We start from the raw sequence: 140,817 nt of genomic DNA on the forward strand, positions 1-140,817 counted from the left end.
CGGTCCCCACGTGCTGGGCTGGCTTAGTTGGGGGACCACCACCACCACGTGTCATGGCCACCGGAAACTACACTGTAGGCTGCCGTTTCGGTTCTTAAATCCTGTGCGTACTCTAACCTTCCCTACCTTCTATTTGTCGCTCTGTTTTTGTCAAAGGATGGACCTACCGAACACACAACAAGTGGTTTTCCCCCCCTTGTTGATTTAGCGTCCTTCTCCGCTACTTGCTTAATTTCTGGCAACACTATAATAACTAAGTCTATCACAGCATGTGGAAGTAGTACATTAGTGTGAAGTAGGGTGAAGTCCAGTGTGTATGACACTACGGATTCCGTGCAAATCCGGTCTAGTCTCTAGTCTACGCTATTGCTTGGCTCATTAGTATTTGCACCATTGTCGTCCATATTGGTCCTGCGGCGTGCAGATTTGCATTCGCCTTCTAGTGTTTAAAAACGGTGGCCACCAGGGCAAAGGCTGATGGCCGGAGGAATCTGCATGCACGCGCTGCACTCGTTCGTCACTGGAGCCAGTCTCGGATGCAGCGCTACCGGAAGCAGTAGGCTATGCTTGACTCAGCTTTGTACGCAAATGCTTCGAGTTGAAGAATTCCTACGAACTTAATTGCTACACCTTGCTACCGGGTCGGCCTGTCCACATTGCTAAACTAAACGTTACAGGCGCCCATCCTGCCCTGCGTATAAGGAGCGAGCAGCAAATAATGGCTGCCACGTACGATTCCTACCGCTAACAACTAATGCTATGTCCACTAAAGTTGCTAATGACAGTGAGTTACGCTACACGTGCGCTACATGTTGACTTCCCAGAGTTTCAAGTAGTTGTCCAGGATCTCCTCGTACCAGGCGCGCTTGGCCGGATCCTTGAAGATGACGCTGAGCGAGCGCAGATCCAGCTGCAGGATCGCCTCGTTCTGCAGCAGCTCGCTGAGTATCCGCAGCAAGGCGCCGTCACCGTGCAGCTTCAGCAGGCTGCTGTAGGTGAACACGTAATACGACAGCCGCAGCTTCCGGGCGGCCCACGCCTCGACGGTCGCGTTCCCGCTGGCGCACCGTATCTTGCCCATGTGCTCCACGTACCACGGCGCGAAGTGCTCGTACAGATCCACCTTCGATAGCGCTAGGACGCCGCGTGTTTTCAGCTTCTCCTTCACGTGCGCATAGTTGCGCTTGTTGAACACGAACACCTGATAGAGCGAGTTGCCCGTCACGTACGCGTTGATATAGTGCGTCCCGTACCGATTCATGAACTGGACCGCGGACGTCGTATCACCGATGACGACACTCTGCACCTTGCGACCCACGTCCGGCTCGAGCGTCTGGTTCGGGGGGATCGGTTTCGCGAACCGGGCACTGTCCCGGAAGCGGGACACCCGTACCAACACGTAGCAGTAGTCGTCCCGCTCGAGGTACTTGCTTTGGATGCCTAGCTTCTTGGCGGCCACCTCCGGGTGCCAGCCCTCGGTGTACGCACGCCACGGGCTGTCGAGCCGCTCGATCTGGAAGTCACGGAAGTACGCCTGGAACAGCTGGCGCCGGTTGTCGCAGAACTCCATGTGGAAGTCCCCGTTGAAAATGCCCGGCTTTACCTCGTACTCTTCCGTCTTGAGCAGATCCAATCCCTAGCGAAGATGAAACAAATTATTACAAACGGGTTTCATGCAATTGAGCGAATTGAGTAGTAAGGGAAATAGACAATACAATAAACCTTTTCATACTAGATGAATGAACTATCATGTACACAAATGTACTATCTCGTAAAATTCTTATCATTATTTTTTAATATTATATTATAGTAAATTAAACAAAAAAAGTAAGCTTAACATGACTAATGTAACAATTAGAGTTATTCTCATGAATGCAACGTACAATTATTTCAATCATTTGATTTCATTTTAGTCAATTTTTCACTATAAAAAAGAAAGGAACATCTTGAAACTACTCCAATACAAAAGAAAGAAGAAATTCAAACAAAAATTGAAGTATACAAAACGCAATGGTTGAATTGGTCACAAATACGGGCCAAAGCGATAGTAAATTTGCCACTTGCTGTTAATAACACTAACGAATGAGTGCCGAACCCTGCGTTCAACTAAGCTGATATTTTATGTACTCCTTAAATTGATCTACTTGTAAGGATCATCGATCTGTAAATTTTTACGCCCTCTTTCCAAGTTTTATTTTTTACACAATGTTTTCTCCTACAAACTTTGTGTGTTTGGTCTTGTACACAGCCCAAACATAAGAAATGGTATTGTAGCGGTTTTTAAATAGCCCATTACATGGTTCAGATGTCTCCCCATTTACTCAACTTCCATGGTAAGAGGAACGATTTTATTACTTGTTTGACATTGCATTTGAGTAGTAATTAGTGAACGTTTTGAAACCTATTTGGCCTTTCAAATTTTCGCTTGCCAAGGTATTACCGAGACGTTACAATAAAGCCTATTACAGTACGCTTTAAAGTCTCTTGGTGTCGTTTGGTGCTTTAGTTTGGGCTATTTCGGTTAGATAGACTATTGAGTAACTGTACATCAGAAGCTACTGTGATGACCTATTTTTACAACGTTTTGTATCTACACCGACTGGACAATTGGGCCAGCAGTAGAACTGTTCCACGGTGATGGCACGGATTTGGGCAGCGCTTTTTGCTGGCGCATGGAAGCTTACCGCCCGAGCGCACGCACCACTAGTAAACACAACCCCTTATCGAACCCTAGAAGGAAAAAGGTAAAAACTGCCGTGGGCAATTAGGGGCTCCCCACCTTGAAGATGTTGTTCGTCGGCTCCTTGAACAGCCATCGCTCGCTGTCGTTGTACGAGATGACCTTCATCGATATCGAGAGATAGCCGTAGCGCAGGAAAACGTTTACCGCCTTGCCGAGCCGCAGCTGTGACTCCCGCTGGCCGATGCATCCGCCGGGCAGAATGCACAGCACCAGGGCCACGGCGACCAGCGCTGGTACCAGCGGAAGGCTTCGTGTTGTTGCATGCTGCTGCTGCTGCTGCTGCTGACGATGGCAGTCGGGTGTCGTAGCTTTCGTCATAACTTCGGTAGATCTGTGAGGCCCGGCACACGGTTTGGGGACACCTCTAGGGCCGGTTCACTCCTCGCGTGGGGCTCGAGGATCCTCCTTGCTCGACCGGCACGGCACACTTTGTGCCCGTCCCAGTTCTTCTGGTGTGTCCCGCGGTCACTCCCGGCGTCCGTTACATTATCGTATTATCGCGGTCCTCAAGCTCGAGCGGCACGCTCCCCGATTGCGACTTCCCGTCTGGTGGCGCGCGGGTTCTACAATTAAAACGGTTTATGGAAGAAGAAAAGAGGGAAAAAGAAGAAAAAACCAAAGGTAAATTACACACTCATTACTATCAAGCTACACTCGACACGACACGAGTTTGCAAAAGGGACGATTACGAAACGAATACACACGGGAGACCTTGGCGAGTTCAAGATCACTGCCATGCGCAAACCGCGACATCTACGATCTTACAACCGGGAAGCCATGTTATTTTTCCCCCGCCTGTTGCTTCTCGTTACAACCTGTAATGTGGCGCTATTTGGTAATTGTTTACCAAACAGAAAGCGTCCGAGTTTCCGACGACAGGTGAGTCTCGCCCAAGATCAGCCCCGGCGGCGACGACAGTTGGAGGAAAAATTGCAAATTGTTGTCCACCCCTGGCCATTTGTAGCTTCTGTCTATTTTGGACCGGAGAGCCTCATGGGGCTAGGTGCAACATGCAACCGCTTGCACAACCAAACCCGTCCCTTGACCGACTAGCGAACGAATCTCCTCCTATGACAGAGATTCTCAATCTTTCTTAATCACGATAGTTTCTAAATTTTGACGATGTGGTTGGATGGTTTAAAATACCAGCCCTTTTTTTAGAAAAATACTCAAAAAGTCGGCATGTTTTGTCTAATGTCTTTAAAGTATTACCACAGCCAGTCAAATTCGCGGATAACGCGAAAATACAAGTTCCAAGGAGAATGGTCAAGTTCAACTACAGGATGCTGTTTAAAAAACCATATACAGCTCAAATTCCAAGTACAGATGGACCTATTTTAAAGTTAGAAAATATGTAGACATGCTCTTTATGCGCAAAATCCGCTTTAAGTTGCTCATCGCACGTTCCAGATTCAGACACACAGCTCTTTGTTTTGTCGATTTGTTAATTAACAGCTGATACTGTACCCGGGACATCAAAGGAAATTTAGAGAATTTGCTTTCTTAAAACACTTCGATTTTGGTATTATTGGAAAGAGGTTTTCAAATTATTGACGACAGAAAATCGTGTTATTGCTTGTGTTCGAACTGATATTCGTGTATCTCCCTATTGCCTTGATTGTTTAATCTTCCATGTCAAGTTAAATCAACGTGAATTGATAAAGAAATCTTGCATACTTCACTATACTAGATTGTATAATTTTAAGTACAGATTTTAAGATTCTATAATAACAAGCATATTTGAAATAATTAGTTGAAGTTATTACAGAAGTTTGTTTTAAAACACTTGCTAAACCACTGTTTTATTTATCGTACATAACAAAATGAAAAGTATACAATTTTAAAATTTTCTTCTTTTCCGCGGTCGATCAGTCGATTGAGAATCTCTGGTGTAGGGTTATTTGTTTCGCTATAGGCTACAATACGGGCCAGGGGATTTTACATCTTCCATGTATGGGCTGACCGTTCCAAGTTCGTTTCGTTTCGAGCGGCAGGCGTTCCTCCCACCCTCTTGCAGATGCAACACCACCAACACTCATACACCCAGCGACCACAATGCAGGTCCACACGGCGGTGCACTGTTGCACCTCATCAAACCAATCCAACCCAACCCAACCCAACCCTGTCCCGATGGAAATTATTAGCGCCGGATCGCGGCTCGATTACGAAACGTCCCCACACACAAACGGTTGGTGGAGCTTCGCGCGATCGCACAAAAAGTCAATAGAGAAACCCATACCTTTCGCACTGCCCCCACGCTCCGTCCCGCGAAGGGTTTCGCGCGATAGGCCAAAACGGCAAGCTCAAGTGTTTGACGGGGGGAGGTGAAGCAAAACAGTCTCCAACACATCGAAACGGCATTGGCTGGCTGGGTGGGCAAGATATGGCGGCAAAGAATGGCTACAGAATGGGTGGTTTTTGGGTTTTTGGAAAGCGGCACGCAACGCAACGGCACGTTCTTTTCCCGCCGCCGGCCAGCCAGCCAACACCCGTAACCGATGCCAAGGGCAACCGCAACACGCTGCAGACCGGTGATGGTGGCCGCAGAGGTGTGAAAGGGGATGAGAAAACAAATTGCATTACCCAACGGCTACCGGGGATTGCAACTTGATCGGTCGATGATCAGATCGGGGTGTGCTGCATCACGATGACGTTCGGTTCCTTTTCGTTGAGGGTCTTAACCTCTCTTCTCACTTGGCACACTCCTTCCAGCCGGATGTTTGGTGGTGGTCGTTTTCCGGCAATTGTTTTCTTCAATCTGGCTCGGTTTGAGTTTGGCTTTGTAAGTGATCTTACGTGCGCGAAAGATTCTGAGTCATCGTGGTTTTGTGCGGTCAAACCGGTTGAATTCGTTGTGCACAGGTCATTAACATTCTCCAAAGTTTTGCAGTAGCAAGTTCCTGTTTGTCATGTCGCTTAACACCTTGCCCATTTTATACGAAGCTCAACATGCTAATGACTAAGCAAAATGGTTTTTGTTCAATGGCACCATACAAATTCTATCTTGCTCCAAGGTACATGTAAACTATCCTTTACAACCCACTACATTGCTGACGTTGTTGAAAAAGAGATACAAAAATCAACCAAACATGAAAAAATTAAATTCACAAACCGAGGAACTTTATGTTGACACCTTACAATCTATGTGTTGTTCTTATTAGCACATGAACGCCCTTTAAAGTATTTAATTGTCTTCGACATAAACATAGTCCAAAAAATACATCATTGGAATATAACAAATGACTTGAATAGTAATCCCAAAGTCCACATCTTAAGGTTACCTATGATATTTATTTCTCGTAAAACTTGAAGATTCGAAAACTATTATTTAGAAATACAATACTTTAATGGCTAAGTTGAACAAACAACCAAACTGCATAAACAACATTACCAACTTAACAATTTGAGTTAAAACCTGCCGATACTTGAATCTGCCGTAACCAAGTTTTAATTAAATTTGCCTATAGCACGTAAAGAAACTAAACCAAAACCACTTAAATAAGTTGAACCATCCTCAATGTGTATGTGCAAATTTATAATTTTGTTTTCAACATGCTCACCCGTTCGTACTGTTAACTTATCTTTTTGTAAAGTAAAGAGTATTACAAATGAAATCTGTACCGAAATCGAAAAATTACGATCAGCGATCGTTACATGGTCAATTAAAAGAAGTAGCAAGTCTAATTGAAAAAGTTTTGATCAAAGCATGGGCTGGTGTAAGATGCTTCGACTAAGAAATAAGATAAATTAACCAAAAATAAGAGCATACATATGGGACTGTAGCCGAATTCAAGATCACGATTTTAAGTACAGAACAAGTCCTAGTTATATAAAGTTTTCAGGAGTCATAATTCAATTCAACAATACAAGTTTCAGACGATTTCAAATATTTCCTTGAATACCTCCCAAACATGCTAACCATGTAATTCTCTCCATCTTAAAATCCCACGAACCACACTACAACTTACATTCTGGAGCTATAAACTAGATTTCTGTGTCAATAGCACAATGACAAACGCAGACAGTTCTGATAAAAAAGCTGCCCCTTTCGAGCAGATTCCAAACAAAGCCCGTTGCAGCGTTGGTCGCATCGATGCCTCCTCCGAGCGTCGATATCCTTGACTCAGATCCAACCAGCACACACGACGCGCCATGATGTAAGAATCATCTTACGCCCGGCACCGATCTCTGCAGCTCATCCTAAAGTGCAACGGCACGTGAGCCATCGTTCGGTTCGGTGGCGAGCAGATATTCGTCATTAGCGACTAAGCAAGCTATACAACATGCAACAACTAGAATGTGTGGAAATCATCGCACTGAAAACACATATTAAACCTTGACCTCTCCGATGGAGGAACCCAAAACTGTTCGTCGAAAAATCAACAAATCACTTTGAACTTCCTTATGCGCGAGGGGCACGAAAACGGTCACCACAGCGAGCCCTTGCCCGTTGCTTTGATGACATGCTTTTACCAACCAATGTCAATGTGGTCATGGTTCGCGGATGCCATTCTTTTCAGTATCTTGCCATCCGTGGCGCCAACAGCCGCATGAAACCCGAAGAAGACCATTAATCATTGCCGTGCATTGTTGCTGCGCTGGAAACTGGAATTTCAAACCACGACAGAGTGGTCAATTTTTGAGATGACCTCGACGATCGACCGCTTGCGAACAGAAAGGGTAGTAGCAGTTAATATACCCTGGTTAATCCGTTTGCTCACCCACCGTGGTGAAGATGTCTTAGCGACTCCTAGAGTGGTGTAGATTTTTTGTTATACTTCAAACGTAAAAGGAAGTCACAATCCTCCAAGTCATGCGATCGGTTGTGTTCCCCTTCATTAACCAGTTTAATACCCAGTATAGTTGGCGTATTGCAGGATTGCGATCGTGTGGATCTCTGTTTGGGTTTCAAATTAACGTATCATACATGTATTCTTCATTACTTAAATCATAAATCACTCTTAATGACAATTAAATTTCGATAAAATGACAAATGATCTAATGACAAGTTCACATAAACATATTAGAATATATAAAATATTATTAATTGACAAAACAGATCAAGTAATTAAAGTAGCCTAAGCCTTGGATAAGTTTTTATTTATTGTGGTTAAATATTCATTTTATATCAAAATAAATTCAAAACTCAAAAACCAAATAAACTAACGCATTGTGGATTGTTTGAAATGAATGTTGTTTAAAAAACAGAAGGCAAAATGAACCTATTTGTTCATGATTTATCAATTATTGGTACATTTAAATATTGGGCGTTTGTAATGGATGCTGCCAAAACAAAATTTCTACAACATTCAGCACCACTATATCTAATGTACACTTCAAAACTTAAACAACATAGTGTTTATTTCTTTATCGAGTAACATGCAATGATTCAGCTTTATCTATAACCTCTTCAGAAACCGAGTGCCACCGACACCACAACTTACAACAAACACCTATGCATGGAAGGTGTCCATACGGTTTGGCAATTTCTTACGTCTCAGTGCACAACTATAGATAATGTAATACCGGTTCAGTTTTTGCCATCGGTTATCGTTTCATCGGTCTGGCGAGTATTTTCTTCGGCGCTGCAACTCGCTCAATCCAGGAAGTAAACCTTCACGAAGGCTGACTTGGGGGTTAGAAAAAATCAATTTAAAACTGCCACCACCGTAGGCCATATGTAACTTCCCGCAAAAGATCCCATAACAATGGTTGTTGCATCGATATCAACCAACTGACTGTGGACGATTGGACTGGATCCCGTGCCGTAACGGAAGGGGCATCGATGGGCAAACCCATTCCGCGACACTGATTTCTGTTTTTAACGAAATGGCAAGTTGGTTGGCGAGAAATGACACAAAGAAAGATAGGCGCACGTGTTTGGAATGGGGGATAAGATTTGCATCGTGCCAGACACACGATGCCGTGCCGTATATGCGCTCCCGATCTGATTGACGACAGGTTTGCAAACAACGGAGCGCGCCGTTGGAATGGAAATGTACTCGAGTGGACACTCGCGCGTCGACTTACTTTCATCGTAACACACTGACCGGCCTCCGATCGTACGCACGAGGGAAGGGAAAACAATTGGGTCAAACCGAAACCGAAAGCGGAACAATCCCGTCCCGTGTTGCAGCAGGTGGGGTGGGGGTTGGGGTTTAAAACGGGCGCAATCGACAATTGCAACTGCCGAGCGGTGCAGTGTGCAGCGCCTTTTTGACGTCGATGGTGTGGGTCGCTGCGGTACTACGGCCCCCGTTTCGGGCCACATTGTGTAATCGACGCCACACGTTGGCAACTTATTCATTCATTAGTCGGCGAAGACGTCGGCATAAACGTGTCATGTTTGGTGTAGGGATGCAAGGTGGGGGGGGGGGAGGGGGAGGGGAGCCCTTTCGATCCCTTCCTTGGCTTTGGCTTCTTCGATGCCACCGACGATGATGAGGCGGAAAACATGAGGTAAACCCGAGCAGATTAGTGAAGGCTTTGATTACAGAAACAATTACTTAACGATTAGTTCCGGCTGGCCTCCGGGGAGGTGTTTGCAACGCACGGAGAAGCGTTAAGCGATGATGATTTCCATCAACCTTGGTCAAACGCTGTGTTTTTGAGCGTTCAGCGATCGGCGATTGACTAGGGGAGTGCTACGATACATACAGATTTCAATGAACACAACATAAAGCTCATTGATTTTAAATCACAGATCAATCGATCGAGACAAAAATTATCGATTCATAGGCGACCAAAATAATAGATAAATTGCTTTGGCTACCACAAATATCCGCTTGACAACAGCTTAACGAACGATCTTGACCTGACAAAACTCCAATCCAAACTGGTCCAATTCGACTTCCTCGAGATGCCGGTTTTGTCTACCTATGAAGATATAGGCTAGGTCATCCGGTGCCATGCAAATGACATTGCAAGACAACCGGAATTTGTCGATTCTATTTCGCTGAACGCGTAGCTTAAATTCGAGCGATTTCTTACATACGGAACTGACAATCCTTCTGAAGACTTCGCTCATGAAAACTAATTGAGAAGGTTTCGCCGTTGTTTAACAAAGCCTATGCTCGTACGCTAGGCATTGAATATCCACAGATTTAAACATGTTAAATATATTCGTAGTCCCCCACAACAGGTTTCAACGATTCCTTTCAGGGGTACGCATGGTGCTACTATGTTCATGCTTTTTCGCCTTGTCCTGTGTAGAACGAGACTATTGGCCAAATGCACATTCCTTTTACGCAATATAGCATAATTTAAGTATTTATGCAAAATTGGCAGCGATCTATTCTGGCTTGAAGAAGATGATGAACTTAAAAATTCGACCCCGAGTCTCGGATGGTTGACTAGAGCACATAAGTAACACTACTTTAAAGCTCATACTTCTGATAGAAAGGCAATTTCGCTTAAGATACCTGAGACATCCATCCATCTTCTCCTGACATGCGACGTTAGTCATGGTCTTTCTTAAAGGTGGAGCCAGTTCATCCAGAATCGATATGAACATGGTATAATGTGACACTAACTATACTTTCTTAGAAAACGACTATAGACTTTTTCAAATCAAAAACATTTTCAATAAAAATAATAATAATAATCAATACGTTTCAAAACGCTTGCCTCTCATATTATGAGTATGGGATCATATGGGTTTCCTACAAAAAACATGCACAAAAACAAAACAACTCCTGTGTTTAAAGATTAGAGATACTGCTCAAAATGCAAAAAAAATTTGTGTGCATTTGAAACAGTTACAACCTCACTTAATATAAATCTATGCAAGCTTATTCGAAAATAGAACATCTGTTATTTGTCCCCCGTAGAGAGCAATTATATTGAAATAGGAAACAATTCCTGGAAGTAGAATTGGGAAAACCGTACTTGTAAATTCAATCAATACCGCGATGAATCAATCGCACCACAGGGGCTCGTAACTATCTAAATTAAACACAATTCTTCCCCATCCGGACGCCTCTGATTTGTGGCCGTCAATGAGCATCCAATTTATCGATTGACTCAATTGGGACGCTCCCATCACGTTGCGGCCTAGCGGGCCAGAGTGACGACAGAGAACTAGAAACCGTACGCTATAGAACATTGAGTTGGCATTCGCTTTTGGATCTGCAAATGTGATGCGCTTTTTGCGCCGGCGTGACTTTGGCCGGTTCGGGTGCTAATGAGTGTTGATTTTTTTTTTACTCTGTCCGCCTTTACCTTGCACGATTGAAAATCATTGAGGTTACTTCCTGGCTGACGCTGGATTCGATGCTGCCAGTGCGTGCTCGTGTCAATGCTGCGCGATGAACTTGGCGGAGGTCATCACGGCCCTGGGAAAACAATGCAGTTCCCACGTTGCTGGCCACCTCGAATAGTGATACGGTTTGCGAGGGAGTTGGTAGAACGAAACGAGAAATGTAATCCAGCGCGCGGATGAAACCGTTCTATGGTGGGTGGAAAGATATGCAAATATTACACATAAAGGTTTCATCCTCCACCCTGATCTACAGGGAAAATAATAATTAGGCCCACGAATAAAATTGTAAAAGAAGCAATTTTTGTGGATTTCAATGAATTCGCATTCATGCTTTTCAATTTGTGTTTAACAGGTTTTAAAACATTAAAGTACAGTAAATACAGTAGCAACGAGTAAATTTACAGTAGCAACAAGTAAATTTGTTAAAACATACATTACGCAAAGTTAACCTAATCATACCATATTTAAATTCTGTGACAGTTGACAAAAAGGTGGTAAAGAAGATTTTTTATTAATTTATACTAAAGCCAACAACTAGTTCGACATGTGTGTTCTAACTTTGTGTTCATTATGTCCTCTCTTGACGTAGCCAGAACGAACACGTTGGTTGAGACTTACGTCGTTCATAAAGTTTAACGTACCTTCATTTAATGAGGTTTTAATTGTCCACCACATATTATCAACGAACAAAAAAATCAAAAATGTTTCCTCTCTGAGAACCGGACAAGTTCTGCTCAATTATTTCATAAGGCGTTAATTTATCCGACAAGGACCTCAGTTTCTACCGCGACTCCGTCCTCTTACAGGTTACAGCACAGGTTATAGCACAGCTAGCATGGATCTCACTTTGCGCGTGTAAAGAGATCATAGACGAGGAAAGTTTCGTTGGATAGAGAAAAAAAGGCCGGCCTCTAGAAGAACACATCCGGTGCCGGAGTTCACCACCACCATCAATGCCAGTCCACCAGGGTGGAGGTCATTATGAGTTAATGATTCTGTTTTCCCGTTGGCTACCGTAAGGCTTCACGAGAAAGAAGTTCGGTTGCTTTCGGTTTCGTTATGATTTTGTTTCATGTCCGTTCTTTTCCAAGCTGATGGGAGTAAGTTTTTCCTGCGTCTTACGAGCAATGTTCGTACGTGCGTCCATCAGTGTTCCCCACATCCATTGCCAGGCCACCTGCCGTCCATCTCGCAGTTTCTCTTTCCGCTTCCACTGCACTGAAACCTTCCATTCCAACCTCGAACATCGGTAGCCGTTGGTTCAAGGCGATCAAAGTTCCATGAACTTCGAGCCCATCGAGCCACCACATCAGCCCGTGACCGCCACGGTGCATCCGGAGGTTGCACTGGTTCGCGATGCGCAACCGTGGACAGGATGATACTTTTTGCCACGGACAATCGGGGAAGGACAATCAACAACCCCCAACCCGTACGAGATACGAGGTGAGATCGTGCTGAAACAATCGCAACTGACCGCCGCCCCCCCCCCCCCCTTGGGTGGGAAGTTATTACAACGCACTCTTACGGACCGGTTCGGTTTTGCGGGAACAATATAAAACGGCCTCCCGGTTGATCGGTAACCTACACGCCGTAACATAAATTGGTTTTCCCATTGGGCTGGTGTAGGTGCGGGAATCGTGGTCAATAAACGTGCAACAACGGTGATGATAGACAATGATTCGCAACAAGATACATCTTAATTTCCCTTACCCTTCGCACGACGCGGAAGAGCCGATGCAGAATCCATGAAATTTTAATGTGTTTTTTTTAAAGGAAAAGGTTAAAGAAAACAACAAGTTACTAGCTTGGTATTTGTTAAGATAATAACTGAAGAGTTATTATATTGAACAACCGAATCACGAATTTTTATCAAAGACAGCCATTGGCAAAAAAGTACTCTGAATTTTAAACTCTTGTAGAAGTGGGAATTTTCAATTTCTTAACCAATTTGGCTCCTATAGGCACAATTTGTCCAAAACATAAAATATCGAATAATATAGCAGCGGCCTTCAATTATCGTAAAGTATATAAATATAACAAACCTTCTTATTTTTTCATCATGTTTTATAAAAAAAAATATTTTATCCAATTTTATACCATTTAATAAGGGATCTAAGTTTATGTCGTCCACTAGAGCGGCTACACCCATTAAGTAAGGTTCAGTAAGATTGTGCTGTTTTCAATCCTCCTAATAGTGACGTAATGGAATATTTGAAAATCCATAAAGTTAAAAAATTTATGGTTGGTTCAAAACGAATTTCAAAGCATCTAATACCTTTCTCTATGTTCGAACTGTTGTGCTAATTCACGGTTTGCTAACTCATCGATCATTTGTGGTTTCGCATCGATCCCTGCATCCAAATGATCCACCGGCTCTGATCGCGAAGGTCTTCGCGTTCGATCAATGGAGACGCACCAGCAGCGTGGTTTAAAATAAAATACGCCATCAGAGCTTTCAAGGGTGGCCCTGCCTTTTGATTGATTGGGCGCGATTGCTTTACCGCATTCACGGATCATGCACCGGTTTCGTCTTCACCGAGTACAGCTCCCCCCCGGCTCCTTCTAATGGGTCATCGAATGAAAGACTGCTAACGGTGACATTTAGGACATAAATAACCCGTTCTATTTTAGGCATTGTCCGTCAAGCTGCCGGTTATTTTTGGAGATCCGAACGATGGTCATTTATAATTTGGTTTTGTTTTTTCTCTTCTTTGTCAGTTCAGTAGTAGTAAATTAAAAATTATCGAGGAAACAACAAATGTACCTCTGGAATCAGTCTTGACTCTCATAGTACACATAATTACTTATTGCTGAAAAATCTAATCTCATCATTTCAAATTGAAACTTAAGAACTAACAAAAAGGGGTTTGTTCAACTTAACATAAATCACTTTTAATTATAAAACAATAGAATTGGCAAGCCAAAATTGCCAAACCTTTCCTCGCCGCCAAAGGTTGCGGCCGGCTCCTGATCAAACAGAACCAGTAATAACTGCAATTCAAGTTCAACCAACGATCGACGCGATCGGTAGATCATGTGATTGGGACCGAAAAATAGGCAAGGCGATCGACAAACGCTTTGTTGACCATCCTACTCTTCTGCCAACCCGGTGACCGCGAACAAATCCACCATTGTTTTGTGCGACCTAGAAAACGAATTTTCCAACGACAATCGAACATGAACAGTTCAATTTACACACTCAATACCGGAGTGTCGCCGAGCCCCGAAACGAGTGTTTCGTGTGGGTATGTGTGTGTGTGTGTCGGGTGTTAATCCCTCGCAAACCGTCCCTCGACATCCGCCACACCGACATGCGATCATTGTCCGGGCTTTGGTTAGCATCGTTTTCAAGGGCCCCGAGACCACCGAACCGAGAGGCTGTGAAATGTCAACGCTCCAGACAATAGAGCACACCGCAACAGCCATGCGAACCGCCAACACGCGATCCATCGATGGGATTGTGCATCGACATCGCATTGTCCGTCCGCAACAACATCGATATCGACACCATCGATGGTGCTGGTCCGGACATTAATTTGGGCTTCAGCCCGTTTTTCCTGCGGTGTGTCATTGTTCGGATAGGAGAGGGAGGGACGGAGAGAGAGAGAGAGGGGTTGGCCACACCGGCGCAACGGTCACGGAAGGTGGCGCGGTTGCATGGTGTTCACGAGCGCCACCGACACGGTTGACATCTCTTCAATCCACCGTGGGAGCAGTGGACAGTGTTCCTGCAGTTCGCTGGCTGGAAATGTCACTGTCAAGGTGAACGAGGTCGTTGAGGTTGAGTCCGAGGATCTAACGGTGTCAGAGCAGTGCCATTACGCAACTTCCAATATCTCTCGCGAGTCGCGTGCTTCGACGCACTTGAAGCGTTGCACCTGCGCTTCGCTTGTGTGCCTTAAAGGGTAGCTGCCCCATCAGTGTGCCGATAGGGCGAAGCAAGGCTTACCATAATCCTTCCCTCGAAATGGAGCTCCCCTGGACTGACATTGACCTGCGATAATGAGCCCCCAAACGCTTTAATAAGTCAGTGAATAAAACATTTCTCCACGCAGCTCGGAGGGAAGAGAAAAAAAAGCATTCCAATTTAGTGTTCCACCTCCACCAAGGGGCCAGTTCGATGGCTTCTGGGGCCCGTTTGCCTTGGAACGAATCTCGTCTCGTGCTGCTGCCAGGGCAGCATCCTTCACGGATCCACCAGGCGTTTCACCGGCTAGTGGGCTCAGCTGCTGTCGATCCGTTCATGTCTTCCGCACCCCGTTCGGAGTCACGCGTTTATGCAGACCCCGACGGACGGTCTGAAATATGCTAATCGGATAGTCGAAGGATGCACAGATGGCATCCGAGAAAAAAAAAGGGAGATCCGAAAAAACACACTGCCAGGGGTTCGTCGCTGAGGTTTCTGACGATGTTTCAGCCTTATCGGGCCATCGCTTGTGGATCGAAACGCATAAACGAGCCGTTGGTTGGTGGAGTGTCAGTAACGTTTTGCAATCAGGAATACTAAAACAGTCACACACACACAAAATAACAAGTTTTGGATATAGTAGACATGGACAAAGAAAAAGAAATATTCTTGGTTCTCTTGGCAGATCAATATATGCGGTCATCACAGCCATCGAAATTCAACGAAAATAATTTCCATTCATTTGAAAGTGAAACTACAGAATAGAAACTTTTGCAAACAAGTTTCTGAATATTTAATCTGTGGATTTAATATTGTTTTTCTAACATGCTGCTATCATTCTTTTCTTTATTTTGGATTGAAATTGTATGAAAAAATTAAAAAAACATGTTTTAGATAGAAATTAAAACTAGTAATCTTTCACATATTTATATTTTTACCTTGTTTATTAATTATTTAAGGAACATGCTTTGTATAAAACTATAGAACTCATCATATCAATTGAAATTTGATTTTCTAATTATTCATTAACTATTGCTTACTATAACGAGTTTTACGGATAGCTTACAATATACAATAGTCTGCTAGTGTTAGATAAGGTTTTAGAATGTAAACGCCAGCAAAATATAAAATACAGCAGCAGCCAACATAAAATGTCTACGATATAATACAAAATGATATACTTTAACGTTCTTATTGTTTGCAATAACTAACATACTAACTGGCCAAACGAGAATCGATGCATTTGTGTTATAACGCTTTTGAAAATGTAAGTTATCAAACTTACCAAACACCAACAATGCCCAATAGAAGGGTTTAGAGCCCTGATCGTGTGTTAAACCTGGTGTTTTTAAAAGTTAATTAAATGGTTTTATCGCTGTAAAACAACATGTTTAAAATGGTCTTCGAGCACGGTGAAATACCAATCAAATGTAACGAACACCCATCTCGTAAACGCATGAGTAACATTTGTGTGTGCCGCATTAAATAGCGTCAAGTACCATTCCTGCACACGTTTACGCACCATCCAAATGCTCCAGGAAATGCCAGCGGTGGCCAACACACTCGTATCGATTTACGGGCGTAATCCACCGGCGCACTCAGGCACAAACGTTGGTAAACGTTTGGAGAATGACCCCTCCGCCAGCTGGCTCAAAACGCTCGCTGTACGCGTTCTTCTGCTACAAAACCGATTCGGTAATCTTAAGTTCAGTAGGAACTCGTATCGCCTTACGCACCTCCAGGGCTCGTACCGGTGCGTTATGTGATCATCACAGCTGTGAAGGAGGTGAAGAAGATTCATCGGCCGTCAAAGCAACAAACTAACAGAAGCGGCAAAAAAAAGGCCAGAAACTGCGGACTTGGGCCACTTGACGGTTGGGTTGACGCCACCACCGGTGGCGTTGTGCAGCAAGCGATTTACATGAGACTTCCCATCGATGGACAGGTGAGTAAAAAAATTACACTTGGCAGTAGATGTAAATGGGCACTTGATGATTATATCATCGGCGGGATGATCGTGTCGCTGACCATTGCGGCCATGCCATCGGATTGGGAAGATAGGAACGCCTCTCCGAAAGAACCGTCACTGACGGCGGGTTAGAACAATGGAGCCCTTCGGATGTAACAATCTGATGAGATTTTTGATGTGAGGACTTGGGAGAAGAAGCGGAAGTACATGAAGGGTGGATCGTAATTAGAATCGTATTGTTTTTCCAACACACGGACAATTTTTGTGATCATGACGGCTCCACAGAAAACGTCAATCGTGCAAGAGGTTAAAAAATTTATTTTCAAACATCTAACAACGCTTCGCAACCTAATCCGATTTTAGCGGCCGTTTTAATTGTTAATTGGTTGAATGATCTTGACTGTATATCCAATTACTGAAACTGATTTTACGCTTTACATTACAACACCTATCTATTTGCACCTGCCTTTATGTATTCTGACTATCTTCTGCTTACAGATTTGAGCATGACGTTCGTGGAATATAATCACCAATATCCATTTGAAACGATGATTATCAATCAGGCTGCTTGCGAAACCAATGTCTGCCAACTTCCTCGAGCGCAGGCCCGCCAATAATCATCTAAAGTACCTGACCAACACAACCACGGCACCACAAGAACCTCTCGGCCGCTTCCAGTGAAATAAAAATGACGCAAATAGAGTGAAGGATGATGATGATGATTCGTTCGATGCCACACTCGGTCGTTCATCTTGCTGAAGAATTACACTTTATAGACTTGAACACACACACTCCACTTGGCGGGAGGCTCGAGTAAATGTTTGCCCAAACATCGGCCCGCGTACCGTACGTAATTCGCGATCGACTCACTTGTTAAATCCGCGACTGTTCTAATCACAAAGATGTGGAAACGATGGCTCCAACAGTCTTAGCTACCCTATCGCTGGCCCGACGGCTAGCAGGAGTCAAGTGGTATGGAATGAATAATATTGCAGATCTCAAGTGGTAGGATTAGACGAAAATTGTTTTCCGGTCTGCCAGCAATGGAGCTTGCTGGGGCCACGAAGAACGAGGAGATTACGCTTCATTAAAGTCAATGATTGGAAAATATCGTGCAATCGCTTATAATTTCCTGCTAACGCCAAGAGGAGTAAATAAGAACCTAATTCGAATAGTGCGATCCACTCAGAAAAAAGGCATCGACTAACTGACGTTGCCGGAACTACCAAATAGGGGTTCTAAAAACAGAATTCTAAATTCTAAATTCTGCTTTTCCCCCCTACGCGAAAAAAAAACCTAACGACCCTCTTTACCAGCATCTTCAAAGTCTTTAGATTGTTGGCGTTCTCCAGAAGAGTGGGGGAAAATCCATTTTATTTTTAGACATTTATGAGTCCGTCGAAATACCGTCGGTCGTCAGTAAACCTCCCCGGTTCATCCCTCCAAGCCTCACGTGTCGTGTCGGTTCGTCGGCGGAGGTGAATACCATTCTCTTTTTTCTTCCTCGCCCTCGTTAAAACTTCTTTCTTTGATGCTCTAACATTTAACTTACCCTCTTTCGGCCGGCAAGGGGCGATCTTTGCACCGTTGTACGAATTAACTGTTTGCTAAATTAATTGATGCTGCCGGTGGGCTGTTTGTGCCGCTAGTCCGTCCCTTCCAGAGGACACACACGGCTCCAGAGCATTAACATAAAACTCCACACTGTTCACTAGCTGCCGGTACTACCCCTCCTCTTGAACTGCTTGCAGATGGAACACCGTGACAACCGATCCCAAGTGGTAGTGACAGAGTGTGGTGCTCGCCGCTTCGTATCACAACATTGTCGTACACAAATTTGGGACACTAAGGCTTGCTTAACTCTTATTGCACAAGACGGTGTGACTTTCTCGTTGAACAAAAACTAAACTAGCTGCAATAAGGGAGAATAAGTAATTTCTTCACAAATATCCGAACATCTTGTTGTCAGCTCCTGTGTTCCCGGCCAGTCCGCCAGTTTCCCAGAATTGAACATATCTTGTTAGTGAGTCTGTTTACTAAGTTAATCGAAATGTCAAACAGCGTTTATTAGCAACCAGCGAACTAGCATAAAACACATTCCTCCCATTGCACTGTGCGTATCCCCCTTACTTTGCACCGGCTTAGGTCACAACGCCAACCTCATGCGTTTGGGGATGTGTTGATCCATCTTCAACAGCTCCACAAATGTGCTTGGATATGACGGTTGCAAAACACTTTGCTTGGACCGACACGAGCCGGCAGCTTTGCCATTTGGATGTCAGTTTTATTGCCTTCCTACGTGTCGGACGCAGCGCACGTTGGATTTAAATAAAAGTAACAGCGAGGAAACTGCAGTCGCGTTCGCCAATTGGTGGAACGTTTCGGTCATCAAGCTTTATTTCAAGACTGGAACGAATTTTCGATGTTCAAAGAGCTAAAGACCGTACTAACTACATATTTCAAAAATATTTTCGATCACACAGACACCATCGGTCGGGCAGGGGTTTGAGGACAAAAGTCGATTAATTTAGCAGAACAGATTTGAAGTACTCTGTTCGATAGACTAAGCACGATGCAGTTACATTTTAAACATTCCCTGGTCGATATTTTGGTAAGTTTCCTCAAAAGACGCATTTGAGTTTGTTACTAGACAAGTTTTCCACGTACGATTGCAATCGTAAATTATACCCTACACCCACCACGTGCTCACGAAGCTGAACGATAAACAACATTCACTACACTTAACAGATGTTAGCTATTCTTCGATGGATCTTCGTTGGCCCGATTCTTACTTAGCAAAGCTATCTTACTAGCATTAGCCCCGTTCTCAAACGGTATCCGAAAGGAACACTAACTTTTTCTACAACGAGCCTCTTTTGCGCTAACCACTGCGGCTATATTTCGTCCAATCGGAACCTGAACTACACACTCCGACTCGATCAGCGATCACCGATCCGCACCGAGGCAAGTCGCGCACTACTGACCAGAACGAGTTCTCGAGCAGCAAGAGCGAGCGCAGATAGCACACGCGCATATAGGAGCAGGGAGGCCCGCGCACACAACCGAAGAACTGAAAGCGAAACTGCCCGCGGACTGCACCGCGGACTTCATCGTTCGCTTCTCCGCGTGGTTCTCGCGGTTCTCGGTAATCGCACGGCACAATACAAAAAAACCGGCACACACAAACAAACTGCCACACGTCACTGCGCGCACACGAACAGTGTGGCCGTGTGTGGTTGTTGTTTTAATTTTTTTTGTTTGCTCTTCTGTTGTTCAAAGCGGCCGTGGTTATTGGGCCCCACCGCACGGGTCCATACACCGCAGACTCCAAGGTGCACGCTCTCTTGTGTACCACACCGCATACGCACACCACACACCGGTGGCGGATCACTTACACTTTTCCACACTAAGATCACCGTTTCCTGATCAGGCACGGTGGCCAAGGTGTAACGATCGGGTGGTACTTTACACGCCTCTGTAAGATTGAGGATGCGGCCAACACTTACTGCTTCTTCAGACTTGCATCCACTACACTGGATCGGCGGCCAGGTAGAAGGAAGAGGCACAAGCTGAGCTACTAGCAAAGGGAAGGTAACACTAACAGCTTGCTCCCACGGACGATCGGCGATCGTCGGACTCACGCGGCGCTACGGCGTAAGCTACTACCGTTGTACCGATGTTGCTCGGCACGTTGCACCTGGCAGACTGAAACCGGTGTCGCCGAAGATACTTGCTGCGGGGTCCGGTGTCCATGGGATCGCGCACCTCACCACCGCGTGCGGATGACGGGTGGTGCTTAACCCGAGCGCGCCGAAGGACGTTCCGGTGGCATTGTGCATGCCCGAGCTGCGCGGACACCAATACCGAACCAAACGGCGCAGACGAAAAGGCACACCGCCAAACCGCGAAAAACGCTCAAATGCGGTGTCGGTTCATGGTTGCATGGTTGGTCTCGTTTTGGCGCAAAGTGAGCGCGCTTACAACAGCTGTTTTTGCCGGTTTGGCAGGAGTCCATGGCTATGCGATGGAAGCGATCGTGGTCGTGTAAACTGGTCCATTTCGATCCTCCATCGATTCTCATTATGTGCTGCTCCATCCATCCAGCAGCGACCATATTTCAAGCCCAATAACAAACGGTAGCACACGGTTTGACGAACATAAACGAAGAAAAAGGGAACCGAACGCCTGGACGGTGGACAGTCTCCCAAAAACCACTTCCAGCATTCGCGATGATTGTGCAACCGGACAGGGTCGGAGGGATACGAAACTTTGATTAACTACATTAAGCCACCCAGCCCGGCGCGCCCGGCGCGAAAGGTAGCATGGTGCTGCTGAGGTTGCTCGGCCACACATTTCAAATGACACACCCACCCACAGAGGCCAAGAGGCGTTGCTGCCGCTCAGTCTGATTTAATAGAAAAGTCTAAAGGAACCAGGCATGCCCAAAACCCGACGGAGATCCGCGCACTCGTGGTTCCTAAACGAAGCATAAAACATGTTGGCACAAACGGCTGTAGTGCGGACCAGTTTTGTGCTGTTTGCGACCGATTGGCATTGAATTCGATAGAAATGGGCAGGATTGGTTGGATGTGGAAATTTGGAGAGGGGTAGGCAAAAATTCATCAGCATCATCACCCATCCTAACGGACGGCTGCAGACATTCAAACATCTCTCATTCGCCAACAACATCAGGGTCGTGGAGGAGTTTGCTTATTTTCCATGTCGGTAAACTTTGGATATCGGAAGATTTACAGAAACTGTTACGAGCAAAGGACAAATTCAAATTCTCCAAACAACAAAATATGGGTGCAGCATTTATGCCAACTAACAAAACTTCTGACCTACGCAACACACCTAGCAATGTTGACACAGCAGGCCCGCATTTAAATTACGCAATTTCATGTTCCCTCTAACCAGGAAATCTTTTTTAAGGAAGACCTTCTGAAAGGAACGGGCTTGGCCAAAAATACCGTACCTTTAAGCCAAACTTCATTTCATTCCTGAAACAAACTAAAATTAATATTGGCACAGGTGTACCAATTCCCAAATGGAACGTTGTTGGGGGACCTCCCACCCAAAAACCCAACAAAAATCGAGCTTATGAAAGTTATCCCAAAGTGGAGTGGTTCGTGGGTGCTGCTGATCCAGTGGATGGACCAGGGCAAATAGTGGAGCTACCAGCGACCAGTTACAAGGTTACTTTTGTTTTTGGCGGTACATGTAGCCATTCACTTACTTTCAGTCGAAATTCAAATTCTTCTTGTCGGGGGAAAAGAAAACACTCCAAACACGCCCCGCAAGAAACCGTAAGCGCGAAACACACCAAAAAATAAGCGCGAATGAACGACTAAAGCAGTGCAAAACAGAAATCCGTAAAATCCGTGCAGCATAGGCCTTAGGTTAGAGGGTCTCGCCTCGTGGTGGTCCGCAGTGCGGCTCGCCACAAATGTAGCGAGAAATCTGATCTGGTGAACCAAACGTTTCAACATCGGCGGAGAAAGGAGCGGTTTTCTGCAGGGAAGTCTATTGAAGGTTGTACACGAAGGAAAGCTTGCTCCCAAGGTCCTTTGGGGGGAGAATGCCGCTTTGAAGCTGGTTTTCGCTCGAATCGTATGTAAGGAGATGTTCAACGTTGTTAAGTTAAGGTATGGTTGGAGGTGATGAACCTTGGATATCGTACTAAAATAATATCAAATTCATATAAGTTGAGCACAATCTAGAAAACAAAAAAATAAATAAAAAAAGACACAAACATAAAATTCACAAAATTGGTTATGATTCTAACAATCACTAACATAAGTCTTATTAATTTAAAACAATATTATAATTTCTAAAAAAAATCAAACGTAAAAAGAAAATAAAGGATATGGAAATAGATTTTTGTTTCTATAAACCATCCATTAAATTGCGAAGCTTTAACGACCCGGGTCACAATTGATTAGTTTAATAATCACGATTAACCACTATTTTTGATCAATGACCATCGCGAAGTCAATGATCTGTCATGAGTACTAATTGGAAAGAATTGAAAAAAAAGTACGCTTCAAACAAGAAACATAGTTTTTACATTTAGTTGAATGCATTTTTCGGAAAATATCAAATGAACTGGATGGATAGAATCGCATTGTCAATTCATGAAACGTGCGATTTGTAATTAACCGGTAATTGACGAACCAACCGCATGTCTTCAGTGGCCTTAACCAACAAACCTAGAAAATAACTGACAAATTTGCAAATCCGAACAGTTTCGATGGTTGCCCTTCAGGTAGCTTTGCTACTCAGCGTTTAGCTGAGTTTGTTCCAGTTTGGTGCTGGCTAAAATTGAATGAAATCCATCCACAATGAACTGCCATTCGCGGAACCAAATACCGAAGGGAACCGTTACGATACGGGTGTCGTACGGCTGCGACATATTCCGGTGCATTTCATGTTTTCTTGAGGCGCGACGGACGAATTACCGGGTGGACGCAACTGGAACCACCTATAGCCAACATTTGCGGTCAATAGCACTTTTCTTGGTGCAAACAAACGGGTGGAGGGTCTTTCTTTTTTGGTATGGCCCGTAGATAATTCTGCCGATCGACAACTGAAGGTTGTGATTTGAAACCGTGCCTTCGAAACTGTCCGCGTGGCTCAACGATCGATTGCTGAAATGCCGTTCCGTCCCGAATGGGTTGGTCAAACATGTTTCATCCAGCGCCAGCGAGATGCATGGTGAAATGGTTTTCGTGGACGGAAAAATGGTCAGGTTCTAACATAGCCGATGCACACACTGCCGACATAACTGGGTCAAAGGGAAGTAAATACCATTTTTTGCAGCGCAAAATGAATCATAGAAGGAAAAATTTCACCCGGATACACACACAAATGGTTTATGAAAGCGTCACCAAGGCAGCGGGACATATGACTTAGCGCTGTGAGGACCGGGCAAAAGTGCATCGGTCAGTTAAATGCACTTCAGCAAAATAAATCCATTCCGGTGCAATATACATACTGTTACACATGATAGCGCAAACAACACCTGCACTCGAGTGGCGTTTATTTAACGGTGTTGATTTGCTTGTTTTAATGCACTGAACATTTGTTTCTCTATTTTGTAAGTCAAACAATAACGCTACTTTTGCATGGGCATGATGTCGATATCATATTTAGACGTCATTCTAAATAACGTTCAAACACTCTCGCAATAATTCTACAATAATCTATAAGCTAAGTCCCACACAATAAAAGATATGAAATAAACTATAAAATATATAAATTGCTGCAGGCATTGTATAATCCAGCTATGTGCGTAAAAGATAGTTAAAAATGTTATATATTTAACACATTATTGTGCACGACAAATGTTTCATTGGATTGCTCAATTTCTTTACCTTATTTCCGCAATCAGTAAACAGATGCAGATACAAAACAAACAAACAACCTGTCGCCAGTGATGCGCCTTGCAATCAATGCAATATAAGGGGCTCTAGCAAAGCCCACGGTTATGAGCGATACGGATTAAATTGAAGTGAATTGGTTCCAATCACCCAACATCTAAGGACAGTTTCGTCAGCGGGTGCGTCTCCCCAACCGTCACAAATCGGTAAACAACCGAAACATACTTGAGACGCACTGGTACTCAATTGGTAGACATCGTTTATTCAATATAATATAATTATGTGACAAAATAACCCCACACTGTTAACCCATAACAAGCATTATGCATCCGTGCACCAACGAAACTTAGCTTCCTCTCGAGAGAACTGCTCACCCGATTACGACTACGTAGACCACATGTAGAAGTACGTCTCTTGCCAGTGGGGAATGTAGGAAAGTATCAGCCGCGCAATGCTACCAGTCAGGGGCACATTGTTCCCGATACCGTTCAGAAGGAGGGCAATTTTTTCGCGCGTGTATCGATCGTAGAACGGCGACCGGAGCAGGTACAGTAACATCGCAACGCACCTCCGAGACAGTTCCACTCGCTGATCCTTGGATAGTACCTCGCGATTTTTATAGTACAAACGCAGGCTTGCACTGTCCAGTGCCAGGGCCACCAGGTAGCTCGTCCAGCTCTTAGTGCCGAAGCGTTTCATGCAGGCGAGGTGGACGAGCGGTTTGAATATGTATATAAGTTCCGCCGATTTCACCTGTTTGCCACCGTACAGGGCCGGCTGGTTGGCGTAGAAATTTTGGCCATCATCTACGGAAGGCAGCTTCCAAGACCGAGACATCAACGATGGCGAACAGTTGACCTTTCGCATGACCCGACCGGACCGTTTCAATACGATTCCGGAAGTTTCTCCTCCAAGATTGTCATGGAATGAAGCGTTAGCATGGGGATTTGGTTCCCTTACTGTCTTCCTGTTTAGGGCAGGAATCGGGGGATTGGTGACCATTTTGGTACTGGGACAGTACAACGTTAAAATTAATCGACATATGCACCTAAAATGATAACAATAAAACATGAAACATTCGATTATACGGAACAAGGCATCACTGTACTAAGTGCATACTTTACGACTTGTATCACAACGATAAAAAACCAACGGCCTCTTGTTCCCCATATTTTGTGAGCCGACAGTTCTATAAAAACTTCACAGTAATCGAGGGTCGTCAGAAACACTTTGAGCCGGCGGTCCAAGGTGCGTGTGTTATCGAATACTTTCTTATGTGCTTTCTCTATAATGCGATCATTGAAAAATACTAGCAAGTTCGACAACGAGTACACCAGCTCCGAGACGGCAGAGGAGTTGTTTATTTTGCCTGCAAACAAATCATTCTTAAGTTTTTTGCTTCTGACGGTGCAGTAATTCCGTTGTACAATCCAATCGTGCAAGTAAACTCACCGGCAACGAAATATGAAAGCCACTTGATGGTCAATTCGACGTCCCCCAGGGCGGACGGGTTTCCCGCTACCCATTTCACGTAGCGTTCGTAGAGGTTTTGCAGTTCCAATAGCGATGACGACATGTTGGTTAGGTTAGAGAACCTCGTTCGAAGGGTTCAAAGGTGAGAATGTATAAAAACTTGTACTCCTAAACGTGGTACATATCAGTGATACAGACGAGTGGAGATAAAATCAAAAATGAACTTTTCGGGACACCAATGTTTATCTTTAACTGCGCTTTATGTACTAGCTGTCATTGACCAAGGTCTGTTTAGACCAGGACCCGCTATGGCGGTAATAGTTTTGTCAGAATCGATTGTCAATACAGATGTGTCTTGTGTAGGAGGTTGGATCAACATTTTTTCCCCATCTGCCAGCCATACTAGAACGAATGTTTGCAAAGCCGACTAAAGAACAATTTCAAGGAAGTAATGGAAAACAATCCCTTCAAGCCATGCACATATTTGTAAACCAAAATTTAAAAAATCTATGTAATGTCATTTATTTGACAGCTTCGTTACGCAACTGGTACCGCGATTAGCTTTCTGAACACCGTATAGGAGTAAAAGGCACGAACGATAAGCAAATACACGCCAGAAAGAAATAAATAGCACTTACCGCAAGAGTTCTTCCTTCAGCGAACTGACGGATCCATGCGTCTTGCAGACGAGAATAGAGAACTGTTTCCGCGAGTTTGGCTGCGCGAGTGTGCTTCTGCCGTCGTTCGATACCGATTCTGCCCGAGAGGTGGTTCACGTTATTTTCGGAACTCTTGGATCCGCTTTACAGGTGCGTGTGTTCACAGAAACTCCTTCTTCCGAGTGCATGTCGTACGCGAAAGTGTATCCTGACCGAAAAAAGTAAATAGTGGACCAGTGCTTAAAGCACTTTTGTTATTGTACTCTGCCAATCCTGCGCTTCGTCTACCCACGGTCATTTTCCTGTAGGCATAGTGCACCGAGCGTGTGGTTACAAAATCGAGGGTTACATTTCGATAGCAGATAAGTGGTTTAAAGCGCTGCCTATGCTGCATCTCCCCGACAGTGAACCGTGTACGACCGCCGAGCATTGCGACTGGTTCTACTTTTTCTTCGTTCTTCTGCTTCTTCCTCCCGTGGGTCTTCCCTTTAGGTTTGCTTAGTTGAATTCGATCTTCTGACGGAACGGGAACGAGAGCGCAACATACCGCAAAATGCCTTCCAGTGATCCTTTGCCATCGAAGGAAAGTGCCCTGTTCCGTAAGATACTGGTAAGTAAAAGCCGAACGCATGGCAAGAATCCGATGAATGTGTAAATTTGCTGCTAGACATGTAAAATAATGAAGATTATCGCGAGCGCGATACATAATGTGTAGGTGCCTGTGTGCCTGTGTGACATGAAGTGTCAAAAGTAAAAAAATCGAACTTCATGCGGTGGACCAATGCTGTAAAATTTGAAACTCCTGCTATAAACCAGCCTCAGTGGTATCGAAAGTTAGTTTGCTAGATTTTGATTGACTTAAATTTTCACGGATCCGGATTATCTGGCGTGTTTTGTCCATTGTAGTGCGATTGTTTTGGGAGTGCTCGGTATTCGCCGTAAGCGCCGCACCTAACCTCACAATGTTTTCGGTTGTCATACCAACTTCAAGGAGATGTCAATACACCGAGTGCTCTGTTGCGGACCGGCAATATTGGCCGATTAAATAGATTGCCTAGTTTTGGTTAAAAAAGTACCTGCCTTCAAACATTTCACAAAAAAACGAACCACAAACTTGTTTGTAGTAGAATAGTGAAGAAACGTTTAATTCAGAGGGAACAGTTGGTAATAGGTAAAAACAAACGGCGAGTTGATGTACAATTTTTACTAACATTTTCTTTCCTCGTATTCTATCTCTGCACAGAAATGTTACGAAATGAAGCAATACAAAAATGGCCTCAAACTGGCCAAGCAGATCCTGTCGAATCCAAAGTTTACCGAACACGGCGAAACGTTGGCCATGAAGGGGCTTACGCTGAACTGTCTAGGGCGTAAGGATGAAGCTTACGAACACGTACGCCGTGGGCTGCGGAACGATCTGAAGTCGCACGTCTGTTGGCACGTGTACGGACTGCTGCAGCGTTCGGACAAGAAGTACGACGAAGCAATCAAGTGCTACCGGAACGCGCTGAAATGGGAGAAGGACAACATACAGATATTGCGCGATCTGTCACTGTTGCAGATCCAGATGCGCGATCTCGAGGGCTATCGGGAAACGCGGCATCAGCTGTTCAAGCTTCGTCCGTCCCAGCACGCCAGCTGGATTGGCTTTGCGATGAGCTACCATCTGCTTGGGGACTACGAGACGGCCATGAACATACTGGAGACGTTTCACAAATCGCAAACGATGGAAACGTTTGACTACAAGCATAGCGAATTGCTGCTGTACCAGAACGACGTGATCCAGGAGGCGGGCCACTACGAGAAAGCGTTAGAGCATCTGAAGACCTACGGGCAGCAAATACTGGACAAGCTGACCGTGCAGGAAATGACCGGGAATCTGTGCCTTAAACTTGGCCGCCACGAAGAAGCACTGCCCATCTTTAAGGAACTGATCGAACGGAATCCGGACAACATGGAATACTTCCGGAAGTATATGGAAGCGAGCAAGCTGACCGATACTGAGGATATCATCCAGGCGTACCGTACGATGCAGGCGGAGTACCCGTATTCGTTTTGTGCCCGGCGGTTACCACTCGACATTGCCACCGGGGAGAAATTCCATGAGCTTGCCGATGAACATTTACGACGCAACCTGCGGAAAGGTGTTCCACCACTCTTCGTCAACTTGCGCTCGCTGTACCGCGACGACGGGAAGATCAAGGTAATCGGCAAGCTGGTCGAGTCCTACTATCAAAACCTGGCCAGCAGCGGTTACTTCTCGGCTGCGGATGCCGAGAACCCGTCCGTACCGAAAGAGCCGGCATCGGCACTCCTGTGGACGATGTACTATCTCGCGCAGCACTACGACCACCTGCGCGAGTCGGAAAAGGCACTGGACTTTATCAATGCCGCAATCGAGCACACCCCCACGCTGATCGAGTTGTTCGTAACCAAAGGTCGCATCTACAAGCACGCGGGTGATGTGCTGGAAGCAGTGAAGTGGCTGGACGAGGCGCAGAGTCTAGACACGGCCGATCGGTATATCAATTCGAAGTGCGCTAAGTATATGCTACGTGCGAACCAGATCACGGAAGCCGAAGAAATATGCGCCAAGTTTACCCGCGAAGGTGTATCGCCGATGGAGAACCTAAACGAAATGCAGTGCATGTGGTTCCAGACGGAGTGTGCGCTTGCTTACCAGCGTTTGGAAAAGTGGGGCGATGCACTAAAGAAGTGTCACGAGGTTGATCGTCACTTTTCCGAGATTCTCGAAGATCAGTTCGATTTTCATACATACTGCATGCGCAAGATGACATTGCGATCCTATGTAGATCTGCTGCGGCTGGAGGACGTTCTCCGAAGGCATCCGTTTTACTTCAAGGCAGCCAAGTGTGCCATTGAGGTGTGTATAGCTGCTGATATGCGGCATAGATGTCGAGTATCACATATTTTAAAAGTTTAATACTAACGAATTTTGTCAATACATTATTTATTTTAGGTCTATCTACGACTTTTCGACCAACCCTTAGCCTCAGAATCGGCTGCAACAGATTTGGATATTGGTATGTGAGCGTGTGAAATGGTTCAAACATGTTTTTCTAATCTTGCATCTATTGATTTTTGCGCTACCCGTAGAAAACTTGCCTCCACGGGAACTGAAGAAACTTCGGAACAAGCAACGAAAGGCAGAGCTGAAGAAGGCACAAGAAGAGAGTGCCCGAAAGGAGCAGCAGAAGAAGGAACAGCACAATAGAAAGCAGCAGTGCGGTGAAGGCGACCCGGAAGCACCCCAGCTGGACGAGCTGGTACCGGAAAAACTGGCCCGCCCCGACGATCCGCTCGAGAAGGCACTAGAGTTTTTGAAGCCACTACAACTGCTGGCCAAAGACAATATCGAAACTCATCTGATGGCGTTCGAGATCTATCTGCGTCGCAACAAGCTTCTGTTGATGCTGCAGTCATTGAAACGTGCGCGGAAAATAGATGCCAGCAATCCGATCCTCCACGGTTGCATTATTCGGTTCCATCGATTACTGGAGCAGCGTCTCGCCAGCAAGGAGGACGATGACGCGCTGGACGTAAACGTCAGAACCGTGATCGAGCGCGAACGGGAAAACCTGTTCCAGGGTCATCAGACGGCAGCGGCACTGAACGATGCGTATCTCCAGCAGCACAAGGGTAACCTGGACGCGGTATATGAGGCGGTGAAAGTAATGTACACACTGGACGAAAAGCGACGGGACGAAGCGATAGCGCTAGTGACAAGTGCCGACTTACAACAGGTTCCGTTGGAGGTTCGTAGGAATTGTAATGAAAAGAGTAAATCTTTCAATCAAATTCGCTCATTTGCATTATTTTTTTTCGTTACAGAAAGCGACGAAATTATTCCTGCTGCTCAAATCGGGTTACTTTGGCCAGTGTGACGAGCAGCTGAGTGTGTTCAAGAAAATATGCCAAAAGCGGTACCCGCTGGCGGTAGTGTTTGCCGACGTTAGCGCAGCCCCCGTAACGACACTGACAACGACTCAATCGTCTAGCGCGGAAAGCACCCAAACGACGGTAACGGACTCCAGCAATACCGGTGGCCGAGGCACGATGTCCGCTAGCGAACACCAGACTCCCACTGTGTCGGTGGAAAAGTTGGCGAAAAAGCAGAACGGGCCGCAGATCAAATCAAACTAACAATTCATCCCGCCATCCCTAGTATGAACCGCTCGTCAAATATCGAGTAAACGAAATATTCTCTCCGGTTGTTGGATCCTCTATCCTCTCGTTCCTTTATTTTTAAATTCTGCCTACCCTATCCGCAAACCTTCCCGCCGGACTCACCCACCCGATGGGAAGACAAGAAGTAGAGAAAACCATACTCCCCCGGAAATGAAGAGAACCATCCATTACCGTCGCAAAATCCAGCAATCAATCCGAATGCAATAGTCGCTTTGGGGCATTTTATTTCTTTCGCTAAGCCACAAATTGTGTCCTTTCGTTTGTTTGTGAAATGAAACTAAAATAGAAAATAGAAACGCGATAGTCCAGAAAAAGAAAAGTAATCGGGTCCTGCGTAATACATTTTTAATTTACTGATTTTTGGAACACAATGCACCAGCCGGGATAAGGGGAAAAAGTGTATTTTTTTAAAAGTCAAGAAAAGTAAAATAACACATTCAGGAATATTGTTACCCCTTTCAGGCACATCGCAACAGGACCAGGTTGGTGCTGTACCCGATAAGTTTTCTGAACCAGTGGAATGGACCCAATCGATGCCCTTCTGTTTGTAAATGTTTGGTGCTCCCGAAAAACAGGACCGTGGGCCGAAAGCATTATGATCCGAAACTTTTTCCACCATTACAAAAATTAAGTAACAGATGGTTCTTTCGATCGCGTTTTTAGCATGCGAATAGAAGAAGGAAGTAATTTGTGTTGATAATTTTATAATAAATTCAATATGAACCAATCATAACCGTAATTTTAAAAATCAAAACATTTAGTTAATTCTGACAACTGACATTTTTAATGACAACTGCGGTCATAAATTGTTTATTTGCACTTTGTTGTGACTTCGAGCTTATGTGTTTTTATGGCGTCCTCATAAACGATCGCGTGAAAGAAAAGTGCCGTCGTGATCATCAAATCAAACTCTTTAAAACGCCCCACTGTTTGGACCGAATGAAACCTTTCGTCGTAATTCGTAAGCATGAAAATCAGGACAATGTTGCACTTCAAAACCTTATCAAAGAGTTTGTCATGTCCGGCGCTTGGGAAGCTTTCGTGTCCTGTTTATTTAGGGAGGTAAGTGTGTTGTGTGCTGTTCTTTTGGTAAACTTCTATAGTTTGTTAAAGTTTTTGTTTTATTCCATAGATTACTCTCCAGCTGATCGTACTTGGTTGGGCGTTGATGTTTATTTTTTTCGGCATTCCATTGTACATGTGCGCCATCGCGATACCGTGCGTGGTCGTTCTGATCTGGTTCACGGTGTACGGTAGCTACTACAACAAATCCAATGAACTTGCCCTCCGCCCGAATAAGCTGTGCTGGGTGGCAGAAGTGTACGAACCTTTGCTCTCGGTCAACGCCAAGGCTCAGATGACGACGATAGAGAAGTGCTTTGCCGATCGACCCGGTCCGGAGGTGCAGCAGGAACTGGGTCAGATGAGGAAAAGAATCATCGGTACCATCAGCTGCCGCAATCACTTAGCCATGGAAAACGCAGGATTCATTACGAGACTCGCCGTCAGCCCCAGGTATGGACTATCGCCGGTGACGGACTATCTCATTCAACGAGTGTTGCAACATGCCTCCGAAAGTCAGTTATACGCAATCGAAACAGTGACTTCAGAATGTGATCAGGATGTGCGGGAAATTTATCTTAAAATTGGTTTCAATATACGCCAAGTGTACCACAAACAAATTATCGGCAATACGCTGAAGGTAATGAAATCGCAACTCGGTATCGATCTGCACGAGTGGAATCAAAATCGGGAGGAAATCAACGTAGAAGTACCTATCGAGTAAAAATGACTTTACAATTTCATTTCATTCACTTTTTTTCTATCTTTAAGAAAACTGATATGATAGCCAGTTTGATCAATTAGTTTTGGAAGAACATTAATGCGTATGAAGAAATCTCATTCGTGTTCACTTCACATATGAAATCTACACTAATAAGTAAGTTATGATACAACGACTTTTTTTTTATTGACTAACAATGAACCGACTAGGTTTAAAAAGCGATTGGCGTTAATTAAAGGAATCTTTCCCATCGGTTTTCACCGGGCGATACACCCAAACCGAGTCCACTCCTTCGTCTATTCGGTTCTCCACCTTCATAGAAGGAAACGGAAACCGGCATGCAATGACCGTCGTGCCAGGGGAAGCTTCTTGTTGTATTTTCTTTTCCAAGTCCACCATCTAGGGGAAAACAATAAAACAAACAATTGTAAGGCCTCTACTTTTTTAGCCCCAACAAATGGAAAACCCGTGCTTACCATTTGTTCTACACCGAATATCACAATATGATCGTACGGAGCAAGACTAAACTTCCATAGGTCTTTACGATAGAAGTTTGTTTTTCCTAGTACGCCGTGGCGAAGGGCGGCAAATCTGGAGTAGTAAACCAACCATGGATTGAGCTCGACACCATCGGCCTTTAACGATCGTTGGGCACGGGCAGCTGCAATAACAATTCGACCGTCACCGGAACCTATGTCCAGCAGCCTGCTGCTACCGCCCACAGGCTTTATGAACGATAGCACATTTTTTATCTGATTTGGCGTGGCCGGTACGTACGGGAGGCAGTGTTTACGCAATGCTGGTGCAACGAAAGGGTAGCAAACAATCGAGAGACCTACAGCAATACCACCTGGAAATAATAGAAAGTGGAAAGGTTTACACAGCATGCTACAATTGTTTGACGAAGCGAATACTTACCGGTAATGCTAATGAGAATTTTCCCCGAAAGAGATGTAGACTTTCGTTCTCCGGCTTTTACCGGAGGCACGGAAAATTGGGTTTCCAATTCGTTTGTTGACATCGTATAGGCAATACCAACCCCTTGGAGGGGGATGGAGGGTACCGGCGAGTTTGACACAACTAGACATCACAAAAATCCCATGTAGCAAAAGTGAAGTGAAATCGATTTCAAAAATATCTAAATTAATTCAATTTAACAGCTACTTACACTTGTAAATGAATTGCCAAAACAATAGAAATATTTCCTGAGTTAACAACAGAAAAAATCGAAAAGAGCAACGTTGGAATATATAATTTTTATTTTTGAAGTTCTCTTTCTACAGAAAAGGATTTCTCCTATATCGGGGTAGCTGTCAAAACAAACTGTTTTTGAGCAGCATCATAGTTGTTTCGGCTGATCCTTTCTTCTTGTACTGAAAATAAGATATTAGTTGGTTGATGTTTATGTATAATTCGTTTTATCTAGTTTACGATCAAAGTGTATGCTTTACGTTATAAGAAAAAGGACTATAAAAACAATAACAAAGGCGATTGATTAACCATCTGTGTATCCGGGACATTGTTTCGAAGTTCGTACAAGAAAATTGGGAATTATCTCCTGATTTTCGGGAACTAACTAGCATTTAGTCTAAGCCAATAGATAGAATAGCGGTGGCACAAGAAACATTCGACTACGATATGGCAGAAGCGACTGGAGAAACTCCGTCGGAAACAGCACTCCCGGAGGACATAGTACTGCAAGAGAAAGTGGAAAGTCCTCCAGCCAGTTCCACCGCACCGGGAACTACTAACGATTTATCCAACGGGGAGACGGCGAACAATAGTTCTTCGGCCGATGGATTCATCTGTGGCGTTGTGGAGGGCTTCTATGGGCGACCGTGGACGACGGAGCAGCGGAAAGACTTATTCCGCAAGCTGAAGCAATGGGGCATGGATTCGTACATTTACGCCCCGAAGGACGACTACAAACACCGGGCGTACTGGCGAGAACTGTACACCGTCGAGGAAGCGGATCACTTGACCGGGCTGATAACGGCGGCACACGAGCAGGGTATTAACTTTTACTATGCCCTCTCACCGGGACTCGATATCACGTACAGCAGCTCGAAAGAGGTGGCTACCTTAAAGCGAAAGCTTGACCAAGTGTCGCAGTTCGGGTGCAAAGCGTTTGCGCTGTTGTTCGATGACATCGAGCCGGAAATGTCCAAACCCGACAAGGAAGTGTTCCAAAGCTTTGCCTACGCGCAAGTATCAGTGACGAATGAGATATATAACCACCTAAACTGCCCCCGCTTCCTTTTCTGCCCGACGCAATACTGCAGCTCGCGAGCCGTGCCAACGGTCAAGCAGTCGGAATATTTGAATACGCTTGGCTCAAAACTGGTAAAAGCCATCGACGTGCTGTGGACCGGCCCGAAGGTGATCTCGAAGCTGCTGACGGTCGAATGCATCGAGGAAATCACGGACGTGCTCAAACGGCCACCGGTAATCTGGGACAATTTGCACGCGAACGACTACGATCAAAAGCGCGTATTCCTCGGCCCGTATTCTGGCCGGTCGCCGGAACTTATTCCACTGCTCCGAGGCGTTGTTACCAATCCCAACTGTGAATTCCACGCTAACGCGATCGCCATTCAAACGCTCGCCTTCTGGAGCAAATGTAGTGCGGATACAAAAATATCGAGCTCCATCTCGTCCGATATCAAGCTGGAAACGGAAAACGAGCAGGGAATCTGTGAGGGCGATGCACCGGCATTTCTTTCCGAAAACGTCTACCATCCGCGACTAGCACTGAAGAACGCAATCGCCAACTGGCTGCCGGAGTTTTTCGAGGAAAAGGAAGCCTGGGGTCCGATTACTAAACCTCAGCCTGCTGTAACTAGTAAGTAGAACATTGCTTATTTCACGCTCGCTTTTCGTGAAAACACCGTTATCATTCTTCCTCTTCTTTGGTGTAACGACCGTTTTAGGTCATACCTGCCTATTATATGCTTAATAGAATTTTTCTTCTTGTATTTTTTTGTGTAAAATCGTTTCACCGTTTTCATCTGTATTTTAGTGGTAATGCCCATAATTCCTATTATACCATCGGTGAACACCTGCATGACACTGACATCGACCAGCACGACAACAACGACCACCTCCACCGTCCTCCCGATGCCAGAGGTAAACCCAACCCAGCTGCAAATGTTCGCCGAGGTTTGCAGTACCGTGACGAACGTGGCTGAAGCGCTACCCAACCCCATCATGAACTCGCTCGTATCGGCCACAAAGGTGGTCACTAATGAATCTCTGCCGAATCCCGTTGCGGCCGCGGTCAACAATATGGCCATCCCATCGACGATTCCCATCTCCAGCATTCCGGTGCCGATGCTGAACATGAAATCGTCGGACAACGACGATGAGCTTCCGGCGTGCGTAGATGCTTCCAGTGGGGATGATATGGATAAGCATTCTAGCCCACCGGTTGAAGCACGAACCGAAACGAATGACGCACCCGGAACGGCCTCACCACTCGAGGGCGACGCGGTGATAGCAGATGGGACGGAAGTAACACCGCTGGAGGAAACGAATCATCAATCGATGCCCGGGGGCGGTTCGGAACAGGAATCGAAAATGCTAGAACTGGACGACAATGAAGTGAAGATGGTCGATGCCAGCGAGGAACCGGAAGGGGATGATAAGATGATGACCGTGAGCGAGGAGCTGATACCGGTTGGGTCACTTCAGCAGCCCCCGGGGGATCAGATGGTGGAGGAGGACGATAAAACCGACGTTGTGTTCAGCTCGGCCAGCCCACCGGCGGCACCGGTTATTCCGGAGCCGATGGAGTGCGGGAGCAATCTGACCTCGCCAAAGCATCAGCTAAAAACGCACTTTGATGATATTATAATGTCTGAAACCACGTCTGTGAGTAGAGCTCTTGCATTCTAAGCTTTAGATTGGACATCAACATCTTGATTATTTTTCGTCTCGCAGACATGCTCGGGAACAATGCAGGTTGAAAGCTCCGATACATCACTCGAAATGGCAGAAGACAAGTAAGAAACACTGACTAATAATTTAAAATATACACAAAATGTGCATCAATCTATTCTCTCCTCTACTACCAAAAATAACTCTCCAAGATCCAAATCTCCATGTAAGGTAAATCTTACATGATTTTCGGCGTAATTTGTTTTATCCTGTTTTATTTGTTAAATCTTTTTGTGGAGTCGTTGTACTAAACACGCCAACGAATGTATTATATTACTTCATTTTGCTTAAATGGCTTAATTTAGTGTAAAAAGTGCCTCTACATTTTCCCTCTTGCCACAATTTCTACCAATATAAAAATATTATCAAACAATTGTTGCGATTTTTTTATAAAACCATCTCAACCACACGATCTAATTTTGTGGACATTGGTTTGTAATTACTTTTTGTTTTGGTTTGCAGAAATTCTCAAGAAAAGGATATAACTGCCGCTGATCTTATGCTGCTCTGTGATCTCTTTTACCTGCCGTTTGAGCACGGCTCGAAGGCCCTCCAGCTGCTGGCCGAATTTTTCTGGCTTCGAAACAACGCCTACGTTCTGTCCCAGCGCAGCAACAAGTCGCGGGCAGGAAAGCAGCGGACTGCGAGTGGAACGAGCATGAGCAGTTTGGTGGGGGTCGGCGGAACTCATCCCGGCCCTAGCAACGCCCCTTCGGCCGATGACATCTCCGAGGGCCCGAGCGAAGGAGGACCGGTGCTGGAGGGACGAGATTTAAACAAATGTGATGCCCAGGAATGGTTCCGCCGGTCGGCGTCGTTTCAGAGCCTGTGTCAAAATATCTTTCAGCTGACGAAAAAGATTGCCCGTTGCGCCAACAAAGAAATGTGCTACGATCTGTTTTCGTACGTTTGGGACATTGCCGGTGTGCTGTCGTTGCTGAGCGCGTTCGTGAAGTGGCTTGCCATGGGGAACTTTCCGGCCAACATCAATTCCAACACCCAGGGCGGATACACATGTGAGTTACCGAAGGCATGAGGTGGTTGGAAGTGAGGCAAGTACGATTTCGGTGATTTGCCTGTTTTTCTTTCTAGGGTTCAGCAAAGGTTGGAAGGAAACGTTCATGTCGGGTGATCAGGAACCGTGGGTATTTCGGGGTGGTTTAGTGGCCGACCTTCAGCGCCTGATCCCGCTCGATGCCGGTAACGATCTATTCCTTTACAAGACACCCGAAACGTCCGCCGTGAACGTGTACACCATGCGACCGTACACGTTCAGCGATGAGGCGGCACTGTACGAGATTTGTCACCGCACGGCACAGGACGGAGACGCGCTGCAGGATCGGCCGACCGAAAGCCAGCTCGAGCAACTGATAGCTGACCGTTACCTGGGTCCGTTCCTTACGATGGCACCCGAGTTTTGCATGGTGATCGAGGATCACAATGAGCAGCTGGTTGGGTACGCGTGCGCCGCCCTCGACACGAAGACGTTCATCCGCAACATGGAACAGTGCTGGATACCGGAGATGTGCCTCAAGTATCCACTGTCTCTGGTGCCCGCGCCCGGGTGTTCCGAATCCGAAAACAATGAAACCGACTCGAGAGAGGTCCCATCGACCGGCGCCGGGGGACGGGCGGCCCAAATGGTGCGTGATAGTATTCACTACTTCCACAACTTCCAGAACGACTACCCGGCGGCCGTGCTGAGCAAACATCCTTCACTCCTGTGCTGCCGCATCCTGAAGGAGTATCTCCTGGAGGACGAAACCGTTAGCAAGCGGGTCGTGACGGTACTGCTGGCAGCTCTGCGTTGCTGTGGCACCACGGGTGGCGTTCACGTGTGCATCAACCGGAACGATCGGTTTCTATTCCAGTTTTACGCGAAACTGGGCTTCGTGGAAATACCGCACACCGAAACCGACACGAGCATGTATTTGGGGAGAAACTTTTGAAAACGCATCCCAAGCCAACCGTTCGGGCCAACGTCTCACGTGTCCGTCCGATGATACCCAGGTTCGTTTGCACCGAACGACGCGATGCGTTGTATTGGTCCACGCAAACACCGTCTCTCGCAATAAGTCCTTCGTGGACGCACAGGAAAAAAACGGTCTTGAGGAAACATGTTTTCTTTGGCAAATGCTGAACAAATTTAATGTGCAAGTTCGCGTGGCGTATTAATATAGCTTATCAAATGAATAAAATACACATACCGTGAAGTGTAAAGACAAATTGTCGGACTTGTTTCTTCCTCTCCGCGTTCCGAAAGACGTACACATATGGATCTAGAGATTTTCCGTCTTATCTTCTTTCAAACATACAATCAATGGAAGATAAAAAAAACCGGAGTTCGAAATTGTTAAACTTTTTTATACAAACGGTAGTAATGTAGCTTTTTATTTGCACTAGTTTCCTACTTTCACTTTTTTATTTAGCTTATTGTTCGTAAACGTAAACGATTGCTAGACTACTGCAGAAAAAAAAAGATTTGTTGCATATCCTTGACCATTAGGATCGCCATTCGTACGATACCGGGGGTTGGGCATCTGGGTAATGGTTTGTTTTATCCTTTTTAACTGGGAACGGATTTGGTATGCGATTAAATAAAAAAAAGTTTGGAGTCAACTGTTGAATATCATCTCGCATCTGCGAACAAGGATCCGCGATTGAGTTACGATTCCCACCAGCGTGTTAGATTGAGAAGTAAACTGCGAAAAAGTACAACATTTGCAGAGTTGCAGTATACGAATCTTCTATTTTATTCAAAGTTTTTATGATACGGTTTTAACGGCTACGCCTGTATTATTACAACTCTCTTTGCACATCATCCTTTCTGGCCTTTGCTCCAACTTTTCTGCTTATGTCGTACTTTTTTTAGAACATGCATTCTGTCGTTTTTAGAAGAATAGTAGCGTTTTCCTACACCATTGCGTGCGTCTGAAGGACCGACCGGCAAGGAACGAGTGTTGTGATGAAAACGGCCGCTATCTCTATGCGGACAGGAAACGTCATCCATCCACGTATCACACTGTTTCGGAATAATGTGTTTTAATGTACGGTGGCCACGTTCTGCGCTTTTTCCATTTAATTCCGCGATCCCGGTGATTTTATCTCTAAAAAAGGTGGCAAGGGAAATGCATCCATCTTGTCCATTGTTTGATTGACTTGCCCTTTCGACGTTATGTTTGTATCCTACCTCAACGTTCAACCCAACACAACATCAAGTAGGCCAGATACTGTTGATTAAAATTAAGAACATGCTAGAGCGTCGTTCACACACACACGACATGGTTTCTTCTGTGTCTCTGTCACTTTGTTGATTCCCAAAGTAATCTTATATCTATTTTGCATTATTTTGCGCCCGTTTGCAATTCGGCAGTATCCGTCATGCGTGAAAGACGGAGAGTAAGTAGTTGACAACACTGGCCGCGGTAGCAGTTTCTCTCTTCCTTTTTCGAATTGTTAATGTCCGTCCATTTGTTGTTACCCACAAGCCAAACCCAACCCAAATGAATGCTATTTACAAAAACGAAAAAGATATCATTCATTCACTCACGGATGCGCGTAGCTACGCGGAGCCCCTGCCAGTAGCATTTAACACTCTTATATGCGTAATGCTTTCCCTACGTCTAAGGCCATACCGACCACTTTGTGTTAACCTCGCGCAAGACAAGTACTAAGGGATAGAGTAAGGTATCGGCAAGCAGTGTGCATACCGAAGAGTTGTACGTACGCCATGGTTTTGTTACTTTTCGTACGTCCCTTTGTCTTCGAGTCTTTCCCAGGCCTATAAACAATATATTATTGTCGGTTTTCGTAATGCAAGGAAACGTTGGTCTATTTGTTTCAGTGTGTGTGTGTATGTGTGTGTGTGTGAAAAATAAATTATAGTTCTATGGTGATTTTCTTCTCCATACTTTATAGATTGACCCATCTCTTGGAGACCACGTCCATTGGGTTTTTTAGAACGCGGGACGACGGGGTTGCTTAAAGCTGCCCAGCTTGACCCAGCTACTGTTTCTGCATGCGTTGTCTATTATATATCGTCGAAATTAAAGAAAGATCATCGCTATCATATGTTGAGTGTATCCGTTCTACGGCTAGAGCATGATTAGTTTGTTAGGATGAAGGATACGATTCGCCTCCTTTTGCGGGCGCCTGTATCGCTGGTGCCGGTGGAACAACATTTGGGTTGACTGCTACAGATGATCTGTGGATGAAGGTGGAAAAAGCAAACGAAAAAAGAGGGCCATACATTAGTATCAACTTTACTTCAAAGGACTTTTTAAACATCTATGTATTCCGGGCAATTACTGATAGAAAACTACTGTACTGTCGTTCGTTGATTTCATTTGAAAAGAGCACACGCTATAATTTCGTAATTTTTAAAGATTTTTTGAATCTGTAAACGGCTACTTTTTAAGTATTCACTTTCTTTTGGCGATTTTAGTTTTTTTATGGACATCTCCATCACTCTTCTGGAGAGCAAATAAATTGAGCCATCTTTAAAAATTTATTTTATATTTTTAAGATTTTGTTGGCACGATTTGTTTGGCTTTAAATTGTAACATTTTTTATAGAGTGGTCAAAAACCCGCGCCTAAAAGGATTCAGGCAAGACGTACACTACCTACATAAAAGAAAACCAGCATTTTTTCGCAGTTCATTAAGAACTGTGCATCAAATTTTCAAAACAGTAACATCTCGTAGTCCATCAAGAAATATACATCTAATTTTCACATCTTTTCTCTCAAATAGATGAACAGCTTGATTAATTAGTTTTAGTTCACATAATAATCTTTGGCGAGGTCTTTGGCGTGCACACTTACCTATTGTGTCGCATATGGCTTTTGACTAGATCGCTCGTGACCAGTGCCGCCAAAAGACTCAGTTCCCCGGCCATCACGGTGGCACAGATGATTCGCGCCAGCTGCTTCGAGTTCTCGGCCGGCTGCGTCGGGTGTGACCCACGCACGCCGAGCATATCCAGGCAGGCGCCCTGGCCGGGCAGGCCGGTACCGCCGCCGAGTGTGCCCACCTCGAGCGAGGGCATCGTGCAGGTGATGTACAGATCTTCGCCGGTGTCACCGCACGTCTCCATGTTGGTCGAGCAGTTGCTGCTGGTGACGTTCTGGGCCGGGTCCTGCCCGGTGGCGATGTAGATCGCGGTAACCATATTGGCCGCGTGCGCATTGTTGCCTCCTATGCTGCCCGCCACCGCTGAGCCGGTCATGTTCTTCAGCTTGTTGCATTGCACCAGCGTGCGGGCGTTCGTCTTGAAGATTGCCTCCAGCTTGTCGGCCGGCACGATTGTCTCGCACACGACGCGCTTGCCGCGTCCCTTGATCCAATTGATGGCGGCCGGTTTCTTGTCCGAGCAGAAGTTGCCACTGAGCGAGATGATCACCATCTCCGGGAAGACGGCCTGAATGTCGCGGAGGGCGCGCTCCGTTCCCTTCGACAGCATGTTCATGCCCATCGCGTCACCGGTGAAGGCGCGGAAGCGAACGTACAGTACCGGGCCGTCGATCGCAATGTGAAGGTCCTGTAGACGTGCGTACCGGCTCGTCGAGTCGAACGCTTTCTTGATGCGCTGGAAGTTGTCGCTCGACTCCATCCACCGCTTGGCCTGCGCCGCCAGCAGCACGTTCGGGAAGCGGATGCATGGGGCTCGCGTCATGCCAATATCCTCGACGAAGCTCGTCACGCCCCGGATCGAGATCGCTTTGCAGCCACGGTTCGTGCTGGCCACGAGGGCGCCCTCGGTCGTCGCCATTGGTACGTAGAAGCGTTTGCCATCCAGAAGCAACGGCCCGGCGTATCCGACCGGGATGGGCACATAGCCGAGCACGTTCTCGCAGCACGCGTTCATCACCTTCGAGTAGTCGTAGTTCAGGTAGGGCAGATCGTTCAGCGTGCCCGGGTTACGGCCAGCGTCCTTCATCACGATGTGGCGCCGCAGTCGTACACCCCGCTCCGCATCTCCGATGATCGTTTCGATTTTGTACAGCGGACAAACACCTCGTCCACCTCGCACGACCATCTCTAGCTCCACATCGCTCAACAGCTTACCGCCACCGTCCTCCTGCAGGATCTGAATGCACTCCTCGAGTGAGCGCGGCTCCCGCTCTACCTCCTCCTCCTCCTCTTCCTCCATCTCCTCCTCCTCATCCTCATCCACGTCTTCATCGCTGGTTGAGAGGGCCAAGACTTCGCCGTACTGCTTCTCGTCCACCACGGTGTGTCGGCGGGTCCTACGAACATAGCGCCGCTTGCCGATCAAAGTCAGCTCGCTCTGGGTGGCTTTTTCCTCCAGCGACACGGCCGCGGCCAGTGTGAACGTTACCGGCGAGGAAGGAACGTTGTTTTCGGCGGAAGCAGCGGCGGCGGCGGCGGCAGCGGCTGCGGCGGCTGCTGCTGCCGCTTGCTCATTTGCGACGGAAATAAGCAGTTGCTCGGACAGATGGTGACGGTCAAACACGACGTACTTGACGCCCAGCACGATGATAAGGCTGTACGTTACGATCTGCTCCAAACTGATGGACAGCCAGCTGAGGGAAAATGCAATGTAAAGTGTAAATACGTTAGTTCCTGGCAATGACGGATTAATGCAAAGAAAATGAGCAAGTGTGTAGACTAGAGGAAATGAATAAAAGATAAAAAATATTTCAAATCAAGTTTTCTTTTGCTTTGTGAAACACATATTGGGGTAGTATTAATCGAAGCTGAGCAAACGATTTTTTTCTTTATACGTGGTAAATGCATATTTACGTTATTTATGTTTATCAAAAAAATATATTTGTATATGGAATTAAAAACAAAAACATTTGAAAACAATAGTAAAATGGTTTAAAAACATAACAAAACTCATCAAACTTATTGAAAAACTAACATAGAATCAATGTTCACTTTTAGCATAGAACGATGGAGGCGCCTGGTGGTTTTGGTACAAGAACATTTCCATTCTAAGTCGATTGTAAAACTTGTTTTTTTTTTCTCACCATCTGTAAGTTCTATCGCTCCCTCCCCTTCCTCTATTCTATTCTTACTGTTTTCTCGTTATCTTCTCTTATTTTTTATTTATTTATTTTAAATATAGTGTTAGTAAGCTTTCTGTTAAGAGGGGTTAAAATTGTAAAAAAGGCATCCAAAGGGATCGGAAATAAATTTGATCGAAAAGCTCCTAAGGATCGAATTTGTTTGCTGTTCTCTATCATTTAGACAGTATCTCCTCTGCTAGATATTTTGAAATAAAATCACTGATTACTGAAATTACTAATTGAAAAAAATGAAGATAAAATTATTACAAAGAATTAATCAAACTCAATCTCAAAGAATCGAATCTATTTTGGCTACATACAAACCTCACTAAGCGCTTCAATGGATATTAGTAAACGAAATTTAATTGAATAGTTTATGAGAAAATAACTATATTTAAAAAAAACTATATTCATCACTTCGATGAGATTAAATGTAATGTCCACAAAAACGAGAGATCCAAACCGTATGCCACCCGGGACCAAGCGGCACAAGAAGAAAAACGAAATTCATAACAGCGGATAGCTGGATCGTTGAAGAAGCTAAAAAGCATGTCAAGATCAACAGATGACACCGATACCCAGGCCCCGCCCGCTCGGGGTCGGATTATTGCCAAGCAGTTGTTAAACAAATGGTGCAACGATGTGTGACAATAAATTTCCACCTTTTTCCCCCCTGGTGCCACGCCTTGCACGTCCCCGGAGGGTCAAGTGCTGTCCAGCGGTAGGTGAGTGTATTTTTGTCTTTTTTGTGGCGGATAAAAAATTCCATCGAAATATCGATATGTGAGACAAAAAAAAAAGTAAATCCATTGCTCTACAAATGCTCCAAATTCCATTGCATTGTCATACCCCGGGGTGCCGACACTTACCGCATGATAAACTCGGATATCTCGTTCGTTTCCGTCTTGTTCATCGCCGCCAGGTGTTCGTGCGTGTGCGCCACGATGATTTGATCGGCCGCGTCCGACTCCTTGTCGGAGATGGTGAACCGGCTCATGACATGCACCACGAACAGTCCGGTCGACATGATCAGCTTGACGCGCTGCACCACCGGGTTCGGCTTTCGGTCCTCCTCGAACAGCACGCGCCGGATCAGGTTCTCGCCGCCACACTTCTGCACCCGGTTGCCGCCCCCGTTGTGTGTGAGGTCGAGGATGAGCGACAGGCAGGCCGGATAGAACGTCATGAAGACGACGTAGTTGACCAGCGCGGACAGCACGGCGAACCCGCTCAGCAGCTCCAGCCGCTGGACGCCGGACAGGGTGCCGACCCCGATGACGAGCGTCTCGACGAGCGTATCGAGCGTGAGGGCCGGCCCGAGCACCTCCATGCCGCGCGCAATGTTCATCGTCACCTCGGACTGGTTCGCTCCGCAAAGGGCCAGCTGGGCCAGGATGCCGGCCTTCGAGAGGTCGATCAGCAGCAGAAACAGGAACAGAGCATCCCTAGGGTAAGTGAGGTAAGCGAATGCAATTAGACGTGAACCAAAAGCACAACAAACTGATCGAGTGATAATGTCCCATTCGCCTCAACCCACTTTGGCCGCCTAATTTGTCGTGACCATGTGTCGATCAGATCGACCGAAACAAAAATAAATCATTTTCCACTTTTTGCACCGATGTGGAAGCACATACGAAACCGGCCAAACCAAAGCGCAGCATGAACCACCCCGATAATGGGCAGTTTCAAGTTCACCGTCCACCAACCAACCCAACTGTCCACCACCCGCGCGTTTAATTCAATTTCCGCGCATCAAATCCGCACACCATCCGTGGTGCAGTAGGCCACCGGAGCTTTTGGGGCCGGCTTTCGGCTTTCTGGTTTTGCGCCTCAAATGGACCAAAACCGAGATTGAGGCGAGAAGCGCGAGCCAAAAAAAAAACACAACTGTAACGACGAAGGCCATGGCGTTTTCCTGTCTCACTTCAGCAACCTCCCCCAGACGTTGGACGTTGGGTGGGCAGGGAGATCGTTAGCTGATCTTGTCGCTGCAGCTGGGTGGACAAATTATGAAACTCAATGTTAAACGCGTCGATCAGCCTGCCGGCGCAACTCAAGGTTTCATGTCATTATGGTGGGCTGGCGAGGGGGCCAGTGAGGGGATTTATGAAACATGTAAAAGGAAGAGTCCGACCGATGGACACATTTAATTTGGAGAAATCCGGTCTTGCTATCGCAAACGATAATTGGCGACAATTGTTGGTCGTAAAATAAAATCAGTGTTTTGTTTTACACTGACAAATAACAACAAATCGACGCTTTATTGGCTTTGTGCGCCTACTTCGAATATCTAATTGAATTGACATCCATTACTCGACCGATAACCTTAAACAGTTGTGAACATGTCAACAATGAATTGTATTTTAATGCGCTTACAACTGCATTGTTTACTTGGAAATTGAATAATGTTCAATGAAGGAAGAAACGTGTTTGTAGCATAGAGAAGAAAAACAAATTTGTTGAACAATATTCGTAATATTTGATTGTTCTGTGACCACAAAAAAAAATCAAGTGTTTGCTTATGCAAGGGGAAATGAATTTGTGAGTACTTTTTTTTTCTCATTCACAGCATGAAGGAAACCGATGCCAGGGCAGATATCACCGAAAAATCCGTGAACAATGTTTAGCACAGCAAAGAGTTTGGCGCACAATGGTTTACCTTAGGTGTGTGTATTTGTGTCTTTTTTTGCGAACAACGTTCAACTACCAACCCCAAAAGCCATCGCCAAATGTATGCACGAAATGTATCGGCACCATTTTTCGGCTGCCTTACTGTTTACTTACTTAAGATCGGACACTTCACAGCCGAGGAAGTTCAGCACGGTCGACGTGAAGATGAAGCTGGAAAACACCGTGAAAAGGCCGGCAATTCCTACCAATGGGAAGAGAAAGAGAACGAAAACAAAAGGTTAGCAACAAACTTCATTAGCGAACGTAATCATCCAAAAATCAACACTTTTATTGTCAGGCGATCGGAAGTAGCCGAAGCTGTAAATCAACGTTTTACGATAGAAATAATGAAGACAAACTGTCGAGGCGGAAGGAATGGAAAGGAGAAAAAAAAGGACACCCGGTTCGGAGCGAGAACTCTTCTTCCTGCTAGCGTAAGGTAATGGACATTGCTTCTTGCGTTGGAATAAATGACTCCCATTTGGTCCCCCCCACCGAGGTGTAAGTGCACCTAATGTCGGAAGCGTTGCCACCGTTGTAAAGTCAAGGTTCGCCACGCTGTGTCATGGATCGTTAAAGAGGCACGTGAGTGATCGCGTGATTTAAGACAGCCTCTGCACTTCGTCTCCCGCGGGGCGCGAAGATCAGGGCAATTGTTTGGTCCGTGTTTGGTGCTTCCAAAATTTCGACCACCACCACTGAAGAAGCGGGAAGGGAGGAAAAAATTCAAAAGGGTATATCTATTCAGAGCCGTGTGCTGTCCGCAAATGGTTTGGTTCGGTTTTCTCAAGGCAAGCTGGACGCGAACACGCGTGGACCGATGCGAATGGTGGAGCTGTTGCCACATTCGCGATTAACGGTTTCTCGGGCATCGCGCATCGACGGGGAATGGGATTTGATTTTCACGGCCCTGCCATGGCCGAAAGCGTCGCTCGGTGTTTGGTGTAGTGTTGTTCCAGCCGAAGGTCGACCCGGAAGCTTACGACAAACCCACCGAGAGTGATGACGGGAACTGATCGAGCGGAAAGATTGCAGCAGAGCGGGGCGAGCAAAGAAAGAAGGTGGTAAAAAATGACATCGTACCCAGCATGAACTTTATGGAACGGCAAACCGGTAGGGAATACATATTCAATAGAAGTCATTTAGCATAAGTACGATTGCGAGATGATTGCTGCCGGTCGAACAATACGGTACAATACCGGTCAAATATTTCCGGGCAATTCATTCTCGGCGTATAGTTTAGTTGATGCTTTGTGTTATTGAGTTCCTGTATTGAGATAATTTTCAACAAAACTTTGAGCTTCACGCCAGTGATCTTAACCTGCTGGCCTAATCTTTCTCTGTCCATCATCTTACACTGCCTCAAAGTTAACTGTTCAAAAAACAAGGGAGAAAGTGTCAAACTGGTACAATAAATTAATTTCAGTGTATGTTAAGAAGTTGATAAATAAAACAGTAGTTTCTTTGTACGAAATGAAATAATATCGCTTAAGACTGGTGAGCTAACCTCATATTTCGCACACTTAAAGCATATTGAAGTGAAATAACACCCAACCCATTATTTTCCTCCACGAATTTTGTCAATTGTTCTAAACAATTTATACAATTTCACAATTTTTTCAATTTTTTTATACAATTTCACTCAACTCGCTTTGGCAGATGACCCTGGGGACATGATTGAAACCAACGATCAACGGAAGTAAAATGAAAATGAAAGTGAGAGCGTGGTAATACAAAAACATAACATTAAAGTAGGCGGTCGAACTGAGAGCAACATCGATGGTGTTATGCGAGAAAATAAAAAGACAAAAAAAAATAGAAACGGAAATAAAAAGGTCACTGAACATAAATTGTGATTTAATTTGATTTATATTTCAGTTCATCGGTTATTACCGTCGTCTCATTACTTCTCGAGGTGAAAATATGCTTCCTTTATCTTCAAACTTGCGTGTGTGGTAAATAATGAAAAGAATTAAATATAAAAAATAATATCTTGGAAAACTTCGAAAAAAGAGAATATTTACACGCTGAGGGAATGTGAACAGTTTGGAAAGTAGATACATCGAAATGAAAAGTAAATCTGGGTTCTGATATTATCAGCCAAAAATAATTGATTTAATTATCCATCTTTTAACCTTCTGCAAATTGATTTGGCACGTTGTTAGTGCGGCCCGTTCACTCATTTAATAACGAGACCATGTTAAAAATAATCGTCGAATAAAGAAATAAATTACCGAAACTGCAATCGGTCGTCGTAATGGTACACTACGACCGCAGCGTAACGGCGCAAGGAGGGAAAGGATCGGTGTTGTATAAAACTATGTGCTAATTGTAAAGAAGGGAAAAAATAATAAATTTCGTGTTAAGCATCACAGACGACGTGAACGTTGGAGCAGCCAGCACATAACGAACAATGGCGCGGTAAACCCTTGCTCCTCTCCAGGAAACAGATCCATTTCAATGGAATCCACCCGGAAAAGTAACCCACCAAGCGGCCCGGGTCGTGGGAGGTTCGAGTTTTGGCCGACCCATGCAGCGTTCCAATGCGTTCAGCCATGCGTTGATGGCGTGGCCTTCATCACCGCGTGTGTGTGTGTGGGTGTGTGAGAGTGGGGGGTTGCGATGCGATTGGGCACCCGGTATCACTTCCCCATGCAAGCTCCACCAACGCAAGAAAAACACATGAAAATATGGACGGCTTATCGGTGGAAAGTGTATTTCGCGGCGGATTCGAGCCTTCGACTCGGACCGATTCCGAAAGTTTCCCGAAACAACAAGCAGACGCATGGGCAAGGGGAAGGGGTGGGGTGAAAAAATAAACAACACTACACACCGAACGAACACACACCGGTCGGTGGGTCTTCACAGAGTGCGCACGCGGCCTAACGGAATGTGTGTCCGAATGCGCCGTGCGTGCGCCCGCCCGCGGGTTGGCGTTTACTTTCTCCGCAAACTTACTGTGCCCCAGTGCGGGCCAGCAGCTAGCAACGGCGTGCGGACGCAACGAAACATTTCTCGAGCGCTGGCGGAATGGCAACGAAATTCACCAAACAAAACCAAACTAAAAAGCCCCCCCCCCCCCCCCCTCTCCCCCTACCCTAATGGGCGCGTAATATGGGCAGTGAAAAATCGGTCATGCGTTAAGGTCCGTGTGTTTGTGGGAGGGTATGCGTATGTGCGCGACCTGCAGCAAAATGTGGACCTCACAAGAAAAGGCCTCACCATAAGCCACGGCGTCGGAGCATTTTTACCGCAACTGCAAGGGAGTTGTATGTTGAGGCCCTAACACACCGCAACGCCAAGAAACCACCTCCATCCCCCCGTAGCATGAAGGCGAATAGTCACGATGGGGTGCCCCATTATCGCGATCGCGCAAAGCAACGATCGAACGCAAACCCTGTGACAGTGACGTTACGCTTAGCACACATTCGGCGCTGGTTGCGGATGATCGACGATCGTTATCACCAACACCAAAATCTGGACCACTGCGCTCCGTCTTTGCGAGCGGCTCAATACCACGTTTCGTTGTTATCGCGCGGCCATAATTCGCGCGTTCGCGCATGGAAACGAAAAGTGTCTTACGCAACCGTGGCGATTAACGAGCGTCAGCAGAGGTAATCATCGGTGGGCAGCATATTTTCCGCCCCGATGCAGGAATGACAAGCAGCGCCACGGAATTTAAATTCGTTACTGCCAACGGTCGCTGGCCGGGGGCTCGATGGCCTATTGTTTGGGGTCGTCATATAAGCGATCCAGTTGGACAGTTATTTAGCACAATGAAGTAATCTATCATAAGGATCATTGCTGTGTGATGTCTGCTTAGACTTCCATATCCCAGAGGTTCTCTTTATTCCTTTCCGTTATATAAGTATGAGTTGGAGAGGCTCGTCAACTAAAATACTGAAGAGTAATTTACAAACATTGTATAAAATACGCACATCGGAATTTTTTGTTGCTCTGCAGCTCTTTTGAGGCTCTGCAACTCAGTATCCAAAACCCCGGTGGCAAAATCAGCATGCTTTCTCATTCTGGCGGTATCAATTGTCAATTGAACAGAATGAGAAAGTATGCTGATTTTGCCACCGGGGAAGATGTTCACAGGCTGTAGTCATTCATAACCGGATTTAATGACATTTGCAATCCTTTACGGTTTTATCATATCGCTGTGAGAATATCCTACGCTTTGTTGTGAATTTATAATGTTCGATAGCTTGATAAACGTTGAATAAAAAAAGGGTATCAAAAAATAACTAGTTTGATACGAATAAACCAAACGGCGCCATGCGAGCTGGTGGAAAACGGTGGCCGTGTGAGACGCCGCTGTTCCTTAATTGCATAGCAACTACTGATTTTCCGTCACGCAGCCAGGGTCACCGTGACACACAGGCCCGCAATGTTGTGACACGGAATGTCAATGTCGGGTTAAACGAACACTTTCGCACCGTGACGTTGTTAACTGTGTCCACACTTTCCACCCGTATCGGACCGTTGCATGGAATCGACGTATTCGAGTCGGTGAAAGTGATCCGACCGGGCCCCGGGCGACGTACGGCACACCGGAACGTGTTGCCCTTTTGTTTTACGTCTCACGTCTGCCCGGAAGTCGAAAAAATGACAAAACTGGGCAAATAATCGGCGCCGTTTGTTTTCGACTGCGCATTAACGAGTTTCCGCTATCGAAAAGTGAAGATTCGATTGACCCCAAAAGAACCGTGCCTCGGAGTTTATCATTTTGCCACAACGCACACCAACAACCCGCGGCGCGGTGGAATCGGTGTTCGCTGTCCGATTTGGAGGCGCTCGAAGGCTTTCGGCAGGGGTTTCGGTCGTGCGGCGGCCTGAATTACACGCCGTGATGCTTTGATTGTGCGTTGACTTTGGAAAGGTGTCAGCCTCCGAGCTGCACGCGTCCGCGCTCGGGCTTCTCTCTCTCTCTCTCTCTCTCTCTCGACGACCGCGCGCGCTGCTGGTGTTCGTGGATGCGGTTTGGCCCCATTAAAGTGGGTCAGTGAATCGTGCGAGGGCTCGCGAGACGGTCCAAACGCCGATATCATTCGCCCCGGTCCGCGCTGACCGACCGATCGATCGAGATCGAGATCGCTACCGAATGGTACCAGCGCGTCGGAAGCTGCATCCACACAGACACTCACAAACTAGCTCGCTCAAACGCTACAAACAAACTGCTGCCCTCTGCTAATCCTAGCTTCAGTGACAAAACAAGCCTTCTCTACGATGACCTTGTTCGGTTGGACTGATAAACGTTTTTTCAAAACCCAGATAGATTGTCCCGCTTTACCGCGATCTGTTTTCGAGCGGATTTTCTCCCGTTCCACACACTCAAACAGTTTCAAATGCCGGTGAAGGAATTTAAAAATCCTTTGATTCTGCCTTGCGTTGGGCGCATGGTTTAGTACATGGCGTAAATGAAAAAGTTGTATAACAAGGGACTCTATTAGTTGCCCTGTTTGAAATAATTTCGAACACATTTACATAGAGCAGTGAAAGTGTGGGACAATATCTATACATTAAAACATAGTTTTACGCAGGTCAATAATCTTTATGTAGGATTCCAACGTTCCACTGAATCAATAAATAACTACACAATTAATTCTTCTTCTTCTTCTTCTTGGCGTTACGACCTTGTTGGTCATGCCTGCCCTGTAAAGGGCTTACGAGACTTTTTACCCTATGTGTACGTGGATAGTCAGTCCTCTCGTACAGGGGAGAGTCCGGTCTCGGTTGGGATTCGAACCCACGCCGTCGAGGTGGTGAGCCCCGGCGCTCATGGGCCGATTTTCTAACCGGCGCTACCGCTCGGCTGTCGCGGACCCCCCCACACAATTAATTAAGGACCTCTAATTATATTTTTCCCTGAGTGAGCTGTACTGTCTTTCAAGAGCTGTGGGAAAAATGCAAAATATTCGAAAATAACCGTATAACATTTTCAAAATATTCATTAATTAAAAAAAACATGATCATTAACAATACTCGCTCCTTTTTCGTACACAACGTAATAAATTTTAAGCGTTTTAAAGCGCCGTAATCAAATTCCCAAACCCCCATTGATTGGCAATGCGGTTGTTCTTGATAACGATCAATAAAGATGTTTGACGTCACGAGACGTATTAGGAACGGTCACAGTTAACCGGTTTTACTGCAGAACTTGAGCAAAGTAACATCTACATACCGTTCGGGCAGCGTGCTGTTTCAGAAACCCGAAGCCCTAAATGTTCGGAGGCGTTATTTTTAAACTGGCGTTCGTAAATATCTACTTTTTAACACACACACACACACACACACACACACACACACACGCACACAATCCCTAGCCGGTCCAAGGTTCGGGTATAGTGGAACTTATTAGTATTCTTTTTAACATTTTAAACAGGATGTATGCAAATGAAGAAGTGAAGTAAGAATCTTTCCAAATGTGTTCATTTGCATTTGGACAAAGGAAAAATAAAGAAAAACTTAGCACACAGTCATGACCGATACCAGTGAAGGGAGATTATACGGGAACAAGAATTAGTTTACTTTAACCGTATCAGTTGTGAAGCCACGAAATGGAGTGAGATGAAAGTCACGCCAGTCGGTATAACACTGATGACACCGTTGGTCACGATACTGCCGTAGACTTGAATGCTGCGAGCGACGCGAAACGTCAGACACCCTTAGTTGGTCTAATGAATAATCCATCCCGTCACCGAATGGATCGAGCATGAATCGTTTAATGGTGCGCAGGTTGATTTTCCGATTTGAATGCCGATCCTAGCCTCACCGGGGCAGAGATATGACATAAGCGGTCGAATTGAGCAAATAGTGGAGCAATTAAAATTGGATACTTTGCGTCACGATGATACTTCATCACATCGGCTTGCTTGCATGCACCTAGCACTTCTAGCGCTATCTCTTTGGCCGACAGAATGCTGCCCTTCTTGCCCGGGTGCTGCCACCTTCGTGCCACCTTGCTTTGGTCGGTTCGAAGTTGAAGCAAACAAAAGTCATTAGTGACGTCACGGAACCATTGCGACACGAACGAGCCCACGGCGTAGAAGAAGGAAGCCTTCAGAGCTGGCCGACGGAGCGGCGTTTGTTTAGGTAAAACCGAGTACTATGGCAAGCTCCCCGCTCCGATGCGTGCGGTGAAACAAAAACGAGAAAAGATCGAAGTGAATGGCAACAATTTAGGACTTTGTGCTGCTTGCTGGGCCTGTGCGCGTTGGTGAAAGAAGCCTCGGACAAGACGGGCTAATCCATCATTTACACGCCACCCGCCGCCGCTTGCAGCGTGTTATCCGCACGATAATGTATTCCAATTTTTGACATCCTCCGACGATCCTCGTTCCTTTCCTGACTGACGGCTTTTATGTTGAGTGTTACATAAAAGTGTTCATTTATTGATACTTTCACCAGGTTGTTTCAATAAAGCGTCAGTTCTAATAGGAGGAAGATTGAAGATCGTTAGGAATTCGAATGAAAAAAAAAAAATAGATTCATTCAGATTCAGATTCATAAAACTTAATGACGTTTTGCTTCGTTTTAGTAATTCCTGAACCTTTTTATACGATATTCATGAATCCCAACGATTCATTAATGTTAAAAGAGCAGAAGTGTAAAGCCCAAAAACTGGGAAGAGACACTTTCTTTGTCACTCAATTCACGCTCATGAAAGAATCATGAAGATTCATCGAAGAATCAAGGCTTTAAGATTCGAATTCTAAAAGATTAATCTAAATTAATCTTAGGTGAAAGATTCATATGAATGAATTTAACCTCAAGCTTCATAAGGCACAACACTATAAATAACCTATGAGGACTATGAGAGGAGTGAATGAAGCAAACGCATATTTGCATAATAATCATCCTTTCGGTTTCCCATTTGGGCCGTGCGGCTCTTTTATTGGCGCAAAACTATGCCAATATTTGCTAAATAAAAAAATCCATTTGCGTCATTGGCATTCAGCATCGGGCGAGCAAAAGATGTCCGCGCTCAGGCAATATTTAGAAATTTATAGTTTTGCTCAGAGAAACCGCGTTCTAGAAACAGATCCCACATCCAATTGTGATTCGAATTTCGATCGACCTACTCATCAAGCTTTTGGGACGTCACACCAACGTTGTGGAGATTTTGGACCACTCACAGGCGGTTTTTAGTTTACTTAACACGGGCGTGATAATTTTTCACGGCGACACTTTTCCGACAGAACCATTCGGAGATGCAGATGAATCAATGCGCCTCAAAGAATTCGCACAAACAATGATGTGCGGCGGACCGCGGAATACAAGGGCGATAATTTCTCAGGATTTCCCGATGGAAACAGGTCCGCGTCATTAGGGTTTGACGCAAGTCCAGCTTGGAGGGGGAGTGGTCGATGAAAGGAGGGGTTCTTTTACCCCCAACCAAGCATCGGCATGTACGGCGATGTCCTCTCATTATTCCCCCCATCGACCTGGGAGGCACGAGCAATAAAAGAAAGCTTGTGAGTTCTTCCCGATCAACAACCCTGCGGATCGTGTTATCTCTTAAGTCGCAGTCGGTTTGACGTCATTCGAGGCGTTGAGGATCGCCAGGACGATGCGCTGGTGGTATTGACGTCCAGGGAAAACCACCACCGGGGTCGGGCTAAGATTCAGGAAAGGCGAACAGGTTTGGCAGGTTGCCTGCCAGGTGGGGATCGACGATTGTTGCGATGCATGGCACCGCCGCTACCATGGTTCACAGCGAAGATGACTTCAATTGGCCTCTGTCCTTGAACTGGTGGCGGCATGGGTTCTGGTTTGCGGCAATATGGCGGTAATCTGTCTGTAGACGCATTGCGCATGTTAATGTTAATAATATGGAAGAAATCGATCGGCCTACGATGACGTAGGTCGGTCTGAAAGGAATGCAAAATGCCGTAGCATGACGAGAACTAGGCACCTGCCTCAATCGCAAGACGCACCACGAATACAACGGATTTAACGCGTATAAAATTCCCCGGAAGGCATCCATGATCAACCGTGAGAGAAGGGGAGGGGTGCGTTCTTGTTTCTTTTGTTGCCCCGAAAGACACTTGCGACCTTCTTTGTATTAATAACCATCGCGGGTGTGGCTTGCATGTGCAAGATGCAGCGTTGTTTGCGCAAGTCCTCCAACGAGGAACGAAGGCTCGAAAGAAGTGTTTTCTACGAGTTGGAATAACGTCGTTTTGCATCAGCCCATCAAGCCTAAGGGGGCCGATCGTATTGGCAATTGGTTGACGGGTGGGAAATCGGTTTTTCGTCATACCACCAACGTACCACTGGATGACGATCGACTGCAAGAACCTTCTTCTGGTGCGAGATCGCGAGGAGCGTACGATGTGAACTTGATGGCAAGCTGGAAGGCTGCGCGGTCGTTACACAGCAGATTAAGAACCTCCACCGTGCGCCCCGGTGGCGCTACTAATGACTATGGCAAACGTTAGGTGGCCTATGTGGCCAACCTTGACTTCCTTCCACTTACAAACACTAATGCACACACAATACCGGTACACGGTGCAGGTGGTGCATGACCTGATGTGCTTGTCAACGCCGGCAAAGGGTTTCTCTTTCTCTCTCCCTCCGTTGACCCGTCGTACATAGGAAGGAAGCCGATTATGGGCGCGATGTTGGCCATGTCGCACACTTTATGCAAACGAACGCTTACGGATCTCTCGTCTCGTCGGTTTTGGCGTGTAAAGATTCTCACGCGGAATGTGCGCGATGGGCTCGCCCGAAAGCCCGAGGGTTCCAGTAGCAGCAATGTGGCCCTACACATCCGGTGGACGCGAGATGGTAACGCTTGATGTACCGTTGCCATGGACTTTGGTGTGTCAAGCGTGAGTGTGCTATCTCGGTGCGACACACTACTTCCCTGCGGTCGTGGCTGAACTTTTCAAATCGTCAAAACGGCATAACCGAAACGGGGACGGGTCGTAGATGATCTGTGACGATACCGACGGTGCGGCTTATCGTGTGTGCCGTTTGCAGGAAGCAGTTCAACGAGCATTGTGAATATGTTAAGTGCGCCTTTTTAAGCGATAGGACTATGTTAAGTACGACACACATTCAATATCTGAATTCTTTATTTCGCGAACCCTCGTGCGCACGGAAAGAAATTGAAAAAGACACTTTTTTTTTTGCAATAGAAACAACAATCAACGAAATGCTGGCTCAATCAACAAATAAGGGAGGCCCAACAAAGTCGTGGAGACCAACACCCGAAATAGCAAATCAAACAGCAACACATTGATTTAGCCTCCATCGCGCTTGTCCAAACACAAGGGTTCGTTGTTTACTAACTTCCAGCGTTTTTCTAGCGTGCATTTCCAAACTTTTGTGGGATTCTCCCCAGCCGCTGCCTCGCCGGTGCCCCGTAATCGAACCTTGACCGGTTTCATCGGCCCACGGTTTCAGGCTCGATCGTTTAGCGTACGGTACACGACGGCGGCGGTGGCCTCGAAAGCATTGAACATGAACCGCAAACAGTCCAATTTCGTCAGCTGACCGTAAAAGAGAGGAGGAAGAACAAAACGGCACCAGCAGTACGTCCCCGTTCGTGCTCGGGGCTGCAGCATCTTAGCCCACTCTATGCTGGGACAGAAGGCATACAGCATCACCGGCCACCTCTCAGCAACCAGGGTGCTAATTAGCATCTCTAACCGTATAAGTAAACGACTTTACTCTCTACGGACCTCTTGAGAGATGCCTTCTCCCATCGCGGTGGCTTTCCCTGTGCCGTCCGCGCGGGGATCTTCCGAAATAGCAACGTGCCCGCCAAGAGTCGCTAAGAGAAGCGAACGCCAAGCTATATGCTGCTCACGACAGACACTCACCACGCGGTTGGTTGTGGCTGATATCTACCGTTCCAGGTCGGTTTGGACTTGGAAACACAACAACCGAACTCCGGGCCGGGTGTAGTTTAAGCCAGCACGCAACGCAGCCAGCGTGAGCCGCCGATGGAAATTGGTCCGAGCGAAAGAGAAAATTCGTTTTCGGGTGAAACCGGGCGGAAGGTCAACGGCATGGCGAGCGTTATTGCACCCCGGAGCGGGAGAGGTTGTCGTGTTTTATGCAACCTTCCGAAAAGCGAGCCGAATAAATAAGAACCGAAAAGACAAACTTCATCTGCCCGAAAGCTGGTAGACCGGACCGATTAAAGGGCGTCCGAAGCGCCCCGAGAAGGCCGGCGTGGCACTAAAAGCCGTGCCACAAAACAACGATTTTCTTTAGCCAATGACGCTGCACGCAAACTTGCATCTGTTGGAATGGAAACAAAAAAGAATAGTGTAATAGGAACCTTGCAGTGACCAAAAGAAGCAGAAAGTCGACCGTTTCGAAGTAAAAACTAATGTCGTCTAGAAATTTGTCGCATCGTTTTGATTTTCGAATTAGAAAAATGATGATTAAAATTCTTGGATTAAATCTCCACACGGTTCACTTTTAAACATCTCTTTCCATGTGCACTATTTTTTATATTGATGCAAACGGCCACCAAAGCGTTGAGTAAAACCACACTGTAGTTTTTCAATCGCAACAGAAACAAACAATTCATGCGCATCTGTGAAATTCAAAAAACAGACGAACAGTAGTACAACCCAGTAGGCATTTGTAAAACGAATGTAAGTCGTCTGCTTCAGCTGCAGAAAAAATAAAATGATAATAATGAAAACGAAGTGGTAAAAATGGGAGCGAAAACAATTGCAGTTGAAGGGTAAAAACGGCTGGAAGACGGTTTTTCGGATGACCTTAGCTCAGCTGCGGACATTTTTGCACGACGTTTGCGCGTGCCCGACTGCAACTGGCCCATCGAAGGAAGAAGAAGATTCGCTTAGCAGATGTGTTAAATATGATGAAGGAGATTGTAGATGGAATCACATACGGATTTGTTTAATTTCACCGATAGTTAAAAATAAACGATCGTCCAATTTCATAGACCTAGGAGCTAGAAATTAGGGAGCCTGGGTGAGTAACGATCGTTTGTACTGATTATAACGACCATTTCGATTTCGACGAAAACGATTGACAAATGCATCTAACTAATCAAAACTTAACGCTTGACGGCAAATTAAATGATGGTTAAATAAACAAATCCGCGTTACAAAAACAATAGAACGATAAGGAAAAACAGTAACACCAGGGACTGGGTGATTCATAAGCGAACAGACTTTGCCCTACATTAGTACTCACCCAGAATGTACTTTGAGCCGAGCTTTTGCAGATTGCAAAAATGATAATAAACGTAGAGGATGGCCGTGCCGCGCACCACCATCATCAGGATGATGTCGATGATGTTCTGATCCGCCTCCTCGCAGTGCAGCAGCCCCTCGCCGACCGTGCGCCCTCCGTAGCGCCAGCTCGGGCACGACTGCATCCGCTCGGCATCGCTATCCGGCGGCTGGTGTGCCGTATTGCGTTCCAGCGACAGAATGCAGGCCACCACCGTGACCAGCGCCACAATCACCTCCCACGGATGGGACGCACAGAACTCGCCGTGCACGCGAAACAATCGCCCGAGACGCATCGTGAATCGGTGTTTCTGGTGTGTCGTCGCAAGGGGCAAGTCTCTGGGCGACACGTTTGGGGGCAACCCTTTGGCCTTTGACTCAGGCACAGGCACCCGAAGTGGTGCAAGGCTGCACACCGACACACAAACACTCCCTACTCTCCTGTTTCTCGATTGGGCCACGTAGGACGCGCGAGGGATAACTGGACACTGAATCGAACGATTAAACGAACTTGCACACACAAAAACACACAGGGAGACAGACACCGGATATCGAGGTGCACCAGGGCAGTTCCTCTTGAACTTGGTACCGAGATTAGAAATTCGTTTGCATCACGTTGCGTTGGACTTTGGACGCCGGCATCAGTAGCACGCGAAACAACATCCGACTACACGCGGGCGCGCGCGCACTTCTCCTTTTCGGTTTCGACGGATTTCGGAAGTGCAGAGATCGACGTATGACACACCAGACACACCGCGCCGCAATGCTGCTTTGCCTGCACTCTGCCAAACGAACCGATTTGGTTTCCCCTCCAGGCCGATCGAGAGACGATCGAGAGACGTTCGTGCGTGCGTGCGTGAGCGTTGATCTTACGGTGCTTTTCACCCTGGGAACGGGAAAATGTGGTTGAAACGGGTTGGGCCGCAGCTCGATGTGGGAACACGGTCGACACAGCGCGAAACCCGGAGCGAGGGAAAACTGGCAAGCGAACGAGCTGGCCACAAACACACTTCTTCACCGTAGCGCGGTTCCGACGAGACTGAACCGTCGGTCGTGCGATCCGCGGCCTTTGCTGCTGCCTGATCCCGAGACCACGTAGCACACAGCTGCGCTGCTGCAGCAGCTCGGTGGCCTGTTCTTTCTCTCTCGCGGTGACACACACAAACCCCGCTGCCCGGTCTGTAATGCTGATGGTGGCGCGATGTTGCTAGCGTTCTTCTTCGCGGAATTTTCCCGCAAGGGGTCGAAGTCGAGCGGACGGCGGCCTGCACACGACGATGACGTAGTGTTCCAACGAAAGGAAGAGCGCTTATTGGACGACGGAGCTTGCCGGGACCCGCTGGACTTTGCACTGGAAATGGAAAGAAACGTACATGAAGTTGCCATAAGTTGGTTGCTTGTGAGTGATAAATGCTCGATTCACAGATCGCCCTCGATCCGTCGTGCAAATCAAGGCGTGCCCTCCACGCACTCCCAAAACCCATTCAACGAGCACCAAGGAGCAAGGAGGAGGATAAAGGGTTTGTGCGTGTTGTGAGCACAAGGGGGAAAACATGGCGGAACCCCACTGTTAGATAACAGCACGCAGCAGATTCATTGATGGATACGGGACCGAAATCGACAGATGGATGGATGGATAAATGATGCTTGTTATGTATGTGCAAGGCCACACACTCTGGCACGCACGCACGCACGCACGGGGCACCGGGGGCATAATCTTTGGCCGGGCGAAGGGGGAAGTGTGCTTAACTCATCTTAAATAAATGGGTCTGAGGGGACGATTGATGCGCCCCGCGACGGTGTCACGGTGGTCTGGCAACCTTCGCGGCAGGATTGGGCCAATATTTGTCGATGTGCTTACACACGATTTATACCTGTTGCGGAAGTTTAGCATCAACTTCCCCCCACCCCGATCGCAATGCTCTTATCTGTCATCAAGCCCCTCTTGAACCCGATCTGTCGTTGGGCCGGTACGAAGGAGATGTCACGCGTTAATGTTTCCCACCATATTTTGCGCTTGGCTCCTCTTTTTTTTTCGTTCGTGTACCCAACGTGATCAGCGGGTAGATGTGAATGAGCGTTTCTTTGGCATCATGGCAAATTCAAGCCAAATTACCCAAAGCCAAATCATAATGGACAGCGGAGATCGCCACAGATGGTGCTAACTCAACGATCAACGACTGATAATTGATTTTTTTTTTATGAAAGCAAACGATGCGCACACATGGTGGAACACTGGTTCAGCTGTAACATTCTATTCTATGTATGCTTCAACGTATTGGAACCAGGAAAACAATAGAACGTAGGGGATTTGAAGCTCTCCATAGGATTTAAATTTCTGCGATGACTAGCAACTGTCTAAACATACTCTTATTTCTACACTTTTACTCATATACTTCTTTAATTCAGAACCAGAGGAATGATTCCCTGTTTGGGCTCCAAATTTTTGTAGCAGCTGATTACACATTTTGTGTACTAAAAATATAAACAGAGTTAGTATAATTTTGGTGTGTGTCTTCCCACAAATTGTGTCTATAATTTTCGTTACTTCTAGCAGCATTTTTCAAAGACATTACGTGCCATTATCCATGTCCTTCATAATTAGAAACAAAAAACAAAATCCAGCACTCGTTTTAAAACATAAAGAATTATATACACCATTTAAAATTCAAGAACCTTTGTTATGCTAGGGATATGGGATGGGTATATATGCTGCGTCATGCATTTTATGTATCATTATAACAAATAACAATTGCAATTTTAAAACTAGTGGCTGGAAGTGTTTTTTAAATTTTCAAACCAAAGTTAAACCAAGCCATTTCGATTTGGATATTGCTTGTTTTGCGATCCCATGTTTATGTAGGACAAAGGGGGACTTAAATGAACTGCTAAATGTTGTCCTATTTCACTTATGTAGGAAAGAAAACTAAACATTTTGGAAAACAATCCTTGTCAAAAATAAAACATTGCAAAACAATTCAATGGAACGGACACGTCACCATCATCCCGTGAAACCACTTTTGCAGCTTTCGATTATCTCCTACGCTTTGGGGCAGCAAACAGCAACCACTGACATAGACCATATCCCTGCCAGCGATGGGAAGAAAGTTATGAGTTCACAACCTTTGGCCGCACCACTTTTCGGTGAAATCAACAATTCATTAATTTGCAGCTTGCAGATTTCGGATAGCGAAACCATATGGTGGGTCGATATTCTGGCATCAATAATCAACCTACCGACGCAAGCAACGGCCATTTGTTTCGGTTAAGTTTGGTTTAGTATAAGTTCAGGGTACGTTGGGGGAACACGCATTTGTTTATCAACAGGTTGTGGATAGACATTTCGCGTGTCAGAGTCCATTCGATTATCTGATAAGTCTGATGGATATTTTGTCTGGGAAATGTTTGAAACCACTAAACGAGCTGTAGAATGTACCGTTTTTGTTCTAATATAATTTGTTAAGTACTTCTACTCATCGGCCAACCGATGACGCATTAGTCTTTGTTTTCCTCAAAGACGTAATTCGATAATGGGTTAGAATTTGTTCCTAATTACCAAATTGTACCTTAGTAATTAGCAAATTAGTCAGTACGCAATTAGTGTTGCCGGTAAAATGGTGTTTTTACGCGCCCTTTTCCCCGATCACCAGGGAATGATCAAAGATTAGCGGCTGCATGGCTAAAGTTTGTCTTCCATCAAAGGCATTGGAGGAGGGTAAAACGATGGTCTGCTTGTTCGCATGCTTCTCTCTGCGCTTATTAATCACTTCGTTTGGCCTGAAGATCGGCTTAATGCGTACGGAAATAGAACAACCGCCACACGCCTCCCAACGATGGTGGCGTCTTGTTGTTAACCACTACCGTAACGCATTTAGCAAGTACTTTCGATCCGCGGTTCCCGGTCTTCACCATCCGCCGGACATCCACGAGATGTGCTGAGCGGAATCGGTGCGATCGGTTCCCGGGATTCAGACTTGTAAGATTTCGCACGGAGTTTCCAGGCAAAGATGGCGCGCGGTCATTCGGTTTGTTTATCTTGGGGCCCGCGCCAGAACGGTGTTTGTTTACGTTGGAAAACTCGGGCATTTCCACTTCACGATCGTCATCACTGTTTCCCCGTACCGGCGCACGGAGATCGGCGTGAGAGTTCGCGTGTTGTTTTGCACAACACGAGGGAAAAGGAGCAAACACACCGAACGTGATTGGAAAGAGGTTTGCAATATCCGGTACGATAAGTGACAACGTGAGAAGAAATGTAATCAAAACAGTTAACTGGCCAGATGCAACAAACACGTTGATCATTACATGACAAGTGTAGCTAATCTGGAGGTACACATAAACAATGTCTATGGAAAATTTTGATGGATATTTAACGTGTCGAACGATATGAAAGTTCCATTTAATTTTTGTCGAACAGTTCACTCTCATAGTATTAGTAAAATAATTTCTAACAAACGTTAACAAACGTTCTGTTATGCAGTCCTATGACTTACCGGAAGTTTCTATGAATACTATTAACTACTGATAAGAATAACAACCCTTTCAGACGATTCAAATCGCACTGAACAATCATCACGATGATTCTTTTAGTTACTCTTTTGTAATTTAAAATGCGAAAAATGAGTTCCAGCTAAAAAGAAGATTCAAACAGGAGTTACAAAAACTCACCGTGAGGAGTTTAATTAATCAATTCAATAGTAAAATTCTAATCATTCATTCTTACTCAGTACGCGCATCACTTCTATTACCTACCGTTTCTACTGAAGATTTTTTTAGAAGAATACTAGAAGAAACTCTAATCCTGAGTGTGTATTTAGTGTTCTATCATCTCGACAGCATATCATAAAAAGATTTCTCTTTTCTTCAAAGACAAATCGTCGTACGATAAATCATTCCATTTTATCATTCGATCGCAGCATAAGGGTCTAGGTGCTATTAAACTAAACCGGTTCCAGGCGTGCCCCGCCCGAGCTGGCTCGAAAATGTGTCCAACTATCAGCCGAAACTCTACACGTGGTTAGTTGGCAAGGGTTCAGAATGACACTTTTTCTTGACAGAAACACTAAAAAAGACAACGCCAACGACCAATCCCACGCTAATTCGCGAAGACAACCGCGCTATCGCGGGGTTCTCTCGGTGGGAAAATGGAAGAAGATTTGCCGTGATGCTAGAAGGTGCTGTAAAAAAAACCCCGACCGAAGCGGTTTGTCCGGAGGTATACCGTGTTTAATTTTTGACCGGTTCCCTTCGTTTCTGGGTGGTGTGGTGGTCCGGGCTCATTAGAAACACCCTGAAAAGGGTAAATAAATGTTGCGATCACGTCTTCGCACTGGCCCGCCGGAATACTAATGGGCACTGGCTGATGATGGCGAAGGGGTTGGTGCTCCTTCCTGCGTTTTCCCTCCCCCGCGCACCCATCACCATCCGCCGCCGATCGTGGTGACATATATGACCACCCTTGTCTCGCATCCTCCCCTCCCGCCTGAAATGTCCACTAACATTCGTGACCATTCGGCACACCCGTTGCGTGGCGGAACTACTTATTCATGAGGCCCCAGACGCGCGAACATGCTAAATGTTTGCAAAAGCCGGGGGTTCCTCTTTCGTCAAAAACTGCTCACCACCGCCGCTCGCAGTCAAAGTGCGATCGTCTAGTTCTTTTTTCATTTCGCACACCGCGATGGCTTATCTGACGGTATTTGTCTTCCGCTTATTTGTGTAGTGTACTATCCTTTTTTTTTGTTCGTTTCGTTTCCCATTTTTCTACCCCCCAAAAATCCCATCAAACTTTACCGACGGTCTGTCTACGATTGTCTTCCCGGCGGGCGGATTTATCCAGCCTCGCACCCCCTGCCCTCTCGCAATGTGCTAAAAGCATCCCCCCGTCTCCCTTCATCCGTGCCACTCCGTTCTCGATCATCATCAGCATGACCTCCGGCGTGACGGCTGGGTAGTTTGTCACTTCCACGACCAATATCCGGCTCCTGCGGACGACCGCTAACGCCTGTTGCTAACGAACGCCGCAGAATAGCCGCTAGATTTATTCCCGAAAGAGAAAATGCTTAATAATTAGCTTTCCTTTTAGAAGACGAGTCCCTTTTACGGATGCTGCCACCGGGTGGCTCTGGGTTTCGGATGTCGGCAAAAGGTTCCCAAAACTTGTTCGGCCACCATTTGGCTTTCAGTGTCGTGTTTCTTCTCCAAGGAGCTTCTCCAAAGCAGTTACGCGGATGTAGTGAAACAGATGGACACCAAAGTTGCGGGCCGTGTTGTTCTTCTTCGTCTCACCCAAGGCCCTTCGCTGTAGGCGGTGATTTAAGCCGTTCGATCGAGCGCGAGCCGGATTGATCGTGCAGCGCCTCTTTTCGCCGTCATTTTCGCCCCTCCCAAGCGGGTGACAAAGTATTAGAGGGTGGAAAAAAAGGCAGCGACAAGGAATTCCGAACCAGACGATGCGTGATGTTGTAACAAAGCGTTTCACCGATACGGTGAGGAATAATTTAAATTTTTATTGACCCTCGAATATCGTAAAGATCAGTATATTTTGATTCCTTCCCCGCCGAAGGGGGGAGTAAAAAAAAAACACCCTAATGATTTTGTACACAGGCTCTTTTTTTTCTCTTTACAACACACTCCCATGGCGGTGATGGGCAACCGGTTCTTTAACGGGAAAGAGGGTCAATGTCTTTGGGTGGCAAAATTTGCATGCCGATGAAAAATGACACCTGATTTGTGTCTCATTTTTTTGGGCTCCGGCTCACCCCCGACCCGTACCCCGGTCGGACGATCGCTGGCCGGGTTGGGAAATGTGTGTTTTTAGGGCTTGACACAAAGCAGGATGTGTGGGGTGGCGCCGTGGCCGCGGCTCGCGCGACGGTTACGAAACGCTAGACCCGAGCGTCATCCTTCGCTAGGGTCGCGGCGTCAGGTCCACCTTGAGCGCCGGTGAAGGTTTCGTGAAGGCAGACCTGAAAATCCGCCCCAAAAAACATGGAAAACTTTCTGCCCGCCCAGCAACACAAGAGAGCTGATCGAAATCCAGTTTCCAGCACGCCTCGGCAGATGATACATCGAGTGGCCGGATGGACATAGCACCGTGTCGTGGCGTTAGTCGATGGATGCTGCCTGCTTTCGACGATGATCCGGTCCTTCACGGCTAAGGCTACGCGGCGAGACCTTTGATGTGGCGCAGGAGAAACGTCGGGGAATTCGTCGTAAGCTGGCGAAGGTTGCTTTCTAGTCACGTGCGTAGGCCCTGGGCGAAACCGAAGGACATCGATTCGTTGTGTCCTACCCGTATAGACCGTCCTACCGGGTGACAAACGCATCGGGCTACACTTGTCCTCTCCGGCGCGGGGAGACTTTGCGACGATAATAAGCAAACGACGTTTAAATCGGGGGCTACTGGTTCGACGGATCTTAATTACGACCTTTTCATTGTATGCTTATGCCCGATCGCCAGGGAAAAAAAACGGCCAGCACACATTACACAATCATTAACCCGCCCTGCCATCCAATGTTCCCTCCTTCCCGGTTCCCGGGAAACTACTGCCGAGCCTCTACTTGTTCGGGCTACATCTTGAACCACTTTATTGACCATCGAGCAGCTTTCACAGGCCGCTGCTTGGTGGTAAAAGTACAGCGAAGGTCAGCTTTACGCAATCATCAATGGAAAGGACCACCGATCGACTGGTAAGGCTTTTGGTCGAGGGTTTTTAAAAATATCCTAGCCTGTTCAAAACGCTTCCCTTTTCCAGAGCGTGCCGCGCCTCTGTTGCTAACCAACGCTGTCTTTCGAACACCAGACCAGAAGTTTAAGTAACACATAAAACAATGCCGAAAACTAAAGTGGTTGACGTACAGCAAGTGGACAACTGGTACGAGTTGGAAAGGAGAAAGATCCAACCGTAAGAGGCTTGGTTGCCGGCCTGTCTATGCTTGCCGGGGAATGACACTACACCCGGGGGACCCCAAATGGGAACGCTCTGCTCTTCTTACGGTACGATAAATCGGGCTCGAACCCCTTCACAGAAACACGAACCTGTGTGCTTTCGAAGCGCCAAGAGTGTGTTGATGCGCCGGAACGCTTCACAGCATAACCTACTTCTGATCAGGTCCGTCAGGCGGCGTGTCAAACCATATGCCCAACGGTGGTACATCCTCCCAAAAGCAGGCAGACGATCGTTCGACCGACGATTAACGACGAATTCAACAACCTGCCTCGCCCTCCAGGGGCAATGTACGATCGGCAGTACTCCATGATCTCCTCCTTCATGCTCACCTCGCGTTTTCCTTTCGCGCTCTTTCTCCTGCGGCGACATGCGCAGGGAAAACGGGCGGCCATGGGGAAGAAGGTTCAGCTCAGTTCATCCGCCCCGTTCGTCCGCGTGAAAGTGCCGCGCAAAATTCGAAAAAGTGAAACTCTTTTGATGACCCACATTATCATTGCCCGTTCCGATCGCCCCGGCATCGTTGCTTCGGCCGTTGCGACTGAAGCTGGCAGGATACATTTAGTTTCATTCATCGAACCGGGACCGCCACGGGGCCATGGGCTACGGGTTTGGTTCCAAATCTTGCGGGCGCATAGTAAAATCGATTAGCATAATTCGGGCGAGATAAGGCAAATTATCGAAATCGGTAGGCAATCAAAGAGAAAATGAGAAAGCTATCTATTGAACCGATGGGAGAGAAAACTCCAGTGTTCGGTATAACTTGTTTCATACAGTTCACATACGGGGTCACCGCAAACGATTGTTGGCGACTGAGTGATCTTCAAACGTGGATATTTCCTTTAGTGAATGGACAAGACTGTGACGTAAAGATCGGAATAAAATTAAATACTTAGTGAAGTTTCAAATGTCAAACAAAGACGAAACTCCAACGAAATGCATTTGCACTGCCAAGAAATGTTGAAATAAAGCAAGGTGGGGTAAAAAAGTGCATCCAGTTTTTACCTTAATTACTTTGCAAGAGAAAAACCAGTGGAGAAAAATCAGCCTTGTGTAATGTTAAGATAAATTACTGAAAAAAGGGTGAGTGGTTGGAATTTTTACTCAGCTTAGCATAAATCATTGTAGGAATCACGATCGCAATCTATCAAGTGAAGTTTGCAAATATTACGAAATTTCAACAAAAAGTAGCGAAAATAAGTATACAAAAGTATAAATAGGTTAGTTTACAATATATGTAAGAAGTCAGAACATCTCTATGGTTCGTATTAAGTTGTCGTTTTCTGGCAGTTAGCTGTTAGACACTCTCATTTTATTCTACTAGTTAGTAGAAGCAAATTTGAAATGGACGCCCATTTTATATTGGAAACCAAATATCATTACTTACATTATAAACTAAAATTGATAGATAAGACCAGAAAAATAAAATGTTGCTAAAATACCAAATATGCTCGTATACCATGCGTACACTTTATATGAGGGCACTTTCATCCAACTTGACATACGAAATCTATTAGAAACGAAATCTCGAAAAAATGATTCTCTATGTTTATTCAACAAACAAATCAATTGGCCTTCAGTAAAAAATACAAATGAATATTCAACTATTTATTACTGTTCGAAAATATAATTTCTACTGGTTGGGAGACATTATTATAAATTCATATCAACCAAAAGTACCCAATTTGTTTATTGGGTGACTATTGACCGACAGATTAATTTTATTCTACGAATAATTTCGACTCACTTTACTCTACACTTCGCCGCAAGAAAACGAAATTCAACAACCTGTTTGGCAATCTAGACGCCATATACAAGTTATCCCCCTCAAAGATTATTTAGTTTATCTGTCTTATTATAACTTTTTGCACACATATTGGCCAAAACATCTAATTCTGGAACGTGTTAAATGAGAACGAGCAACCAGTTGGAAATAAGCCTTCCGCGTTAGTTTAAAAGACGTGTTTGTGGTGGCAAGAAACCGGACACGGTAAAAGGTGGTTGGCAAATCGAAAACCAGTACTGAGCGAACAAAGTAAGCGGTAAAAAAATCATAAACATAACTACCACTCCGATGGCATATTCCTGTCCGACGAGTTGCAGGTTGTAGTGTAACACCACCGGTTTTTTTTTTAACCACCACTACGCGACACCTTATCCGATATTACACCGTTTGCAAATAAATAAAAAACTGAACCGCCCAACTGCACTTTACCGAAAATTACTGCCCGTAAAACAATGGGCAATAAAAATTTGCACCGATCAATTTGCTTTCGGGCGGCATGATGATCGGTTGGGCGTCGATATGTTATAATTGTATGCACACCCCGCCGATGCGCGTGACTTCCATGTGAATTCATTAACTATCATCCGACCGAAAAATGGCCCAGGTCGCCAGAGGCAATGCCGCGGGTGAGCCCAGAGTGTGTGTGTGTGTGCGTATTAATGTTGTGGGAAGGAAGGTTCGCCCACATTCGGGAGGGACGCTGTCCTACTTCCCGGTACCGGTGCGATGAAAGAGAAAACGTCAAACATTCCATCCTCGGGGGGGAGGGAGAGAAAGGTTGTGGGGGGAGATGGTGGGAGCCGGATCTTTCGTGCCTCTTCGCAAGGAGCAGTTTGTGGGAGAAACTGGGAAAATTTCAGGACGCACTTGCCATCAAACTCGGCCGTCTCGGGTACGCTTACGGTACGTGGCCGCCATCTTGAGCCATCGACGCACCTACCACCATCGCACATTGTTAATGATAAAATAAAATACATTCGAACACCGAAGTAGGAAGCTTCACCCGGGGAGGGGGAGAGGGTGGTAGGGGCTGCGAAGCCACCACATCACGCACGCGGTGACCGCACAAGAAAGGCCTTAAGCTGGAAAGCACGAGGCACCACCGCATGTTGAGCGAGACACACACACACAACCACACAAAGCCATGCCGCAAACACCGCGCATGAGGTAAAGGAAGACGCATTTCGACGGGTCGTCGCTGAGAAAGTGAAAGTTACGTCACCATCCGTCGCATCACGACACGGCCTGACGACAACGGTGAGGCCTTTTGCGTAGATTTCTCGACTGCCGCCGTTACCCATCCCCGTTATGGCCGACGACATCTTTCGACGAACACGCGACGATCGCCCGAGCCTGCAGGTTCCGACAGGGGGAGGAAATACTATTTTAAACGGCTAATGAACCGAACGTGTGGGCCTTACCTTAGCAAAAAGGTACACATGCAAGCCCGCCGGAAAGCGGTGATTTAAAGCCCGTTTGGGTAGTTCACACCAGATCGTGTCATTATATTCATTCTTCATACTCGTACAGAAAAAGTGGCCCTTTTTGGTATCCTTTAAATGGTTTAGTTAAAATCACAACGAGTAAGAGTAAAAAGTGGGAACATCTTACAAATAACTGCACGATCGCAAGTGCACCACATATATTTGTGTTTTAAATGCGACCGCTTTAGACTTCATTCCATGAACTGTACCCGGGAGTTATACAGGACTTTCATATTTCTCTTCAATTTGATAAGAGTTCTCAAAAGCAAAATAAACGAACTGAGTCTGGCCGTGTCAAAGTGTTTGACGATTTGGCCTTGAGTAAAATTAATTAGAAGAAAAGGTTAATCTGTATGTTCGTTTAAGCCATTGATGATATTACTACTCAGCCATTGATGAATACTGTTTAGTGTATGGCTTTGACAGTAGAATGAATGTAGCCTGTTGGATTTACACAATACTTCCAATTATCTGTGTTGACTTCCGTGTGTTATGAGAAAACAAACGGGGTGAAAAATAAAGCACATTAAGCTCCGAAAAAGTTATTTTATAAGGGATTTGCCAGGGTCTTTTCTTTGTTCTATTTGACATTTTGATTATTTGCGTATTATATTGCGTATAGTGGAACGTTCTGTTTAAACACAGTACCATTTGGTAAACACTTGCGATATACTTTTTTCTAAATATAGGAACATTGGAATTTCCGTACTGATAAGGTTCTTCTTCACACTCAAGTGCTACTTAGTTGATGCGACCAAGGCATAAAGCTGTAGCGCTCGTTTGGATGAATCATTAAGACAGCCAGCGAAATAGATTGAATAGTTGGCAAGATCACCGAAACAACTAATCAGTCGGCATAGAAATTCTTCGTAAAAATTATTACTTGCATTTAAATTAGTTTATGACTGGTGTCACTGCTCTGACGCATGCGATATTTTATATATTGAACAAATGAAATCGGACGTGCGATTTTATCGTACGATGAAATTAAAATCGTTTAAATTTATCGGATCAACCGTATGCAATTTTTTCTGTCAACCCAGCGTGATTTTATAAACCCAAAATTGAGATTTTTATCTAGAAAAGATTATCAAATTGAGCTAACTTTCTTCAACTTTAAACCCGATAAAATCGGTTGGATCGAGCATTGACAACACCCTCAGTACTTATTTCATATGCATGCGACATACAGTGACCGGCAGGAAGAAGTGGACACTTCGAATTTTGTTGATTTTCGCTCAATATTTTTTTCTCAATCCAACTAAATATACTGCAAGTATTTTTCGTGTATTGATTTACATATTTCATATAAGATCGACTAATGAGTAAGCGAAAACAAACATATTTTGATTTTGAGAAAAAAATAATAAAAAAAAAGTATCTAAAAAAACAGTGACAAGAAAAAGTGGCCACTTGTGGGGGTTCTCGACAGCCGAGCGGTAGCGCCGGTTAGAAAATCGGCCCATGAGCGCCGGGGCTCACCACCTCGACGGCGTGGGTTCTCGAATCCCATCCGAGACCGGACCCTCCCCTGTACCGAGAGGACTGACTATCCACGTACCACAGGGAAACAAGTCTCGTAAGCCCTTAACGGGCAGGCATGACTAAGAGGTCGTTACGCCAAGAAGAAGAAGAGAAGAAGAAGAAGAAGAGAAAAAAAAAATTGAGCGAAAATCAACAAAATTCGAAGTGTCCACTTCTTCCTGCCGGTCACTGTATAGAGGATTTGTTTTCTTGCACAAGTACACACCATTTAAAAGTGAACGCTAATTAATAGTAAAACAGTTTATTCAGCCATTGTGGTTCTTCGTTGCACAAGAACAACGTCGGTGCAAGCGTGCGCATATTTTTAGTGTCGACTAAACCGTCGATCACTCGCTGGCTCGGTCGATCGATCTCGCCTCAGCATGAATCGAAGCCCGCATACGATTGATATGCGATGTCCTCACACTCGTTTGAATTAGGTGCCAAAACGCTTGCGACATCTTTCGCATCGTGCAGACCTTCAGAGACCGCTCTCGGCGGCGCGTCTTTTGCGCGCCTGGGGACAGCTTTGCCAGCGGTTCCTTCATTCTACCTCAACCCGCAACCGTTTCCCCCTGTGCCCCCGCCGTTCTTGTCCCGTGTCCTTTGCATCCTTTTGCTGTGTGCGAAAAATGCGGTGGGGGTGAGCAACGGGTTGAATGTCGCAAACCATGTGTGCCATGTGTGTGCCACTATCAACACCACCACTCGTTCAAACGTGGCCGGTACCGTTTTCGTCATTTCATTCAAGTTTTCGTCGTTTTGAGCGGGCTTCGCGCTTGCTGTCTTTTTTGTCGTCGTGTCGTGGCTTCGTTGAGCCACTTTTTTGTCACCTCCCTAGGTTCCTCCCCGTCAAAGCCCCGAGGCTTTGTGAATGCGTGTGTGTATTGGTATGAAGTCGCTACGACTGCGTAACCGCACCCTGCCTCTGCCCTCTAACTTTTCCACTCGCGATCCTTCCTCGATTTCCCGACGCGTCGTACCATCGACCTCAGAGGAATCCGTGATCACACCCAGCTTCCTATGGTGGTTGCATTAACCACACACATACACAAACACATACACAAGCACAACCAAATAGTGCGATCATTCCGCGTGGTTTACCAAAAAACCACCCCGGGAATATCATTCCTGAAGCGCGTGCTTCCCGCAAAGGTCGAATCGAAACGGAGGAAATGGGTATGTGTGTGCGCCCTGCATGTCCCATCCCACACCATTTTCTTTTCTCTTGCCACTGTTTTACTACGCCACTTGCCGATTGGTTAATGGTAATCTAACGCTAACGCCCCGATACCACCATTCGTTGTGCTTCGATTTTCCACCCCGCCCGAACGGTAGGGGTGCGTTTTGCGGTGGTTTCGGTAAAACAAGTCCGACATCATGGGCCAACCGATGCAACCTCCCCGCTCGCCCTCACTTGGGCGGCATGCAGTTGCAGCTCCGTCGTGGCTCTGGACATCCATCGGGGCAAGAAAGTTGGCCACCGTTGGCCCAAAACCGACAAGTACAAACAGTACGATACGATACCCAAAGACCTGTTTGGTCATATGTGCAGTTTGGTTTGATTCTCTAACCGCTTGCTCCACGGCTTGCACCGCTGTCGAGCCGGATTGCGTCGGAATCGGCCACAGGTACCCTCGGTTCGCCCATTGCAGCGTAATGTGATCCGGAACGCCATGTTTTGATCGTCCTCCTGTGCGCCATACGCTGCTGGCAGAATGTGCAAATTAAATACTATTTTCGATCTCTTTAGCCACCGCGAACGATTGCAACGAATGCCACCCCGGGGTCTGCCTCGTACGCATAGCTTTTTGCGGCAAATCGTTGAGCATAAATAAAAGTCGTTTATTCAATGAAATGAATTGATTGACGGTTTTTGTGTATAATTTACCGCTGTTCATATATTTCACCCGTAGTTCCTGCTCCCGGGCCATACATTCGTACACCTTATGCGGCAGAGCATTCGAATGGGGTTTCGTATTTAAAATATCTCAACGTCGTAGCTGTTATTTAAGGTAAAGAATTACCATTATTTTCCTTTCACATACCTATTCATATAAAACCAGAATCATATGAATCACGGTAGGGAAAATAAACGAAACAATGTGTCTGGGAACATATTAACCATTTTTTTTTTCTCCACAAATTCATACTTTGGTATAATGTTGTAGAACTCACATTACTTTTAAAAGTAATCATCTTCTCGCTACATCAACATTATCTTTGTTTCCCTGCCGTAAGATAGGATGGCGTTTTGTCACAACTTGATTAAGCACTAGCAAATCGATTTGTTCTATTGTAAACATGTTTCGTTCGGTGCATAGAAATAAATAATTATTAAATTGGATACTTTTTATGTACCTTTTAACCCTCATCACATTAGAAAATACATTAAGATCCTAATCACATCATGTAACAATTATGCACAAAACCATATAAAATCTGGCAAACTCGTAATAGTTTTTTTTTAGTAAACTGTGGTTTGATTTGGTCTCTAAATCTCTTTACTTTATTTAAACATCCTGTTTGAGAATTTGTTTTCGACCTGTTTATTGGCACAACATTCAATTAAATGTTGTTGGGGTTTGAAAAGATTATGATGCTGATGTTGTGAGTATTTCAATTAGGTACTTCGGATGATCAAAGTTGGGTATTGATCAGTAGTATATTTCTTTTCGTATTACCTCATTTCGAAAATGTATGCGTTCTGATTCGGTACAAAATTAAAAAAAAGAAATATATGTGGAAATGAAAAATTCTGGATGAAATTACTTAACTTACATTTAAAAAAGATCTGAAGATTACTTTTATCTTAGATTGGAAATCTCCAAATGCTACCGCACGAAATCTGCATGCAAACACGGTCTCGGTGGGGATTACGTTTGAAAATTGTAGAAAAATTGATATTCACTCGGTGATTGATTGAAACCATGCTCGCCCACTGTTGGCAAAAACCTAAGAGGTTGGGAGTGAGTGGGAAAAGGAGAGAAAAAACAATCACTGCGATCCGGGGGTCATTTCACATCCATTTCCCGTCCGAAATCGTTCAACCTGGTCACGGCTCCACCCGCGGAGGGGAGAGGGAATGACTAAACTTCATCCAATAACATCTTGATCGGTCGATCGGATAGTAACCACCAGCCAGCAGCAAATCGTCGGCTGCCCCGGGGGAAGAAGTGCACATTTATCTTTGCCACGGCCATCGGCGGCCAATGCGGCAACACGGGTGTGGAATGGCTTTAATGGCTCTACAATGTACCATGACGTAATGGTACGGCGATGCGTCAGGTGAGGTGTAATGGTGTTGTAGGAGACGCGTGCAATAACGGAACATACGCGCGTTGTTTTGATGATTGCTTGAAATCCTTTTTTGTTTTCGCTCTACTGTGCGGTGTTAAATTACGATTGTACAACTGTTCGTCTACTTCGTCGGTTCGAGTGTCGAGATCGGATCGATCGAGTAAAGATGCCACATCCGTGTTACCGAAATGATGCCATTATCGGGAGTTCATTTTTTACAATTTACCGTTTATTAACTTAACAATTTATTGCCAATGGGGACGGTTTGCAACGAAACAATGTAAGTGTCTTAAGACTATTCGAAGACGTGTGTGTGTTTGTAGTTTTTTAAATGCTCCCGCCTCCATAAGATCAACCGGATTTATTACCAATTATTTGCTTCCTGAAGCTTGGGCTTTTAAGTAAGCTTCATTCAGCTTTACATCCGATCGTCCCAACACCACACCGTTACGATCGGGCAACACTTTTCCTTTCCGTGATCTATTTATGCTAATTCAGTGCTCTCACTCAGGTGGAATAAGCTCAACACTTCGGTCGAATTTTGGTTACGTCGTTCCACTGGTACGTGAAGCGGTTCCGCATCCGGGCCTCACTGGCCGGTGGTGCCCATATATGTGTAACTCAGACCAGACCCGGGCCCAACCACGCCACACCGAATGCAGGCAAACGAATGAAAGCAAACCAAAACCAGATAACCGGGCCCCAAAGGGGGTGAGCTCGAGAAAGAGAGATGCGTACCACCGCCTCGTACGTAAACAACCGGCCAAGGAACCATCTTGGAAGCGATCGAAATAAAAATCATTTTCCCCTCAGAACTGGCAGCCGGCACGTACCCGGAACTCGGCTGTGGGCCTCCGGTATGGCATGATGAAGCCCGACTCAAGTGCGCTACACAAGTGCATTATTGAATTTGGACCGTTTCCAACGTTGCCCCTGGTTTCGGGGGAAAAAAAACCGGACGGAACCCGTCGTCGTTGTGCATGTCCGCTTTTTAAAGCCTGACACACGGGTGGTGGTGCACTTCCGGAGAGATTTGTGTGATGCACGGGTGATAAGTCGGTGTTGGATGTGAGGTTTGTTTTTTTTTTGTTGCGTCGTGATTGTTAAAACGATTTTTGGCACAGATTTCGAGCAGTTACGTTCATTGGTAAAACATCCGCTTCCACTTGGCCAGTCGTATTATTTCCTGGACGAATACCCCCACAGCGTACTTAGGATATTTTCGTGTTATTCCACATTATTTCCAGATCATTAAGCAATGTACCAGCTGGTAAACCACGTGCGGGATATTTTTGGCACTGCCATGTGGTGAATGTACTTCCCCTCGAACTGCAATACTGACGGTCACTCGGGTAAATACTACATCCGGGTTAATGGGAAAAATGTAAACACAAAACGAATTGGATTTCAATGATTTAAAATGGGAAAATAAAAAAAAACACGAATATTTAATTTTTCTACGCTAATCTTGTTCTACGCAGGTGTCTTGAAGAGAAGGGTTTGTTATAGCTTACTAGCTTCAATTTATTTGTGAGTGATAGCAAAATTATTTGTGTTGCTATCGTTTCTTAACAAATTCATTGCTTTCCATATTTTACCATCTTCCCCGAGGATCAACAACAGGAGCAAGGTATTTGAAATTGACTGTTCATGGAGGGGCATCAATAGGAGGAAAATATTTCTTGGGAAAGTTAGCTTTAATATTCTAAATAAGCGTGGAATTAATATACATTTTCAATTGAACTGTATTTCTCTCAAACGAAATACAGAATTTGTTTCGTAAATTAAAATTTTAAGAAAGCGTTCTATTATTAAAATTCAAACTTCTTAGTATCTTACATATAGGGTGGCTTGTCATATTTTATAACATGTCTAACAGGTAATATAAGTAAATCTTCCCTAAAAAATATCTCTATTTACAATCAAATTGCTTCATCTCTTGATTCAAAACGAGATTCATCATAGATTTGTTATTGCCTGCGGCGTCCGTTACTGTCTTTTACGTTGGGGATAGTCCTGTCCAACAGGTTGAAATGTTATGAATTTATTAAAAATGCTAGTAACAATTGAGCTATATGTGAACGATTTATAAGTCGCTTGAAGAAATAAAAAAGGTAAAGCGAACATGTCTGAAAATGAACATCTATGAATAAGGATGGGTAAGGATCATAACGCAATCAAGTTGAAAAGTGGTACAATATGATGCAATACAAGTGACAACCAATAGCGCGAGCTAATAGAGAAAGAGAGCAACAAGGGTCCATCACCGTGTGTCGGTATCACGCGCCGTCCGTGACGTGAAGCTGAATTTTCATCTCCGCCAGAGCTATTGTCTCGCGGGGGACAAACTCCGGCGTCCTCGGTCGAATTCGATCGTGATGGTGCGAATATTTTTTCGCCATCATCCACCGATAAACCGACCGAAGGAGAGGGAAAAAAACCCGATCCACAACGGCGCGAACGGACAAGGCCATCCACCTCGCAAGGATAGGCCGAGATTTCCACACACCAGTCGAGCAACAGGGGGGAGAGCCAGCGGTTAAGTAATCCGTCCGAGCGGACATTTCTCGCGTCCACATTCACGCAGCACACGGCAGAGGGGTCAACTAACAGCGGCTCTTAGGTGGTAGGCGTTCGGCGCGACGGCGGACGGAGGCTGCTTACCAACGATTAGAAAATGTGACGTGCAATGATAAGGAAAGTGACGAATGCCGCACGAATAGCAATCCTACCTTTGCTTGCAAATCCTGGATGAAAATTCGAGAATGTCGAGAGGATGTTATCGGTACGCGGGGGGAACACTTCAGTTACGCGATGGGATAAACAACTTCCATTCCTATTTTGCAACCGATCGAACCATGCGATACGGACTACTGGTGCCTTTCCTAGCGACGGTACGGAACTGCACAATTTTCATCACTCAGCTGTCCGCGATTATGCACCTCTTTTCACCACACACTGAAACACTAGCGTATAGTACACGTGCTCCTAGATGCTGTCGTTCTTCGTCTTGCACACATAACTTTCCTATTCGAACGTTCTCGCTCGCACCGTCGCGAAAGTGTGGCGCTTACGTTTTTACAAATGATCCCGTTCGATTTGACGTTACACCGTTGGTCTCTGGTGAGCCGTAGAACAACAGAGATGCACCGATCGTTCTAGTACTGCAAGTTTGACAATTCCTCTCAACAAGCACAACAACCAGCTAGGTTTCGCATATCCGCACTGCAGTATGTGTTCTCACTCTTTCACTCCGCACAGATGTTTTTCGTTTTGACAGCGCTTTGTTTTTGTGCTGGACAAATCATCTATATCTCGATCCGAGGCGTTTGGTTGCATTGATGCTGAAGAGTATACTAAACTTTTAAGCAAATACGTGCCTGCTCTTTACACCACCTTTCTATTTGCCTGGTTTTCCAATGTTGTTGACTGAACGATTTGTTTTTTTTTTATAAATGCCCTGCACACACGGGGTTTACAGCTTGTGCGATTACGACTTTTACCATCAAAAACGAATCACAGTCACGAGGGGGAAAGACTAGCGATCGACAGCGGAATGCAACCGATGCACCTGTGCATTAATCCTCCGCTACAAAGCTTCTCTCTTTTCGTGGCCGTAGAAGCGGTAACGAGAATCACATCAGGATACACCTTCGTCGCGGGCTGCGCGAATAACAACCGCCAACGACACGCTCGGCGGCGAAAGGGACATTAGCGACTAGTTGGGCTAGGAACTCGTTTATATACACGCACGGAACACACTGCGGGCAGTAGCAACCCGTTTTACACCGACCAGAGGAACGCGACAGCACCATCCAATCGTCAGCGAATGACTGACCGATACGGTCGAAAGTTTCACTACTCACGGCACGATTGCCACAGCGGCAGCAGCACTAAATACTGCAACCCCAAAGTCGACGACGAAGCCACAACACGGACAGAGCGTTCAGCCATACGGCATTCGTACCTTCGGCTCCCCTACCACCACTCCCATAACGGTGGACGAAAAGAAAATCTTCATTTTTATGCTTTTCTCGCCCTGTCGTCTCGGCAGTTTACTTTTCAGTGCGATTCATGTTGCACAATAAACAAATCGATTAGGCGGGTGTCTATCGCGAGCTTCTTATGTTTCCGATTCGTACGAAATCGCTTTATGAATTCTATTTTCGATACTGGAGACTTACTACCACCCAATCGTGCAGAAATAGAAAAATTTTTATAAAATGTAACTATTGAAATACAATTTTTCAAGTAAAAGAAAACTCGTCCGAATCAGAGTGTTTACGAGTTTCACGATATACGCCGTTATCTGTCATGATGGGAAATGTCAATGGAGCAGTGCACTTCGCAGAAGGTAGTATTCCTAGTCGAATACTAGGAAAATATTGCAATGCATACGGAATTGAGAAACGTGTGAAGTAAGTAATCGTTAATTTTCATAAATTGTGGTATTTGGAGCCGATGAATGAATTCCTCATTGTCTCTCATGTATTATTCATATTAAAGCGCACGTGCTTGATGATTAAATGATGCACTCATGCTAAAGATGCACGTGCACACGTGCTAAAGATGATTTAAGGTTAAAATTAATGATACTAAAAAATACCTTTCAAAGAGTCGGTTGTTAACAGATGTTTTTATTACTCATTTAGATTTAATTAGCACAATAAACCAAATTCATATTTTGGTAAGGTTATTTCGGGCAAACGATTGAGTATGATAGCAGTCTCTTTCTGGTTCTTGTCGTCAGTACGTAACCCAATCTGTTTAAAATCGTTTTACTTTTGTACTTCATATTCTATTCATGCAAATAGTCATAACAATATGTAATTTCAATGGACAGATGCACGTTGTACGTAAGCAAGAGTATTTTGCGCTTTTTCGTGGCTTTGGAACACAAATGCCGTTTGTTCAGATTTTCCTTCCAATAAGGAATTTGCATGCAAATACGATGTTATCCCGAGGTGGCATCTTGCGTAGTTTTACTTTTGAGCAAAACTTCAATAAGGTGTATTTTTCACGTAGGTTGCACTCTTAAAAATAACCAGCATAAAGATAGCTCTAATTAGCATGACGATGAGATCCAGTGTTTAGCCTGTTATTTTTGTTCACAATACCTACGTTCACGTGCGCGCTTTGGGGAAGTAAAATAAGTTATTTAAAAAAGGTGAGGTAGTCTCTATCCATGTCTTTATTGCTTATTTTCATGTGGTTACTACATTTACAATTATGGACGGAATGAAGGCACATATGGGCACGGCATACGTGCGAGTTGGACGGAGAAAAATGAAGATCTTAGCTAAATTTAGAAGAATACTTTCAAAAACACTGCTGCCACCGAGATAAGCAACGATGTAAATGTGCTTGTGAAAGCAGCTGTCGAACGGTAAATTCTCCACTGGAAAATTGTGACCAAATTTTCGGTCTCCTTCCACGGATTCGATCCGTCGTCAAAGTGCATAGGGCACTGATCCCTCTCTCGCTCGTATTCGGTCATGTCGATCGCAACCACTGCTCCCTCGGTCCAGTTCCACGAGGTCACATCCTGCTTTAAATTACAGAAGGCACCGACGGCTTGCGACATCAGGATTCGGTTCAGATCTGCCCGTTGATACACCCAGCAGCGATATTTAGACAGTGGATCGAGGTCGTCGTACGTGATGAGATATGACTTGAGATTCTCCTGCCAGTAACCAATGCAGCTCATCCGATAATCCGGATCGCTGTAGATATCGATGGGACGACCGAGATAATCCACCGACAGACAATAATCCGCATCAATTGCCATTTCCTTCTGGTCGCCGTCGCACACGGAAAAGTCGGATATGTTTTGCTTGCAGCGAATGTCTGGCCGAGGGCTCAACGTCACACCGCCAAGGATACGCGTCTTGAACGGTGCCTCTCCTTTCTGGGTGAAGTTAAATTTGCCCGCCACGGGGCATCGAATCGGGACCGGCTTTGCGGCCAACAGTAGCTCGTACCGCCACTGCTCTTTGTTGTCGAACTGTTTCCACGCGCATACCGTCGAGAAGTCATCTTCGATTAAGGCACGTCCACGCCGATAGCGGATTATATTGTGGTGTTTTGGGACGAAATCAAAACAAACGTAGTCTGTCTGGCAACCATCGACCGTAAGACGAGCCATCATGATACGCGTGTCGCGCTGCTCTCGGCAAATATAAATCGTGCGTCGGTAACGAGACTGATCCGGTTTGTACGTTTCAACTATGTGCGTTTCATTGATTTTAACATCGCCGTCAATGTTCGCCGTGTTGATCCATTCGCCGGTGAAATTCTGCGGGAATCTGCAGCCCGGTTCGATCACATCCGCCTTCACCGGTGTGATGCGTAGACGTTCTGGAGATTTTTCTACCGTTTTCAGGGTATTGCATTCGGCTGTAATCGACACACCCAGGTACAGATCATCGTCACGATTCTTCAAGAAACAGCGATACTTTTCATCCTTTCGCGATTCCTTCGTGTTGGCTACGGCAAAATAGTGATTTTTGCCCACAAACCAATCACCCAAGCAGCTGTACTCAACCACTCCGTTGAACGTGTCTGTCATTCCGATACACTGCTTGTAGGTGATGTTGAACTTTTCGTTCGATATGAGGAACTGCGTGCCGGCCTGTTGGCACGAGTGGATCCTCGCATCCGGGTGATCACATTCGCCCGTGAAACGGAACCGATTCTGGTACGCAAACTGCCACACCCCTTCCAGCGAAGAACGACAGTTTACAGGGACGTAGTTTTCGTTGAACAGTGTTATCAGCTGCTGGTCGGTTGTTATACCGCGACAAACTCGATTTATCGTTGGATCTTCATTCTTGCCAAGAGTAACGCAGGCAGCTTTCGAAGGAAATTGAAGGTTTAAACAATAAAATTACTACGCATTGTAGCATTAAACATTGGTTTACTTACATTCATATTTTTCGAAGATGTTTAACGTCCTCGGGAATGCATGTAGACAATGAAAACAGCGTTGGCCTCGGAAAATAAACGTATAATTTGACCCCACACGCTCCATGTGTATCAGTTCTCCTCTATCCGACATAGTGTGGTCGTCTAGGACGGTCAATGTTGGCCTTCCAGTTTCCCAGGAGAACCATGATCCCTGGAGTATTTTCGGTATCGTTAGGTTGGATCGTGCTGATTGACCCGATGCTGCAATGTTCAGAACAGACAAAAGTGAATACCATTTAAAACTCATTAACCTAAGCGCCTATGCAGGTGCAATCCATTGTTGCAGGTTGAAGCTGGAAGGAATGTTCAGGGACACGCCCCGCCCGACTGCATGAAGCTATCTTGTGGGAAAACATATACTTACCATAGCCCAAAACTACTGCCAACAGCAGTAACTTCGATGTTATAGGCTTCATTTTAAGCCAAGCTTTGTAATAAAGCTAGTTTCACAATGTTGCACTAAATGTAATGAATCAAATTAACGAAAACATCTAGCATCAACTTTAATCGAGAAGCGTTGTTGACGGAATTAAAATCCAACTTGACGCTGATTCACATGACATTTACTGTCAAACATGCAGTGCTGCTACCTGTTCGAGAGACTGCCGTTGAACCGGTTGATAAAGAACCGCTTTAAATTGAAATTGGCAAATCAAACCGGTTACATATAAATTAATGATTCTCTACAAAGTAAATAATTTTAATTGTTATTGTAATCTTTTCTTTTCTGCTGATATTAAGCACCAAATGATATTAGCGAAAACAACTGAATGCTGGATGCATTGGCGCTGTCAAAACTGACTGTCATTTTCTTGCGTTGACGTGAAAACGCAATCAATGACTTAACCTCGTTGTATGTAGCTACCTATGTCTCGCGTCGCTCTTCGTCGTTCAGTTTTTATTCAAGATGGCGAACGTGCGGGACAGCGATATTTCTCTGTGGCTACATAATAAGCTTGGTACATCAAACGACTCATGGATAAGTGGTTCAATCACGTCTCAACTGAATAAGGAGGTGCTGCGCAATATCAAGGAGTGTTTTCCAGACCTACAGACGCAGGTGAAGCTGAAACTGCTGCTCAGTTTTTTCCAAATCCCCCGACGGATCGTCGAAGAGGTAAGCAAAAGCGATGGTATCATCGTGGTGCACACCAGAGTGCTGCGCGTGTGAATAGTCATCTGTCCCGCATCTAAGCAGTCGTCAGCAAAAACAGTTGGGCAGTAAACGAAGTACGAAATACTTTCATCGTGATAGTGTAGCTCCCGGGATCAATTATAAATAATTAATCTATGCCCTACGCGTCTCCCGCCTTCGAGCAATGTCATCATAAAGCATCCGGAATCGTAATCGGTTAATTAGTGCGAAAATAACGCAGCATGCATTAGACGTGTTTACTTTCCCATGTCAAGCAGCCGATGTTTTCATCGTTCGTCAACATACATGCAGCTACATTGGAGAAGCTTTGGGGGCGGAATTGAACCCTATTTTTCTATTTTGTTTATTTATTCTAGTGGAAGACCGAACTAGAGGAAGTCATAGAAGTGGCTGGTCTCGACTCGGAGCTATGGGTTTCAATGATAGCGGAAACAATAAAAACTCTGCCCACCGCTGGCTCGCTGAATACGGAGATCTCCGATTACGAAGAGACTCGACCGATTTTCACAGACATGGTGAACGAGCTGCGGCGGCTAGTGGGGAAAAATGCAGATCTTGGCCTGTTGCCACTCGAATGTCAGTATCTGAACAAATCGGCCCTCGTGTCCGTCGTCGGGCAGCAGGCAACGCCGGTGAAACATTTTACGCTGAAACGCAAACCGAAAAGTGCGGCCTTACGCGCGGAACTGGTGCAAAAGTCATCCGATGCACAGAGTTGCCTCAAGAAGATATCCGCACCTACAGTGCCTTTACGATCGCGTGGTATCCCACGTAAAATGACCGACACAACACCGCTCAAAGGTATTCCATCGCGTGTACCGACCGGTGGTTTCCGATCGCCTCCGACGACACCGGGACAGTCCCGGCCAACCATGAGCAGAACTCCGGCCGGTCGAAAAGACGGTGGCATCAAGCTGCTAGAGATAGGTGAGCAACCGTTAGGCTACGCCGCCGCTAAGAAACGAAAACGAGAGCAGGAAAAGGAGGAGCAAGCGAAGAAGGTGGCCGAACAACAGACTCAAAGTGCGACCGATGTGAAACCTGTTGTGGCTACACCGACTACTTCGGCGCCGGCGGTTACTACCACGCCGGATTATGCGGCCGGTTTATCCGCCCCTTCGACCGTGTACAGCCAACCTGCAACACCGATGCCAGCGACCTCCGGAAGCAAGGAGACTTCCTCCAGCATAATGACATCAACGGTAACCAGTACATCTCAAGCCACGGCGCAGCAGGTGCAACCAGTGCCACAGCAACCGCAACTGCAACCGGTGCAACGCCAACAGCAGCAGCAACAACAACAACAGCAGCAGCCCGAAGCGACAATAACGACTCAACAACCTCAGCCGCAACAGCCGCAGCAATCGCCGCAAACTCAAATCCAGACACCGGTTACTTTAATGGAAGAAAATCAGGTAGAAGTGAAGGCAGAGGCTAAGAAGGAAACCATCAGCATAGTGACGCCAACATCGGTCGCCGTTAGCTCGGTGCCGGTGAGCTCCGTACCCGTTCCACCGCTGGCCTACCCAACAACGAAAACAATAACCGCAACGATAATCAAAACAGAGCCCAGTGGTATCGTGGCTAGCCAATCGATTGCCAATCCTTCCCTCACGCTGTCATCGCAACCGCCATCTTTGGTGCGCACCGTTCCACTGGTATCTAAACAAGCCAAAACGGTCCTAGCAGCGTCACAGGCGAACATCTTAGCACCAGCGAGTACCGGGGGTGTGCAAATAATTCAAAAGTCGACCGGAAAAACGGTCAGCGCGGTGGCAGCGGCCGCTGCAGCAGCAACCAGTAGCAGCAACACCGCAAGTGGACCGCCAAAGATCGAAATCATTTCGTCGGAGTCGATAGTACCGGCGTCGTTGCACGCATCGATTCCAAAATCGACCACCATCATCAATCGCGGCGGAAATATTCTGTTCACTACGAAGCAGGTGCAGCCAAACACGACGGTCGCTTCCGGCGGGGCTACCATAATTCAGCAGAAAGCACCATTAACTTCGTACGTGCTAAACACTAGTTCGCCCGGCAAACAGTTGAACATCCAGCGGATAGTATCGAGCGTGAATTCCGCTGGTACACCGACTTTAACTACCACTATCTCACGTGCGCAGCATGCGCAGCAGCTGTTACAGCATCAACAGCAACAGCAGCAGCAACAACAGCAACTGCAGATTCAAGCACAGCAAGCTACTGCGCAGCCAACTAGGATCGTGCAGATTAAAACGGCGCCTACTGTTTCGCTCAACAACAGTCAACTGCTGCAGAACATACCGCCACTAATCTCGACCCAGATGCCGTCTGGTAACGCCCAGCCAACGATACTGAACATCCAGTCGCTACAGCAGCAAGGACAGCAGAGTCAGCTACAAATCACACCAACCGCCGTACCGCAGAAGCGTACAATAACGATAACGGCTCAAAATCCACCAACTGCTGGGATGACCACGTCCGTGGCGCAGATTCTACAGCAGCAGCAGCAACTACAGCAGCAACAGCAACAACAGCAGCAGCAGCAGCAGCAGCAACAGCAAGCGTTACAAGCGGCCGCCGGCCAACAGACAAAGTACACGCAGGTCGTGCTACCGCCGGGCGTAAAGGGAAACACGTACTACGTCACGAACACGCCCGGCGTGCAGAATGCGTTGAACCAGAAGGGCGTTATATTGCGCACGGTGGACGCATCGGGCAACACCGTGTACCAGCAGATTCCGCTCCACAACGTGTCTGGCCTGAGCGGCGCACTGCTGACCGGGCCTCCCGGTTTGGTCAAATCGGAACCGGACAAGTTGAGTCAAATACCTGCGCTCGTGCCGACCGGCTCGCTGCATCAAAACATTCCTGCCCTGACGCCAGTCGTAATACAACCGGCAGGGGTGCAACAGCAGGGTACGACAACGGTGGTTCAGCAGCAACAGCAGCAACAGCAGCAGACGACTACGATACCCGCGCTGATAACGAACATCACGCAAGCCCAGCAGCAGCAGCAGCAACAACAGCAAGTAAAGCAGCAAGTGATTTTCCGCCCCGTCGGTGGCGGTACGAACAGTGTGCAAACCATACTACCGCAAGGAATAACGCTTATTCAGCGGCCCGCCGCCGGTCAACCGAAGCTGGTGCAAACGATCCAGCAGGCAGCGGCCGGTGGAGCGACTGCGACGACGACTTCGGCGCAGGTTGTTGGCCAGCGTACGATCATCACCCAAATTCCGCAACAGCAGACGCAGCAAGTGCAACAGCAGCAGCAGCAGCAACACACCATACAATTCCAGGCACCGGGCACCCAGCGCACCGGCGGTACGACCATCCAGCTCGTTCAGCAGCAGCCACAGCAACAGGCGCAGACGCAAAGTCAACCGATACAGGTGCAGCGTATCCAACAGCAAGGAGCGACGGTAACGATTCAGCAGCAATCACAAGGCGGTGGAGCACAACAGCAGCAGCAACAACCACAGCAGCAACCGCAGCAGCCACAACAGCAGCAGCCGGGACGAAAAGGACTTTCCATATCGGTAGGGATTGCTTTTGTGCATCGCACGGGATTGTTTTCATTTTCTTTAACCGTTTACCTTTTTTCCCCTTATCGCAGAGCAAGTATTACATGGAAGCGCACGATATGTTCAAACGAGCCAACCGTGTGTCGCGGCTTGAGAAGGCCATCATCATCGGTTTCATGGCCGGCTACCGGAACAACCCTCGACCGAATCCGGAAAACATCGTTACAATCAAGCTGAACGAAAGTGTCGTACGTGTCCCCCCGTTCGCTCGCTGGGAGGGAGCGATCTCTGTCGCGCATCGATCCCGAATACTTATGCCCCGTTTGTTTTTGTTCCGTTTATTTTTTTTTTGTAGGAAAAAGTGCACCAAGCGGACGACCGGACGGCCCTCATGCTGGTGGAATCGCTCATCACGCTCGACTACAATTCAGGTCAGTGGAAAACATTCCGGAAGTACCGTGAGCTAGACCAGGCCCAGCAGCTCACCGAGGGTGGTGGTGCGGGTGGCGATGCGACCGCCGGAGGCACTGCGAGCGCCGCTGGAGCGGGCGGAGCGGCCTCCGCAGCTGGTCAACAAAACTCGGTAGTTATTTAATGTTTAGTATAGAGTGAACCAAAACAAAAAAAAAGGAAAAAACACGAGGAAACATTGGAAAATCGGAACACATTATATCATTCTGTTACACTGTGTCTGTCGCACGGCGCATTTAACAAGCTACTATCCCCCCGCGCTGCAATCGTAAAGCACGCTACTACCGCTAGTACTGCTTCTCGTTGCCGCGTAGCTGTGAGCGTAAACTATAGTGTTTAGAAGGGCATAGTGAGAAAATACCCTTAGCGAGTGGGCGAGGCGAGGGTGAATTAGGTGAAAACATTGTTAGGCAAAATATTATGGATATATATATATAAATATATATATTTGTACAATTCTATATGATAGTACATGCGGTTGAATCGAAGCAGAGGTAGAGATGGTTGGGAAACGAGAGGAATGCTTTGGCGATGCAGGATTCTAAGAATCGGGTATCTTATGTGTTTGCGCGCTGCGTCCAACAAGCACGCCCGGAACTTGTTTAATTTAGCGTGTTGCGTTGCTCAGTCGATCGCGGTCCCTGTTGTGGCTTTCTGCTTCCGGTAAATTTGAAGTGTACTGCATTCTCACTACACTTTGACACTGTCAGGAGTGTGTTGGCCGTTGCGATGGTTCATAGCTCGACGCAAGAGACAGGATTAACTGAGCCGGTTTATTTGTACAAAGTTGTCGTTATCTATACCCTATATCTTTCAGCGTATGGTAAAACCTGAAGCAGATTGGTACGCTTCCAACAATTTCGTTCAATTTGCGCATATTTTCCGTGCATCTTCTTGCATGGCATACCCTAGAGCCCAGAAGCCCACGCTTGTAATCGTGGTTTTTGAGTGGTTATGGACACCAGTTGTGCTTGTAATCAATTGCGATTGGATAAGGTTTCGATCGGACGATCGGAAAAACTTTATTTGCACATTCACTGTTAATGCGCAGTTCGCACTATGATTTGTTTTTTCAGAGTGGTTGAACATAATAGCAATCGTCACCTTAAAAATTCACAAACCCTTTCCAACTTCATAACATTCCATTCCAATTTCGTAGCATACAATTCCATCGACTTAGTGCTTTTTATTTTTTAAATGGTTTGTTCCGCAGTTTATTCACCTGGCCACCTTTCTCTGCTAGTTGAAATTGTATGTATCGAAGTTGAATGCTTTTAAAAGTTAAAAGTTGGAATACCTAAACCTAAATCCCTCCCACGAGATAAAAATCAACGTTGAAATGGATTGCTACTAAGTTGAATTGCACTGAAAGAAGCAAAAGCGACGATGCAATGGAGCATTTCGTTTTTTTAGTCTCTTAAAAATTTACGTTGTGTGTAATAGTTTGCAGCAAAGTGGGCTTTATCAAAATAAAAGAAAAATATAAAACTAAAAAAAAGTAGCTATAATTATCAAAAAGAATGCCATCGAAGGATAAATGAGGGAAGCTTTGAGTGGTTGAAGCAATTGTGAAATAACTGATCACGAGCATCCGTCAACACCAAGTGGTGTTGAACAATGAATGATCATGATGGGTGGGCATAGATTAATCGTTAGCCAATTATTGATTGCGCAGGTTATGATGGCATGGCGAATAGTGATTTTGGACTTCTGCTGTAACGATGCGACGGAAATAGTTAAATGTGCATTCATTATCGCTACAGCTAGGCGCGCGGGTCGGTATGAACCAATAAGGCAATCTAATGTTGCATTAGAATGTATACAAGCAAAACAAAATGGGTTAACTGTAGCACTTGTGTATTCAATGACTTTACACAAGCGTAAATAAGAGAAATTGCAAATAAAATGCACGTTGAACGGAGGTAGTGAACCGCTGGAAACCAGAGTGCATCGATAAAAATAGTGGACATAATGATACTATATAAAAACAAAAAACAAATCAAATTGATAGCTTTATTATTACACTTTGATGACAGCTTGTGATGAAAAAAAAAATGTATGGATCATGGATCGGTTTAAAGCTTTCCCCAGGCTGGAAACAGTATTGATCGTAAGGGATAACTATCCCAAATGCTGTGCTTGTTCGTGGTGAGTGAAGAGTAAATATGCCGTACGGACTGTGATCCTTTCATTCGAATTGGTTGCGATTTTCTTTTTTTTTTAACAAAATTTCAATAATTCAATATTTCAAAATTGATTATATTTTCTACCACACATCTGTTTGTCCCACAACTGCAATACGTGCGTTTCGATTTGTAAATATAAATCATCTGCTTTAGATCCTCATTGTTACATACTGAAGTAGCGAAGAAGCTTTTAACTTTATATAACAAAATATTATCAAACATCGTTTTGCGAATACCGAATGGATTTGCTGGTCCAGGAATATAATGTGGCTTGCCATACAGATGATGTAGTGTGCTGCCAAAATGCTCCCAGTAATCTCCCAGCTCTCTTGTGATCAGACATAAGTGAGCCGTAGAAAAAACGTCTAAGTAAATAGTGCGGATGTTTTGGTATCAATTTTTGATGGCATCAATTTAGATGAGTGTGCCTTTAGTACTTTAAGCCGATATGCAAATCAACAACTAGACGATTAAACCCACCATATTATCCCAAATCACCGTATATTGGCGTGTGTAACATCACATTTATATTACAACATCCCAAAACATATTCCCCAGCTTCGAGCTAGTTTTTTTTGTAACAAATTTTGTTTGTAAAGTTGATTTGTTTGTTGATTTGAAAAGATATATTTATGTATATAAAAAGTATATTTAACCCTGCTAGTTGCATAAAAACTGTTTGAAAAAACAAAATTCCCACTACTTCCTAGAGATAACACTACTTTTGGCAGCGATAATCGTAGATGAAGAAGGTCGCGTGTTAAAGTCCGGTACGTTAAAGGACTGCTAAAATATTGATCTGGAATGAAACAGGTATTCAGTGTTTTTTTTTATTAAAATTTTATTCATTAAAATGTGTCTCTTATCTTTCTAGTTAGCTTCCAGGGTTGACATGCACTCCCATAGCGGTGTGTGCCGTTTTTGGAACTTGTTCCTAAGCGTGGGCACACTTCCTTTCTGAACCGGTGCGCAGCTTAAAATCACAATTTTTTGTCATTACTAATGCAAAGAATGTTTGCATCTAGGATTTTTTTTTACTTTGAAAAGAGTATACTAACCGATCGCAACGAACGCTTCTATACCGTAACTAAAAAAAAAATACTGTTCGCTTAAATACTAAGGTCGACAACGACGGTTACGGCGAAGAACTGGAAACCCCATACCGAGTACAGAAGAGTAGGGTGTCGGTGAATAATAGTGTGAACCAGGGCATTCGGTGGCTTCAGGTTCCCTGTACTGTCCTCCCGTGTGCGGAGGAAGGATTGGTTGTGCGCGAATAGTGGTTTTTCTTTTTTTTATAAATAAAAATAACTTAATTCGTCGGCCGGCGGACCGACCAATCCTTAGCTTAACCGCTCGGCTCGGTGTTTCACTGCTGCCGAATGTCCTTCCAGTGTACCACCGCCCGCTGGCTGTTGGGGGCGGCCGCAAACGGTCTCGACCCGTCCGCGCTGTAGACGAACTGGTTAACCTGATAGTCCAGCATCGTCTCGTAGTGGTACACGTTCGAGCCAAGCTGCTGCGTGAGCGGGTTGGTGTTGGTGGTGAAGATGCCGGCAAAGTTTCGACGCTTGGCCAGCTTCAGCACCTCGCTCTCCATGAAGTGCATCGCTTCGATGTTCTCCTGGGCGGACAGTTCCGCACACGTGCCCATCATGAAGGAGTGTAGGATCTGGTTCACGCCTTCCGGCAGCACACTATCCCTGTGTGAGGGGAGAAAGAACCGGATATTAGCCCCCCGCCTCGCAAGAGAATGTTTTTAATGCGCCACCAAGTGCTTACCGAATCGGTCCTTCCACAAACTCTAGGAACTCAAACACGATGATCAGCTTGCTGGTGACCGTCACTTCCGGTTCGTCACGAGCATCGAAGTTCAGCGAGACGCCCACCGACCGGCCGGTTTCGTCTTTGATGATGAAGCTCAGCCCCTTCTCGATCAGGACGAGCCAGATGTCCTCCAGGATGTCCTTGTAGTCCGTCTCGTAGATCTGAGGCTTGAGCCACTGCTCCAGGTCGGCCTTCTCGAAGAAGCTCGACGTAATGATGCTATAGTGGGGACAAGTAAAGCGATCATAAGTTAGGTACTAAGCATCATCGGAGGCCATCCGAGACCCGAACCCTAAAACCTACTCGATGGTGTCCTTTTTGTGCTCCAGCGCCAGCGGAAACGCGGTCAGCTGCATGCGATAGTCGAAGCTCGGCGTCAGACGCTCTTTGGTATTGAGTTCATCGTCGAACGTGCACAGCTTTAGCTCGCGCTCGTCGGCACAGATCTTGTTGAGAATTTCGCCCAAATTGTTCGCCCCGATGAACGTGGTGATGCTGACCGGGTAGCCCTTACCGCACAGCTTCGTCACGGTGATGATGGAGTTCAGCGAGTTGCCGCCGAGCTCGTAGAAGTTGCTCGACAGGCAGATCTTGGCTCGCGTCGAACGCCCGATCACTTGGCCGACCGTCTCGAACAGGTCCTTCGCCACGGCTAGCTGGCTCACCGGCACGTCGCTGTAGTCGTACTCGATCTCGATCTCCGTGTCGTCTGAAAGTTGAGAGGACGGTTCGCGGTTGTTAGACATTGACATCGGTCGTTTGCCCGGTCACCCCAAGCTTACCGTTGTTGTTGGTGTTCTCGTACATCTTCAGCAGCGTCTGACGATCAATCTTGCCGTTGACGAGCAGCGGTATGCTGTCGAGGAGGATCACCTGTGGGATCATGTAGTGGGCCAGCTTATCCGCCAGCGCCCCCTCGACCTGCAGTCCCGTTTGATAGTGACTGTTCGCCTCGAGGGTGACGAACCCGAGCAGCGCCTGGTCGATCTCGCCGGCGTGGTAGCACAGCACGATACCCTTATCGATGCCGGGCAGGCCGAGCAGGTTGGCTTCCACCTCGGACAGATCGACCCGGTGGCCACGGATCTTGATTTGTGAGTCCGTTCGGCCCTGGTAGTACACGCAGCCCTTGCTGACCGACGCGTAGTCCCCGGTGCGATACAGACGCGCGAACGCCGGGTCGATCGACAGCGGATTGTCGATGAAGCGATCCCTGTCACGCCCGTTCACGTAACCCTCGGCCAGGTTCAGCCCCGACACGTACAGCTCACCGATCTCTTTCGCCTGCACCGGGTGAAGGTTGGGGCCGAGGATGTAGATGACCGTGTTGCTGAGCGGGTAACCGATCGGCACCTTTTCGTAGTTATCCAGCTGGCGCTTCGACTCGCACACGAAGTACGTCACGTCGCCCATCACCTCGGTCGAGCCGTAGAAGTTGCACAGCTCGTGCACACCCTCCTCGAAGTAGTCGAAGAACTCGCGGGCCAGCGATATCTGCAGTGGCTCGCCGGAGCACACCCACGTCCGGAGACTGTAGAGCAGCTTCGCGCCACCGTTGGCCTGCTGCTGCAGGGGCAGATAGAGCAGCAGCGAACGGAGCAGGGTCGGGACTAGCACCAACCGCTCAATCCGATAGCGCTCGAGCAGTTCGACCAGCCGCTCCGGATTGTTGGTGATCTTCTTCGGTACCACGATGATCGCCATACCGTTCAGCAGCGGACCCCAGATCTCCGTGACCGAGTCGACGAACGTGAGGGCCGTCTTGAACACACCGACCCGCTCGGTCGGCGAGTACGGGAAGCGGTCCCACTGCCACTGCAGCCGGTTCAGAATGGTCTCATGGTTGAGGCGCACGCCTGCAAACAATAAAATAAGGTTACCAGCACGCCTTTTATTACCTCTGTCACCGCCATTGTTTGTGCTAGTTGTGGTCACCTACCTTTCGGCACACCGGTACTACCGGAGGTGTACAGGACGAGGGCCAGCTGGCTCTCGCCGTGGCCGAGCATCGCGTCCGGCCGGATGTTGGCGTTGCTCATGTCGCTCGCGCGCTTCCGCAGCTCGGCGTAGCTGATGGCCGGCGTCTTCCCGAAGATGGCCGCATTGTCGTAGTCATCGTCGTACACGACCAGCACCGGCTTCGCCTCACCCAGTATGTGCTGGATGCGGTTCGGGGGGAATGTCGGATCGATCGGCAGGTACGCCGCACCGGCCTTCCAGATCGCCAGCAGCATCGTCACCAGCCGGTCGGTTGGGTGCATGCACACCGCCACGATGTGGTCCCCGTCGCTGTTCGCCGGCGAGCGGAAGTGCTCCTTGATGCGGTTCAGGGCGGCCGCCGCCAGGCGGTTCGCCGTCGAGTTCAGCACATTGTAGTTGATCTGCAGCTCCCCACGGCGCTCATCTGTTGGGGGTGAGGAAGTAGTCGAAGTGCTATCATGTATACTAACTTATCGACTCGAACGAATAGGAATGGCACGGTAGGAATGCTAGAGCACAATGTCAGTCGGTGAACACGGTCGCAGTGACTCTCATGGTCACTTGGAGTTGGAGTATTTTGTCACGGCAATGATTATCCCTTGCATCTAGCCTTTGTTTGAGCCATCTTGCCATTGTCTAATCTCTAGCAGAACGAACACTCACACACACCTCCCCGTCCCCTCTGCCCCCTTCCCCAGAACGTTCCGATCAGTCCCATTTTGGTTGCTCACGGCTAATGTAACAATTGTACTTGAGTTGCCTAGTCCTAGTTCATTGTCGATGTCGCCATGAGTGCGTTTTTTTACGGTATTGATGGAACGATTTTCTTAAGGTTATCAACCGCTACACCGTGCGCGCGCGCTCGTTCTTTGGCTGTATACCTCTCTCTCTCTCTCTATCCCTCTGGCGTCCCTCTCACCCGTCCCAACTGCGGCCAAACGGCTGACCAACGCTGGCAATGGCAATGCGAGCGCGCGCCGTTGCATTCGGTTGCGCAAAAACGCTCGCCGCGCAAAAAGTACGCCGTGCAACCGGTGTCGTGGTTGTGCAAGTAGGCAAGTAAGTAACCCGTTCACCTGTCCAATCGTCCGCACCACGATGGCGCGTCTAATGTGCCCGCCGCAGGGCAGGCCAACTCGCACCGGCCGGGCCAAACCCTTTCGCACCCCTTCGGCGCACTTGAAGTCATACTTGAAGTACGCGCGTTCCCGCTTAAAGCTTTCGCAGCCCCCTTTCCCTCCCATCATTTGCCCCGCGGACGGGGTGGCGGGATGTCGATTTGGCTGGGAGGAAGTGGGTGGCTTTATTGGGTAACGGCATGATGATCTTCGTTGACGCTGGTTTGGAGTTTGTCCTCCGTTAGCACGAGCTAGACGAGGTCCGGTGATCGGAGATCGGACGTGTGGCGTGGCGTGGCAAGACGCGGTGTTGTGTTTGGCTGGTGGTGGCGGTGAAAATGTTAGATGGAGAAGTGAGAAAAAAAAACACCACCCAAACACACACCCCGAAAAAAGAGAACTCAAAAAGAAACACCCAATTGCTCACGGTCAAGACGGTGGTGGTTCGGAGGAAACTCGATGAGCACGAAACAAAACGATGCCGATGGTTATTTTTCCTTGCCGTTGTTGTTGTTGTATACCGCCTGTTCCCTAACCTCCGCCGTCTCTTCGTCATGGAGCCTTTGCAAGAGGGGGTTTTTTTATGCCGTGGCCATTACACGGGCGTTGGTACGCTCGGCTCGCTGGTGGCTCACTTTCATTGGCCTTGAACTAGAATTCATGGTCCGCAGATTTCGGACCCACCCCGCTCCCGCCAGCAACCCACCCTGATCCGATGCTAAAAGTTAGTCTGTGCTTTCGGTTTCCTTTTTCTTCGGTTCACATCCAATAAAAGTACCATGGACCTCGAGGGCCTCCGCGGGCGAACAAACATGACACAGGGTTTTGGATTACCAACGAACCTAGCAGGCTGCCCGGACGATGCCGTTCAACCGGGTACGGTTGCGGTGAAAGGCACACATTAGCCGAAATTAAATGCATCGGCGAAGGTATCTAGTGGGTTGGTACCCGCTTCGTGCGATGCATTTGTCACAGCATTGATTTTTCTTGGCGGCTCTGGCAGGTTGGTGCGTGTCTGCACGCCATGCTTGCTATAGGTACCGAGAGACCAAAAACGATAACAAAAAACCTATGGATTGGTTCTTCAACGTCTCTTGTCACACGCAGACACCAATTATGCGCGCCTGATGTCATTGAACACCCTACCACCCTACACGGTCTTTGCCAATGTAATAATTATGAACCAAGCGTGCGGGCTCCACCAAGTGTCTCGCTTAAAAGAATCCATTCTATAAGAAATTATTTTCTTAAGGATGATGGTAGAACTGGCTCGATGAAATGGCTTTTCATCACCCGTCTTGGCTAATCTAAATATATGATGACTGCATTCTCGGGCTCTCGCTGAAACCTGTCCAATCGTCTTTGCCAATAATAATGTTGATCCAATTAGCAAATCATTCAATTTGAATGATTCCACTTGGCAATATTTTCTAGTATAAAACGTCCCTCAATTTGCGTAACAGGTTCTATTGAAATAGTTTCCAATCAACAAGATTGTATATTGCATGGCTGTAAATGATAGGCTGTTTAACACCTTTTTGCACCTCATATATATCATCAACTTGAGGCAACTAAACATTTCATCGATTAGTTATTTTCTTTGGTTTGCATAAATTTTAATTTAAATTCAATAAATGTCAATGTATGTTTCAGTTTTCATATAACAGCATAGCGTCACAAAATATCATGTAATCTGGAGGGCGTAAATTAATTTGGTTCAAACCCAAAGTGAACGAAGAAGTAAGTCTTACGCGAGTTGGTGTTTAGGTTTATTTTAATAGAGAGTACCGATGGGTTGTAAGAAATAGCCTCTGCGCCGTAGAACGGTGTCTGTATGATTGAATCTCATTTTGAATTTCTTTATACTGATCTAATCTCTTGCCTTGATGACGTCCTCAATTCGGAGAACCCCGGCTGAGTTATACTTCCAGATCAGGGCGTATAGATTTGAACTGGTAATAAACGCTTAAAACACGTGTACCTCACTCAAGCCTACATTTGAACAAGGTTAACAAGATTATATAGATTATTTTATATGTAAATCTTGTCCAACAGTAGCATTAATCGATGAATCTACGATTCACAAGCGTAACTATGGTAAACTGATAAAAAATACCTATCTCATCAATAAATGTTTTATGATTTTCAATAGTAATTGGAATAAGAGACTGGGACATAAGGATAAAAGTCGTAAAATCGCACGTCTTGCAATAAAACTTTGGTAGCTGCTGTTGTATAGATTAAATTGTACTGTAAATGTAAACTTATTTTTATAGTCATAATTTTAAACCATCTTCTACAAGAATTTAGAATCATTTTCGACAAGAAGAAGAAGAAAAATTTGTGAACAATATCTTCTTTTGTTGATGATTGTATAACAATAACTCGTGTGTTGTGTATGCAATTTAAAACTACGCTATAAACATAGGACCGTTTTTAAGCTAGCGCCTGTTATTTTAAACGTTAAATTTTAGATTTTAAAGTGATGAATAAAATTAGATTTTTGATAAACAATTTGATTGATGATTTGGATTGTGCGATTTAAAATGATTGTTTGGATTGTGCGATTTAAAATGACAGTTAATATGAGGTTTTCCAATAGAACGCTCCATGGCGGTGCGGAAATAAAAGAAAAACTACATGTAATCCTAACCTCATAACACCTGACCTTCGTCTAGATGGCAAGTCACTAGATGGCCAGAACAAACGTCAACCCTTCACGGCCGGTGCACCCGAAGTCACCCATGCACGGTGGCATCGTTTCGTGGTCGGTCAGTAGAAATCGAGGTACGTCCAATTGATTTAAGGGGGCGAGAGGGGAGGTTTGGGGGGGGTGTCTCCTACCAGTTGGAGGGGTTACTTTGATGTCAAAAAAAAAAAAAAAAGGTTGACGAACGAATGCTTACCGTCGTAGATGATGGCCGTATCGGTGCCGCAGAATTGGTCGACGTTAGCTTCGAAGGTCCGATGGAGCAGGGTCGTTTCCAGCGGGCACAGCTGTCCCTTGACGATGGCTGGCTGCGGCAGGGTACCCATGGTGGCCTGTGGATGTTCCGGTGGTTGCTTCGGGTCGACGGTGTCCTAGCCGGGCTGCTTGCTGATGGCCTTCTTGGTTCGACGCGTGTTTCGCACACTTTCGTCTACTTCCTTCCTCGGCCTGGAAAAAAGGGAAGGTGAAGCAAACAAATTGAATGGTGAGAAGCGAACGGGACCAAGGCTGGTGGTAAATCGTCGGTCATTTGACTGAAATCGCACCGAAAATCCTCGGAAATCGGTAAGGATTAATGGGCTACTCCAAAGTATGACCTATCGTGACGGGAGCTTTTAAGCTGCAACATTCTTCGCCCGGAATCGAGCGTCTAAACCCCGACATCATCAAAACACCACCACCTCCTGGGGCTTGGAGGTGATCGCCTACAGGGCCTCCGACCTCCCTCCGCCCCATGTTGTCGAGGGGAGATCGATTAATTTATTTGATTATTCGGCACGCGTGCCACTAACTGGTTCTGCCCGATTCGTCCTTTACGTTCGTCGCACGCCACTACATCCGGTCGCTAGCCCGGGTGGTGCCTCGGAAGGGGGGGTTGTGAGGGGTGAAATGTGTGTGAAGTAGATCCGCCTGCATTTTTTGTCGCTTTTGCTTCTGCGCCGTTCGCTAAGACAAACCGCGGAGGTTGTGCGTGAGGCCTGGCACGCGCCATTCGCGCTGATGAAGTGATACACTTTCGGCGTCCGCCTGGTGGACATCGTTTGAAGCAGCCGCATCTTGCCGCCCGTTAAAGACTGCTCAAGGTTTGCTCAAGTTTAAATCACATTCGAACGTTTTTTTGATCTTTCTGGTTGTTGCTCTGGTTTTTTTTTAAATGTTTTTGCAACTAGCTCCTTCGAGTGTTGCAGTTTTTTTGTCCACCATGTTCGCAAACGACTCGCTGAAGCTCGCCGTGTGCGTGCGTGCGTGCGTGTGTGCCTTTTTCTTTTTGGACTACACCGGTTTTCTTTTGTTCGGGCGCCTACGAACCCATTACCACCACCCCTCCCAGGGGGGTATGTCGTGGAGGCGAGTGGGTGGGCTTTTCTTTTCTTTATTTTTGCGTGTTCCGTATGTTCACCCTTGTGCTGGCGGGTGGGAGGGTTGAGTGGAAATCCCCTGCACCGTGGACCGTGGACAGCTTACATGAACTTGAAAGTGGCGACACACAGCCATCTCACGATCCAAGGTCGTCCCAGGCTGACCAGTACCTTGGCCGAGAAGAATTAATGCTCGCGGCTACTAAAACTGTGTACATACCCGCATAAGCACACACATACACACACGCTGATTCCCTTCGCTAAAAATATGCCGGGCCGAAAATCGTTCACGAGCTACCGTTTTCGTGTTGCGACGCATGCCAGTAACGATCATCGATCCTGCGGGGTGTGTTTTTTCTTAATTAATCATCATGCCGCTCCACTCGGAACCGGCGGTAGCATACCGGGCCCCGGAGCATAACCCAGCCTGGGGAGGATGCATTCTTTACAGAATGCTGCAACATGCATAGTTGCCATTCTACATGGTTCTCGTTATGGCCCGGCGGCGAGGGTAACGCGTTACGGCTATAAATAATGGAGTATGCTGTTCGTCCGGTAGAACAAAACATCCGGGATGCCCCCCTCCCCCTCCCTTCGCCCACGGGTCCAAAAGCCTGCGAATGTCCCTGGCCGCCGTCGTCGTGAATGTCATGAACGCTGTTCCATTTCGGAATTGGTTGGTCGGGCAGCATCGAGACACGCGCAGCATCGCAAACATCATTGCGCCGTTCTCCTGGTTATCCTTGGAGACATTTGGACAACCATTAACGTCAATTGGAAGGCAGTGGGCATTACAAAAAAAAAACAACCATCGCTGGACACTTTAAATCCTGCGCGTCCTACTGGTAGCCATCGATTGCGGGCTTAAGATTATAAATGCCTTGCAACCGGCCAAACGATTTGGCACGCGTCATGCGTTACACATTTTGTTTTACGTCTGTTTTGGAAGACGATCGGCTCGACACCAATCGACGACCGCTTCCGGTTCACAGGTGCGCCTACCTTTCGGATTTCTACCTCAGTGATTCTCAAATTCTCAACCTGTGATGTCCGCAACCTGCCCCCGGAACTGGAAGTCATTACTGGAAGCAGTTACGGATTTAACTGTCATAACTGGAAGCAGTGGCGAGGGGCCGCCGAAGCAGGCATGGGGCCCCAAACCTTCAAGGTCCAAGGATCATTCATAATTAAAGTAATATTGTATAGAATTTATAAATCTTCTTAATGATCGAAAGGTAAAATTTGTTTGTTGATAAAAAAATATGTTTCATAGTAAATCAATAGGAACCAATCATATATTTGGATGCAACAACAAGATTTGGGAATTTATCAAGCATAGCACTAAGATAATGCGTTGAAAAACTTAACAATTGGATCCAACTGATATCGCAATGCGTTTTTGACATATTCTGTTAGATGTTGCCATACATTTGAAAAAAGTTGCATACCATTCTTTATACAAATCGTGATTCCTTCTTAAACGAGTTATGTTTTGAAACGAATACTTCATGCGGATCTTAAAGGGGGAAGTAAAATTATATCATTTTTTATCCGGTTGGTTGAATAAGAATTAGACAGAATTGATAAAAGAAAACTTAGAGGAGACCGCCAGAAAACTTATTGATTGTGGGATAAAAGTAATAGCTAACATTGATTTTGTTGAAAATTTATCATGTTTTACGGTATTACGTAGGGGCCCCGTTCATTTTACCCGTTAGGGCCACCATGAGCGTAAATCCTTCGCTGGACTGGAAGACGAGAAAAACCCCAAAGCCACCGAGCGGGCTGTCGAGCGAACAAATTCTCCCCGTGAATGAAACTCCCCGTTTAGGAAGTCGAGCAGGAAGCGTCGAGCGTTGTTCCAGCCGGCTCGTGAAAGGCAAAGCGAAGGGTATTTGCCCCTTTCCATCGTAAATCGGTAACGGCGTCATCGTCAGGCGGAGTGACTGCTACTTATAGCATGCATGGTATATGGCCATCTACTCCCCCTCCCCAGCATCATGGTTCTGGTGGCGTGCTATTTTTGGATCCATCTCGGTACTACCCAACCTGTCAGCAAGGACCTCCGCGGCCTCCGGTTGCATTTCCGGGCTCGAATGCACTTGGCGCGAGTAAATGGGAAGCTATTTTTGAGCAATGCGAAGCAATTTAAGCTCGCCAAAAGCGCGCTGCTCGTGATTGTTGATTCGTTACGGTGGTGGTGTCGTGCTGTCCAGCAGCTTCTCCGCTGCACCGACCGCTCAAGGTGCGGTCAAGGCTTCCCGACTGGTTCGCAAGATGATATTTTTAAACCAACCCCGGAGCCGGTTTTCGGGACGGTTTATTTTTAGACGAAGGTAAAGCGCTAAAAAATTACCACCGCTTACATGACAGTAAGTGACGGTTGGGAAGTTTTCGCTTCCTGTATTTTCTTTTCGTCCTTGAAAGAACCACTGCAAGCTATGCAAGCTGGTTTTCGTGGGTATCCATAGTGCGCCGCCGGACACGCAAGTGGCTTCCCGTAAAGTTCTACGGCACCGGAATAAATTACCACCAATTGGCGCAGAATAATCAGTGTGCTGCAAGGATGGCAAGTTGATCGGCGGTCCAATTCGGAACGTGTTGGATCAGAAATAAAAAAGGGTAAAAGAGACCGAAAAAAGTTGTTGTAATTAATTGCCCACACGTCGGTAGAATTCTTAAATTGCTTCCACCCAATCAGATGAGCGTTCTGGGAGAGTTAATTTCGTTCGGTAAATTCGCATCATCAATTGAAGTCTGGCGTCGAAATCTGCGAAGTAAATAAATCTAATCGCAATTTTGCCCCCCCCCCCCCTTCCCTGCCCTCCCGGGGCCAATGGTTATGTGGGCAATTGGTCGATTGGTGGTCGGCCATGGGGTTGCAAATTTGGAAATAATTTCTGCTCATCAAGCAATTGACATAACAAGGTACCCGAAATGAGGAAACGGTCACACGAGGGTGGGGGGGGGGGGTAATCGGGCGGATGGGTGGTTTTGTTTACCCGGGGTTGGATTCAATGGCAGGAAATTTTAATTAGAAATTGTACGCCTCAAATCCAATCGTTCTCGGGGAAGGGGACCGAACTTCCGTCGATGACCTCCCGCGGACGTAAGGATTGGGAGGAGAGAACCAAGGACCACAGATCGCGCGGCTCATTACGTACCCCCCCTCCCACCACGGTGGACAGATTGAGGCCATTACGACAGAACCTCCCCCCAGCCTGACCGGGACACAAGGGCCAAGGTTGATCTTTTCCCCGGCCGAGGGGACCACACGCTGGGCGCGCTGCCGGTTTAGCGTACAAACACGCGAACCGAACCAATATTTATAATACCCGTCACACTGTTGGCCACTTTGGTGGTAATTTGATTAACCGCAAAGCTTCACCGCACCGCACATCGGCCCACCAATTGGCTCCGCCGAAGTTTTGGGTAACCGCCGACCGTGCGCCGTCGTTGGAAAATTACTCACAATTACTTTATTGAAAGATTACCACCGGTAATAGGGGCCTCGAGTTGGAGTCGGTATGTGATTTTGTTTTTTTTTTACTTTTTTTCTAACGACAAGCGGCCACTCGCCTGTGAAGGGGCCATTTCGTTTTGCATACAACTTTGCTGCCTACCGCGGGGCGGTCCGGCTTTCCTTGGGGCTTGGGTTCGGTCTCGGTTGCGGAATCGCAGCCGTTCTTTGTGCTTCAGTCTTTGATCTACCCGAATCGGCAACGCTAGGGGGTTGTGGGAAAACGGTGACATTTCTAGAGGAACTCTCGAACGCCTCCAAGTATCCTTTCGCCGGACGTTGTCATAAATTACGTCAAAACCAGATCAGGTCGCAACGGCAAAGGCAAAGGCTTGGTTCAAATGAAAAGTGTAATAAAAAAATTAAAACTGGGGACATAAAACCTCCCCGACCAGTTCCGCTTGCTAGACGAACTGCAACGGCCGGCGCAGGGTGGCAAAGCACGCCGAAGGTTGGCCAAAACGGTTTGAACTCCTCGAGCTTTGAACACCCGTACTCGAGGTGGCTAAAACATAGAACGTCAGAGGACAGCCAAGTGAACTCTCCCCTTCAATTTCCCCGCCTCCTCGGCGGGCAGCACTTCCTGTCAGTTCGCTTAATTGATCGCTGGCAGTGGCCGGAGTGCCAAATGGCACCGACAACAAATCAATTACAGTGTTGTTGGTGGTCGATAAATTATTCATTCTTAAGCCGAGCGTGGCTCTCGCCGCGGGGGGAGGCGAATGTGTGGCCGATTCTGCCAGGTGGGGCTGTATTTTTTTTTTTCTACCTAACTTTAATAAACTTCGCCTAACGCCTAAATTTTTGATACACATTGATTGCAGCCGGTTTTGCCAGAACCCGTCTTTTAGGACCCGGAGAAGCACGGATCCGTTTCGGCACGTGCCGTGGTCGTGTCCTTGATCAAATCCGGTCCGAATTTTAGCTTCCTTACCGAGCTCAATCGCTCAACTGTGATGACTAGGTGCTTTTCTTCCTGCCCTCTGTCCCTGCCGTGACACTCACTGTCCACTGGTCCGGTGTTTGATTGATCGAAAATAGCACCACCGAAACGGGAAAGGACGAAGGAACACGAACGGAGGAACCTCTTAGGAGAAATATAAATAACATTATTCGGGCTCCACTCTCCTGTGCGTGTGCGTGTGCGTGTGTGTAAGGCTACAAGTTCTCCACAACGGTTTGTTAGCACCCTTTTCTGAAATGCGTCCTTGCGCTTGACCATCGTTTGACAGGCTGTCACTGATTGAAATGGGAACCCGAACCGGCTCCGGGTTGTTGTGTACGATTGCTGGGAAATTGAATATCTGTTATGACTTTCAAAAACATGCCGAAACCCTTTTCAGGGGGGGGGGAGGGGAAAGGACATCAACCGTCCCGGGTTACCCGGAGGCCTTGACATTCGTGTACCGCGCGGTGCCAAAACGGGCCAGAACCGTTTCGATCGTAAGCCTCAGCTTTAGGATTTTCTGCCGGCTATAACGTAGATCGTTTACCGCCAAGGACAGCAGCATCACGCTATGCTAATCCATGAAATTGGCTTGGTGAGTGGTCGCGTGCCAAGGGTTATTCAACCCGGTGGCCCTGCCGAGCTGGCTGGGAAATGAAGATCTAGTTCCTCGGTTTGGTGCTGGCAGCTTCGATCGCTGCTGTCGCCTACTCCGTGGTTACACCGTGAGGCGCACGCGATCTCCCGCTAGCTCTCAGCAAGTGCTTAAGCAAACCCGTGTGCTTATGGAGGCCCTACGGCTAACGAGCTGTTTTGTGGCTGAAACTCTAAACAACCAACCTAACGATTTAATTACGGTCGAAGGTGGTTGCGGTCGAAGGCGTAACCTCTGACACTGCTCCAACACCGGAGCAACGCCGGGAGTCGGAAGCAATTAACGTGTAACATCTTCATTTAATTTGTTTGCGCCCCAGAACGGGCACGCAATCGAAACCAGTTCACTCCGTTGCGTCATCTTTCCGTCCCACGAGTTAATTCTGAGCGGGGAAACACCGCAATCGGAGTAACTGAGTTGTTTCCCCGTCCGGAAATCCACGCCAGGGATGCACCTCCATATGATGCACCGCGTATGAAACCGCGTGCGATAAGCATCGCCCGGAGCTAGTGAATGGAATACTAATGTAATGAGCAAGCAAAAGGGCGAAACAACATTGCTATCAACACAACACAACCGCTTACCATAAATTAATCGTTCAATCAATTATGCAACACACGTCAGCGGTGATGCCTCACTCCGGCCAACCGCCCCAGGACCTGATGCCGTTCGATGGCCTAGAAGGGGCAGCTGATCTACCCGTCGGTTGGGTGTATTCAAAGCTAATCTTGCTGCTAGCTGGGGAAATACACACACACACACACCCATACGATCACGAGTCAGATCAGCTGGCAGTGGCGGTGCAGCTGTTAGTGCACTTGTCGCGGTCGCATTGGAAACGAGAGCCCTGTAGCAATCGTGTTCGTTTTGCAAGCGGGCGTAAAAATTCAATTAAACACCCCCCGGGGAGGGAGGGTGGAGTCAGGGCCAAGCCATCGTCCATCGCCGGTCCGCTGGTGTGGCGCGGTTCCGGTGGGGTGGTGAAATTTCTCAGCCCGCGAGTTCACCCCAGGAGATGTTAACCCCCTCCCACCGAGCGCGAAGCAAGTCGTAGTAAATCTGCGATGGCGCTTCAACGGTCGGTTGAGATGCTTTCCGAACCCCAAGGGGGACGGGGGGTGGGGGTCGGCTTTTGGCGGGATTCGTGTCGCGCATACGCAAGCGAACTCCGAACCAGATAGTATTACTCATGTTCGCTGAACCGCAGCATACGCAGGCATGGGGCGGTGGAACATTCTTTCCATTTCCAGCCCGGCGTTATTTGCATTCGACGACACGTTTCGCATCTGCCCAGGCTCGTGAAGTCTCACCGCCTTTCCAGAACGGAAACACCACGATAAAGAAGGTGGTGATTTTTAGCTTTGCACCATGGGATTCCCGCCCATGCTGGGGGTCCTGAATTGTACGGTCGGAATTCCCGAAAACCCCCACGCGGTGATCTATGAGATTGTTGATTCAACAAAGAGTACAGACTCGTTTGTCAAAGCCTTTCTTCGGCAATCGTTTGGCAGGCAGGAAAAACCAGTCAACGGACGAGGAATTTGGTTTGTTTTGACCAATTTCCGGTTTGCGACAGATGTGACCTCAAGTTAGGATCGGAACTCCTTCCTCTAACGAATCCATTGACCAAAATATACACCTATTCCTGTCGTCCCATGCGTAGGTTGTAGATAAATCTCAAACTCTTACATTTGTCACCCCCATTATTACGAGCCCCGAGTCCGATCGAAATCGTATCGCAAGCGGGAGGGCGCAAGGGGACTTGGCAATTGGAGTTTTGATGGATGGATTAAGGTTAAGTGGCTATCTGGATCGCACGATCTTGATTATCAATATTGACTCGACTCGCTGGTCGGTTTTCTTTGCGACTTTGCATTGGTCCGCTCACTCTGAATGTCTACATAATGTACTGACCAAATATTGAAGTAGACCCTGCATGGGCTAATCTATTCGCTTTCGGGGACCCGACCCGAAACCTACCGCAGATATTAAAAATATTACCTCCACAGTAGTGGCTCCCAAAGTGCTTGTGTTCGCCCCTTCACCGACGAATGGTGCCTTAATTGGTGCACGATTTTGTTAAGCGTATGCTCTGCGTTCTGATCGAATGCTCCAGAAGGCCGATGTGATCAAAGTAACGATCGTATTTGAAAGTACACGAGGCACTTTAATTACATCCATACATGAGTTTTATAGCACTAGTTATGCCCGGTTCGGTGGAGGGTTTTTGGAGATTTCTTTTTTGGGAAGAAACAGTTCAACTAGTGTTGTGCCTAATGAATCTTTTGGTGAGATTCATTCACATGAATCTTTCACCTGAGATTCATTCAGATGGATTTATGAATCTTTAGGGATTCGAATCTTCAAACGTTTATGAATCTAATGAAACCGTAATAAATCTTCATGAATCTTTCATGGATCTTTCACGAATCTCCATGATTCTTTCATTGGTGTGGATAATGCGTTCAAAAAAAACAAGAGGTCTCTCTACCCATGTTTTGCTCATCAATTTTCACTATTGGATCATCACTTCTGTATCTTCGGGATTCTTGAATCTCTAAAACGATTCATGAATCTGAATTACACAACTCTAATTTCAACGCTTTTGCAACTGATGGTCGAGAAAGTGTGTGTTGTTTTACCGCAAATGTGGTCAACGTTTAAATTCCACGTAAATATAGATCGACCTTTGTCAAGGTAATACGGTTTCGGCCTTGCGTATGATCAACTGAGTGTTGAAGTGAGGCATTTACACCTGAACTTGCTGTTTTTGGCATAATTGGTCAAGGACACTGGCCCCGCGAACACTGGGCGTCGCTAGATGAGAGGCAGCCAGACCTTCCAGAGCACTTCTTGATTGCAATTTCGTCTCCGTTGTTGGCACTTACATGCGACATCCGTTCCCGTTCGGCGCAGGGCATGAGTTGCGGGAAAACCGTTCGATAAATTATTATTAGTGCGCCTCCATTGTGCGCCGCAGGTTCACACATTAATCACAGTGCAGTGCCGCTGGGTTTCGCTGCGGAACTGGACTAGGTGAGATTCCGGTTGTCGAGAGGTTCAGGGTCTCGGTCCCAGCTGGCAATTGCCCTCCTCTCCGCACGCCCTTTCCCATTGCGGTCGATTGGCGATCAGCGATCGACGCGTAAGCAAAAAAAAAAACAACAACACAATGTAACCAACGATGGTGTTTGTTTAGTGGCGACATAATTTCTTGTCCGTAACGCGACTGGCAATATCGTCGTCGTATCGAGAAACGTCGTCGCCGGGATGTGATGGAACGGATAACGAACACTTCGCGCCGGTACGACGAAGACGACAGTCGCCGATAGTCGTGGTGCGGAATAGTTTTGATTGGAATAAAGTGAAATTGATGCCGGTCAAGATGGCAGCGTTGGGGCGAACCTCTCCACGACCGACGGACACTTGGCCGTCACTTGAGATGAACATAGAGTGGGAAGCGATGTATGACTTCTGCCCGCAAGTGTCTTCCGACGAAGCGATCGTTACACAACGACATACTCCGTACCTACCTTCTTCGACCTGATTCTTCGTCTGTTCACTGACGAGCGGGTCTGAACAGGTGTCTAGACAAGCTGCGCAAGCTGGAAGATGTCACGATAAACACTGGAACTAAACCGACCAACGGGAACCAACGTCAAACACCAAACGTCCACACTCGACGGAGTTCTAAGTGCAAGTGAAAGCTGCAATTGGCGTGTGCGGCAGGCAGATCCAGCAGATGAAGTCGCAAATTCTAATCGATGTACGACGGAAAGGCCATCCACGGGTATATTAGCCCGTGGATCCCCGTATCTCCCTCCCACTCTTCGACTCACTAACATGTAGCTCAATTAGCTGATTGATCCTCCTTCTGGCCGTTTCCACTGCGGGGTCTCCCCCACCGTTGTGTCCCTACCGGAATACGGAAGTGAGGGCGAATCCCCGCCCGCATCTCAGCTGATGAATAATTGCATTGAGCTATGTATGAATCGGTTCGCCACGCGCCTCGATCGAAATCGTTCGATCGAAGACAACTCACGCCAATGGGTTGTAGGCATGCGAAGATAAGCGTTTGTTTGATGTTTATTGCCGCCTTTAACGCACCACCCGGCCATCGATTGCGCTTGGGATGGATCGGATCGCTAGATACCCGTTGCCGGTTGCCGTTGTTGGAATGCATGCTACGTTGCGCCACGCGCAGTAGCAAACACCAGCGCATCACGGCGTGAGGTCGGGCCCGATGCCTGATGCCGCTGACGTGAGAGATCTCCTCGGTAGTACCACCACAAAGGACAAAGATCGCACTCTGCAGCATGCTACGCGTTGTTCCGCAAGAACTGCTTCGCCGGACGCGAAATCCTTGTTCTGGGCGTTCGCGGTCTTTCGCTTCGCCAACCTGTTGCAATAGGATGCCTTTGTTGCATCAGCCGATTTCCGTCTCAAGCTGGCTGCCCCTTCAATTATCCACCCTTTCGGCAAGGATAGGACAGATCGGGCGTGCGTTGGGACGTTTTTTCTTCCCTTCCATACCACAGCTACGAAGAAGGTAAAAAAACCAAACACAGCACTCCGTTTCCTTCGCGTTCCTCATCGCGCTAGGAACGTTGGTTTCGCAAACGATTAAAAGGGTAAAAACCGGAGCAAGACATGCCACTGCTCGTGGCTCGTACGGAATTCTGCCCTGGCGCAGTTGTTGTATTCTATGCGTGACGACCTGAAGCTGTGCGTGTAGTACTCCCCCTCCCCCTCCTCACCCCTACCCTCATAGATCCTCTTTGGCATGGGTTCCATCGGATGCCCACTACAGATGGAAAGGTTCTCGCCCCTCGCCCACCGATCGCGGCAGTTTCCCGCGCTTGCAAACAATGGCAAACGGGGGTTGTACTCCACCGAGTGTGCGTGCGTGTGTATGTGTGTGTGTGTGTGTGTGTGGGTGGTTGTGCGTGGTATGCGGGGGCCATATCGTAACGCCACGATCGGACCTCGCACCGGCAATCGATCATTAAACAATTAAACCGATGTTTTGAAATTCAAATATTGAACCGATGAGGCGTGCGCTCTCCGTGAGGGGTGTGTGTGTGTGTGTGTGTAGATGGACCACAGAAGTGTTGCCACTTCGGAAAAACAACGGTTCACACATCGAACTCCCCATCCTCCCTCCGCCGAGCTGCGCGGGAGCGCGCGCAGATGCATTATGGGGAATGTGCAAAAAATTAAGCCATAATTCGAAGCAATGCGTTTAATGAATTCCTTTCGGTTCGCGCGGCGTGGAAAAACCGACCCCAAGAAGGGAGGGGGCGAGGGGGTTTGCCATTCGAAAGAATTTATCGCTCAAGTACGACAGCGCACGCAGTGGCGACCTGTTGACATCCAGCGCCGAAATGAAATGAAGCATTCGTCCTGTGTCCAAGCAAAGCGCCACGCTTGAGGAGTTTTCCGTTTTGGGTGAACCACGCACGATCCGGCGTTCAAATAATCCGGTGGTCCTCGCGTAAAACCCTCCCCGAGTTGGTGCTTTCTGGAAATATCGCACGCTAGAGGATACCGAAACACAGCGGAACGTTATTGAGCCATTTAAACACCACGGTTGTATATCTGCGAGTTTGATCTTGATTCGCGATTGATATGTACTCGCGATCGATGTATCCATCCATTTGTCATGAAACACGCTGTATGTTTGAACGGTTAATCTTTTCCTCGAGCTAATTGAAAAATTCAACGGAAACGCATGTATTAAAAAACTGCATCTGTTGACCGGACCTGGGAGGAACGTCAGGGGAAACGTTTTAAAATGCGTTCGTGTGGCTTTGTTTTATTCATGCACTTGGGGCAACCCCTTGTTTTTTTTTCTCTCGAAGTCCACCGCTTGCGGATAGTTAGTTTAGAACGAATGAATAACCATCTTTGCATAGTAGAATGTTAACTCAATTAAAACCGATAATTGATGGCATTTCAAATGAAATTGTACACATAATTAGTTTCACAGAAATATTTACCATCATCAAGCGGGGTTGTTTTTTTATCCCACTGATTTATCTTCTTGCGCTTGCGCAGGACAAAACCTTCGGAATAAACGGTGCACATAAATTTAAAGAAAGCACCCCACAATATGCGTGTAAAAGGAACCAATTCATCAGCGCACTGGTTAACTCCAGTGGCCCCACCTCGGCGGTGGCGGGGCCGGCGTTAATGGAACGAGAAAAACTAGTTTCGGACGGATAGTTCCTTTGTTCCGTCGGAACGTCGTCGGCGTTTCCTGCTGGCTAGAACAAGCCTTCCGTCGGCCACGCCGCTACAACGGTGAAACCAATTTTGAAAGGACCCCGAAGGGCGCACCGGACTACACTCTCTAGGACCTTCGATAAACGGTTGAGACATGGGCTTACGTGTGGTTTCCTGTTTCCGCCCGGCTGGCGATGGCAAATCTTCCGGTCAACCGAAGATTGTAACACGCACTGACACTTGCACAGCAGCAGCCGTTTTTTCTTTTTGTTTATCGCGTTTTCTCGTACCGGCGTGAAGAAGCTCACGAAAACTGTCCTCGCACTGTTTGGTTGTTGCGGTCACTTTTTCACGGCGCTTTCCTTGAGCGCTGAGTTTTTCACGACACACCGCACGATCGATCCGGCCCCCGGAATGGTTGTTCAGATGGTTTCGTGTGGTTTTCTTCGTTGGAAGACTTCAGGCGGGCACCTCGGAGTACAACAGTCTCTGCTAGCGTTGGCTCGGTGTTTTTTTCGATGGCGGTTTCGACACGCACGAACACTTCTACCCTCGTCCGATTTGCCCAATCACGAATCCACCGTACGCGTGGACACGTCTATTGGTAAGAAGCTTGGTTGCACTGGGTTTGCGTTTTCTATGTGTTTTTTTATTAATGTTTCGGCCACCACGGTGACAACGGTTAGCGACTTTGCTGGACGTGCTTGTTCGTGCGAAACCAAAAGGACACCGAACTTCTGCTCGGATCCGTGCTGCTGCTGGCAGTTTTCAAAACAAACTAATTGACGGCAAACTGCTTTACATTGCTTTTATACGGCCTCCGGAGCGATCGGCCCCGGGTGACCGGCACTCGCAAGTCGCAACAACGCGCGCGTTTGTTGGGCGAGATGGCGCTCGGGCGACCCGAGCTTGCCGATTCGCATCGAGCAGCTTCGTCGGGCGTTCACGCTCGGGCCGGCGATCGCAATTGCGATTCGGCGGCTGGAAAAGCGCACTGCCGCCTTGCGGGTGACTCGATGGGGGTGGGGAGGGTGATGAGGAGGGGGGGGAGGGGGGGGTCCACCTCCAAAATGAAGCTCGGTCGCGCGCTCGTGTTCAATATCGGGGATGCGATGCGTTCTCCGCTCCGCCGTCAATTAGCCTAGCATGAGATCCTACAGATTTAAGCGCTCCCCTACTCGATGAAGGATTCGCTTCACTTTGCCCTCTCGACGCGATTCTCTTCGCAACCCTGGGCACACCCGAACGCGTCACGGCGGGGGGTGTTCCGTCGGCCGAACCGGCGAAACCCTTGCCATGGGTTTCCTTGCGCCGCTCGGTGTCGCAGGGATGTGCACCTTGTTTGCATGCATAACCGGTCCGGGGGTTTGTTGCTTTTTCTTCCACCCTTTCTTGGGAATTCTAACGACAGCTTCAATCTGCGTCCCGGTGACACCCCCGGGGGCGGGCCAGATCGCCAAACTGTCGCTCAGGTGTAACAAGGTGGCCCCGGGTCGCGTCTCCGACTGCGCCAACGACTGCGAATCAAGGAGGGCAATCTGTAACTATTAGCGCGATTTTGAAATGTTGATCGTATGATATCGGACTGTCAAGGGGTGGACGCTGCACGCGCAAATAAGAACAAAAACCACCCCGAGGCAGGTGTGACTTTGATTCGAAATGGCATCTCCGGCACACGATGTCCCGATGGGGGGGGGGGGGGGGGGGGGAGGACAGAATATACTTGCCCAGCTCGACAGCGTCCCCTTTCGGCGATTGATCAAAACCAAAAAAAAGGCGCGAGTTTTACACTCCTAGCTTTTCTTGCCACACATTCTCTGGAGTCTGGAATTCCACCTGGCCGGGGGGGTTCGCCTACACAGCGCCACGGTCGGGCCTTATCAAACTCGGATAGCAAATTGTACCGACATTGCGCGCGGCACGATACAAAGTCGATGGCGGGGCCGGTTTATCCCCCGCGACCGAAGCTGAAGGTTGATCGATCGGAGCATGCACACGAATGATGATGAATAATGTAAGTTGACGGAGCGTCAGGATTTTCGCATTCGGCCGCACTTTATTTTGCCGTTTTTCTAGTACAGCATCGAGCGGGAAGACAAATGGATGCCATTAGCGGGCACAGTGTTTCTTAGTGTCGCCATGCCATTTTTTACTCCCACGGAATCGTTTTTAATGATCACCCATGTTGACTGTTTAGCACTCAGAACCAAATGAAAATAAAAATAGTTGATTTACTGTGAGGTCATTTTGCTCATCACTATCATCATTGTTTTCATTATCATCCTCTTCCCTGACATGAGGACCGATCTCGGTCGTACCTGTCGTTTGACTCTCTTGTCCTTTGCGTTCTGCGAATTTGCTATTTGCTATTCAGATAGTCAATCCTTTCGTTTCGATGGTCTAGGTTTGGTAAGGATTCTAAACAACAAATAGGTAAGTTGGAAACTAATGGACCTTGCGCTAACTCTAACATAAGTTTTCCAGCCTCTTACATTATTATTTCATACTTTTTATTAAACAGCAAAAATTAGAAATTGTTTTGTAAACATTATTTTTTCGAGCAGATTTAATTTCATTATTCATTATTCAAAAATATAAGTCTATAGAAAAGTAACCTATTTTCGTGGACAGATAACCGATAACGTGTATTGTTACCCCCCTGACGAATAATTCAATGTTTATGACGAAAAAGGTTTTTGTTTCTATCATAACTCAATTTTTACGATTTCATTGTAACAATTCATGGTTAAAAAATAGAATACATGGTATTGTTTCTGTTACAAACGTGACAGACTTTAGTCATTCAAAAACTAAAAGAGTTATGCACATTATAATATGGTAATTAGTTTACACACTCTGGCGAATCCCAACATTGACATAAAAAACAAAAAAATCAAGGGAGCATAATCACATACGAAAATAAATATTGTGAATCTTTTCTCGAGTTAGTAAAGATCAAGATTCTAAATATTTGAAAGATGATCGTTGGTATGTATAATCCATGTGATTGCCGACTGTTTGGCTGAACAAATTTGATCTACAACGTTCTTGATGAATCAGATTATAATAAAGCTATAGCTAATCGCAAAATTTAGTGACACAATTCAATATTAAACATTGCCCCACCACAACGCTTGAGAAACACTGCTCAACTCGTTCTCTTGGTTCCTGTTGTGCCATACCCTACCGGGAACGAGCTATTCATTAATCATTAAAGATTTAATAATAGCCAAGCGAAACATTAATTAAATATTCATTGCGTCACATCGATAATTATTGTGATGTATTACGTGTTCGCGCAGTTCTTTTGTAAAATGTTTCTAGCAAACATATTGTTTAGAGCAAGCTTGCAGGAATACAAAACTGGTTTGCATGATCTAAAATCGTCCACTGAGCCGTTTATTGTCGTGAAACGAAATTGCATGGGACGTAAAGGTTACTATATTATAGTAGCCGTTGGCGACTTGTTATAGGTTGTGCGAATTTAAATTCCATATAAATCACTACGAAAAACGCTGCTGAAAGCGTCATTTTAATTGGGTTATACTTTTTGCTGCCACCTTGCTCGCCACCCATATGCAGATCGCGGAATGAGGATATGAGCAAAAGCGCATAGCTAATGTATTGCTTTTGCGGAGGCACTGGATCGGAAGCTGTTGATTGGTGTTCGGAAAAGATGGCAGAGTGTGCCGCTGGACCAAAAATACGAAGAGAAAAAAAATAACCTGCTGGCACGCGACTGGCGAAGGGTAGAATTGTTAGTAGGAATTCACACCACGGCCGAAAGGGCCGTAAAGAATGTTGATAAATGTGTCCACTATTTGGTACAAACAAAAAATCGTGGAAAATAGTGCCAGAGAAAATGGGGTTGCATGCATGCTACGTTTCTGCTTTTGCGTGGTATACTAGTAGGAAGTGTCTGGAGCTAACCTATCCTATCGCAAGGGGAATCTCTTCACAGTTCCTTTCGTCGTTTCTTTGGTTGGCTATTTTATTTTTTTCGATTCGCCACAAGGTCGCGGGCACGCGTAGTTCAGGCCTACGAGACTGTGCACAAGTGCATCCGGGGGTCCGAGAGTACCTTCTCTGGGACTGTCCCTGCAGATTTGGCACAACGAGCGTTTCGAGGAGCGAAATGTCAGGTTATGGAGTTTCGTTCATTTGTTAACCTTGATGATCGAACGACGAACGGGTTGTGGGCCAGTTCCCCCTGTTGGCGCACGATAATGATGCGAAAATCAGTTCGATGGCAGCGTAGATAGGTACTCTGACGGAGCAATGGAGCAGCTGGGTATGTTTTGATTTATTATACGATATTGCGTAATCGACCGATGCTACTGTTCACTGGGACGAAAGAGAATGTTTATTGTTTCCATAAGACACAATTTTCGGTCGAGAAATGAAAAAGTACACAAGAACAACAGATTGGTTTTACAAACATAGGCGACAAATAAATATTTTGCATATTTGAACTGAAGCAAACTGATAATCGTAAAAATCAGACTCTTAAAAAATTAGCCACAATTTTAACGATTGTTTTTTTAAATTTACATCTACTATGAATAAAAATGTGTTGTTGTTTAACCAAGTTGTTGAAGTTCTTGCTACTTTACATAACGGTCGGAAATTATATCAAAATTCTTTCAAAATTTATTTGCATATTGCTTTTCTAAAGTACATTTGTTAGCATTTCTTACTTGTTCATATTGTTTTCTGTTTGGTAGTAGGTTGTTTAACGTCTAAATAAAGTTAAACGTGTAATTTTTGACAAAATTGTTTTAAATAGGGTATGTATAATATATTGATGGATAAAATCTCTTCTAAATTTAACCTTACAGTAAAAGTATACAAATATGATTGGAGTTAGTTGATCGTCTGGCATAAGACAAAAGTAAGCTAGTCTCTTGATCGTAATTTAAAAAAACCATGTCATGTACACATTTGCATTCTTCAAAGTTTTCACCAACTTTTGTCGTATGTTTAGCAAAAACTTTATTGCAACTAGAAAAAACTGATTGCAACTAGAAAATTTTTGGTTTTCAATTTTAATTCGTAGAATAAAATTTAGTGATGATCGTAGCTCTGTTTTGTTTTATTGTTTTCCATTATATTTGATTTCCATAATATAAGTACATACATTATTCTTATTGAAACAGGTTTGAAGATTTTTTTACATGGCTTCATCTCCGACATTTAGTTTATACTCAGCTGATCCAGGGTTGCCTCATAGCGCAATACTGAAACATACATCGTACGGCTATAAAGTTTATGATCCTTAATTGGACATCACGTTCAGCGTAGAGCATCGTTCCGAGTGGACTTCAACAGGAGTGTATTTTATGCTGGCCTCATATTGTTACGCACGGAATTTATTGCAAAAATGTAATGTTTCGTTCATGATCGTGGCCGCAATTGCGGTGACGGTTCGTTACGGGGCAAGGACCGATGAAAACGTTTTGCTAGGGCACTAGGGTTGGCGGGCAGCATTTACAAAAAGTGGCGGACATGCAATCGGTGATCGTGTGGAGGTTTTCCTCCCCAGATCCTTATAAAGCACGCGATCAGGATACATTGCATTATTTTTTATTAAAAGCGGAGCTGCCTGGATATCCTTCCATTCCATCGCTGTTAATTGTTTACATTCGTCTTCATCCAGCAAACAACCGGCCTTAATACAGTCATTAGAATCAGCAATCAGTTGACCGTGGGGGAACAGGGGGGAAAATTGAAAGTCACCCCAAAAGCAGCTCGTTCGCCTACCTTTTATTCCGTGCGAATTCATTGTCAACCGTCGATCTAGTCGAAACTGGTTATGTTCCCCGCGAGCATAAGGAAGCGTGGCACTAGTCCAATATCGGAAAAGCAACCCGACGTCGGAAGCGTGCCTCCTTGGACTTTAATGGGCGTCGTGTACATGCTACACAAGATGGCTTCCAATCCCCCTTGCGCTGCATTTAGCACCTCTAACGACCAACGAAACCGAGCAAAAGATTGTGCGAACTAATCGGAAGAAGGGACGGAGAAATACGACGGATTGTGGCCAATCTTCACCAACCCATTACAATACCTTTTCCTCTGCGCGCCCGCCGGTTCCGGCACCGAAATATTAGACGCGAACGCCACCAGAGAGTGGGCTCCAGTCCATTAATCCGTTCAGGTAATGGTCAAAATGTTAATCATGGGCACGTGCCGGGCAAGTTTTTGTTCTCACCTTAAGATTCCTTATTTTGCAAACAGCCGAGTGGAAAACAGAGGCATATCATAAATATCAATGAGCAGCGACCAATTGCGTCCAGTTCGAATAAAAAGGAGACTCGCTGAGCACGGTTTCGAAGAACGGACCAAAAAAAGTGAGAACGACTTTTTAGGGGCTAAAAGTTTGGGCTCGCTCGAAAACTGGAACCGACGGAGGCGAATTTCTGTTGATTGATCGTGTGTAAAATTGACCGCGGATATTGAACTTGAACGATAAGCCGTCGGTGACGTAGCAACTCTATTGCACAAGCGCATTTGATTGGGCGATGTGAAATGCAAACAAGTGCTAACCATGCAGACAATTCAAATATTTTATATGATAAAAACTGTTTATTGGTAGCGACTTTTTACAACTGTCTGAAACTGACGGCTCTTGGACCTAGAAAAAATCCTAATCTTCACTGACCCTGGCTAAGCTGTTTTAGGTACGGCGGTGATTTAGCACAGGACAGGCGTGTGTCTTTACGCCGGATTAGTTCCTTTCACAATGCCCGCCAGTTCCAGTTTTTGCATTCTTATTCCGATACATATTCCATTTTTTTGTCCATTGCTGCCAAATTACGACCTTCAGCGTTCCTACCGGTCTGCCAGCGCGAACCCCCGAACCGGTGGAAGAACCGTAAAAAAAAAACGAAAACATAAGTATTCCTGGGTTTGTTGGGGGCATTTCTTGTACTATTTCGACGTTGTGCACCGGGCACTGCTATGGCCGATTGATTCTCTGTCTCGTTTTGGTGCGTTTTTGTTGTGTTGCTCCACGAGCTCCCTCGTAAACCCGAGACAACCAAACAGTTCCTTAATTTCATGGTCATTATCGAAAAGATTGAGGCAGGAGCAGTTGCGGATCGGTTTCCCCGGGTCGGTAGCAGCGATATTAAAGGAAGGAAACATTTGCCAACATTCGCTAATGACTGACAATTCGCACAAGGAAATGGTCTGTGGCTCATTTGCCTACACGGCGGGTTTCTATTGTGCCCTGGTCGCTCCAGCCTCAATCAACGTCGCATTTTCCTGCCCATCGCAGCAGCACAGCATTTTTCCATCCGTTTTCAACACATGTTGGCTTATGTGTGTACCGGGTTAATATAAAAAGAAAAATATATTTGCTCAGCTTGAAGACAACATTTTCAATCTAAAGATAAACATTAGCACAAATAAAATGGTAATAACACAATTCAACATTAACAGAGCAGAGGTTCTTTTGCAAAATTTTAGATGCATTTTGTAATAAAAATTCTCGAACAATAACGTGTTCCGTATCGTAGACAGCATGGTGTCCTAATATTGAATACGAATAAAAAACCTACATTTTAACATTCAATAATTCAATTTAAATCTCGTTATGGCCATTTTAACGTTTTTTAGTATGTTTAAACTTTCGTGCATATTTGATGACATTCAATGTTTTGTTTTTAAGTTCTTTCTGTAATAATTAATTCAGAAATGAGTGGTAGGTTTACTTCCTAACAAATTCTATTCAAAAAAAACTTCTTTAACTTATTAAGTAGAATATTTTCCCGTTAACCTGGAATGGTTTGACGGGGTTTTTTTTTAAACTTGAACAATGACGGTTTTCAGAGCACAGACAGCTTGGTGTCATAATATTGAACACGAATTACCCAAACATCCGTAAACATGTTTAAAATTATTTATTATTCTGATTTCAATCTACTTTGGGTCAGTCTGTCAGTTGTTTAGATTATGTGATCGATAGAAGGTCTCAGATTCCGGGTGTGACTATTTTGATCACTTGATAGTTGACGTTGGTCTTTGTTTTTTGTTAGTTGCCAGTACAAACGGAAAGGTAATTGCGATCATATCTCTACCGAGCATTAGATGTGCGAATATGTATGACGAAACAACATGATGAGGAAGATTAAAAATTGCGCGTAAAATAGAATGTTTTTCGCTTGAGGGAACTTATGCATGGCACACGCTGAATTAATTTGCCCCAGGCCGCGCGGGCACAAGACTCTGCACACATTCCGATTTGCTTCCACACTTGAGCTGCACCTGTCATAAAGCTATGATCTGAAACGGCTACATACCGTCCTTCGGAGCGGTGAGCAGCAGGCCTTAGAACAAAGACACGGAGTTTCCATTTGGCAAGGAACATGGTTCTGCTGTGCTTTTTTTTTCCACGATCCTAATGCAGCCCGCGGTATACGAAAAGGAGGGTTGGTTAGTTTCGGTCGAACAGTTTTATGACGCACCTTCCGCGGCTTGATCGAGATACTAAGCTGTTTTATTAATTTTTCTTTTTCACACTAAGCTGAATTGTGCAAACCGATTGCGCCATGTGGCGAACACGCCAACCACCTGAAACTCGATTTGCATTTCGACAAACGCAGTGGGTGTATTGATGGTTCTATTAGAGGCAAATTTATGACACGGTGTTAAACTTGAAGCTGGGAAAAATTTATCTTATATTCTTGCAAACAGCATACTGAAAGATGAACTTTTCGTCCTTTTCGAGTCAGTTGTTGCACCGTTCGTGCTGATATTCCATTCTTTTCCATTGTTTGATACAGACCCAATGAAGCATTGAACCAATTAATGAACGTCATTCGACGCGATGCGATCCTTTCACTCGGGCGGGGCTCATTTCTGAAGAACGAAAAACACAATCACACTTTGGCGGCGCAGATTCGTTCAACTTTTGTTCTAACGATTCCTCCAGCGTGAACTCTTAATTGGTTTTTACTCGAGCGGATGCTTTATAGCGGCCTGCACCAGAACGCGTTGCAGCTCCTTCTAGGAAGAAACCGGTACGTTCGTCGCGTTGTTTGCGACAAACTATTGCACGTTGATTTGTGTGGTGTATTTTAAATTTTGCTTTAATTAATTTGTTTTGCGCGTGACACATGCGCGTTGTGTGCTCTCCTGTTGCGAGCCGGGTTTGGCAACAGTTCGTTTGTGCTTCGTTTTAGTTTCTGCATTAGCTAAATGCGGAAGTCTACGGTTACCTGCTGAAGCTGAATCTACATTAAATGAAACAAACTTTTTTTTAACGCTGTATGGAAAGGTTCGGCTGCATCTCGTCGTACTATGTTAATATTCCACCATATGGAGAGAAGTGGCGTGCATCCGGTAGTACAAAAGTAACAAAAATAATGGCTCCCTTTTTGAATTTTCATTTGGATTTTGAACCATACTTCAACACTAGAATTGGGCGGTTTGCTTGATTTTACATTTTAGTTTTGGAATAGATGGAAAGCTTTTTAAAAATGTTCTGACCCACCAATTCATTTTGTATACAGTGCTCGGAATCCCTAAAAAGCATAGACATTTTTCTGATACCGTATGTAACATTTTTTTCATGCTAGAGATTAAAAACGAAGGGTTTTCCACAAATCAGCTCTTTTTCCCTTTCCGTATCCCAGCTTTTTTGGTGGCTTCGTCGGCGTATCCTTGCACCTCAATTTAGGCCTACCTCTTCAGGCCTTGAGGACAGCCTAGAAGGACTTTGAAAATGAAAACCATCTTTGAAATGTGCAAGAAGTGCTTAGTATGTTGAATCATTTTCAGAATTGTTATCAACAAACGGATCGGCATAAACTTTTTTTTAACAGGATTTACAGCCTGGCCAGCACGGGTGTCTTAAGCCATTTTTCTCTGACGATCGCATTGAGCTCTCGATTCATTTCAAATTGCTTCCTCCTATGTAAAATCGTCCGGCCAGAATTCTTTCAGAATTTAGATCCAGAGAGTGATATTTCACCAAAGAAACTCTTGTTCCAATGCCTCATCGTCTCGATACATAAGTAAATGAGATCAATAAGGCGCTCATCAATTTTTTGTAGTACCGTGAAGGTGAAATTGAGATGAATTCAACCATTTAGAAATTTTGCAATAAGCAAAGTTCATTGTAACATCGAAAAAAACTGTAGCACATTTGGATTGTTTATGGTTTTGTATGTATTTTTCATATCTGCTTCCCAACAACAAATTATTATTCCGGATAGATACATTCCGAAATTTATTTATTTTGCTAAATTACCGAATTCAAAGCATCATCGCATAAGCTGTGCTTTGTTTTATTCGCTTTGCTTTAAACAGGAATTTTAAGAAATTTTTTAAATAACACTCATGCTCTTAGTGGGATCATTTTGTTTACATCACACGTTGACGTGTTACTTAATAATTTATTAAAGTAGAGAGCACATGTACAATTCGTCGAGAGGTGAGGGTGTGATTTCCGGCACACCTCAAACCGTTTGAGTTTATTGGATTCCAGCCATTCGTTTTTCGTTTTGTTTTTGTTTTTAATGCCAATAAACTCAAACGTTGAAGCTGTCCAGACCGGTCACAGTCCTACGGCGTCAGTTGGTGGCGCTGGTATCACTTTAGTACGGCAGCTGGAAAGGTAGCGGCGGGTATCCACCGTTGTACGATCGTCCCAGCCGCGGCGAGAATGGCAGATTTCGGCCCAGCCGTGGCGCAAACGGGGGCCTTTGGTGGTTCTCCCCGACGGAATCTCGCCGCCCGAGCCGGGGGGAGGTCGTGTGGTAGAAAATCGGCTGCGGTTTTCCTGCGGATTGAAAGGCAACACGTTAACGCGACACTACCACTAGCGATCAGACGGGGACGTTGACCGTTCTCCTTACGAGGTCTTGCCGTCAGCAGCAGCACAACGTACGGCGTGCCCTCGATAAGCTCGGTGGCCAGTTTTTCCGGCGACTCGCCCGCATAACCCAACGGTTCACTGTCGAACTCCTCCATCAGCTCGTCGTGCAGGTCCACCGGGATGGTGCGCTTGCCGAGCCGTGGCCCGAACCACATGGCGGCCGCCCGTTTGTTGATTCCGTCGTCGCCATCCTCCCGCCTTAATCCGTCGGTTTCGGCCGCACCATCGGTCACCTCGTGGGCGAATTTTTGATCCTACAAGAGTTTCGAGACGAATGTTACCCTTTCGCACATCCCAAACACATCGCAACACGGGGCTAGTGTAATTACATTTGCATCCATTTCCACGCTGAGGGCACTTTTGATCGCCAGATAGAGGCAGATTAGATTGAAGAAAAAATAAAATCTAAACATTTTGCTTTGAAATATATTGTTGGGCACGGGTTCGGAATTGTTCACTTCGCAAGTCGAAATACACTACTGCACTGATAGTAGGTTGGATGAGCCATTCTTATATAGTACCGGACGAGAAAGTTATCGATTTTCTCCTGATCCTGTACGGATGAATGGTAGCGATCGAAGCGCGAGTGGGTGGATTGCGAATTGATGCCCTGCAGAAAGAAGGAGCAACGAAAAGTTTCCGCGAATCTATACTCGGTTTTATCTTTCAATTTTTACAAGTGGAAAATACACGCTATCCCCACCTGCTGGTTTTATAGTTATACGAGAATTTATTAATTTGGCTCATGTTTCATTCATATTCTTCGATTTAAAAATGTTTTACGATAGTCATCATGTAGCAAATTCGTGGCTCCTCGGCAAAGGTGTCTTACAAGCATCCTGTCGGAAAAGAACACATATACACAAACCGGGTGGCACGCATGGCTGGTTCGTAGTTCGGTGTTATCCGCGTGTACTGAATGGGTAGCTTTCAGTTCCACCCCGCTGTCCAGTGACGAGCATTAATATTAATTTACGGTAGATCAGTCAGAAACGTGGACGCTTATTTAGAATCCCTTTCCCATGCGTCGACCATACCAGGCATACACACACTCATATGGTGTGCCGCGTCCCCGAATGGAGTCGAATGATTGAAAACAAAAGGATTACGGGCTCAGCCGAGGTGTGCCTGAGGCCCCCGAGGACGTGTATGCAAATTTAGCGTCCAGACGTCAGCGATCTTCACAGCGGGAGGGTTCGTTGCTAGCGACTTCCGTACGGCGCGACACTGCAGTTCTATTGAACGCTATCAGACGTAAGATGGCTGCTTCAAGTGTAACATGAACGGTTGCTCGTTTAAAGAATAGATTATTTTTGCACTCGACAGAGTTGAATACGTAGATATATAGAGAGTTGAACACGTAGTTAATATGTGAATACTTCGGTATTTTACGAAAATAAAGGAATGGGACAATATAATTACCTTTGTATGACACCATAATACGTCAAAAACAGTCCAGCTGTATTAAACACAACATTTATTCATTTACAGAGCTATTGGGAAAGGTTACTACAGCAAAATAACCGATATATTTATTTTGGTTTAGGATTAGTTCAACATTTTCTAAATTCATGTAATGGAATACCATCATCGAAATTTGTGGTATACTAAATTTGATTGAACAAGACGTGGTATACTGAAAGGCGTTCCAGCAGCCGGTGCGTTTAATTAAATATTAACTCGGTCCTGAAATACTCCAACGATGGGATAATTGGGGACCCTCCAGACTTTACCATTGTCGTTAATGTTTCTATACTAAAGGCTTGGACTAACTAAAGAGTTGGACTTGTAAAAAAATAGAGCTTGTATGTATGTTATTTAATAGTAACAGATTTTATAACTTTTTTCGTTATTTATGTCAACTACGTTTCATATCTTATGACGAATGTTAATTTAACTGCATGGGTAATATTTTATATCCATCGTTTAATTTGCCGTCCAGCGTTCATTTTCGATTAATTTGTCAAATGTTTTCGTCGAAATTAATGGTCGTTATAATCAGTATAAACCATCGTTACTCCCCCAGGATAATTTCCAGTTCCTAGGTCTATGCAAATGGGCGATTGTTTATTTTAAACCATGGTTAAAATTAAACAAATCCGTATGCTATTCCTCCTAATACTGATGTTTTTAAGCCCCTTTGAATTGTTTTACAATTTCCGATTGAATTTCGATTCAGATTCGATTATTTCTTTAAATCCATCAACAATTTTATGCGATAGGTAATTACCAGTCCCTTTTCCACTATTTGTATGGTTTTGTTAATGCGACTCTAGAAATTGAATAAATTCAGTAAAGAAAAAATAAATTACAAGTAAAAAATATCGCACCTTTCTGTTCATAATGGCATCGAAACCCCAAAGCGGACATTGGAAACTTCCCCTATTAATATCTTTCTGCGTTAAATACATTTTTTCGTTAAATACTTTATTACAAAAGATTTTTTTTTTCACAATGTGAAAATAGCTACCATATGATATTTTGAATTTCCATCGCACAATGTATTTAAAGTTACTCTCTAATTATTTAATCCTGCGATAAATTTGGACTGCGATAAGGAAAATAATTTAAATTGATTGAAATGCACACTTTTACTGGTGGTTCGTGAATCGAAGGTACTTTGCACGAGGCACAAACGAAAACATACCCTACCGAAGCTTTAAATTTGAAAATGAACAATGATTAAGCAATTTCAAAGTTAACCAAAAATACTGGCGGTAAAATAAAAGAATTCCAAAGTGAAACAAAGTGATAAATACCTGTGGTTACTTTTTCGCTCTTGCGTTTGCTCCCCGGTGCCCCCTTAAGCTCGAGGACCCAGGCTGCCGCTCATAGGTAGATCCACCGCTGGTCGCGTGCCAAGAGACCAGCCGGAGACGCCGGCTATCCGATGCTTCATCTTGTTCGCTCGTTTCGCGCTTCCTTTTTTGCCACACTTTTCGATTGTTTACAAATCGTTGTCACGTGGCGACGGTTCCGGCGGGGCGCAGGGGTTTCTCCGGTGGCTCCGTTTTTTCATGTTTGTTGTTGCCCCCCAATCACCATGGGAACCGTGGGCAGGCGGTTCGTCGCAAACAAATAGTCCAATCAAGCTTGCTGCTGATGAGTGTTTTTCCTCCGGTGTTAGTGTCACTCGAGTGTGCGGCATTCAGCTGGTTCCGCCGTGATCATGACGGAAGATTTGAAGTTAATTGTCATCGAGCTGAACAAACTGCTCGAGACGGATTACAATTTGATAACCTTTGACTCGCTGTCGCCGGAGTCGCTGCTGCAGGTGCTGGTGGACGTGTGCCACGCGTTCGGCGCCATCGAGAAGCTTGACGTGCGCGAAAACGACCCCGAGGACACGAACCTGCAGGTGATGGAGGCACTGCGGAAGGTGCAGTATCGCCCGGCGGAGGACATCGGCGATCCGGGCGCGTTCCGGCGCGGCATGGTGCGGGGCGAGAAGAAGCTGATCCATCCGATCCTTCGCTGGATACTGGAGAACCACGAGCGGGTCAAGAAGGCCGCCTACCTGGCCAAGTGAGTGTGGGTTTTTGGTGGACCTTAAAAAAAAAGGCGGTGCGTGACGACTTTTCCTTCCTGCTTTAGATTCTTGATTCCGCTGGAGCTACCGCCGGAGGCGATGTCGATGCCGGAACTGGGCACGCTCTGGGCGCAGTATCTGCAGACGATGGACGACTTCAAGGATGCTCACCGGGCGCACGAGCAGTCGGTGCACGAAGGGACGCAGACGCGCGAGCTCCGCAACGACATCAGCGCGATCGAGACGGAGATCGAGAACGTGAAGAAGCGCATCGAGCGCACCCAGACCCGGCTGGACAAGGTGCCGCAGCAGGAGCTGCTGCTCGAGGCGGCCAACAGCCTTCGGATCGAGAAGGAGCGCCAGAAGGAGCTGCTGCAGCAGATCGACGAGCAACGCCAGGGCCTGAACCGGGCGAACGTGCTGCAGGAGCGGCTGCAGAAGGAGCTGCACAACGCGAAGATGGCCGTCCAGGGGGCGACTCCACGCAACCTGATGGAAAGCCTGATCGAGGAGACGCAGGTGCTGCAGTTTATGGTGGAGCAGAAGCTACCGCAGGAGCTGCTCCAGTTGCGCTCCGAGGTGCAGACGCTTCAGGAGGTCATCGATGAGCCGAACATCGGGCGGGCGGAGTTGCAGGAAATGCAGTCGAAGATCGATGAGCTCAATCGCGAGATCCAGCAGCTCGTCGAGGCCCGGATGGCCGAGTACAGTACCCACAACGACACGCTCGGTCCGTTCCGGCAACAGGCCGCCATGGTTGCCCGAAACAAGGAGGCGGCCGCCGAGCAGCTGGACCAGGCAACTCGGGAGCTCCGCGAAGTGGAGCGCCAGCTGCAGGAGAGCCAGCGCCAGCTGCAGGACACCGTCGGCGAAGTCATCCTGCGCGGCGACGACCTGAAGCAGTTCGTCAGCACGCTCCGGGCCAAGAGCAACGTGTACAAGCAGCAGCGGGCGGAGCTGGCCGCGGTCAAGGCGGAGGTGAATGACTTGACGCAAACGCTCGAGAACCTCAAGTCGCAGGATCCGTCCCTGTCGACCACCCTGTCGCAGTTGACTGACGACGACGAGGCCGCGGCCGGCGAGCCCGGGGAGGACGGGGGTGGCCCCGGCACCGGGGACGAGAGCCGGCCGGAGTCGCCCAGCATGACGCACGGCATGACCGAGCTGGCTCGGCTCGTCGACGGCCTCCAAAGGGCGGTCGAGGCCACGCGAGAGCGCATTACGCCCCTCTCGCAGCAGCTCCGGCCACTCCGGGAGCGCGTCATCGAGCTGAAAGACGAAATGGAGTCCAAAAAGCAGGTAGGTGTGAAGCGCCCGGGTTTCTCTTTCGTGCGGTTGTCAACGTCTCCCCCACGGCGGAACCGACGAACGCATTTTCTGACCGACACCGGGTGGTGAAATTTATGGTTCCATGACAAATGGTCAGGTTTTATGGTTTCAACACCTGCTTTACGGCACCTGGTGCTGTTTCTATTGCTGCCTCGAACAGCTCACGTTCAAGGTGAATGGGCTGCATTTCCATCGGAGCTTGGCGAACGTTTCAGAAATGAGAAGTGTCAACCGGCATCGGAAAAACTACAATCAATAGCAGAGCAATTAGAAACTGCCATGTGACCCGTTGCATACCAAAATCGTAGATCGATGTATTCCTTTTTTGTCCCTCCGTATTTAACACTAATTGAACTTGATTTAATTGATTGAATTTAAACTGCTTGCGCGCAAGTAGTAGCTGAATTATGTGGTCTTTTTATGTACCGAACATAATTAATATTTACTCCAGGCTGATTGATTTGCAGATGTTTGGATAAGTTACGCTTTTTTTGTTAATCTGGAAGGCCATCGTGTATCTTAAAGGCGGTAATCCTTCACTGTATCTATTTCTGGATCAGTCGTAAGCACCTTCTAAGACGCTTGATATTTCATACGAGATGATCTTCAGACACATCACTTTTATTAGTAGAAGATTTTAAAATGAGATATACAACGAATTTCAAACATAATCACAGATGAAGGAGAAATCAGAATAAGGATTCAGTATGCCGTTTCCACGCTTCCAATAAAGTTAATTTTATTTTTTTGTAATATTGAAAAATTAACAATCCTGAAAAATGTTTGCCAAAAAAGAAGGAAATTCATGTAATTGTGGGCTATGAGATACACTGAAGACATATGCACAAACTGGTGAACAAATTGCTGCGCAATATGTTATTTATTTTTAGTTTAAATATTCTTCTTCTTCTTCAATGGCCCGCTCGCAGTTGAGCACGTCGTGCTGACATGGCCTGGTCACCAATCGTTCTCCAGGTAGCTCGGTCCATGGCTGCAGCCCTCCAACCCCGGTCGCATCCGATGTCTCGCAGGTTCTGCTCCACTTGGTCCATCCACCGAGCTCGCTGAGCTCCTCGTCGTCTCGTGCCGGGCGGGTCGCTGGTGAGCACCTTCTTGGTGGGGCATGAGTCCGGCATCCTCATGACATGCCCCAACCAACGAATCCTGCCGGCCTTCGCCACCGTCAGGATGTCCGGCTCGCCATACAGCTCAGCTAACTCGTGGTTCATTCTTCTCCTCCACACGCCCTGCTCGTACACACCGCCAAAGATAGACCGGAGCACGCGCCTCTCGAAGACTGCGAGGGCGTTGGCGTCCTCCGTGAGCAGAGTCCAGGATTCATGCCCATAGAGAACGACCGGTCTTATCAGCGTGCGGTATATGACACATTTCGTGTGCGGGAGAAGCCATCTGGACCGCAGGAGTTTGTGGAGTCCATAGTAGGCACGATTCCCCTGAACAATGCGCCTCCGGATTTCACAGCTCACGTTGTTGTCCGGAGTTACGACAGTGCCGAGGTAGCAAAACTCCTCTACTACCTCAAGTTCGTCGCCGTCCACTGATACACTGCTCCCCAGCCTGGCTCTGTCACTGTCAGAGCCTCCGACGAGCAGGTACTTTGTTTTCGTCGCATTGATCATTAGTCCAATCCTTGCGGCCTCGCGTTTCAGTCGGGTGTACGCCTCGCACACCGTCCTAGTGTTCCGCCCGATGATGTCGATGTCATCCGCGAAGCCGAGGAATTGGAGAGAGCGGGTGAAAATCGTGCCACGGATGTCGAAGCCCGCGCTTCTCATGACACCTTCCAGAGCGATGTTGAATAGAAGGCAAGAGAGTCCATCACCTTGCCTCAGACCCCGGTGGGATTCGAACGGATCCGACAGCATGTTCGAAATCCTCACCTTACACAGCACCCCCTCCATTGTGGCCTCTAACAGCCGAACCAGCTTCTCGGGGAAGCTGTACTGCCGCATGGTCTTCCATAGCTCCTTCCTGTCTATGGTATCGTAGGCCGCCTTGAAGTCGATGAAGAGGTGGTGCGTCGGGATCTGGTGCTCCCGGCACTTCTGGAGGATCTGCCGTAGAGTGAAGATCTGGTCGGTGGTGGATTTGCCTCCAACAAACCCAGCTTGGTAGCTTCCGACGAAATCTGTAGCAAGGGGCGCGAGTCTGCAGAAGAGTATCTGGGATAGGATTTTGTAGGCGGCATTGAGGACTGTGATGGCTCGAAAGTTGGCACAGTCCATTCTGTCACCCTTCTTGTACACTGGGTGGATGACACCCAGCTTCCAGTCCTCCGGTATCCTTTCCTGCTCCCAGATTTTCACAATTAGCTGGTGCATACTGACGGCAAGCTCTACCGAACCCATCTTGAATAGTTCTGCCACCAGCCCATCACTGCCAGCTGCTTTGTTCTGTTTCAGCTGCTTGATGGCACTAGTGACTTCGTCCAAGGATGGTGGGAGCACCTCGTCATCTACCTCATGGCTAATGTGCTGCTCAATTCTGCCTGCGTCGCTGCTGGACTCCCCCAATTCCGCTCCGTTCAGGTGTCCGTTGAAGTAGCACTTCCACCTTTCGATCACCTCTCGCTCGTCCGTAAGAATGTTGCCCTCCTCGTCACGACACATTGCGACGTTTGGCGTGTAGCCGCCTCGTGTCTTCTTCAACATCCTGTAGAACTGGCGAGTTTCCCCCGACTGAGTTAGCTGCTGCAACAGTTGTTCATCCGACTCCTCGAAGCGGCGCTTCTTGCTCTCGAAGAGCCGGGTTTGCTGTGTCCTCAGTCGTTTGTAGTGTTCCACGTTCTGACGGGTTTCGCGCTGCAGCATTCGGGCGCGCGCTGCGTTCTTCTCGGATAGTGCCCGCCTGCACTCGTCATCGAACCACTCTTTCCTCTGGTTACGTGGCTTATGGCCCAGTGTCTGCTCGGCTGTGCTGCTGATGACTCGCTCCACCATACGCCAGTGGTCATCGAGGGACATCGTGGCGGTCGCGTTGTTGTCCGGTAGCGCTTCCCCAAGCGCTGACGCGTAGCCCTCGGCAACAGCAGGTATTCGCAGCCGATCCGTGTTTAGGCGTGGGGTAGGCCGGTGACGCAGTGTATTGACAGCGCAGAGCTTCTGCCGTAGCTTCACCATAACCAGGAAGTGGTCCGAGTCGACGTTTGCGCCCCTGTACGTACGTACGTCGATGATGTCCGAGAAGTGCCTTCCGTCTATGAGAACGTGGTCTATTTGGGAATATGTCTGCTGTGGTGATCTCCAGGTGTAGCTGAAACGAGGTTTGTGCTGGAAGAAGGTGCTACGGATGTTCATGTGCCTCGAGGCTGCGAAGTTGATGAGCCGGAGGCCGTTGTCGTTGGTTAGCTGGTGGACGCTAAAGCTACCAATCGTAGGTTTATAGGCCTCCTCTCGCCCGACCTGAGCATTTAGATCTCCGATGACTATCTTCACATCATGTTGTGGGCAGCGGTCGTACTCCCTTTCCAGCTGCGTATAAAACGCGTCTTTGTCGTCATCGCTGCTCCCAAGGTGCGGGCTGTGCACATTTATAATGCTCAGGTTGAAGAAGCGTCCACGTATCCTCAACCTGCACATCCTGTCGTTGATCGGCCACCATCCGATCACACGCTTCCTCATAGCACCCATAACAAGGAACGCCGTACCGAGCTCGTGCTTGTCTCCACCACTCTGGTAGATCATGCAATCGCTACGGTAGGGGCGCTCCGAGACTCCTTTCCAGCGAACCTCCTGAAGTGCTACTATTTCAAAGCCGCGGGCTCTCACTTCCTCTGTGAGTATTCTGGTACTCCCGGGTGAGGTAAGAGACCTGCAGTTCCATGTACCGAGTTTCCAATCGTAGTCCTTTTTTCGTTGCGTGGGTCGGGCATGATTGGTCCAAAACGGGTATTCTTCGTGGTGACTATTCGTTGCAATTGTACAGAGGGTGGCTTGCAAGGCCTCTCCCTCCGCCTCCTATCTCGTCGGTGGAACAACGCATCCTAGCTGTTTTACGTCCCGTAGGATGCCAGGACAGGGTGTACAGCCGCCCCTAACATGGGGAACAGACGCTGGTTCGAGCCGCTCCTAACATGGAGAACAGACGCTCGGGGATGAACTACTAGCAAGTAGCAGTCCATTCCCCCTCTCAATTCAGCCTTGCCGCCCATCCGCCCAAGGGGGTGGGTTTCCCCGTGTACCCAAGCTTGGATATTTAGGCGACAAGTTACCGTTCTGTACGTCGCGGACGTATTGAGTAGGAGTTGGGGAGGAGAGCCTATAGTAGCCTTCAGGAGGCGTCGGATCCAACCCTTTACAGAACCTTACAGTTTAAATATTAGACTGTATAAATATTAGATAAATACAAATACAAAATTTAAATGCTTTATAATGCACTATTGTAAAATATGAACATTATCTCATCAAAGAGTAGAGGAACATTAAAAATTTGATCATGATCTATTGCTTGATAGCAGTTTTACAGTTCCTTTGAAGACTTGTGTCGCAGAGTTGCCTCAATCCTATATAACTAGAAATACCTTATTTTAGCCTTGAAATTTATCAGCTTGAAAGGGTTTTACTGTTTATTGAACCAATTTCTGGATTCTCGTAATATAAAACATCTTTTAAGAATTTTTAATTTATTTATAACAAATTTTTTTATTTTTTTTTAACACGAACGAGCCGCACAATTTTTAAAATTATTTAAATTAATGGAACTGAAGTGGATTTTTGAAAGTTCTATAGTGAACTGAAAAGGCCTCTTATTTAACTCTGACATAAAAAAGTTAAATTAAAAGCATAAGTAGTGCAAATAATATCGTTAAGGATAACTTCTTTTTTAATTTGTGCCTTTAAGGACATCACAATTTAAAAAAAAACATTTTTTTAGTAAACCGAAGGATGTTAATATACGTAGATGATATTATACAAGGGATAATACAGCAATTCTCAAAGCTGTTGCAAACGAAGGTGCTTCCTTATTTGTTTTCTGATTATATAGAACGTCCTTCCACCGGTCGCAAGTGTCACATGTATTGGAATCCATGCCCAGGCCATGCAGCGAAACAATTCTGGCCGATTTCCTGTATTGCATTTCCACCGATACCGGCTCTTTACCTCGATGCTTTAGAAATTCTCATCCAAAAGCAAGGAGGAAACTCTTCCTTCTGCAGGTTTATTCTTCCCCGAAATCACATCATTGGAAAGAGGATGGAAAGATTGCGTTTTCCCAATACCTCAAACGGCACGGTACACTCAGGTCAAAAGCACCAGATGCACCATATGTCCTTTGGTGCCGTCGGGAAGTTCTACCTCCAGTCGTGGGGTTTTTTCTTTGGGTCTCTGCATTGGTTTACATCCTTTTCGGTCACATGTTGGGTTGAGGTATGGGTGAAAGAGAGAGAGAGAGAGAGAGAGAGAGAGAGAGTTGAAGAAGGTACATCAAAGCAGGCTAGAAGTAGGTAGAAGTAGTCCCGTGTCCTTTCCCAAGTCCTTTCGAACACAGTCAATGTTCTGCAGTCGCACGGTGAAGTGATCACAGTCACAGGGTTCCGAGTTCCAGTTCCTCCACGTTCCACGCGATCGGCGGAAAGTGCCAGTGAAGTGAAGTGGAGAGCGGTGAAATTTGAAGCCCAAATTCGAAGCGTAAAATGAAGCGCAGTGAGATGCCTCGGCGAATCAACAAGTCGCTCAAAAAGATGGCCAAACTGAACCTGCTGACGCTGCTGAACGAGAACGTCGCCAAACCGATCACACGCTTCTTCCGGAACGACATCGTGGAGTTGCAGCGGAACAAAGCGATGGCCGAGTACCACTACTGCTCGAACTACCGAGTGTCCCGGGAGGACGCGCGGGCCCGCAAGCGGACGGGCAAGCAGCACACGGTCAAGTGTATCGAATTTTCGTGCCGCGAGTACAGCCCGAACAAGCCGACCCTGCGCGATCAACTGAAGGAGTTCACCATGAAGCACAATCCGTCCGAGGACATGGTGAAGGATCTGCTGTCGATCATGAAAGACAACGGGCTGGAAGTGTCGAGCACCAACAGCAGCAGCACCGGCAGCAGCGACGCGAGTTCCTCGAGCCTATCGATGTCGTCGTCGGCGTCGGACGCGGGTAGCTTCACCAGCGCACCGCCCGTTTACCACAACTTCGACGTGATCCCGATGTCGGTCGGACGCTTCCTGAACTTTGGCATCAAGCGCTCGATCACGAACTATCTGCAGCGGTTCGTGGACGAAAGCAACCACTGGTACATGAAGACACTCTTCCTCGACCTGGCGTTCTACGTGGTGAAATCGGAGAAGACGAAAAAGGATGCCACCACCACCACCACTACCACCGGTAAGCAGGGACAGCAGCAACAATCACAACTTCCACACTACCTGATCATCCTCGGCAAGCTGTCGATCCAGCTGGACGAACCGTTCGTGATCGGGATCTACCAGGGTGCGTTTCCCACGCCGACGATAACGAACGAAATCCTGCGCCCCCTTGTGGACGAGATGAAGGAGCTGGAGCACCGGAAGTTCGAGATCGAGTCCCGCTCGTACCAGCTCTCGATCCGTGCGGTACTGTGCGATCCGATCGCGAACAGCTTGGTGACGTGCACGGCGCTTCCGAACTCCCAGTACGGCTGTAGCAAGTGCAACCAGAAGGGTCAGCTGCAGTTCACCGAGGGTATCACCAGCTTCCCGCCGACGGCCAACCTGGCCACGCTGCGCACGGACGATGACTTTGTGTACGGGCTGGTGAACGGGCATCACGTCGGGGTGCCGGTGCTGGGCGAGCTGAACCTCGACCTGAAGTCGCAGTTCATGATCGACTACAAGTACGTCGTGTGCGAGGGTGTCATGAAGCGCCTGATGAGCCTGTGGACGACGGGCCGGTTGGACTACCGGCTGAACAAGGCCTCGCTGCGGCGCATCTCGCTCAAGCTCCGGTCGATGGACAAGACCAACCCGCGGGAGTTCCGCCAGCCGCCGAAACCGCTCGAGGCGCTCGACGACTGGGACGCGTACGATTGGCGCCAGTTCCTGCTGTACTACGCGCCGATCGTGCTGAAGGCGCACCTGCCGCACAAGTACTACGTCCACTTCCTGTACCTGCACCTCGCCATGCGCATCCTCATCAGCGGGGAGGTGTTCGTCGAGTGCAACACGTTCGTCGCGGGCCAGCTGCTGAACACGTTCGTGGCCGACTTCTCGGCCCACTACGGCCCGCAGCTGATCGACTACAACGTGCACAACCTGCTGCACTTCGAGGACGTGAACATGAAGGCGGGCCCGATGTGCCGGATGAACGGCTTCCACTACGATCGCCAGATGGACGCGATCCTGCGCTGCATCGGGGCGAACGCGTCCATCACGCTGGAGGAGATCGGTGCGCAGGTGGAGGACACCACCAGTGCGATCGTGGAGAACCAGCTGAACGAGTACCGGAGGCCGTTCCCGCGGCTTGAGGCGACCCCGTTCGGCACGGAGCTGCTGCTGAACCAGCACGTGACGCTGTCGACGCGGACGCCGGACAATTGCGTCATCACGAAGGACGGCGTCGCGATGGTGGAAGCGTTCGGGGTGCACGATGGCGAGATCGTCATCACGGGGCGTCGGTTCGCCGAGCAGACGGTGATGTACCAGGCACCGGTGACGGCGCAAAAGATGCTGATGGTGTCGGGCCTGTCCGATCCGTGCACGATCCGGGCGAGCGATCTGCTGTCCAAGGGAGTGCGGGTTAGCACGAGCCTGGGCATTGTGGTGCTACCTCTGCTGTTCCACTGAAACCGGGGCCCAAACGAGCCGAACACAAATGTGATATCTTGGGGTCGAAACCCGCCAAAGTCGTCGAACAAGTTCTCCTGTATACTCGCGTTAGGATTAGGATATATAACTATAGGGAAATTGTTATCCATGGGAAGGTGCCCTCGGTATCGGAGCCAACATTTTGTAAATAGGTGCGTTAAATATAGAACCCACTTCGGAAACAAAACATGTACAAAACATGGGCGTTACGTGCGTTTTCTTTTCCGAAAGCAAGAGCAGCGGTAGTAAAGCAATATTTTCTAAGACTTCGGTCTTCGGATATCTCTGTTCTGGGGGCAAGAACTGAAATTATTGGGGGGTAATTATTTTGCAGGTAAAAGATACCCGTTAGAGAAAATAAATATCTACTTTTGTGAAGCATCAAGTCTCTCTTCCCGCTTTTTTGCCAATTAATACCTGAATTTTAAGGTATCGTTTGTGTTGTACGAAGAAAAGTACAAATGGTTATAGTCAAGAGATAGATAGTTTTGCAATCTATTGTTTTCCTTCGTTACATTGTTTGGATATATAAATCCCTACCGTGCCATGTCCTTCAGATACATGTTCCTTCGGAAAATCAGGTGGTCTAAGGTACATTTTTTTAAAGCTCTATAATTATCTTTCATTGATCCTTCGAATTGACATCCCAGTGACAATTTCAATGGCACAAAAATGGAAAATTCACAAGACAAAGAATTTCGCCGACGAAAAACTACACTTTTTACGGACGGCCAAAGAAGAGCGTGAAGGTGGCGCATAATTGTGTCTTCCTGAGCTACCTGAGAAGGATCTTCTATTCCTACGCCCTCACCTTGGTTGGTTTCTTTTTATTGAGTATCGGGGAAGGAGGGATCAGTCTGTTCTTTAAGTCCCATCGTTCTCTGTTTATCTATCTCCTTTATTTTTTTGCTTTGGAAAAAATGAGAAAATCGATACAAGCTGCGTGATTTGCTGTTGGTGCATCGAAGGGGAAAAGTGTAAAGAAATTAACTGAATAACTGAAAATGTGCACCATGTCAAGCCGAGGAGAAACGGAGGACGGGCAAATGTTCCCGGACGGCGAATGTCATGCAGAAGATTGATCGGCTTCGGAGGATAGTTTTTCATGAAAAGAACTGACCGCCGAAATCTAAGATGAAGAGAGAAAATGAGAAAACGGAGAAAGGTGGTATTCTCGAGGTGCAAGTTTGTGCAAGGTTTCGACCGAACACCCTCGCGATGTGGATTCAATCGGTGCAATCGGTCTGGCACCGATTTGCAGTGAAAATTCCCCCGCTGGATTTTATGGGCAGCTGCACATTTTTCCGTTGACAAAACGGTCACATCAATTTAAGGTGAGGTGAGGCAATATGCACCGGCTATTAGGCAACGACCTTTCTTGCAGTCCATTGAAGAAGAATACCCAACATTTTAAGCATATCAATTCTTTCGTGTAACATTTCTTCCATTATCCAAAAACTACCAAAACAATGTTAAAACTTCCAAATCGTTTCTGAAGCCAAGCAAGCGATGTTTGTAATGTATCACACGATCTTATACTTATTTTGATTAATCTGCTTTTCCTTGTAAAATTTCAACTTGAAATTTCCATCGGTCGTAAAAACACGATAACAAACTTTCCATTACTTTGTAAATTTCAATGTATTACTTTGCGACAGGTGAACTTTTAATCTAGAAAAGTAAGGCTTTTTGGTTACTGCAGTAGTGTAGAATGGATGATAATTCAAACACTAATACTACACTGCGCCCCAAAATGATAGCCTCACCCAGTTTTTTTTTCACTCATTTGCTATTTTAAATGATCGCAAGGTAAAACAAACGACAGAAACATATTTCTTAATCTAAAAGAAATATGTTTCACTTCTAATTTATCAGAAAAAGCATTTAATTATAACATTTTGGTCAAAAAGTCAAAAAATTGAGTGTCCCATAATGATAGCCTCACTTCAAAAATCATTAAAATTAACAAAGCAACCCAGTTCCTAGCCACGTCATCAGTTGCCGAAAGTAATTTTTAAGTTCTCTTACTTTAATTTGTAATTTAATTTGAACATTGGAAGCACAAAACAACTCTAGGAACGAGAAAAAAGTCAAATTGATACTTATCGCTTTATGGCATGTCAAATCATGAGATTGGTGTACTAATAAATAGATCCACAAACGTCATTAACGATTATGTAAAAGAATCCAGTTAATAAGGGCTTCAGAAGTCTCCTGGTCGTCTTTAAAATCTTTCCTCGCGTGATAATCGGAAGATTTTTTAAGTTGCTTTCAGTTCAACCAAAGGTTGCCGTACGACAAAAAACGATTTCTGGTTGAATGTGCACAAAAATGCTGTTTTGTGAGCTTTGAATTCATGTTCTGATATTGTAAGAGAGTCCATGAAGAAAGTTTCTGCCCTCAAACTTCACCAAAAAGTCGATAGATTGGAGTTTGCTACAGCACATATGACATGGAAAAATGAGTGAAGGAACGTAAGTTGTCACTTTGTAGTCTTGTTCAAATTTTAAATTGATAATTCATGTTAGGTGGATTATATTGATGAAAAAAAGTTAAATATGGATGGATCGGATGGTTACATCCATTACTGGCGAGATTTAAGACGATAGCACGATTTTTCTATCGTCTCAATTTTGAAAGTGATTCGGTCATGATTTGGGCTGCGTTCAGCGGTCATAGTAGAAGTGAATTGGATCTTGTACCAACACGTATGAACAGCGATATGTTTATCGACATCCTGGCGAATCATTTGAAGCCTTTTCTGAAAAATCACAACACTCAACAGCTCATTTTTAAGCAAGAAAATGCTGCCGAGCACGCACGCAATACAACAAGAACTCACCTTGCACGGTCGGATATCAAAACAATGTCTTAGCCAGCCGTTTCCCCAGACCTTAATCCAACAGAAAATGTTTGTGGAAGGCTAGTTCAAGAGATTTATGAAGATGGGAGACATTACGAGACCATAAAGGACCTTAAACTTGCTATCCGAAATGCTTGGCGTTCCTTATCAGTAAATAACGTTAGAAAAATTATCGGAGAGCATGCCATCAAGAATTTTCCAAGCAATAAATCGTAATGGAGGACCCACTGATTATTAAACCATGACTTTTGAATCCATTTATGCTATTTTTGTTGATAATTTAATCAAAATCCTAAGTGAGGCTATCATTTTGGGACGCAGTGTACTAAGTTTTTCATTGCATTGCTCTCGTTACGTTTTTTCTCACAGAGCTACGATGCCCTCATCGCAACACTGGACGCCGAGTCTGCTACGATGCAGTCGAAAATAACGGAAACGGAACGTGCCATCCACACGCTGGAGCAGGAATGGCAGGAGCTGCAGCTCGAATACGAACGTTCGCAGATGTTGCTCGAAAAGGCCAACGAGGAGATGTCGGCGGCTGGCAGTGTGGGCCAGGTTTCGCTGAAGGAAACCCTTTCGCAGCAAATCCTAGAGCAGGAAACGATCTCCAAGCGGCTGCTGGAGGAGAAAACTAAGCTGATCAACAGTAAGGCCGATCGCGCCCAGCAACTGGAAATGTGGACCGACCTGCGACGGTTGTTTCAGGTCAAGATTCGTTGTTTACAGGAGAGCAAGCAGCGTGGCCCGGGTGGTACACTCTCCGTGAGTCGAGGAGGGGCGGAAACATTCACACTGCAGTGAAGCAGCGGATAGTTTTGTTTGATAGAACTAATAAATTGGTTTTATAATTGCAAAAGCATATCGTTGACCGTTGTATCAATTAACTGCAATTTCAAAATGTATTGAATTTGAATGATAAGCAGCGTCATCTGGACGTCACATATCAACGTTCTCTTTTCGGGAATTAGAGTAGTACGTGGCTGCGCTCACCAGAGGACGCTAAAAAAGCCACAAGAGGACGCTAGCGGCGGTCTAATTTCCAACCGGTTTGAACCGTGAACTCTAAGAGTAGTTTGAGTCTGTGCTCACCAGATGACGCTAGTGAGGCCATCAGATGGCGCCAGGAGTATTTACGGCATAACCGGTTCGCAGAACAGACCCCGGAAACGGTTCTTCAAGGTCATAAAAGGTCATAAATCGTAAATCACCGGGGTCTGTTCGAGCGAACCGGTTATGCCGTAAATACTCCTGGCGCCATCTGGTGGGCTCACTGGCGTCATCTGGTGAGCGCAGCTGGGTACTACTCATCCAAACGGATCAAATCCGATCCAAATCCGTCAAGGGAGCGAGTCGTCGGGTCTTCCGAATTATGCCAACACTAACTAAAAGATCCAATTGTGTAAACAAACCGATGTCGGTGGCGGAAGAAACGTGAATTTTATACACTTTTACACTCGTTGTAGGTTGATATTCTGCTTGCAAGATGGACGAAATCAACCATAAAACCGTGTTCGTGCTGGACCACACGCCGTACTTTGGAATATCATGCGAAAGCCCGATCGATTGTGATTTCATCAAGAGCAAGGTGCCGGTTCCACCGATCAGCAAGAGTTTGTGGACTTGTGCGGTCGAGGCGTCGGTCGAGTATTGCCGGATTGCGTACGATATCTTTCCCGCCGGCAAGCTGATTCGCTTCGTCGTGAGTGACACGGCCGCACACATCGTAAACACCTGGAACACGAACACGCAAAGTCTAACGCACATCATGAACGCCATGTCGATGGTCGGCGTTCCGCCCCGCCAGACGCAGGCTTCCGACTACTCGGTCATCCATGGATTACGGGCGGCCATCGAGGCACTGGCGGAGCCAACCGATTTCCAGAAGGAGCAGATGCTGGCCCATGCCAAGAACGAGAGCTTTAAGTTGGTCAACCGTGGGCGCGTGATCTGTATAACGTCCGCCCGGGATGACGCTAGTATGAAGAGCCTGGAAGACATCTTCCGGACGGTGCTCGTGCAGCAAAACTCCATTTCGGCTGGCCACAAGGAGTACATCAACATCGACCAGTGCCACCTGGTGATCATCAATCTCTACCCGGCAAACATGGAATCAATGGTATCCAACCGGGCGTTGGTGGACATTTCCCCCATTCTCAAGTCGGAGATACACTCGAACAAGGCGAACAAAATCTCGAACAAATTGACGCATCTTATTTTGCCACACTTCGATCTAGCCAGTACGACCGTGACGGGGATTCCGATGAAGGAGGAACAGAATGCCAGCTCCAGCGCCAACTATGATGTGGAAATTTTCCACGGGCGCACGGCACACTCGGTTTTTCTCGGCACGGAGCTTGTGCTGCCGCATAGCTTGAAGGAAGGTTCGGACTATGAAACCGTCACCCTAAAGTGGTGCACACCGAGAAGTTGTGGGTCATCGGAGATGCAACCGTGTTTAGCGCAGTGTAGGGTGACACCCGTGGACGTGACATCGCGGCCGAGCTCTTGTCTGATCAATTTCCTTCTAAGCGGTCGCTCGGTGCTACTGGAGATGCCGAAGAAATCGGGTGGCAAAATCACGAGCCATCTACTGTCTGCCCACGGGGGCGAAATTTTCATCCATTCGCTCAACACCGCGCGCAGCTGCCTGGAGGATCCACCGTCGATTTCGGAGGGTGGCGGGGGACGCGTGACCGACTACCGGATAAAGGACTTCGGTTTGCTTATGCAGCAACACCGGTTGGTTCCATTGAAACCACTGCCCGAGCGACAACCGGATGAGAGTTTGCAAAAGATGCGAGCTCGACTGACGAAAAATTCCCGCTACTGGCCGTTGACGCACGGACGGACGGTGCTCTATAACGTGCGGCAGTTTGTCGAGCCCGTCCTGGTACTGACGCAAAAGCCGGAAATCTCGGAAGAGGAAAAAATGCACTGCCTGAAGACGATTTACAACCTTTCGCAGCTGGAGGAACGCCAGGAAACGCTCGCCCTTCCAAACATGGGCCACCGGTTGAAGGGTAACAAGAAGGAGGAACAGTACCGGTTGCTCTGGTCGGAGCTGGAAACGATCGTCAACTACAGTGGATCGTCCCCGGCACACAAAGCGATTCTCAACTGCATCCGCGACTGCCGCCGGCTGTACCCGAACGCGGACGGTAGCGATCCGTACGAAAAATCACACACCGGTGACGGTGCGGCCGATGCACTGCGGGCCAGCGTTATACGGGCGACCACGGACTCCCCGATGTCGCCGCCACATTCGCTGGGTGGTACGGCGGGTGCCGATTCCGCAATGGCTGCGGCCGGTGCAGCCACGATCCTGCTCGGCACCGGGAGCAGCGCGGTTCCGATCGGAGGGTTACTTGGCTCACGGGGGACCGTTAGTGGGAAGAAACTGTTCAACACTGGCGCTCGCTCGCTGCTCGACGTGTTGGCCACCACGGAACGTACCAACAGTCAGAAACGTATCGATTTTAGCGGCCGACTGTGTACGCCACCGGGACAGATTGCAAAGCTGTACCCCCATTTAGGGTCGAAGGATGCGGACAGTGGCCCGGGACGTTCGGCGGATGTGAAGTAGATGCAATTGAAGATTTAAGTGTGTAGTAACTAACGTGTTTCTAGTTTTATCTAATGTGGGTTTTAAGTTAAGTTTTAATATTTTTTCATCCCGTCTTGGGCAAAGGAGGAGAAGCTGTTGAGGGTTGAGGTACAATAGTTTTAGTCTATATATAATAAATCTATTTTAATTAAATTAAATACTTTTTCTATTAGCGAAAATTTATGCTAGAGAAGCGATTGATATCACAGTCTTATTGATGGCAATTGAGTTGCTTTTAAAACTACATACATATCTCTGATATTAACATACACCCTTAAATGGCACTAAAGCGCAGAAAAAACAGCAAGGAAAAGCAATTACATACCGGATAATATTTTTCATTAACAAATAATTGTACACAGTAAATAGTGACCCCTAAGTAATTAAAATTCTTAGAAATTACATATTTATGAAAATGGTAATGTAAAATAAAGGAAAATTTTAAAAAAATCTCAAACTTTGTATTTATTTCTCAGCTTTCTCAGCTTTCCTAAAAATAAAACCAGCAGCAATAAACATCATGGTTTGGTCATTGAAAACACTTGACGGCATCAGGATATCTTACCTTTAGTGATCCTGTAAAGTGTTATTAAATTGAAGTTAACTTTTCTCAATATTTTATACTCGGTATTAAGATAGCCAATAATTTTTGAAGCATAAAAAATAGTACTTTTTTATTTTTCAGTTTTTCTTATCTTTTTCATTGATCAGTAAAAAATAGTTAAAAAATTAAACTACCTTGATAGGAATACAAAAATTTGCTCTACCTTTTTACTTCCATTTGACTTCATGTTTTTTTTCATCTGGGATCTCTTTTCACTTTCCATCTCTTATCGCCATCTCAACCCCATGTTTTGTTTCAATTTTAATATTTTTGCCACCTGCTGCAACGTGCTTATGTTTTTTTTCTCTGCAAGAATATTTATTCGTCCGTTTGCTATATCATTCTGTGTCCTTTCTGGTGGTCTTACGCAATCCTATCACTGTTGATGAAGGAGTTCTAGTGTCTTTATGGTTTGCTTCAAGTCAGTGTTGTTTGTTTGTTTCAATTGGTCTTTGCCGTTTACGTTCGTCGTTCTACTAGAAGATTGTTCGCTTGTCTTGACTTGCTCCATCCGTAGTTTATTTTTCTTTTTCGATTGAGCGCTGATGGTACTCTCCTCCTTTACATCTGTTTTATTTTTCTTGGGTAATCCTTTTTCGTTCTCATGGTTTTGATGGTCTCAGTTGCTTTGTCTCCTTTGCTTTGACACATCTTTTTGCATCGCGTTCTCGATCGTCATCTCTCATTTTCCTATATATTTTTTATGTTTAATTCTCCTTGTTTCTTTATGTTTTAGCTTGCTGCTTGCCTCCAATATTGTTACATTGTTTTATTTTCTTGTTTTGTTTTCTTCGCTAGAACCTACACTCTAAACTGTAAAAAAAGGGTCATCAAACTATGGCGTCTACATTTTGGTCTATATAGACGGATGTAATAAAAAACAGCTAGAACAGTAATAAACCTCTAAATATGTTTTGTTGTTATCGTCCCTACATGTATAATGTTTTTACGGTAGCTTTTCCCCGTGGTTTTCTTCATTTTTTTATTATAATTTATTATTATTATTCCATAATCATTATAATTCATTCATTACTTTTATTTGCTAATAATTTTACCTCTCGGTCTTATCCAATGCTTGTGTTTATGTACGTGTGTCTGTGTATGCATGTGTAGTTATTTATTTTTGCAACATTGCATTTTGCAACCATACTTCATATCTTTTTGTCGTTTGCTTCGGTTGGCATTCAACAGATGTATTGTTTTGTATGAGTGTTCTTGTTTTTTGTTAAACAGTGCGTAGCGGTGAAATCATTCATAAAATCGAACAATCGCCCAAAATAAAAC

At 46.4% G+C, this 140,817-nt stretch overlaps 13 protein-coding genes across 15 annotated transcripts; 6 read left to right on the forward strand and 7 right to left on the reverse strand.

Moving 5' to 3' along the window:
* Positions 1-217: 217 nt before the first annotated feature.
* LOC131286650 (torso-like protein) lies at positions 218-20,533 on the reverse strand. Its single transcript, XM_058315634.1, has 4 exons — positions 20,482-20,533; positions 18,432-18,791; positions 2,780-3,306; positions 218-1,636 (listed from the first exon to the last, which is right to left on the reverse strand). Exons 3-4 carry the CDS (start codon positions 3,059-3,061, stop codon positions 806-808), a joined length of 1,113 nt encoding a protein of 370 aa, XP_058171617.1. The 5' UTR covers positions 3,062-3,306; positions 18,432-18,791; positions 20,482-20,533; the 3' UTR covers positions 218-805.
* A 3,966-nt stretch (positions 20,534-24,499) lies between these two features.
* LOC131287189 (peroxisomal membrane protein PEX16) lies at positions 24,500-25,983 on the reverse strand. Its single transcript, XM_058316217.1, has 3 exons — positions 25,711-25,983; positions 25,378-25,627; positions 24,500-25,306 (listed from the first exon to the last, which is right to left on the reverse strand). Exons 1-3 carry the CDS (start codon positions 25,832-25,834, stop codon positions 24,643-24,645), a joined length of 1,038 nt encoding a protein of 345 aa, XP_058172200.1. The 5' UTR covers positions 25,835-25,983; the 3' UTR covers positions 24,500-24,642.
* A 445-nt stretch (positions 25,984-26,428) lies between these two features.
* On the forward strand, positions 26,429-30,984 carry LOC131289443 (N-alpha-acetyltransferase 15, NatA auxiliary subunit). Of its 3 annotated transcripts, none has more exons than XM_058318702.1 (6): positions 26,429-26,540; positions 26,883-27,000; positions 27,634-29,274; positions 29,371-29,434; positions 29,508-30,166; positions 30,243-30,984. In XM_058318702.1, exons 2-6 carry the CDS (start codon positions 26,944-26,946, stop codon positions 30,552-30,554), a joined length of 2,733 nt encoding a protein of 910 aa, XP_058174685.1. In that variant the 5' UTR covers positions 26,429-26,540; positions 26,883-26,943; the 3' UTR covers positions 30,555-30,984. The 3 variants fall into 3 exon arrangements, with proteins under 3 accessions (XP_058174685.1, XP_058174686.1, XP_058174687.1); XM_058318703.1 differs by lacking the exon at positions 26,429-26,540 and adding an exon at positions 26,593-26,611; XM_058318704.1 differs by lacking the exons at positions 26,429-26,540; positions 26,883-27,000 and adding an exon at positions 27,513-27,561.
* Positions 30,985-31,522: 538 nt separating this feature from the next.
* Positions 31,523-32,811, forward strand: LOC131286738 (uncharacterized). The gene is made up of 2 exons (XM_058315734.1): positions 31,523-31,661; positions 31,732-32,811. Exons 1-2 carry the CDS (start codon positions 31,539-31,541, stop codon positions 32,383-32,385), a joined length of 777 nt encoding a protein of 258 aa, XP_058171717.1. The 5' UTR covers positions 31,523-31,538; the 3' UTR covers positions 32,386-32,811.
* Positions 32,356-33,403, reverse strand: LOC131284725 (ATP synthase subunit C lysine N-methyltransferase). The gene is made up of 3 exons (XM_058313586.1): positions 33,301-33,403; positions 32,859-33,232; positions 32,356-32,781 (listed from the first exon to the last, which is right to left on the reverse strand). The coding sequence occupies exons 1-3, from the start codon at positions 33,401-33,403 to the stop codon at positions 32,611-32,613; spliced, it is 648 nt and encodes a 215-aa protein (XP_058169569.1). The 3' UTR covers positions 32,356-32,610.
* Positions 33,404-33,981: 578 nt separating this feature from the next.
* LOC131288700 (protein O-GlcNAcase) lies at positions 33,982-38,521 on the forward strand. The gene is made up of 5 exons (XM_058317867.1): positions 33,982-35,224; positions 35,402-36,252; positions 36,322-36,383; positions 36,781-37,334; positions 37,411-38,521. The coding sequence occupies exons 1-5, from the start codon at positions 34,021-34,023 to the stop codon at positions 38,265-38,267; spliced, it is 3,528 nt and encodes a 1,175-aa protein (XP_058173850.1). The 5' UTR covers positions 33,982-34,020; the 3' UTR covers positions 38,268-38,521.
* A 1,770-nt stretch (positions 38,522-40,291) lies between these two features.
* Positions 40,292-58,544, reverse strand: LOC131288701 (3-hydroxy-3-methylglutaryl-coenzyme A reductase). Its single transcript, XM_058317868.1, has 5 exons — positions 58,211-58,544; positions 46,136-46,223; positions 44,221-44,796; positions 41,141-42,862; positions 40,292-40,522 (listed from the first exon to the last, which is right to left on the reverse strand). The coding sequence occupies exons 1-5, from the start codon at positions 58,542-58,544 to the stop codon at positions 40,432-40,434; spliced, it is 2,811 nt and encodes a 936-aa protein (XP_058173851.1). The 3' UTR covers positions 40,292-40,431.
* Positions 58,545-79,464: 20,920 nt separating this feature from the next.
* Positions 79,465-81,778, reverse strand: LOC131286664 (uncharacterized). The gene is made up of 3 exons (XM_058315647.1): positions 81,622-81,778; positions 81,216-81,458; positions 79,465-81,143 (listed from the first exon to the last, which is right to left on the reverse strand). Exons 1-3 carry the CDS (start codon positions 81,671-81,673, stop codon positions 79,597-79,599), a joined length of 1,842 nt encoding a protein of 613 aa, XP_058171630.1. The 5' UTR covers positions 81,674-81,778; the 3' UTR covers positions 79,465-79,596.
* Positions 81,779-82,164: 386 nt separating this feature from the next.
* Positions 82,165-87,217, forward strand: LOC131289238 (negative elongation factor A). Its single transcript, XM_058318451.1, has 4 exons — positions 82,165-82,374; positions 82,770-85,934; positions 86,012-86,167; positions 86,275-87,217. The coding sequence occupies exons 1-4, from the start codon at positions 82,165-82,167 to the stop codon at positions 86,512-86,514; spliced, it is 3,771 nt and encodes a 1,256-aa protein (XP_058174434.1). The 3' UTR covers positions 86,515-87,217.
* Positions 87,218-89,945: 2,728 nt separating this feature from the next.
* On the reverse strand, positions 89,946-96,537 carry LOC131289438 (beta-alanyl-bioamine nonribosomal peptide synthetase ebony). The gene is made up of 6 exons (XM_058318695.1): positions 96,408-96,537; positions 92,343-92,807; positions 91,186-92,259; positions 90,707-91,112; positions 90,359-90,622; positions 89,946-90,279 (listed from the first exon to the last, which is right to left on the reverse strand). The coding sequence occupies exons 1-6, from the start codon at positions 96,535-96,537 to the stop codon at positions 89,946-89,948; spliced, it is 2,673 nt and encodes an 890-aa protein (XP_058174678.1).
* A 22,979-nt stretch (positions 96,538-119,516) lies between these two features.
* On the reverse strand, positions 119,517-120,210 carry LOC131288416 (PBAN-type neuropeptides-like). The gene is made up of 3 exons (XM_058317548.1): positions 120,127-120,210; positions 119,778-120,051; positions 119,517-119,701 (listed from the first exon to the last, which is right to left on the reverse strand). Exons 1-3 carry the CDS (start codon positions 120,208-120,210, stop codon positions 119,517-119,519), a joined length of 543 nt encoding a protein of 180 aa, XP_058173531.1.
* A 2,756-nt stretch (positions 120,211-122,966) lies between these two features.
* LOC131288809 (intraflagellar transport protein 81 homolog) lies at positions 122,967-136,126 on the forward strand. The gene is made up of 3 exons (XM_058317986.1): positions 122,967-123,322; positions 123,392-124,625; positions 135,692-136,126. Exons 1-3 carry the CDS (start codon positions 122,967-122,969, stop codon positions 136,124-136,126), a joined length of 2,025 nt encoding a protein of 674 aa, XP_058173969.1.
* Positions 136,127-136,762: 636 nt separating this feature from the next.
* On the forward strand, positions 136,763-138,969 carry LOC131286681 (protein asunder). Its single transcript, XM_058315667.1, has one exon. It carries the CDS (start codon positions 136,809-136,811, stop codon positions 138,906-138,908), a length of 2,100 nt encoding a protein of 699 aa, XP_058171650.1. The 5' UTR covers positions 136,763-136,808; the 3' UTR covers positions 138,909-138,969.
* The last annotated feature ends 1,848 nt before the right edge of the window (positions 138,970-140,817 follow it).

This window comes from Anopheles ziemanni, chromosome 3 (assembly GCF_943734765.1).
Source record: "Anopheles ziemanni chromosome 3, idAnoZiCoDA_A2_x.2, whole genome shotgun sequence".
Taxonomy (NCBI): domain Eukaryota; kingdom Metazoa; phylum Arthropoda; class Insecta; order Diptera; family Culicidae; genus Anopheles; species Anopheles ziemanni.

Coding starts and splice junctions, on each gene's coding strand:
- LOC131287189 (XM_058316217.1), bottom strand. CDS start 25,834: ATGTCGTCATCGCTATTGGAACTGCAAAACCTCTACGAACGCTACGTG. Junction 25,628..25,710: donor GCTTTCATATTTCGTTGCCG/GTGAGTTTACTT, acceptor ATTTGTTTGCAG/GCAAAATAAACAACTCCTCT. Junction 25,307..25,377: donor GTTGTGATACAAGTCGTAAA/GTATGCACTTAG, acceptor TTATCATTTTAG/GTGCATATGTCGATTAATTT.
- LOC131288809 (XM_058317986.1), top strand. CDS start 122,967: ATGACGGAAGATTTGAAGTTAATTGTCATCGAGCTGAACAAACTGCTC. Junction 123,323..123,391: donor AAGGCCGCCTACCTGGCCAA/GTGAGTGTGGGT, acceptor TTCCTGCTTTAG/ATTCTTGATTCCGCTGGAGC. Junction 124,626..135,691: donor AAATGGAGTCCAAAAAGCAG/GTAGGTGTGAAG, acceptor TTTTTCTCACAG/AGCTACGATGCCCTCATCGC.
- LOC131286681 (XM_058315667.1), top strand. CDS start 136,809: ATGGACGAAATCAACCATAAAACCGTGTTCGTGCTGGACCACACGCCG.
- LOC131289438 (XM_058318695.1), bottom strand. CDS start 96,537: ATGGGTACCCTGCCGCAGCCAGCCATCGTCAAGGGACAGCTGTGCCCG. Junction 91,113..91,185: donor CGAGAACACCAACAACAACG/GTAAGCTTGGGG, acceptor CTCAACTTTCAG/ACGACACGGAGATCGAGATC. Junction 90,623..90,706: donor CACAAAAAGGACACCATCGA/GTAGGTTTTAGG, acceptor TCCCCACTATAG/CATCATTACGTCGAGCTTCT.
- LOC131286738 (XM_058315734.1), top strand. CDS start 31,539: ATGAAACCTTTCGTCGTAATTCGTAAGCATGAAAATCAGGACAATGTT. Junction 31,662..31,731: donor TGTCCTGTTTATTTAGGGAG/GTAAGTGTGTTG, acceptor TTTATTCCATAG/ATTACTCTCCAGCTGATCGT.
- LOC131288416 (XM_058317548.1), bottom strand. CDS start 120,210: ATGTTTAGATTTTATTTTTTCTTCAATCTAATCTGCCTCTATCTGGCG. Junction 120,052..120,126: donor GCGTGGAAATGGATGCAAAT/GTAATTACACTA, acceptor AAACTCTTGTAG/GATCAAAAATTCGCCCACGA. Junction 119,702..119,777: donor GCTGCTGACGGCAAGACCTC/GTAAGGAGAACG, acceptor TTCAATCCGCAG/GAAAACCGCAGCCGATTTTC.
- LOC131286664 (XM_058315647.1), bottom strand. CDS start 81,673: ATGAAGCCTATAACATCGAAGTTACTGCTGTTGGCAGTAGTTTTGGGC. Junction 81,459..81,621: donor GGCAGTAGTTTTGGGCTATG/GTAAGTATATGT, acceptor TGAACATTGCAG/CATCGGGTCAATCAGCACGA. Junction 81,144..81,215: donor CATCTTCGAAAAATATGAAT/GTAAGTAAACCA, acceptor TTCCTTCGAAAG/CTGCCTGCGTTACTCTTGGC.
- LOC131289238 (XM_058318451.1), top strand. CDS start 82,165: ATGGCGAACGTGCGGGACAGCGATATTTCTCTGTGGCTACATAATAAG. Junction 85,935..86,011: donor GAAAAGGACTTTCCATATCG/GTAGGGATTGCT, acceptor CCCTTATCGCAG/AGCAAGTATTACATGGAAGC. Junction 86,168..86,274: donor TCAAGCTGAACGAAAGTGTC/GTACGTGTCCCC, acceptor TTTTTTTTGTAG/GAAAAAGTGCACCAAGCGGA.
- LOC131289443 (XM_058318702.1), top strand. CDS start 26,944: ATGCCTTCCAGTGATCCTTTGCCATCGAAGGAAAGTGCCCTGTTCCGT. Junction 27,001..27,633: donor CCCTGTTCCGTAAGATACTG/GTAAGTAAAAGC, acceptor ATCTCTGCACAG/AAATGTTACGAAATGAAGCA. Junction 29,275..29,370: donor CAGCCAAGTGTGCCATTGAG/GTGTGTATAGCT, acceptor TATTTATTTTAG/GTCTATCTACGACTTTTCGA.
- LOC131284725 (XM_058313586.1), bottom strand. CDS start 33,403: ATGTCAACAAACGAATTGGAAACCCAATTTTCCGTGCCTCCGGTAAAA. Junction 33,233..33,300: donor AATTCTCATTAGCATTACCG/GTAAGTATTCGC, acceptor TATTATTTCCAG/GTGGTATTGCTGTAGGTCTC. Junction 32,782..32,858: donor TATTCGGTGTAGAACAAATG/GTAAGCACGGGT, acceptor GTTTTCCCCTAG/ATGGTGGACTTGGAAAAGAA.
- LOC131286650 (XM_058315634.1), bottom strand. CDS start 3,061: ATGACGAAAGCTACGACACCCGACTGCCATCGTCAGCAGCAGCAGCAG. Junction 1,637..2,779: donor CGACGAACAACATCTTCAAG/GTGGGGAGCCCC, acceptor CATCTTCGCTAG/GGATTGGATCTGCTCAAGAC.
- LOC131288700 (XM_058317867.1), top strand. CDS start 34,021: ATGGCAGAAGCGACTGGAGAAACTCCGTCGGAAACAGCACTCCCGGAG. Junction 35,225..35,401: donor ACCTCAGCCTGCTGTAACTA/GTAAGTAGAACA, acceptor TCTGTATTTTAG/TGGTAATGCCCATAATTCCT. Junction 36,384..36,780: donor CTCGAAATGGCAGAAGACAA/GTAAGAAACACT, acceptor TTTGGTTTGCAG/AAATTCTCAAGAAAAGGATA.
- LOC131288701 (XM_058317868.1), bottom strand. CDS start 58,544: ATGCGTCTCGGGCGATTGTTTCGCGTGCACGGCGAGTTCTGTGCGTCC. Junction 46,224..58,210: donor CGGCTCAAAGTACATTCTGG/GTGAGTACTAAT, acceptor TCCCATTGGTAG/GAATTGCCGGCCTTTTCACG. Junction 42,863..44,220: donor ATATCCGAGTTTATCATGCG/GTAAGTGTCGGC, acceptor ATTTTCCCTCAG/CTGGCTGTCCATCAGTTTGG.